Source organism: Diceros bicornis, chromosome X (assembly GCF_020826845.1).
Source record: "Diceros bicornis minor isolate mBicDic1 chromosome X, mDicBic1.mat.cur, whole genome shotgun sequence".
Taxonomy (NCBI): domain Eukaryota; kingdom Metazoa; phylum Chordata; class Mammalia; order Perissodactyla; family Rhinocerotidae; genus Diceros; species Diceros bicornis.
The window spans coordinates 134,495,580-134,639,758 of NC_080781.1; the positions used below are offsets into that span (position 1 = coordinate 134,495,580).

Below are 144,179 nucleotides of genomic sequence, written 5' to 3' on the forward strand. Positions count from 1 at the left end.
ACCTAGGGCACCTAGCCTAGTACCTTTCAGGGGATTCCTTCCCCAAACAGAACAGATCCGCACTTCTCACCAGGGCCTGCCAGGCCCCGCGTGATCTGCCACCCCATGCCCAGCTGTCTGTTCTCCTCTCCCCTTTACTCCCCACCCTGCAGCCACGAAGGCTGTCCTTCCATCCCTGGAAAATGCCAAGTTCCTTCCTACCACAGGGCCTCTGTAGGTTGCTATCGGTTGCATTGTGTCCCCCCCCGATTTCATGTGTTGAAGTCTCAGTCCCCAGTACCTCAGAATGTGACCTTATTTGGAGAAAAGGTCTTCACAGAGGTAATCAAGTTAAAATGAGCTCATTAGAGTGGACCCTCATCCAATATGACTGGTGTACTTATAAAAAGGTGAAATTTAAAGAGATATGCACGCAGAAGAACACCATGTGAAGCTGAAGGCAGAAGGAGGGATGCCAAAGATTGCCAGCAAACCACCAGAAGTCAGAGACAAGGACGGAACAGATTCTCTCTTACACTCCTCAGAAGAGGCAGACCTGGCCAACACCTTGATTTTGGACTTCTGGCCTCCAGAACTGTCAGACGATAAATTTCTGTTGTTTAAGCCACCCGGTCTGTGATACTTTGATGCGACTACCCTGGCAAACTAATACAGAGGTGTACGCTCTTTCCTGGACATCTCCACAGGGTGGAGAAAGATTTCTCCATTAACGGCAGATCAGCCACATCCTTTCATGTCTGCACATCTTCATCTATCCTATTTGTCACTGCCTGTATGGGATCCCACTGTTGGCTGCCCCGCAATTTACTGACTCTTCTCCTACTGATGGCGAGTCACAGACCGCTTTGCACTTTCTGCCACTGTAAAGGACATTACCACAAACACTAGCTGACTGAATACATATTTAGGAGGAGGCCTGGGTCACGCAGCACACACATCGGAGATGCTGACACGCACCAGCAAGAGGCCTTCCACGGAGGCTCACCCGGGCACGCTCCACCAACCGCAGGCAAGGGTGCCATTTCTTCACACACTTGTCGGCCCTGACCATCACTTTTCTGCTTAACCTTTGCCAACCTGATGGGTGACAAAGGGTCACCCTATTCATTGGGTTTGGATTATTTACGAGGGAAGCTGGCTGTCCCCCTGTGGCCTAGCCATTTCTATTTCTTCTCCTGGGGTCGATGACTGGACTGCAGGTTTGCCTAGTTTCTGCCACTTGGTGTCTTGGCCCTTTTCTCAGCAGCACGACAAAATCACAACAAGGAGACCTGAACTGCGTGGGTTGAATCCCTAGAGAACTGAGGTAACTGTAAAAACACGAAGGGGGCTGAGTGCCCTCCTGCTTCATGAAGCAGAGAGTACCTGCTTGGTGGTGTGAGGAAGAAAGCCTGTTCCTCGTCTCAGTTTCTTCACCTGCACAAGGACAAGAAGGATAATGAGACAAGGTCATCAGGTAGGAGACAGCAACGTAGGCTAACATGGCAGAACGGTCTTCTACTCAGCAGGGACTGGAGGCCAGCGGGACCGAGGAGGGTCCAACAGGAGGGAAACAGCTCACTCTTGGTTTGGTTCTGCTCACCACGGCAGTGGGTCTCTCCTCCCCTGGCTGGGTCCAGGACCACATAATGCCCCAGCGGCAGCACAGAAAACCGCTTCATGGGAGTGGGACATGTTCTGACAGCCCAGCACACCCCGTGGCCTGGGTGAGGTCACAGCCGAAGGGCCAAGCGGGAGGGCAGGCATGAGGGCGGCTAGCGGTGCAGGGGGACCAGCAGACTCGCGTTTCTAGCGCAGATGCACGTCACCGGTCCACACGCACGCACGTAGAGGATGGCGGGCGTGGGAAGGTGGCAGGAGGAAGGGACAGGGAAGTGCGGCCTCGGGTGCCCTGCGCGTGCTCCCAGCCCCACTGCCCAGGAAACGCCAGCCCAGTGGTACCGTCCCGCAGAGGGCTGAGTCCTGGATCCTTTCGGGCGGTGCGGGTCTCGTGGCTCCCGGCCCCACCGGCCAAGCGAGTCTCGGGCGCGCTGGGCCGACCCGGCTGAGGCCACCGGGCAAGACAATCCTCCGCCTCCCCGTGGCGTGACAAGGCCGCCAGCGGTGGGACGACCGCCTCCCACGCCCAGGCGAGGAGACGACGTGCGCCGCGGTCAGAGGACAGAGCGCCCGGGCCGCGTGCTGGCTGCGCTGCTGCCGCTGCCACCGGTGCCGCCCGGGAACTGGAGACCCAGGGCCGCTGACAGGTGACAGGCGCCGCCGCCCTTCTACCGCGCCGCCCTGGCTCAGACGCTGACGCCCCTTTTTTGAGGCGTACACAGGCTCGCAACACGTATGTACGCACGCAGCACGCAGCACGCAGCCAGCTCGTGACGGAGACACGCAATGACGTAGACACGCACAAACGCACGCAGGCCCTGGCCAGTAGGAGACGTTGATGGACTCACCGGGCCCTGAGCCCCGAGGGACGACCGGGCCAAGTCCGGAGCTAGAGACCAGCTGCCCGGAGCAGGTCCGGATGGGGGAAAAGGAACTGGACGGAGAGGGAGGGGCGGGGCACGTCGAGCTTGGGGGCGGGGCTGGGTGGCGCTGAGGGAGCAGTATGGGGGCCAGACCCGTGGGAAAGAGCTGAGGGAGGAGGAGCTATGGGAAGTGAAGGCGGACCTGGGCGAGGAGCTGTGAGAAAAAGCTGGCGGAGGAGCTGGGCGAAAGGTGAGTGAGGAGGAGCTGGGGAAGACCTGTGGGACAGAGCTGGGAGAAAGAGCTGCGGGGGAGGAGCTGGGGGAACGCTGGCGAGGAGGAGGCCGAGGTGTGAGAAAGGGCGGGGGCGGGGGCGGGGCAGGGAGGAGCTGGGCGGGGCTGGCAGGGATGGAGCTTTGGGCCGTGGGCGCCGCGTGGTGGGTGGGCTAGGCTGGCTCGGTGGCGGAGGCCAGGCAGTGCCCTTTTGACTCCTGTGACTTTGGCGCCCGGTGCGCGCTGCACCCGTAGGCAGGAGTCCAAGGTCGACCTAAGCTGACCCTCTGAATGGACCCCGGGAGACGCGGAGGCGAGGAGAGGGCGGGGCCTCTAGGCTGAGTCTTGGGGCCAGAGTGTTAGGGTCTCCTTCCTCCAAGCCACCCTGGGAGTGCCAGTGGGGTCCTGAGGGGCGGACTTGGTATGGCCTTTGCAGGTGAGAAGGAACATCCCCCCTCTTTCCTGCTGCTCCTCAGACCTGACGTGTCCCCCACAAAGCCTGCTTCCCTGTCAGAGCTGTCTTCTATCTTGGACCACTCGGTTAGGGGCTCAGGGGTCTCAGTGGAGGCCTCTGTGCTCCTCGAGATCCCTGCGCCCTCACTCGCCTTTGACTTGATGACCAAGTCCTGGGGCCTTGCATCCCAAACGCCTGATCAGAATAAATGCTCCTCTTCCTGACCCCACTGCTACTTCCTGAGTTCCTGCCTCATAGTCTGGGGCCCCTGCTAGTCCCTGAGCCTCCCCACCGGCCTGGACGCCTGCTGTCTTTCCTCCTCCAGTGGGTGCTCCACAGGCCACCAGTCCCGTTTCTGAAGGGCACATCTGCCCTCATCAACCCCCTCCCGAGGACCCTGCCCAGCCCTCTCCTGTTTAAACCCAAACCCCTCAGGGTCCTGGGAGGGCCTTCTGCTGGCCCCAGCTCTCTCCCCACTTGTCGCCCAACACACTGGGTCGCTGTGCTGGGGAGCCCCTGCACCCTGAGTGCACGCGCTCTTCCAGGACTCCCCGCTTTGGCACGTGCAGTTCCCGCGGGCTGCAATGCCCGCCTCCTCTTGTCCTGGCAGACTCCTGTCCTTCTTCCAGGCACAACTTGAACATCCCCTTCTCCGCCTGACCCCTGGTGGCAGGCACTCTGGTCCCTGAGTTCTGGTAGCACTCTGGACCTCCCTCCCTCCCTCCCTCGGCTCCTGTCTCCCATGGTTGTAACTGCTCTCCAAGAGTCTCTGGCCCCCGCAGGAACGCTGAGTTCCTTGAAGGCAAGGACTGGGTCTTACTGATTTGTGTACGCCGGGTGCCCGGGACACAGTACTTGCTTAATAAATGTGGAATCAACAGAGGACTGCTTTCTCTTTCAGTGAGCTGCACCTCCGCTCTCCTTGTGGAAGCTCCAGGAAACGGGAATGCTGGCCGTGAGGTGAGATGAGGTTAGGAGCAGAGGGTCCCTTCCTGGGATTTAGGCCTCAGGGCTGCAGGGGGTCTGCTTTCTTCCCCAGACCATGATTCCGTCCGCATAACGCACCCTGTCTTCCTTTCAGGAAGTCCTTGCCATGTCTACCACTGCTCTTTGCGGTGACTGTACCCCCAGGACGTCGCCTCCTCTTCGGAGCCCAGAGGACCTGCTCAGAGTTGGCCTCCCTTTCTTGTCCCCCCTGGGCAGCACCCTGCAGAACACCCTGCCCCCGATGGCCTGTCTGAGCACTTGCCTTGGCAGTTTCTTATCCTTCAACCTTCCAGTGACCTCTGTCCATCCAGCCCCCCCAGCTCCAGCTGTGTCCTGGGCACTTGACACCACCGGGCCTCTCAGCGCTCACCACCCTGGTGCTGCACACCCTCTCTGTGGCCCAGATGTTCTCCTGCCCAGCCCATCCTTTCTGCTCAGTGTGATTTCTCCACACCTCTCCCCTCTGAGCCTGTCACCTGTTCTGTTCTCCTCACTTGTCGAGAGGTGCAAACTGCACCACGGAGAATGCTACCTCCCGCACCCCGTGTGCTTCTCTGACTTTGAGGCCCAGAGAACATTCCAGTTTGCTCCTGCTGCATGTTTTGTGGCACCACCGGTCTGGGACCGGCTTGACCCAGACTCCCAGTTTCTCTCATACACTTCTCAGCAGGTCCACTTTGCTCCTCTCTGAAATGCCTTCTGCCCATCTTGCTGTTGATCTGCTGGTCTTTTTGGTTCAGAGTTGTGGGAGCTGATTTTGAAGACTGGATGGTAATCCCCCCTTGGTTGTTTGCGTTTCAGACTCCTCCTCTCTTTGCAGGCCTGCTTTGGACTCAGTATTCACCTAGGCTCTCGAACTGTAAGTGATCCCAGAGGTCAGGGAGTGTCCCACCGCCCCTCCCGCTGGAGGCTGCCATCCACCCCCAGGCCGCCACCTGGGATAAGCGGTCCGAATAGGAGGTGCCCTTGCATCTAGCACTCTGCCCCTGAGAAAGGGCTCCTTCTCATCTCTGTAATTCCATCTGTCACTGCTTGGCTTTAGTTCCGCGCCCTGGAGTTACTGAAGAGAAGCCCTGGGGCAGCCATGCAGCTACAGGAAGACAGCGAGCCTTGTTTCTTCTGCCCCAGTCTCCCATTTTACCTCCCGACCCTCACGTGGCCTGTTTCCAACAGGCACACTCCCCTGACCCCCTTCCTTTCTGTCCCCTGGGCAGCTCCAGCGGGCTGTGTGCCTCTCAACATGGCCCAGATCGCGTGGTTCAACCTGTGAACTGTAGTTATTTCTGCTTTTGTCTTAGTGACACTCCAAGTCCACAGGAAGAAGCTGCACCACAAGGAACCTGCAGACGTGGGCGGGCTACTTTGACGCCACTGGTTAGGTGTGGTGCCTGCACACAGAACGTGGCCCAGCAGAGTTGGAACCTTGGGAGTTTCTGTGGACTTCCGCAAACCCTCCTCACTTGCATTCATATCACAAGCCAATAAAGCACCTTTAACTGGGGGGCGGGGAGACGCTCATTTCCATGTTTCTGTCTCTCCTGAGCTCTTCAGTCTATGTCTTCTTTACTGTCCTCAGTCTCTGAGTAAATAAGCAATGACCCACGCACCAGGCCCTCCACAGCTTGAGGGAGGGCGTCCAAATGTCATGCTGTGGCCGAGCGAGCGTGCGCGGTCCAGCTTATTTGTTTATGAGAGTCAGGTGTGGGGGATCTGGAGCACGTGTTGCCATCCCGTGGCCATGGTGATGGGAGCTTGAATGGGTGGACTAATGTGCTGTGTTGCAGAGACCCACTCAGCCGACTCGTGAGTATCTGCATGCTCAGTGGCGACTTTGGCAAGTACAGAAAGTATCTGAAGAATTAGGACAAAGGGCACTCATGAGGCGCTACACGGAGGCATAAACGCTCACAATTTGGACCTGTTCCCCTGGTTCTTTTCCTGTGTTTTCTCTTTACTCAGTTCAGTTCATGCTGTATGAGCATTCTGTCTTATGTTTTTTCATTTAATGTTAAGTATTATCCCATGTTCTGAGAGGTTCCTCAGAAGACATCTCACTAAGCTCTGTACCTTGTTCTGGAGTGTATTGGGTTCCAGGCTCTCCCCGCTCAAGACCAACTGACAAATCCTCGGGCATGGCCCAGCATACCTTGGACCCAATGACGTCTCTGGTCAGAAACTCCAGCTCAGGGGTTCCCCCTGAAGCGGACGCAGAGACCGCGTTTATGGAGTCTCCAATGTCAATGTCAAGTTGGACGCTGTGTCCAACAGCCTTCAACTGCCTGGTAATCCCGTTTCCCAGCATTCGGTCACCCAGTGCATAGCCAGAGGTCCCTTTGGGAAGGGCTAGGGGGTCATTCCAGTGTCTACTTGCCATGGCGCTGCAGTGTCCTTCCCCTTGCGGTCCTGGCCACCTCCCTAATCCACAGTTCCAGGTCCAAAACCTGGCTCAGGGGCAGAACCTGGGCAAGGGATCATGACTTGTCTGTTGGGGTGGCTGCCCTCAGCTGCCTGCCATCCGTTCTTGCTCTTTCGAGTGTCCATTTTAGGTTGTACCTTGGTCAGTTGCCCATCCGTTGTGCCCCCAGGGAGGCTGTGTTCTGCTGACCACCTCCACCACTTGATGGGTCAGGCCTCCTTGTCAGTGGTGTCCATCATCCTGAGCCCCTGGATTCTGGCCGTTCAGTGCCACTCCAGGTCTTCTACTGCGGTTCCTTGGCCAGGGGGTGGTGTTCATTTCCGTCCATTACGAGGCCTGGCACATTCTGCCTGTGTTGTGTGGTGACCTCACTCTGGTTGGGGGCCTGGCAGGAAGCCTACCACATCTTCCTGGTTTTCGTGGGACTCTCCTGGTTTTAGCACTGCAACCCACAGAAAACTGGGACAGTTGCTCCCCCTACCTCCTGAGATGGCGGGCACCGGTGGGGAAAGGTGTGCAATTTTGTGCTCCCTCGGGGATGGGGTGGATACACTAGCTCTTTATGGGAAGGGGTGGGCCGCTGCCGCAGGCTCGGAAGTTTCAGAGATGTCTGGGGAGTCTAGATCTTCCAGGGCCCTCTCTCAGATGTCCCTGTTCCTTATGTCAGGGATGCAGATTTTCCCATGGGGCTTCTGACGTTGGCCTGACAGGGCTGCCTTGGTTGAATGTTCAACCGTTTTTAAAGTTCAACCATGCCTACCAAATCCTGAGTTTGACCTTCGTCCGCTGCCTGCGACAGGGGCCACTTTGTAAGCTACCGAGGAGACCCTGGGGCTCCCCCTTAGTTTTCAGTCTGTTAATCACCCCGGGCTTCTCTTCCCCTTGCAGGTCATCAAAGCAAAAAGGTCACCCCCATCCATTCCCATTGTCCTTAGAGTTGTCCTTCCCATATGTGCCACACGCCTGGATCTTCTCAACTGCCAGGAAATTCCTCTCTATCTGCTGTCCCAAGGAAGTGTTCTAACAGGAGCGTTCTAGCAGCTGGGCTGTCTGCACACCACCTACGCCTGACGGGGCCCTCATTACCAGTGGGGCGAGTGATGAACAGTCCCGCACCAAGACCCCATCTTACTGCCTGCTTTTTGGACCACGCCAGAACCAACCGTCTCAGGTTGAATCCTTCAGGAAGCTGATCCTGAGAGGGAGTGAGGAGTGCCAAACGCTGCCTGGGGACTGACACCCACGACAGGAGCAGGGCAAATCAGGGTTGGGCAGGGTGTCCCTTCAGCCTGTGATGCCGAGCTGACAGTCCTTCCCAGCCCATCAGGGAGCTGCAGAGCAGGGATCGGCATTAGAGGACCCGCAGTTGGCGGGGTGGTCAGGACCTCACTGTGCCCGAGGCCTTGCAATCTATATTGAAAGAACAGGTGAATCAACACCCAGAATTGGTGCCCCAGGGATGGTGTGTGCTGACTAGCACACATAGGGTGCACGGGCTGCCTATTGCACGGGCAGAACTGCGCTCCACCCTGGCAGGCCTGGTGGGAGGTGCTTTGGTCTCTTGTGCATCAGATGACTGCTGGGTTAGGAAGGGGACGTGCTTCCGGGGCATTTGCTAACTGGGCGTCTGTTAGCATCGCTGCAAGTGCAGCCTGATGGGAGAGGGCAGATCTGGGTACAAAACAGCATAAGGCAAAGCAGATTTGTCAGCAGCCACCCGTCCTGTAAGAGGTTCCTTGACGGTGTAGGTACGCAGGTGCACACTCACCTCTGTGTCACTCAGGGCTGGTAGGGGCGTCTTCCAGGCAGACCTGCAAACCGTGGAGTCTGAATCGAGGCCGAATAGGCTTAGGAAAACGTGAAGAGGAAGGAACCGCTGACTCGGGGCAAGGTGCTGCAGAAGGCTTCAGAGACAAGGGCCCTTTGAGCAGGGTCTTGAGAGTAAAAACGGTCTCCTTAGGTGGGAAATGGGGGAAGGGTCCCCTGAAAGGGCCAGATATGTTCAGGCAACTGAGAGAACGTTCGTGGCTGGAGCAGACATGTTTGTGGAGTGAGGCCATGGGAGATGTGGCTGGGAAACTGCACTGGTCCAACTCATAGAGGCTGCCCTAAGGATTCTGTACTGTGCTCTGGGTGCAACTGGTCAGTGCCCTCACTAACAGTGTTAAAGGCAAACTTACTTCTCTCCCTGAGAAGAATTCATTGATTTTCTCATTTGGTTAGTCAGTCATTTGACAAAACTTTGGGTGCCTCTGATGGGCCTGGCAGCGTCTAGACAAGGACAGACAGGTGAATAAGATACAGCCCTGTGTGGCCCAGGAGCAGCCTTCCACAGACGAGCAGTGATTCCTGCAGTGTGCTCCTGTCTTTGTTGATCTGAACATATGGGTCTTCTCCTTTGGAGGCTGCCTCATTCTCCTGGCTTGTGTTGAGGTTTCCAATTCTTGTTCCTGACTTTAGAAGGAAGTTGGGAGAGATGACATTATGTCTTTAAGTTCTGAGAATTATTGCCGGGGGCGGGGGGCGGAGTGGGGGTGAGGGTGTTGGGGCTAGATCCTCCTGGCCCCCACCAGAAAGTTGATTTGCCCTGTGTGGCACCCTGAGTTGCCCAGACTGTGCGGAGTGGCTGCTGCTGACAACCCAGAGAAAGAAGGCGTGGTGCGGGTTTGCCCAGGTCAGCTTACAGATGGCCTGAGCTCTGACAGCATCCAGGTGTAGGAGGGGTTTGGCAGTGCAGGCCCCTCACTGACTGCCTCTGGACATGCTGTCTTTCAAGGAGGAGGGTGGGTGGCCTTGGCATTTTGTATCACCCAACTAGAGTGTTCCCAAATGATACTTGGAGGAAGCTTTAGGAAAGGGGCCCACTTTGTGTAAGAAATGACACTAGCTAGAGTTTGACAGTAGTAATGTGCCACTTGCTCATTGTGCCATCTGCTGGCTGACTCACCCAACTTCACTTATATTTGAAGGTGGTTGGTGATCAGAGACTTGATCAGTGAGTAGCTTCTGTGGCAGAAAGCCATGCAGTGCTTGGGGGGATGTGAGTGTAGAAATGAAGTATACTAAGAATAACATGTCAATACACTGTAAAGTATTTCTTCCCCTTTCCCTCCTCTGACCATTCCTGCCTTCTTGGTCTTTCTTGACTTTCCCAAGGCATAGAGATGCCAAATATATAACGATGGATATTAAACAGATTCCTAATGCTCATTACCACAAAGATACAGCAATCCAGTTTGCATTTTTCTTCTGAAGGGCCTTTACCGGGAGCCCAGGCGTTTGCATGGGAGCCCATTGTTTGCATTCCAACAGTCCGTGAGGATGAAAGAACTCCGTTTTTTTGAGTGGATGTGTGTCCATGTAGCTCATAGGCTGGGCCAGTGCATAGGGCACACAGAGGGGCTAAAGGATGCGTGGCCAGGAGGTGGTGGAATGACAAGGTCCAGAGGTTGGGCTTTAGGGCCCGGGACCTGGGTTTGGATGTCAGCACTTCTCTTCCTGTGGCCTTGGAACTTACTATCTCTGTGTGTCTCTCCCCTCTCTTATAAACCAGGTGGCACAAATGCCGCTCACCTCTCAGGGCTGTTGCCAGAGCACAGCCTTATATATCATGTCCTCTCCTGTTGGGGCTCAGGTCCTCAGTCTTTGCTTCTACTTTTGCGGGTTGGAGGTTATTCCAGAAGCACTAACTATGAAGATTTTCTTCATTCCCAGGCATTGTAAATTTCAGAGTTTTCTAACAGTGATCAAGGGACTATGATGTGAGCTTGGCAAAAGTCCCCTAGGCTCTTTGGAAGAGCTCAGTTGTGCCATGTAGAAATTGAGATATTTGGTCTAGAATAGTGGTTCTCAAATCTTTGTGGCCATAGAATATCTTGGTCTGGCCAGAGGTTCAACCACCCAAACATATCAGAGGCAGGCTGCTCAGCTGAAGCAAGGCCCAGTCTGCACACCCTTTCTTCTTCCCAGTCTTCTTGTGCCATTCTCCATAGAGACCCATAAAGCACACCACAGAACACAGTTTGAAAACCAGTGTTCTAGATCTGTGGTTCTCAGACTTTAATGTGTATTCAGATCCTTCAGTGATCTTGTCAACTGTAGCTTCTGAATCGGAAGTTCTGGGTGGACCCGAGATTATGCATTTCTAACCAGATCCCAGGTGATACCTAGGTGGCTGGTCCATGCATAGTGCTTTGAAAAGCAAGAGTCTGATCACAGAATGCCTTTTACTTTGCACATCCTTTGATTTTGAGTACTTACTGATACTCTGGTTATATCTTAAACTGAAAATTTGTGTGGAATGAATTTTTCTATTGGGGGCCAAATCCTCAATTATACAGATGTGGAAACTGACCTGTGATATGAAGGAGACAGCAAATATTTGTTTCTCTTCCAACTTGGAATGTATGAAGCATCTGTAAAATATTTTGTAAAGAGCACAATTTGAGTTAAGAAGTTGTTGAATTATCCATACAATTAGGGAGAGTTGCACTTTTTTTGGTTGTAATCTGGCTCCTAAGGAGATCTAATTATGAGAGTTAATGAACACATTTCCAAGGGGCCTGCTGGCAGAAACAAGTGTGACCTGCCTTCAGACTCTGGGTAAGGCCTGTATCCATGCTCTAAATCTAAGTGAAAGTTTAGAATTGTGGACAGATGTCAGTGTGTCTGGCATCAGTGTACTTTCTTGAGGATCTTAATGATGTGGCACTAGAAAGAAGCCTTCATGTAAATCGTCTCTGTCCTTTCTATCCAGTGCTGAGTTGAGTGCCCCAAGTTCAATGTTGGTAGAGTGCTCTGTCTTCTGCATTCTTTGCTGGCGTCCTCCTGTGTGTCCAGAAGACCAGCTGCTGCTTTGACAGATTATAGGGCTTTGCTCCTCAGTCTTTGTTTCAGTTCATTAATGTCATGGCTAAGATGGTAAGCACACTTTAGCAAGGAGACAAAGAACCCAGTTGCTAGAGTGGCTAGTGTGTTTAAATGTCATTTGTCGTATGTGGAATATGGCAGAAGAGCAGAGTGCTCTTTGTGGCTTTGCCCCAACCGTTTGTTAAGAAGCATGAAAGCTTTCCCACGGGGACAGAGGTAGCATGTGTACCATCTGAGAAAGGGAAGGAAGATTGAATGCCAGGTAGGCTGGATCCAAACATAGATGTGTTCCTTTTGTGCTCATTTGGTGAGGAGAATAGTCTAGTGGATGTGTATTCCAAGGGCTTGTCATTGGCTTCCTTTAGTATCAGGCACAGGGGACGTGGAGTGTGCCCACGTCCAGCCAGATTTTCCCTCCTCCAAAAGCTGACAGTCTGGTGACTGGTCCATCAATAGCACCATCAGTGGCCATCGGTGACCCTCATTCCTTTCTTTCTTCTTTGATTCCTTCACTTTCCAGTATGTGAGCACCTCTTTTGTGCTAGGCGTTGGGTCTACAAAGATGGAGAAGAGAGGAACTTGCTCATAGGCCACAGATAGGTAGAAATTTTGAGGAGCTTTAAGAAAGGCACAACTCAAAGGTTCTGGAATCTCCAAGGAGGGAGATGTAACTTCTGGCTGGGAATGGTGGGGCTGGGGCTGTAGAGCCCAGTGTGTGGGGGGGAGGCCTGATACAGAGTGCACTACATTCCTATCACTTCCCCAAAATATTCAGTTCACCACAGGTACATCTGGAGAGACTATGAGTGAGTCTTCCCTGGACACATTTGACAAAGCACAAGAATCCCTTTTCCCAGCTACCCCTCTCCCACTCAGTTTCCCACGCCAACCTCTGGTACAAAATCAGCAGTGAGAACTGGAGGGACCATAGATAGAATCCTTAAGGAAAAGAAGTTTCTGGGAGAATATCCTGTTCAGATGTTTCCAGTGCTCCCTCAAAGCTGGGGCCTTTGCTCATATGACACAAGCAGATTTCTAACCCCTCTCTGGCCCACTGTGATCATGGCCTCCCCTGTAGCATAACCACAATTCCTAAAACACAACTGTGCCCGGAGGTTGTCCTGGCTCCCAATGCTTGGCATTCAAGTGCCTGAACCTCTCTGGCTTCAGTTTGCCCATCTGTCAAATGCGAATAATAAAAACAGTCCTCAACCCATGGGGTTGCTATGAGCACTGAATGGGCCTGGGTTAAGCCTTGACTCTGTAAGCTTCATGAGGCTGTAATCATAACATGAGCTTGCTCAAGGCAGCCCTCTCCTGCCTTCTCGGTCATAGTCACCTCTCCACTCCCACAGACTGGGCTCTTCCCCAATTCGCAGCACATGGTGCCCCTGCCCTCCATACTGCTCTCTCATGGTGAATGCCCTCACTCCTCACTTCCTGTGTCTTCACGAAACCTCAGAGTCTGACTTCAGGGACTGCTCATTCTTCCTGACAAACTTCCAGAACCATGTCTGTGGTTCTCCTTTTGTGCAAGGTTACCTTGGACGGTTTCCATTTTGTGTGCATATGTGTGTGCCCTGTTACCAGAGCTAGACTGGAATCCCTCTGAGGACAAGGACTCTGCCCAGTTCACCTTTGTACTGTCCCCAGAGCCTGCCTCTGCCAGAGGAGACACTCACTAGATGTTGACTGATGATGGTGATAAACTATTCAGTTCAAGTCATCCAACATTCATCGACTCTCTACCATGACAAGCTACTGTACCATACTGGACTTGGCAGATGAGTGAGATAGGCCCTGCCCTGGAGTCAGTGCATGTTAGTTGGGTAGAAAAGGCAACTCTGTAAGTAACTCTTTTGAGGCAGGACCAGATACCGTCCACAGAAAGAACTATCTGTGAAGTGCTACTAGGCCTCAGGAGAGGCCTGGATGTATCTCACTAGGAGATCAGGAAGGCTTCAGAGGGAGGCTGGCTCTGAGCTGTGCACTGAAAAATGGGCAGGGTTTTGATGGTGGTGATACAGGAGTCCCCTCCCGAGAAGTCAGCTTTAGGCTGGGAGAACAGGAGATCAGAGGCCATAAGGAACAATAGCCCAGGCAAGGGAAGTGGGGCAAAGGTGCTTCCCACGTCTTATCTCCTTTGGTCCTTGAATCAACCTGGTGAGATGAGATACTGTTAGATCCACTAGACAGATGAGGAAACTGAGAACACAGAAGCCAAGGGACTTGGCTAAGCTCTCTCAGATGGCCGAGAGGGAGTTGGGATTCAAATTCAGGATCAGCCAACCCAGAGTCTGTGTGGCTGCTAAACAAGTTGGGAACACAGGACATGTACTCTGAGCCTGGTGCCAAGGCTGTCAGCCTTGCTGCCCTGATTTACGCTTCTGAAGTGTGGGACTGGCCCTGGGCCCTGCATGTATTCTTGGCCAACTCCCTTTGCTACACATCTCGATTCCCATCTGCAAAGCAAGGGGCTCAGCCTCAGTGACTGCTTCAGCTCTTTACAGCTCCAGTGCAATATGATTCAGGGACTTGGAATTGTGTTGCTTGTCTGTGAGCTAGTCCACATTTTCCTTCAGGTTGCAGGAGGGACTGTTACACTTGAGTCAAAAGAGTATGCATTTCACAGAATGTACTATCATGGCAACAAAAGAGTCAACTCGGTTTACTCAGCTGTGTCTGGTGTACTCTCAAGCGCAAGGAGATGCTGAATCAGAGGGGAGTTTAATGGCCTGCTGTGCTGTGCAGCTGTCCAAAGGCAACATCCTTAAATTTTCATCCCTAATACTGCAGCTAATAACTTCCAAATCCGGGATATACATTTACCCCCACACTTGAGAGTCCTGCTGATGGATTCTCCAGAATGACCTGGGGTACCAGAGTTCCCATCAAGTCTGTCACTTGTTTCTGGGGATCTGTGTAGTCCAAGGCCGTGTAACTTTAAAAACCGTATACCCGTTTACTTTACTGCTAATCCCTTCCATATATATCTTTCTACTAGGATAGAGTAGGGCTTGGACTGGGGTCAGTGGGGAGATGAGGGAGTACAAGTGTCATCTATAGTCACAGCAAATCTACCCTTGCTTTCCTCCCTCTCTTTCAGATATTTGGTGCTTGTTCATGTCCCCTTCTCCCTCCTTCCTTCTCCGTTCCCAGCAAGACTACTTATTGGAGTACATCCTATTTGTAAAATGACTGTTATTCATATCAAATTAAACCCAAAGTATTACTGTCAATTTCCCCCTAGGATATCAACAAGACCACTGCTTTCAACTGCTTGTACATTAGAAAGAGAGAAGAGTCAGTGAGTTGGCATATTCTGAGCATTGCAACTGTACGCAGAGAGGTAGTTGGGCACAGCTCCTGTGCTGTTGTCTCCACCGTAGTAAAGCAAAACTAACATTCCTACAAGGCTTTTCACTTCCTACAGAACTTTGCAGTTGACAGCATGCTTGCCCATGGTTCCTTGTGTTCTGGTTCAGGAAGAATGCCTCTCCAGGTCCTTTTCCTCATCCTATTATCACATTGCATTCTTCCTGGGCTCCTGGGACTGCATTGTCATTCTCTTCACTTTAGAGCTGAGGCAGCTGAGATTCAGAGAGGGGAAGTGATTTATCTCAGCTTGCACAGTAAGTGACCGAGGCAGGACTCAACAGGTCCTGATTTTGACTATGGTGATCTGCTCCCTGTATCCACAGAGGGTAGAGGGTGGAATATGGTACCTAGAAGGCCTTTTCGAGCTTGGGAAATATTTGATGCTGTGGCTACAGTTTGGGAATTCAGTCTTGACCAATTCAGAATGTTGTCTTTCTTAGCTGTCGTCTTGGTTCCTGGATTGCTCAATTCGATTCTGTGCCTGCCCAGCACAGTTCCTCTCTGCCTGTGGCTCAAGAAGCCCAACTCCTCTGAACTACTTCCTCCTCCTCTCCACTCATGGTCTACCAAACCTCACACTAGATTTCTCACCTCAGCCATGGAAGAAAGACAGCTCTGTAGTTTGGGTCCTTGTGTTGTGTCCTAGCTCAGGCTGTCTTTCCATTCCTGAGTCATATGCTGGTCACTCATTCCAGAGTACTTTTGTACTCTGGTTATCTGGAATTCATCCTGATTTTCTTATCCTTGCTTCTGGTTATGTACTCTCCTCCCTTCTGCCTTATTATCTGAGTCCCAAGCCTTTTCGCAGTGTTTGATTTCCTTTCTGTAACTTTCTGGACCAGACACAGGTGCACAGTGAAGCTAATGAAGTTTGAATTAAGCTTCAGGGTCACTGGCTTGCACAGGCCTGGAAGGAGCCCTAGCATTATGGTTTATGCTAGTTATATGGTTTATAAAATTGAAAAAAGATATTTTAGCCATGGTTGGTTCAGGGTACCTCTCTTTCCATTCTGCTGTCTCCGTCACTCTTGCTCTTGTGTTAGGTGGCAATGCAATGGCCGTGGGCATATTGGGAATCTGGCTAAGGGGAAATTAAATTGAGATACATTTAGTTTTGATTTGGAGAGACATTTAAGGGGCTCACAACCAATTCTGTACATGTTTGAGTTATTGCTAGCTGCTCTGTATTGAAACTGCTTCCAGGAACACTCCTGCTTACTGTGCCAACACACCCAGTGTCAGGACAGGAGGTGTGAGGCTGGAGAATACATTGTGATGTCACTGTTCTTTACAGCACTAGATGCCGGAAGTATGTTGGCAGTGGAGGAGAATCACAATGTATGGAGCCAGAAGCTAGTGTGGAAAAGTCTTCCAGCCATGAATCAGATATGTAAAATCAACAAACACAAGTGCTTTCCTGTCAGGAATATACTCAGTGTGCAGTGTATGCAATTACAAACACAACATGCATTTATATTAACATTTTGATGTGAGTTGTGTCAAAAGGCATTCTTCAGAATTCCTGTGATTGTAGGGCACAGACGTGTAGCAGGAGTACAAATATTGAGTAGTGTGCAGAAAAGAGTTAATGTAACAGGCCTGTGACCACTGTCCTTAGAAAGGCCTGCTTGTGAGGGTGGCCCTCTGCTGGCATCTGGGAACTTGGCTCTCAGAGTGTCCCCAGTTAACAGAAAACTGATGAGAGTGGCTCACTGTGCTTAGACTGTTTATACAAACAGTGTGGTTTATGCTGAACACCTGCTTTCCTTCTGGGAGTCTGGAATTTTGGTGCATGCTAGGCAGAGGGTGCCTAAGTGACCAGCCCCGAATAAAAACCATGGGTGCTGAGTCTGGGTTGCCCTGGGTGGAAACATCACACACATATCTCTGCATTTTTGCTGCTGAGGGAAGATTGTGCTCTGTGTGGCCAGTCATGGGAGAAAGAGAGCATAAGGAAGTCTGCACATGGATTTCTCCTGGCTCTGCCTGTGTCTTTTCCCCTTGTGATCTGCCTGTGTGTCCTCAGTACATTGCTATAATAAATCTTAGCTGTGAGTACTACTGTATACTGACTCCTGTGAGTCTTCAACTATAACACACAAGAAAAGTAGGAATAATATATTACAGCAGTGTATCAGGCAGTTCATTAATAAAAATATGCTTTTATTTATTATGTCATTTTTCCTGAATTTTGAGATGTCTATTTGTCAACTTTTTCAAATGTGTACTTTATTGTATTTCTTTTCTCATTTTAAATATTCACTTTTGTTCATAATTTTGTATTCTTATCATTAAAGAGAGCCCCAAGTGTTATAAGCTTCAGGTCCCACAAAACCTGGATCTGCCTTTGTCATGGATCCAGGACTTGCTACCTCTTGTTGATTTTGTTATTGTTACCCCATATTTCACAGGTGGAGAAATTAAAACTTAAAGTGGAAGTCAAGCTTACTTGGCAAAACTGGGACAGGATCCAGGTCTTCCAACTCCCAATTTAATGCTCTTCCCTCCATTTCATAAAGTGCTTTGATAATTTGTCTGTAAATGATGGTCATGGTGCATTGGATAGAGACTGGATGGCACTTAGGAGACTGAAGTTCTACTCCCTTGTCTTTCAGTAGATGGGTAATCTTGAATGAGTCCTTTCCATTCTGGGACACATGTTCCCCTTTTGTAAAACAAAGGGGCTGGACTAGATGCTCTTTAGAGGACTTTCTCTCTCTGATGTTCCTTGAGTTTATCATTCTAGAAATGCTGAATCACACAATCGTAGTTGAAACCATTCATCTTATTATCCTTGGGTCTTCTCCATCTCTAAGAACAAAAATAAAATACCTACCTCACCTCAGTTGTTGTGAAGCCCCTGGCACCATTCATGATAGAGCAAGTGATCAAAAGTTGCTTCCATCCCTCTTTCCAATCAGGAACAAAGGTTTTCATGTATAACTCTTGCTCCTTCCCTCTGGAATCAGAGAATCTTGATCAGCAAACCTAAATTTTAAAAAGGAAAGAAAATAAAATATACATATTCTGCTTTTAAGACTTTTTAAATGAAGTATAATTTGCACAGAAAAAATGCACAAATATTAAGTGAACAGATTAATAGATATTCACAAAGTTAACAAACCAGTAACCAGAATTTATATTAAAAAATAGAACATTGCTAGAACTCCCTTGTGATCTTCTCCAAGTCACTACTTCTGCCCAAAAGTAACCACTGTTTTGACTTGTAACGTCTTTGATTACTTTAGTAAATGGAATCCTACCTTATGTACTCTTATTATTATCTGGATTCTTATACTTAATATTGTTTGTGAGATTCATCCATGTAGTCATGTGAGCAGTATTTCCTTTATTCTCATTGGCATATGGTATTCTATTTTATGAATATACTATGATTGATTTATCCTTTCTACTGTTTGTAGACATTGGCATGGTTTTCAGGTTTTTGCTATTACAAATAAAGCTGCTGTGGATATACCTGTATTTACTATCTTTGGTAAATATATATTTCTGTTGCATATATGTCTAGCGGTGGAATTGATGATTTATAGGACATGCATATGTTTAATTTTAGCAGAAATTGCAAAATAGCTTTCCATAGTGGAGGTAGCAATTTACACTACCACCAGCACTGTGAGTTCCAGTTACTCTCTATCCTTGATAGCACATGCTGTCACTTAGGTGGGTGTGCAGGGAGGTCTCGTTTTGGTGTATTTATCTACACAGAGCAAACTTCTGCAGTGTATAATTTAATGACTTTGGACTGAAGCACAAAGCCGTGTATCCATCACCACAATCAAGATACAGAAGAGTTCTATCACCCCCTAAATTGCCTGGTATTGCCTCTTTGTATTCCACCCCTCCCCCATTCACAAACCCTGGCAGCCACTGGTCTCATCTCCATCCCTATAGTTTTACCTTTTCCAGGTTGTCAAGTAAATGGAATCATATGGCATGTAGTCTTTGGGGTCTGGCTTCTCTCACTTAGCAAAATGCCTTTGAGATTCATCCATGTGATTGTGTGTATCAGTAGTTCACTCCTTTTTATTGCTGGGTAGTAGTCTATTATATGGATGTACCACATTTTGTTTTTCCATTCACCAGTTGAGGGACATTTGATTTGTTTCCAGTTTTTGTCTATTATGAATAAAGTTGTTATAAATATTTGTATACAGGTTTTTGTGTGAACATAAGTTTTCATTTCTCTTGAGTAAATGTCCAGGAGCAGGATTGCTGGGTTACATGGTAAATGAATGTTTATCTTTATAAGAACCTCCCAAACTTTTGCAGAGTGGTTGTACCATTTTGCATTCCCACCAGCAGTGTATGAGATTTCCAGTTGTTCCATATTCTTATCAGCACTTGGTATTGCTAGTTTTTTTTAGCCATTCCGAGGTGTGCAGTGGTATCTCATTGTGGTTTTACTTTGCTTTTCTCTGATGATTAACAACGTGGAGCATCTTTCCATATGCTTATTTGCCATCCATATCACTTCTTTGGTGAATTTTCTGTTCAAATCTTTTGCCCATTTAAAAAATCAAGGTGCTTATTTTCTTCTTAATTTTCTAAAACTTTATTTTGAAATAATTATAGATTCAGAGGAAGTTGCAAAGAAATCTACAGGGAGGTTCCATGCACCCTTCACTCAACCTCCCCCAGTGTGAACATATTGCATAACTAGAGTACAATGTTAAGACCAGGAACTTGACATTGGTACAATCCACAGAGCTTATTCAGATTTCACCAGTTACACATGCAAGTGTGTGTCTGTGTGTGTGTGTGGTTCTATGCAATTTTATCACATGTGTAACTTTGTGTAACTTCCACTACAATCAAGGTATGGAACTGTACCATCACTGCATTATCATCACACCTCATAGGTACCCTTTATAGCCTCCCCCACTTCCTGCTCCACATCCCTTACCGCTGGAAACCACTTTTTTGTTCTCCATCTCTATAATTTTGTTATTCAAAGAATGTTATACATAGAATCATAATATAGTATGTAACCTTTTAATATTGATTTTTTTTTCACTCAGCATAATTCCTTGGAGGTTCATTCAAGTTGTTGCTTGTATCAATAGTTTGTTTCTTTTTATTGCTGGATAGTATTTCATAGTATGAATGTACCACAATTTAACCATTCATACATTTCTCTAATTTCCAGTTTTGGGCTATGACGAATAAAGCTGCTATGAACATTTGTGTACAGGTTTCTGCACTAACATAACTTTTCATTTCTTTGTGATAAATGCCCAAGAGTGCAATTGCTGGGTCATCTGGTAAGTCCATTTTTAGTTTTTAAAGAAACTGCCAAACTATTTTCCAGAGTGGCTGCACCATTTTATATCCCAGCCATCAGTGTGTTAGTAATCCATTTTCTCAGCATCCTCACAAGCATTTGGTGTTGTCACAATTTTTTATTTTAGCCACTTTGATAGGCTTGTAGTAATATCTCGTCATGGTTTTCATTTGCATTTCCTTGACAGCTAATGACATTGAATACCTTTTCACGTGCCATCTGTATATCCTCTTTGGTTAAATGTCTCTTCATATCTTTTTCCCATGTTCTAATGGGATTGTATTTTTGATGTTGAGTTTTGAGAGTTCTTTATATATTCTAGATACAAGTCTATCATGGAATATATAATTTGCAAAATTTTCAACCAGTCTATAATTTATCTTTTCATTTTTCTACAGAGTCTTTCACAGAGTAAGATTAGATTTGATCAGGTAAAATTTATCAGTTTTTACTTTTATGGGACATGCTTTAAATCAACTGGGCATCTTTGTGTGGATCTATTTCTGTGTTCTCTCTTCTGTTCCATTGATCTGTGTGTCTATACCTCCTCCACGACCATGCTGTCTTGATTACTGTTATTGTTGAATTTGGAGAGTTCTTTATATATTTTGGATGCAAGTACTTCTTCAGATATGTGATTTGCAGAGATTTTTTTTCCCCAGTCTGTGATTAGTCTTTTCACTCTCTTAACACTGTCCCTTACAGATATCTTTCTTTTATTGATTTCCATTACGGTCTGAAAACATACTTTTAATGATCGCTATTCTTTAAAATTCATTGAGATTGTTTTTAATGACCCACAGTATAGTTGATCTTTGTGAATTTTCCATATACAATTAAGGAGAATGTGTTGGGTGGAGTTTGTTTTTTTTTAAATATACGTCAAGTTGGTTGATAATGCTGTTCAAGTAATCTATAACCTCACTAATTTTCTGCCAACATGTTCTATCAATTACTCAGAGAGGAGTGTCAGAGTCTTCAATTGTAATTGTGTATTTGTCTTTTTCTCCTTTTGGTAGTGTCAGTTTTTGTCTAATGTATTTTTTTGTTGTTGTCGTTGAGGAATATTTGCCTTGAGCTAACATCTGCTATCAATCTTCCTCTTTTTTGTATGTGGGATGCCACCACAGCATGGCCACTGACAGACAAGTGATGTAGGTCTGTGCCCGGGAACTGAACCCAGGCCACTGAAGCAGAGCGCACCAAACTTAACCACTAGGCCACTGGGGCTGGCCATTGTATAATGTATTTTTAAGCTCTGTTAAGTGCACACATATTTTTGATTTTTATATCTTATTGGAAAGTTGACCTCTTTATTATATAATCTTCCTCTTTTTTATTTTTATTTTTTTAAATTTTTTGTTTATTGCAGTAACATTGGTTTATAACATTGTAAAAATTTCAGGTGTACATCATTGTACTTCTATTTCTGCATAGATTACATCATGTTCACCACCCATATACTAATTACAACCCATCACCACACACATGTACCAAATTATCCCTTTCACCCTCCTCCCTCCACCCTTCCCCTCTGGTAACCACCAATCCAATCTCTGTCCCTATGTGTTTGTCTATTGTTGTTATTATCTACTACTTAATGAAGGAAATCATATGGTATTTGACCTTCTCCCTCTGACTTATTTCACTTTGCATTATACCCTCAATGTCCATCCATGTTGTCACAAATGGCTGGATTTCATCCTTTCTTATGGCTGAGTAGTATTCCATTGTGTATATATACCACATCTTCTTTATCCATTCGTCCCTTGATGGGCACTTAGGTTGCTTCCAAGTCTTGATATTTTGAATAACGCTGCAATGAACACAGGGGTGCATGTACCTTTACAAATTGGTGTTTTCAAGTTCTTTGGATAAATACCCAACAGTGGAATAGCTGGATCATATGGTAGTTCTATCCTTGATTTTTTGAGGAATCTCCATACTGTTTTCCATAGTGGATGCACCAGTTTGCACTCCCACCAGCAGTGTATGAGAGTTCTCTTCTCTCCACATCCTCTCCAACACATGTTGTTTCCTGTCTTGTTAATTATAGCCATTCTGATGGGCGTGAGGTGATATCTCATTGTAGTTTTGATTTGCATTTCCCTGATAGTTAGTGATTTTGAACATCTTTTCATGTGTCTGTTGGCCATCTGTATATCTTCTTTGGAGAAATGTCTGTTCAGGTCTTTTGCCCATTTTTTAATTGGGTTGGTAGTTTTTTTGTTGGTGAGATGCATGAGTTCTTTATATATTTTGGAGATTAAGCCCTTATCAGAAGTATGGTTTGCAAGTATCTTCTCCCAATTGTTAGGTTGTCTTTTCGTTTTGTTGATGGTTTCCTTTGCTGTGCAGAAGCTTTTTAGTTTGATGTAGTCCCATTTGTTTATTTTTTCTATTGTTTCTCTTGCCCGGTCAGACGTGGTGTTTGAAAAGATGTTGCTAAGACCAATGTCGAAGAGCGTACTGCCTATGTTTTCTTCTAGAAGTTTCACAGTTTCAGGTCTTACATTCAAGTCTTTAATCCATGTGGAGTTAATTTTTGTGTATGGTGTAAGGTAAATGTCTACTTTCATTTTTTTGCATATGGCTATCCAGTTTTCCCAACACCATTTGTTGAAGAGACTTTCTTTTCTCCATTGTATGTTCTTGGCTCCTTTGTCAAAGATTAGCTGTCCATAGATGTGTGGGTTTATTTCTGGGCTTTCGATTCTATTCCATTGATCTGTGTGTCTGTTTTTGTGCCAGTACCATGCTGTTTTGGTTACTACAGCTTTGTAGTATATTTTGAAATCAGGGAGTGTGATACCTCCAGCTTTGTTCTTTTTTCTCAGGATTCCTTTAGCTATTCGGGGTCTTTTGTTGTTCCATATAAATTTTAGGATTCTTTGTTGTATTTCTGTGAAAAATGTTGTTGGAACTTTGATAGGGATTGCATTGAATCTATAGATGGCTTTAGGAAGTATGGACATCTTAACTATGTTAATTCTTCCAATCCAAGAGCATGGAATATCTTTCCATTTCTTTGTGTCTTCTTCAATTTCTTTCAGAAATGTTTTATAGTTTTCGGTGTACAGATCTTTCACCTCTTTGGTTAAGTTTATTCCTAGGTATTTTATTCTTTTTGTTGCAGTTGTAAATGGAAAGGTATTCTTAATTTCTCTTTCTGCTACTTCGTTGTTAGTGTACAGAAATGCAACTGATTTTTGTATGTTGATTTTGTATCCTGCAACTTTACCATATTCGTTTATTACTTCTAAAAGTTTTCTGGTGGATTCTTTGGGGTTTTCTATATATAAAATCATGTCATCTGCAAATAGTGACAGTTTCACTTCTTCCTTTCCAATTTGGATCCCTTTTATTTCTTTCTCTTGCCTGATTGCTCTGGCTAGGACTTCCAGTACTATGTTAAATAGGAGTGGTGACAGTGGGCATCCTTGTCTGGTTCCTGTTCTTAGAGGGAGAGCTTTCAGTTTTTCACCATTGAGGATGATATTAGCTGTGGGTTTCTCATATATGGTCTTTATTATGTTGAGGTACTTTCCTTCTATACCCATTTTATTCAGAGTTTTTATCATAAATGGATGATGCATCTTGTCAAATGCTTTCTCTGCATCTATTGAGATGATCATGTGATTTTTATTCTTCATTTTATTAATGTGGTGTATCACGTTGGTTGATTTGCGAATGTTAAACCATCCCTGCATCCCTGGAATAAATCCCACTTGATCATGGTGTATAATCTTTTTAACGTATTGTTGGATGCGATTTGCTAGTATTTTGTTGAGGATTTTTGCATCGATGTTCATCAGTGATATTGGCCTGTAATTTTCTTTTTTTGTGTTGTCCTTGTCTGGTTTTGGTATCAGGATAATGTCAGCTTCGTAGAATGAGTTAGGGAGCTTCCCCCCTCCTCAATTTTTTGGAAGAGTTTGAGAAAGATAGATATTAGGTCTTCTTTGAATGTTTGGTAGAATTCACCAGGGAAGCCGTCTGGTCCTGGACATTTATTTTTGGGGAGGTTTGTGATTACTGTTTCGATCTCCTTACTGGTGATTGGTCTATTCAAATTCTCTACTTCTTCTTGATCCAGTTTTGGAAGGTTGTATGATTCTAAGAATTTATCCATTTCTTCCAGATTGTCGAATTGGTTGGCATATAGCTTTTCATAGTATTCTCTTGTAATCTTTTGTATTTCTGAGGTGTCTGTTGTAACCTCTTCTCTTTCATTTCTGATTTTACTTATTTGAGCCTTCTCTCTTTTTTTTCTTGGTGGGTCTAGCTAAAGGTTTGTCAATTTTGTTGATCTTTTCAAAGAACCAGCTCTTGGTTTTATTAATTTTTTCTATTGTTTTTTTGGTCTCTATTTCATTTATTTCTGCTCTGATTTTTATTATTTCCCTTCTTCTACTGATTTTGGGCTTTGTTTGTTCTTCTTTTTCCAGTTCCTTTAGGTGCATTGTTAGATTGTTTATTTGAGATTTTTCTTGTTTGTTGCGATACGCCTATATTGCTATAAACTTCCCTCTTAGAACTGCTTTTGCTGTATCCCATAAATTCTGGCATATCGTATTTTCATTTTCATTTGTCTCCAGGTATTTTTTGATTTCTTCTTTGATTTCTTCGTTAACCCAGTCGTTGTTCAGTAGCATTTTGTTTAATCTCCACGTATTTGTGGCTTTTCTGATTTTCTTCCTATAGTTGATTTCTAGTTTCATACCGTTGTGGTCAGAAAAGATGCTTGGTATTATTTCAATCTTCTTAAATTTATGGAGACTTGTTTTGTGGCCTAATATGTGATCAATCCTGGAGAATGTTCCATGTGCATTTGAAAAGAACGTGTATTCTTCGGTTTTTGGATGGAATGCTCTGTATATATCTACTAGGTCCATCTGTTCTAGTGTGTCGTTTAAGGCCAATGTTTCCTTATTGATCTTCTGTTTGGATGATCTATCCGTTGGTGTAAGTGGAGTGTTAAAGTCCCCTACTATTATTGTGTTACTGTCTATTTCTGTTTTTATGTCTGTTAATAATTGCTTTATATATTTAGGTGCACCTACATTGGATGCGTAGATATTTACAAGTGTTATATCCTCTTGTTGGATTGTTCCCTTGATCATTATGTAATGCCCTTCTTTGTCTCTTTTTACAGTTTTTGTTTTAAAGTCTATTTTGTCTGATATGAGTACTGCTACCCCAGCTTTCTTTTCATTGCCATTTGCATTGAGTATCTTTTTCCATCCCTTCACTTTCAGTTTGTGAGTGTCTTTAGGTCTGAAGTGTGTCTCTTGTATGCAGCATATATATGGGTCTTGTTTTTTTATCCAGTCAGCCACCCTATGCCTTTTAATTGGAGCATTTAGTCCATTGACGTTTAAAGTAGCTATTGATAAGTATGTACTTACTGCGATTTTTTAACTTTTTTTTTCTCAGTGTTTTAGTAGTCCTTCTCTGTTCCTTTCTTCTTCTATACAGAATTGATGGTCACTTTAGTTTGACCTCTGTCTGAAAGCTGTACTCTTTAACTCCCCTCCTCCCTCCTTTTATGTTTTTGATATCATATCTAACCTCTTTTTTGTGCATTTGTATTCATTACGTTTTAATCATGGAAATAGATAATTTTTCCTATTTGTGGTCTTCTCTTTTCCCCTTAAATCAGTCCCTTTAACATTTCTTGTAGCACTGGTTTCTTGGTGACAAACTCCTTTAATTTTTGCTTATCTGGGAAAATTTTGATCTCTCCTTCCATTTTGAATGATAACCTTGATGGGTAGAGTATTCTTGGCTGTAAGTTTTTTCCCTTTAGCACTTTAAATATATCGTGCCATTCTCTTCTAGCCTGTAAGGTTTCTGCTGAGAAGTCAGCTGATAGCCTTATGGGGTTTCCTTTGTACGTAACTTGACATTCTCTTGTGGCTTTCAGGATTCTCTCTTTATCTTTAATTCTGGACATTTTGATTATGATGTGTCTTGGTGTGGGTCTCTTTGGGTTTATCTTGTTTGGGGCTCTCTGTGCTTCCTGTACCTGAATGTCTGTTTCCTTCCTTAGGTTAGGGAAGTTTTCATCTATCATTTCTTGAAATAGATTCTCTGCCCCCTTGTCTCGTTCTTCTCCTTCCAGGACACCTATAACATGGATGTTAGTGTGCTTGATGTTGTCCCAGAGGTCCCTTAGACTGTCCTCACTCTTTTTAATTCTTTTCTCTTTTACCTGTTCACCTTGGGTAATTTCTTCTAGTCTTTCGTCCAGCTCACAGATCCATTCTTCTGTATCCTCTACTCTGCTTTTGAGTCCCTCTAATGAATTTTTCATTTCCAGTATTGTATTCTTCATTTCTGATTGGTTCTTTTTTATATCTTCCATTTCTTTGTTGACATTCTCACTGAGTTCATCTATTCTTCTCCCCAGATCAGTGAGCATCCTTAACACTCTTAGTTTGAACTCTCTGTCAGGTAGGTTGCTCATTTCTGTTTCACTTAGTTCCTTTTCTGGGGTTTTGTCCTGTTCCCTTACTTGGAACATATTCTTTTGCCTCCTCATTTTGCCTCTTTCCCTGTGCTTGTGTCTACGTATTAGGTAGGTCAGCTACGTCTCCTGCTCTTGGATAGGTGACCTTATGTAAGTGATGCCTTAGGAGGCTTCCAGTGTGCTTCCCTCAGTTCTCAATGTTCCAGGGGTGACCCCTATGTGGGCTACGTGTCCTTCTGTTGTGGCCTGTTTGCTCTCTCTGTAGGCGCCCAGGGAGGATGAGTTGTGCTCCTGGCCAGCTGTTGTAATGCTCAGCTGCTTGTAGTTGTTGTGGGCCCTTCAGTCTCTGTATCAGGTGTGGGGAGCCCCAGCACAGTTGACTGCAAGTTCTAATACCACATTTCTGTTGCAGTATTTCTTTTAAGTGAGTAGGCCCCCAGCGTGCCAGGTTGCTAGGCTCAGGGCCTTACAATTGCTCTAAGCGTCTAGCCTATTAGGTCTCTTGTCAGCTCTCTGAGGATTGCAGCTGGGTGGGGCTGGCCTCAGGCACAGGAGCACCCAATAGTTTCAGGCTTTGGAAGGTGGGGCAAACCCCCTATGTGGGTCTTTGAGAAGCACAAGTCTTCTGCAGCTGACAAGCCCTGCCACCCACAGGTCCACACACACAATCAACACAGTCCTGCCCCGTGTGAGCGCCCCGACCTCCCCAAGTGGACCCAGTCTCTCCACGGCAGGAGCCCCACACACTCCGCCACCGCCCCACACTCTCCACCCACTCCTTGTGCACACCCTGCCCCGCTCAAGTCGGCTCAGTTGCCAGGCTGCAGAGAATCCAGTCACCAATCTATGCAGGCCCACAAGTTGCCTGAGGGCTTGTTGTTGGGTGGGGCCAGTCTCTAGGGTGGGCTGCCTGCCCTGGCTGAGCTGGATTAAGTCAGTGCTCTAGCGGGTGGGGCAGACCCTGGGCTAGCAGGCCTCAGGGAGAACTGCAATGGCGTCTGTGTCAGCACGCCCACACCAGGCCACAACAATGGCTGCCACCAATGTTCCAGTCCCTGGAGAGGTCTCACCCCTCACCGAGATGCACTCAGGGCCTATTAGGTGAGTCTCTTGTCACCAAAGCACTGTGCACCTTTCTTTCTTGTGATTTTAGGATGCTTTCTGAAATGGGTGAATTTGTGTGTGGGCCCTTTAAGAGCCAGTTTTAGTTTCTTTGTGAACCGGGTTTTCTGGGGGTACTCCCCAATGTTTTAGTAGCAGGCAAAGTCAGATATTATGCCGCTGGTCTCGATTGTGCTGGGTCCACAAAATGCCCACAGTGGGGGCGCTCCCCGGCTCAGGACCCCCGCTCCTCCAGGGAGGGCTGCGTACTTGTGGGCTGCTCCCGGAGGCCGTGACGCTGGAGGCTTGTGAAGGTGGCGTTTCTCCTCTCCAGAAGGGAGTCTCTGCCTCTTCCACCTCAGTTAGGATTGTCCGTTGTTGCAGGAGTTCCTCTCATCCAGTTTTCACTTCTGTCTCAGGGGTAATTTTTCCACGAGTAGTTGTAAATTGGCTGTGTCCACGGGAGGAGGTGAGTTCCGAGTCTGCTTACGCCGCCATCTTGTCTCCGCCTCTATAATCTTCCTCTTTATTTCTGATAACATTGTTTGTTCTGAAGTTTTTGTCTGATATTACTATGCCTACTCTGGCACGATATTTTGCTACTATTTTTGGTTTAGATAGTTATCTTTTAGATCAATTAAATATAAGATAAATCAATGTATTTTACCTTCACTTATTTCTTTTTGCTATTCTTTGTTTGTGAAGATCCATGTTTCAGCTAATATATTTCTTCAGCTTGAAGAATTTCTTTAAGATTTCTTGTAGAGTAGGACTACTGGCTATGATTTCCATAATTGTTTTTGTTTTTCTGAGAAAGTCTTTATTTTCCTTCATTTTAGAAGTTATCCTTATGGAGATATAATTTATATACTGTAAAATTTACCTTTTTAAGTGTACACTTCAATGATTTTTAGTGAGTTTAAAGAGTTGTGCAACCACTACCAAAATCCACTTTTGGAATGTTGCCATCACCCCCAAAGATCTCGCATACTATAAGTCAATCACTTTTCCATTCCCTATCCCAGAAACCACTAATCTGCTTTCTATGCCTCCAGATTTGCCTTCTTTGAAATTTCATATAAGTTGAATCATACAACATCGAGTCTTTTGCATCTGGCTTCTTTCACTTAGCATAATGTTTCTGAGGTTCATCCATGTTGTAGCATGTATCAGTATTTTGTTCCTTTGTATTGCTGAATAGTATTCCATTGTATGGATGTACCATATTTAGTTCTTCTGTTTACTAGTTGATGAACATTTGAATTGTTTTCACTTTTTGGCTGTTGTGAATAATGCTTTTATGAACATTTGCTTACAAGTCTTTGTATGGACGTATATTTTCATGTTAATTCTTACCTAGGAGTGAAATTGATGGTTCACATGGTAAATTTACATTAAATATTTAATTATTTTTTCTTTCAGTAAATTAAACTATTTTTAGACGAAGTTGAATAAACTATTTAAGATACAATATTTATATAATACTATTCATTCTCTATATTGTTCGAGGTGATTTCTTTTTAATGTGAAGCTACTCCTGTGTCATTCATAATTATACTTTTTACATCACAACTAAAGTGCACTGTGTTTTACATTTTAAGGAACTAACTGCAAAGTGTTTTCCAGAGTGGCTGTACCAGTTTACATTGGCATCAGCAATGGCACCTTAAATTTTCTTAAAGATTTTTTTTGTGGAGGTATAGAATTCTGACTTGCATGGTTTCTGATGAGAAATCTGATGTAATTCCTATCTTTTTTCTATCTAAAAATTCTTTTTTCTCTGGCCACTTGCAAGATTTCCTTTTATCTTTTGTTTTCAGTAGTTTGAATATGATATGCTGAGGGGTGGTTTATTGGGGGCTCTGAACTTCTTGTATTTGTGGTTTGGTGTCTGTCATTTAATTTTGGGGAATTCTCATCCATTTTGTTTTCTTAAATTAAAAAAAATAAAGTAATCTCCCATCCCTCTGTCTTTTTCTGGGATTCCAATTACACTCATATTAAACTGTTTTATATTATCTTGGATATTCTTTTCTGTTTCTTATTTCTAATTTTTCTCTTTGTGTTTCAATTTGGGTAACTTCTGTTGCCTGATCTTCAAGTTCACTGATTCTTTCTTTGGCTGTATTGACATTACTGGTGAGCCCATTGAAGGTATTATTTATCTGTGCTACTGTGTTTTTCATTTCTACCATTTCTATTTAGATCTTTCTTAGAGTTTGCATTTTTCTACTGCAATTACCTGCTGATCTTGCATGATGTCCACCTTTTCCATTTGAGCCTTTAACATGTTAATCATAATTATTTAGAATTCCTTGTCTGATAGCTCCAATGTCTGTGTCATATCAGATTCTGGTTCTGATACTTGTTTTGTTTCTTGGGAGTGTGATTTTTCTTGCATTTTTTTGTGTCTTTTTATGAAGCTAAACATCTTGTGTAGGACAGTAGAGACTGAGGTAAATAGTTTTTATGCCTGGAAATGGGCACACATGAGAGTTGGTATACCAGAGCTATGTCTTTACAACACTGAGTTTTAGGTCTTCCCTTTACACCATGTCTCAGATAGTCTCTTTGCATGCTGTTCTTCCTCTTCTGTCCCTTTCCCAGTAGTATTCTGCTATTACTAGTTACTTGAATTTGTTTGCTTAGTGATGTGGGTAATTGGGAGAGGGGAGTTTTCTGTTGTTATGCATAAGCCCCAGTCTTAGGTACTATGTCCCTTGGTCTCAGCAGTATGGCTTTCTCAAGTCTTTCACCTCTCCCTTTGTGTAGTTCTGGGCCCAGAGCATATTTCTGCCCTTCCCCCAGGAGTAGTTTTTTTCCTGTTTAATTCTCCAAACTGCAATGAGTTTCCACAAGTGCTCTGGAAGTTACAGAGTTTTTAGTCCTTTCCTTGCCAGAGACAGGCACTTTTTTCCCTAGAGGAGATAGGGGAAACGCATTGGGTAGAGATTCTTATCCCTCCTGCATGGCTAATGTTCCACTCTCCAAGGTCTATATCTCAATGGTCCATTCTTAGGACTCTTTCTGATCTTTTCTATAAGCAACCAGTAGGGTTCATGGAGAAACAGCCTATAAGAGTGCAGAATCCCCCAGTTTCTGAGGCCCTCAGAGGCTTCACACTGTCCTTCCAGTCCACATTCTGCCTTCACCAATTCATCAATATTTCTAGCTGAACTCTTATTGGTTTTTGAAAAGCTTACCCCAGATAAGTGAGTGCTCACAATCTCCTCTCCTCCTGCAGGGACTGTATCTCCTCAGATTTTGAGCAAGTTTGCTGCTCTGCCACCTCAGCTCTCCAATGCATTAGGAAAAAAATCCATGAAAATTTGAAGTTAGTCTGGGGATTTTTTTTGGTCTAAACTAGAGGAATTACGTTTCTTCTAGCTTATTGTATCCCAGAGTGGAAGCTATCTCCTGGCTGATGAATTTTTAGATTTCCTTGAACCCAGACTGCTCAGCCCCTCAGACCTCTTGTAGTTCCTCATACATTGGAGTGTGCAAAACTCTTCTTTCTTGTGACTGTTGTTCTCAAAATGTTCTGCTGTGTTTTGCAGTAAGTACATGTTGGCTATTTGGGGGTACTCCTATTTTCAGGTATTTCAGATGTCCCTATTTATTTCTTCTGCTGCTTCTCAGTGGTTTCTGATACTATACTGTCTTGTAGCTATTAGTGGATTATCTCCACCTGGTCATATTTTGAGTTTCATTGGGTTCTCTTTTCACCTAGTTTTGTTGTAGATATTGTTTATGGGTCTTTGTTTTACTATTCTAGCACTCTGTCTGTTTTAAGTGGGTGATTTAGGGAGATCCAAAAACTATGATGCCACTGCTGCCATTTTCTTCCTAAAATCATGCCTTCCTTTTTTGAAAGATATTTTTGCTAGGCATAACGTTCTAGTTTGACAGTCATTTTCTTTGTTTTTTCGTTAATGCAGTTTCAGATTTCAATAAATATCTTGAGGTGAAAACTGGCAGAATATTGGGCTGTTTCCAGCCCTTCTTCTCACCAGAATCCTGGCTGTTCATGCCTCTAATATTTTTCTCTCCATCTCCAAGAGACTATGCATAGCTCTCCTGGTTTCTCTGCTCTTAGTAGAGGCCCTCACTCATATCCCCACTCATTTGTTTCACGCCCAGAATCAGCAAATGTTCTGAGGAAAAAAATGGCTGCAGAGTGTCATCGCCTCTCTTTATCAAAGTACTGGCTGCCTTATCATTGTCCTAATGCCTTCAAATGAATGTTTTAAAATTTTATCTGGCTTTCCTAGTTATTCTCAGTGGGAGTATTAGTCTGCTACAAGCTACTTCGTTACATTCATAATCAGAAGTCCACCTACACACTAAGTATTTGCAAACTAAATCTCTTCTTCATGAACTGCAGAAATTGGTGGAGAGACATTTTAAGAGATTCCTTTTCAGATAGATTCATCACTGCTCTTCAAGAAGACTCTCAAAGTTGAACAAATATTGCCAAGACTGAGGGAGACTGTTACATTATTTCATCATTTCCCTAACCTCTGTTTTAGTGTGGAAAAGGTAAGGAATTATTTAAGTTAGTACTAGATTAATTAGGTTAGAAACTAGTTTTTCATAGACACTGCAAAGATAGGTATCAGTCATAACTTCTGCACTTTTAGGATCTGAATGAATTAGATGCTGCTAACTTTTGGTCATTATGAAGCTCACAGTAGTCCTGCTACTCAAAATCATTTCCTCTTGGTATGTTAATTGTTCTAGTAAAACACAATCCTCTGTTTACTTCTCAAGGACTTAGACATAGGCACTCACAATAAATCACAGGAGCAGTGTCCCTCTTTGGAGACAGCAAGCTCCATTATGAGGAATCTACCAGGGAAGAGAAATTCCCTTGACAGAATTTACTCTGCGAATTATCATGCTTTCTGCCACAGTGCCACAGATACCTTTGACTGTATATTCCACAGCTGTGCAGAAAGTTTCAAGAGAAGATTTGATTGTATCTTCTGCAAGGTCTTCATTCTGGCTCTCTGGAAAGGGTGATGATGCCACAGAAAAATACAAAACTGTCTTCTGTTCGTGGGCCCTGTATTGCCATGAAAGGAGTATTTGGATCTTAGCTGTACTATTCACCAGCTGCGTGATCCTGGGCCACTGACTTACCTGTGCGTAAATTTTCTCATTTCTAAAATCATCCTAACAATATTGGCTTCATAAGACTGTTGTGAATATTAACTGTAGTAATGGGGGAGAAAGTCATTTGTAAACTTCAAACTACAGCATTCCAATCAGGATTGGTGTGATCGCTGTTGTTTCATCCCCTTTTAGAGTTTCTGGAGTCCCAGAGCTGGAAGAGGTCTCATCCCACATTTCAACAAATGCAGTAATCTTATCAGGGTCCCAGACAGATGGCCTTTAGCTTCTGCATGCAGAGCTCTTTCAGAGATGGGCTAGGTTTTCGTTATGCTTGTTGGCCAGCCCATATGCCAAGTCCTGGGACATCTGGAACTTCTGATCTCCTATGGCTGAGGAGGGAAGAGCAATGAAGACTTCAGAAGCCCAGAGCTATGCTGTGTATTTAGTTTTGCGTAGCTTCTGATCTGGGAAACTTACAGCCTCCTGTTGGGATGTCTAATCAGCTCTAAAAATGGGTTTGCTTTAATATAGACCCCTTTCTCTAAACATGTGGAAATTCTTAACAGAAACCAAGTGCTAGTCCATCCCTCCAGGGTTTCTTTGGGTCTTTGGGATGGTTCTTCCTCTGAAAGGTCAAAATCACCTGTGATTCTGGTAAGAGCTGGAGGCACCTAGTGACCTAAGCAGTTACTCAACAGGATAGGGAAGAAGAAATACTTAAGAACCTGGAGGGACTGTTTAGCACTTTCAGATTAGCTAACTGGCGAATTTATGCTGACCTTTTTTTATATGCAAAAAATAATCATAGAATCTTAAAAAGTTAAGGGCCGGCCCCAGGGCTTAGCGGTTAAGTGCGCGTGCTCCGCTGCTGGCAGCCTGGGTTTGGATCCCGGGTGTGCACCGACGCACCGCTTCTCCGGCCATGCAGAGGCCGCGTCCCACATACAGCAACTAGAAGGATGTGCAGCTATGACATACAACTATCTACTGGGGCTTTAAGGGGAAAAAAATAAATAAATAAAATCTTAAAAGAATCGTAAAAAGTTATTTAATCTTATTATATGAGGTTGTACACGAGTATTGTTTAGTTTACATTACTTGTTTTCCTCTGAGATTATCAAGTGATATCTTCTTAACATTAGGCCTACATAAAATTAGCATAAGCCTTTGTTCTCTGCAAAAGGGCTACAGCAAATGATCTCAAGAGGTCTTCTCTGGCTCTAAGATAGGTCTACAATTCTTAGATTCCTTCCTGTAATCCTTAGAATGACTTGGACTCCTTTCCAGTCTATTTGGGATGGGCTTCTCCTACAGCCTGGAGGCAGAGCAGTAGTCTGCATAGTCTGTCCCCTTCTCTTTCGTCTGAGACTCTCTGACGACTGGTAGAACTCTTGTTTATAGTTGCAGTTATAGTCTAATATTGGAATTCTCCACAGACTGCTGCTTGGAGAAGTTCAACCTCTTAGAGACAGTTGCAATAAAGGAATTCTATCAAAAAGAATTTGCTGAATTGTGATTGCAAACAAAATAGCTTTGTGGGGACAGAATGTACTCCTGACAACGGAGCCTTATGTTTGTTTTCCAGTCTCTCCTCCCAGTGCTTCACTTCTAATCTCTCTGCAGAAAGAAACATTTCAACAGAGAACCAAGTCAAAATTAAGACAAGTTATCTTCTCAAAGTCCTGAACTCCCATCCCTATCTCAGAAGGAACTTCTCTGTTCACAGAAGCTAAAGCCAGTCCGAATTCCAATTCCTTTCCAAGAGTAATACTGTTTGGATGTTGGATGCACACCTTTCCAAGCGTTGTGGTCTCCAAATGTAAGTTCAGTAACATAAACGTCTTTCTGCAGCCTGAAAGAACTTTATATCTTTGTGTTATCAAATAATGTGATAACATCTCATATTTTGTTGGTAATATATAGAATGTTAACCATCATAAGGGGATTTTGGAATTATGGTTAAATTGTTTTATCTGGGATATATATGACTCCTTCATTCTGGGGAAAACAAAGTTCTTTGTATACAGCATGTGTTCTCATATAATATTCAGGGTGAGATACTTGGGAGAGAGTAGGAGCATCATTAGTTCTCATTCTGTAGGTGGAAACAATAAAGCATGGTGAGGCAAATATATTTGCCAAGGCATTGATTTTCAACTCCATTTTGGGGGACATTCCAGGGTGTCTCATAAGACCTCGAAATGCCTCACAAAATTTCTCTAAAATTCTCAAAGCCAAATTCATCTTAATTGACTTTATTTTTTTTTTCAAGTTACAGCATTTTGAGGTAGAGTCAGCGAGTTTTACAAAAATAATACAAAAAATATATAAACAAGTAGAACCAATGAAATGTCAAAACTCCAAAAACCTCTGGGAAGCAGTGGACTAGTCAGTACCAGAACAAGCAATAAAATTATCCAGGTCATGTGCTGAGTGGTATAAACTATTGACTCATCCTCCATGGATCTGTATTTCCAAAGGCAATGTTTTGTGTGATGGCACATCTGAAGATACTTCTCTTCTGAGCAGGCTTTTTACAGCACTTGGAAATGGTCCTAATGGCCTTTGGGGGTGCGCTGATTTTTTTCACTGCTCGAGAGGTAAGAAAATATATATTGATGCACTTGAACAGTGAGAAACTTAGTTTGGCTGGCGCACAGGCTCATAATGGAAGAATTATGTCAAATATGTTTAGAAAGTTAGGCTGCGACCACATCTTTGAGGACCTTGAGTACTATACTGAGGGGTTTCAAACTTTTTTGATAGGCAGTTTGGAGGCATTGAAGGTTTTTGAACAGGTTTTGGAGGAGAAATATGAAATAGCCAGAGTTAGACTCTAAGAATATTAATATGGCTAGAATGTGTAGCTTTGGCCAAACTGGGACAATTGACGACAGAGAGATCAGTCAGAAACTTGCAGCAGTCTAAATGAAAGGTGTAATGGAAGTTGTCCAACTTTATTGTGAGCTCTGTTATTGTGCTGGTATAAAAGCAGGTGAGGTGTTACCTCCTGAATTCCACAGACTTTCTAGTTGTGCTGGCTGGGATTTCTCCTGGCTCAACTTAAAAAAAAAAGATCATTTGCCTTGCCTTTTATAAAAGGAATTTGTTTAGAATGGGCTTCTCAAGCTGTGTATAATACTCTTGGCATCATGAAGTCTGTGTGGTTCCATGAAGCTCCAAGTCCAGTTTGATTATCTCCAGTTTATTGCACTGAAAGAGAGGACATCACCTCACACAGACCAAGTCTGAGGTATTTAACCCACATGTGCTTTCAGACTTGTTATGCGTGAGCCTGAGCAATGGGGCCTCATTTCATTCTGATGTTATAGGAAATGGAGGAATTTCCCTGTGCTCAGTTTGACAACCACTATTTGGCTTATATGTGAAGGGGAAAATATAAGCACTGTGCGATTTTGACCTGAGTTTTTCTGTCCCTAAAAGCTTTTTTTTCCAAGGACACTGGTTAGTGGCTTGGGACACCCAGCAAATACTTAAAGGATTAATTTGTTTTAATGAAAAAAGTTATTTTTCCATACCTTTCATTATATGAACTTTTAGCAACGGAGATTTCTTCCTTTACCTACTTCTTATGATAGACAAATTCCATCATCTCCCTACTAAGTAAAAGAAATAATGCTGAAAAATGGTAGAATAGTTTTAAAGTTATGGGAGTACCATAGCATCCACAGGAACCTTGAGTAAATACCATAAACCTTGTCCCTTTTGGTTAATTTGTAAGCCCTTGGGAGTGAGATGGGGTGTATTCCTTCACTGTGAAACAAAGGAAGCCTATTGCATCACAGGTAAGTTTGAATATTGATGCCATATTGTCTTCGTTGCTGCCATGTCCTTACACAGATAGTTCATCTGGTCCCCACTGTTCCACTTATTGTGTGGATTTGTATATTTTTACTTCAAAGAATACCTGTTTGAACCATTTAATTTCTATTTTGACCTGCTTTCATCACTGCCTATGACTACCCAATCCACTAGATGGCATTCTTACCCATGAGACTACCACAGCTGTGTACACTACAAGTGGCCAAGCAGTGGGCTGGGTTGTGCTTTCCTGTGAGGATGAAATGCTTCTGGGTTGCTGGTATCCTTGTCCCTCTACTCCTAAGTCAGGCACAAAGATGCTGTTTCACACCTGCCTGCCTTTCAAAGTCTCATAAATAATAATTGGCGCTATGGTAGGCACAGAGGCAAGATTTGAGCTAAACCACAGCTCCAGCCCTATAGGAGATCACAGTCTAGTGGCAGGAGGCATATGGCATAAGAGCTAGAGTAGAGGGCCATAGCAGGGGAGAGAATGCTTCTGACTGGAGGTTCTGAAGGCCCAGAGGTCCATGACCCTGATTTGTGGGGCTGTTAGCATAGGTTGAGGGGTTTCCTGGCATGCAGTGGAATGGAGAGACTAGCATCATTGCATAATTTCACTGGTAGCGCCCCCAAGTTCAGCCCCAGAGGCCAGGGGAGGAAAACAGTAGTCATGAATGCTTCCTCCTATCCCAGAACTGACTGGGCTCTCCCACAGTCTCAGAGACAAAAGATCAAATGTATCCCCACTGTTCCAGAACCAGTGAATGGAAATATATATAGCTCTCTCATTTGGTTTTATTTATCTTTTTTTGTTTTTGCTGGGTAAGATTTGCTCTGAGGAAACATCTGTTGCCAATCTTCCTTTTTTTTCCCCCTCCCCAAAACCCTAGTACATAGTTGTATATTCTAGTTGTAAGTCCTTCTAGCTCTTCTATGTGAGCCATTGCCACAGCATGGCTGCTGACAGAGAAGTGGTGTGGTTCTGCGACTAGGAACCGAACCTGGGCCGCCAAAGCAGTGAGAGCGCCAAACTTGAACCACTAGGCCATCAGGGCTGGCTCTATCTTTTTTTTAATGGGAAATCACATCCACAAAAATAACCATCACCCATGTCCCTACCAACAAGAATTAATCATTCTTAGTATCTTGATATATTAGTTTCCAAAGTTTTCTATGTTTATACTTTTTAAAAATTGCACAGACAGCCTAGTAATATATTGCCCCTTTTCTCATTTGTTTTAATCTGTGTTCTTCCTATTCATACAGGACCAATTTTTTGATTCAGTTATGGGATGCCAACATGCTCAGACATAAATGCCTCACAGCATAACGGCAGCAGAGAGAATTGTTATGTTGTTCTACCTTTTCTCTCCCCTTGCTTCTAAAGTGAAAACTTACATTTTTTTTGGAGTTTAAAATTACATTGTAGAAAAAGTGTAAAATGCAGAAAGATGAAAATAAATAAATCATTTGTGGCCCTACCACTTGGAGAGAACCATAGTTGATGTTCATTTTGGTGTATTTGTTTCAGTCTTTTTTCTACATAGTTTTTTTTTTAAATTAGCTTTGTGTTGTATTTAATATTTTATCATCTGCCTTTTCACTGAATTTTTTATGTACTTAAATATTCTTCTACCTCATGGTTTTTAGTAGTTTCCCAGTATTCCATCATATAGCTATAGCTATATCATACTTGATAATTACTATTGCTATACATTTAGTTGGTCTCCTTTTTTTGCTATTATACTAATGTATGTTCTTGTACATAAATCTTTACGTGAATGCGTGATTATCAGAATAAATTTCTAAAAGTGGAAATTTTGAGTTAAAGAGTATGAACATTAAAAGGCACTCTTTTATTGGATTTTTCTTTAGCAAAGTAGTGCATGTTTATTACAGATCATGTAGAAAACACAAGTATACAAAATGGAGAATGTAAAAGGACGTAAAAGTCACCCATATTCTTACCACTCAGAGGTAATCACTATTAACACTTTATTATAACCATTCTGTCTTCTTTTCTCTATATTCTTCATACTCTTTCATAAGCTTTTTACTTAATATATTCTGAACATTCTTTTAAGTTCATTATTCTTCTACACCTTCAGTGGTTACATAGCATTTCATTGTATGAAAGTACCACAAATTACTTGACCAACTTGCTACTGTTGGACAATTAGGTTATTTCTGTTTTTCCCTGTGTAAACAATGTAGAGATGAGTATTTTGTGGCTAAGTCTTTGCAAAAACCCTTGATTGCTTCCTTTGAATAAATTCCTAGATGTGCAGTTGTCGGTTCCACAAATATGCACATTTTAAGGCTTTTGATGGGTATTGCTAAATTGCCCTATAATAATTCTCATGTTAGAGGCAGAGTAATGGGCATGCCCTTTTTTCCTGAGTTCTTGATATCACTGAGGTGTTTTTTTGCTAATTTGACTGTAAAGAATTAGTATCTTATTTTAAAATTTACATTTATTTGATTACTAGTGAAGCTGAACTTTTTTTCCTTTTCTTTACTCTTTTGCCCAATTTTCTGTTCTGGTATAGATATTTTTCTTATTTTTAAGAGATTTTTAAAATATTATTTGTCATTCATGCAGGTTTTCTCCTTTAGCTAATGGTTGTGATGAACTATATGTCTAGATTTCCTAATATTAAATTTCACTCCTGGAATAATCCCTCTTTGCTTGTGGTTTAATATTCTTTTTGTCTTACTGGGTTTTATTTGCTGGTATTTCATTTAGGATTTTTGCATCTATATTTGTAACTGACATTAGTCTTCAGTTTTCTTTCTCTGAGTGTTTGTGTGTGTATTCATCAGGTTTTGGGGACAGGATAACTTTAGTTTTGTAAAGTGAATGGGGCTTATTTCCTTCTTTTCCTTTATGCTGAGAACTACTTTTAGAGCATGGAAATTTTCTGTCCCTTGTAAATTAGAAAGAACTTGCTCATAAAACTACCCAGGCACTATAATAGTCATTGGAGGAAATGTTTTTTAACAGCGTGGTTTTTTCCCATGTTTTTTACTTTTGTGATTCCAGTTTTCTAAGTTTCCTAGAAAATCATCCATTTTATTGGGATTTTCAAATTCATTAGCATTTTTCAAGCTTTATTGAAATATAATACACATACTATACAATTCATCCATTTAAAGTGGTTTCTAGTATATTCACAGAGCTGTACAACCATCACCACAATCACAGCAATAAATTTTAGAACATTTTCAAAACCCCCAAAGAAACCCCAATAGGCATTAGCAGTCACTCGCCATTTCCCCTTAATTTCCCCCAGCCCTAGACAACCACTAATATACTTTGTCTTCGTAAATTTCCCTACTCTGGACCTTTCATATAAATGGAATCATACAACATGTAGTCTTTTATGTCTAGCTTCTCTCACTTAGCATAATGTTTCCAAGGTTCATCCATGTTGTAATATGTACTAGTACTTCATTCTCTCTTTAATTTTTTTAATTAATAGCCTTTTTATTTTTTAGAGCAGTTTTAGATTTACAAAAAATTCAGCAGATGGTACAGAGTTCTCATATACTCCCCTTTCCCCAGTCACCATAGTTTTTCCCACTAACATCTGGCATTGGTGTGGTACATTTGTTACAATTGATGAACCAATATTGATACATTATTATTAACTAAAGTTCATAGTTTACATTAGAGTTCACTCTTTGTGTTGTCCAGCTCTATGGATTTTGACAAAAGCGTAATGTCATGTACTCACCATTACAGCATCATATAGAATAGTTTTGATGAATAGTTGGAGCACAGGGGAATATTAGTGCAGTCCTTCCCTCTTCCTTGAGAACCTCTAGCAACCACTGATGTTCTTATTATTTCCTTGGTTTTAACTTTTCTAGAATGTCATGTAGTTGGAATCATACAGTATGTAGCCTTTTCAGATTGGCTTCTTTTACTTATTGATAGGCATTTAAGGTTCCTTTGTGTCTTCATGGTTTGATAGCTCATTTTTTTTAATTTAATTAATTAATTTTTTTATTGTGGTAACATTGGTTTATAACATTGTATAAATTTCTGGCATACATCATTATACTTCTATTTCTGCATTGATTACATCATGTTCACCACCCAAATACTGATTACAATCCATCACCACACACATGTGCCTAATCATTCCTTTCGCCCCACCCCCCACCCCGGTAACCATCAATCCAGTCTCTGTCTCTGTGTGTTTGTTGTTGTTTTTATCTTCTACATATGAGTGAGATCATATGGTATTTGATCTTCTCCCTCTGACTTATTTCACTTAGCATAATACCCTCAATGTCCATCCATGTTGTCACAAATGGCTGGATTTCATCATTTCCTATGGCTGAGTACTATGCCATAGTGTATATATACCACATCTTCTTCATCCATTCGTCCCTTTATGGACACTTAGGTTGCTTCCAAGTCTTGGCTATTGTGAATAATGCTGCAATGAACACAGGAGTGCATGTATCTTTACGCATTGGTGTTTTCATGTTCTTTGGATAAATACACAGCAGTGGAATAGCTGGATCGTGTGGTAGTTCTATCTTTAATTTTTTGAGGACTCTGCATACTGTTTTCCATAGTGGCTTCACCAGTTTGCACTCCCAACAGCAGTGTATGAGAGTTCCCTTCTCTCCACATCCTCTCCGACACTTGTTGTTTCCTGTCTTGTTAATTATAGCCATTCTGACAGGAGTGAGATGATATCTCATTGTAGTTTTGATTTGCATTTCCCTGATAGTTAATGATGTTGAACAGCTTTTCATGTGCCTGTTGGCCATCTGTATATCTTCTTTGGAGAAATGTCTGTTCAGGTCTTTTGCCCATTTTTTAATTGGGTTGTTAGTTTTTTTGTTGTTGAGATGTATGACTTCTTTATATATTTTGGAGATTAACCCTTTATCAGATATATGGTTTGCAAATATCTTCTCCCAATTGTTAGGTTGTCTTTTCGTTTTGTTGATGGTATCCTTCGCTGTGCAGAAGCTTTTCAGTTTGATGTAGTCCCCTTTGTTCACTTTTTCTATTGTTTCTCTTGCCCGGTCAGACATGGTGCTTGAAAATATGTTGCTGACACCGATGTTGAAGAGCGTAAGTTTTCTTCTAGAACTTTCATAGTTTCAGGTCTTACATTTAAGTATTTAATCCATTTTGAGTTAGTTTTTGTGTATGGTGTAAGATAATAATCTACTTTCATTTTTTGGCATGTGGCTGCCCAGTTTTCCCAACACCATTTGTTGAAGAGACTTTCCTTTCTCCATTGTATGTTCTTGGATCATTTGTCGAAAATTAGCTGTCCATAAGTGTGTGGGTTTATTTCTGGGCTCTCGATTCTGTTCTATTGATCCGTGTGTCTGTTTTTGTGCCAGTACCGTGCTGTTTTGGTTACTATAGCCTTTGTAGTATATTTTGGAATCAGGGAGTGTGATACCTGCAGCTTTGTTCTTTTTTCTCAGGATTCCTTTAGCTATTCGGGGTCTTTTGTTGTTCCGTATAAATTTTAGGATTCTTTGTTCTATTTCTGTGAAAAATGTAGCTGGAACTTTGATAGGGATTGCGTTGAATCTATAGATGGCTTTAGGAAGTATGGACATCTTAACTATGTTAATTCTTCTAATCTGAGAGCATGGAATATCTTTCCATTTCTTTGTGTCTTCTTCAATTTCTATCAGCAATGTTTTATAGTTTTCAGTGTACAGATCTTTCACCTCTTTGATTAAATTTATTCCTAGGTATTTTATTCTTTTTGTTGCAATTGTAAATGGGATTGTATTCTTAATTTCTCTTTCTGCTGCCTCGTTGTTAGTGTATAGAAATGCAACTGATTTTTGTATGTTGATTTTGTATCCTACAACTTTACCGTATTCATTTATTAATTCTAACAGTTTTCTGGTGGATTCCTTAGGGTTTTCTATACATAAAATCATGTCATTTGCAAATAGTGACAGTTTCACTTCTTCCTTTCCAATTTGGATCCCTTTTATTTCTTTTACTTTCCTGATTGCTCTGGCTAGGACTTTCAATACTATGTTAAACAGGAGTGATGAGAGTGGACATCCTTGTCTGATTCCTGTTCTTAGAGGGAGAGCTTTCAGTTTTTCACCATTGAGGATGATATTAGCTATGGGTTTGTCATATATGGCCTTTATTATGTTGAGGTACTTTCCTTCTATACCCATTTTATTCAGAGTTTTTATCATAAATGGATGCTGTATCTTGTCAAATGCTTTCTCTGCATCTATTGAGATGATCATGTGATTTTTATTCTTCATTTTTATTAATGTGGTGTATCACATTGATTGATTTGTGGATGTTGAACCATCCCTGCATCCCTGGAATAAATCCCACCTGATCATGGTGTATAATCTTTTTAATGTATTGTTGTATGTGATTTGCTAGTATTTGTTGAGGATCTTTGCATTGATGTTCATCGGTGATATTGGCCTGTAATTTTCTTTTTTGTGTGTTGCCCTTGTCTGGTTTTGGTATCAGGGTAATGTCAGCTTCATAGAATAAGTTAGGGAGCTTCCCCTCCTCTTGAATTTTTTGGAAGAGTTTGAAAAGGATAGGTATTAGTCTTCTTTGAATGTTTGGTAGAATTCACCAAGGAATCTGTCTGGTCCTGGACTTTTATTTTGGGGGAGGTTTTTCATTACTGTTTTGATCTCGTTACTGGTGATTGGTCTATTCAAATTCTCTATGTCTTCTTGATTCAGTTTCAAAAGGTTGTATGATTCTGAGAATTTGTCCATTTCTTCTAGATTATGCAATTTGTTGGCATATAGCTTTTTATATTATTCTCTTATAATCTTTTGTATTTCTGAGTTGTCAGTTGTAATTTCTCCTCTTTCATTTCTGATTTTACTTATTTGAGCCTTCTCTCTTTTTTTTCTTGGTGAGTGTAGCTAAAGGTTTGTCAATTTTGTTTTTCTTTTCAAAGAACCAGCTCTTGGTTTTATTAATTTTTCTTTTTCTTTTTTTTTTTTTGGTCTCTATTTCATTTATTTCTGCTCTGATTATTATTATTTCCCTTCTTCTACTGATTTTGGGCTTTATTTGTTCTTCTTTTTCCAGTTCCTTTAGGTGTGCTGTTAGATTGTTTATTTGATATTTTTCTTGTTTGTTGAGATAGGCCTGCATTGCTATAAACTTCCTTCTTAGAACCACTTTTGCTGTATCCCATAAATTCTGGCATGTCATATTCTCATTTTCATTTGTCTCCAGGTAGTTTTTGATTTCTCCTTTGATTTCTTCATTGACCCAATCGTTGTTCAGTAGTATTTTGTTTTATATCCACATATTTGTGGCTTTTCTGTTTTTCTTCCTACAGTTGATTTCTAATTTCATACCATTGTGGTCAGAAAAGATGCCTGGTATTATTTCAATCTTCTTAAATTTATGGAGACTTGTTTTGTGGCCTAATATGTGATGAATCCTGGAGAATGTTCCATGTGCATTTGAAAAGAATGTGCATTCTTCGGTTTTTGAATGGAAAGTTCTGTATATATCTACTAAGTCCATCTGTTCTAGGGTGTCATTTAAGGTCAATGTTTCCTTATTGATCTTCTGTTTGGATGATCTATTCAGTGGTGTAAGTGGAGTGTTAAAGTCCCCTACTATTATTGTGTTACTGTCTATTTCTCGTTTTATGTCTGTTAATAATTGCTTTAATTATTTAGGTGCTCCTATGTTGGGTGCATAGATATTTACAAGTGTTATAGCCTCTTGTTGGATTTTTCCCTTGAACAATCCCTTGTAGTGCTCTTCTTTGTCTCTTGTTACAGTTTTTGTTTTCAAGTCTATTTTGTCTGATATGAATATTGCTACCCCAGCTTTCTTTTCATTGCCATTTGCATGGAGTATCTTTTTCCATGCCTTCACTTTCAGTTTGTGAGTGTCTTTAGGTCTGAAGTGTGTCTCTTGTATGCAGCATATATATGGGTATTTTTTTTATCCAATCAGCCACCCTATGCCTTTTAATGGGAGAATTTAGTCCATTGACGTTTAAAGTAGCTATTTATAAGTATGTACTTAGTGCCAATTTTTAACTTTTTTTTTTCTCAGTGTTTTAGTAGTTCTTCTCTGTTCCTTTCTTCTTCGCTTGCACTCTTCCCTTGTGGTTTGATGGCTTTCTTTAGTATTATGTTTGGGTTCCTTTCTCTTGGTTTTTTGTGTATTTATTATAGGTTTCTGGTTTGTGATTACCATGGGGTTCATATACAGTAACCTACGTATATAGCAATCTATATTAAGTTGATGGTCTCTTTAGTTTGACCTCTATCTGAAAACTCTAATTTTTAACTCCTCTTCCCCACATTTTATGTTTTGGATATCATATCTAACCTCTTTTAGTGTGTTTGTGTCTGTTACCCTCTTATCATGGAAATAGATAATTTTTCCTATTTGTGGTCTTCTTATTCCCCCTTAGATAAGTCCCTTTAGCATTTCTTGTAGAACTGGTTTCTTGGTGAAAAACTCCTTCAATTTTTGCTTGTCTGAGAAATTTTTTGTCTCTCCTTCCATTTTGAATGATAACCTTGCCGAGTAGAGTATTCTTGGCTGTAGGTTTTTTCCTTTTAGCACTTTAAATATATCATGCCACTCTCTTCTAGAATGTAAGGTTTCTGCTGAGAAGTCAGCTGATAGCCTTATGGCATTTCCTTTATATGTAACTTGTTGTCTTTCTCTTGCACCTTTCACGATTCTCTCTTTGTCTTTAATTCTGGACATTTTGATTATGATGTGTTTGGGGTGGGCCTCTTTGGGTTTATCTTGTTTGGGGCTCTCTGTGCTTCCTGTACCTAGATGTCTGTTTCCTTCCTTAGGTTAGGGAAGTTTTCAGCTATTATTTCATCAAATAGATTCTCTGCTCCTTTGTCTCGCTCTTCTCCTTCTGGGACACCTATAACACGGATGTTAGTGCACTTGATGTTGTCCCAGAGATCCCTTAGATTGTCCTCACTCTTTTTAATTCTTTTTTCTTTTACCTGTTCAGCTTGGGTGATTTCTTCTAGTCTTTCATCTAGCTCACTGATCCATTCTTCGGTATCCTCTACTCTGCGTTTGAGTCCCACTAGTTAACTTTTCATTTCCAGTATTGTTTTCTTCATTTCTGATTGGTTCTTTTTTATATCTTCCATTTCTTTGTTGATGTTCTCACTGAGTTCATCCATTCTTCTCCCAAGATCAGTGAGCATCCTTAACACTCTTTGTTTGAACTCTCTGTTGGGTAGGTTGCTCATTTCTGTTTCATTTAGTTCCTTTTCTGAGATTTTGTCCTGTTCCGTTACTTGGAACATATTCTTTTGCCTCCACATTTTGCCTCTTTCCCTGTGCTTGTGTCTAAGTAGTAGGAAGGTCAGCTACGTCTCCTGCTCTTGGAGAGGTGACCTTATATAAGTGATGCCTTATGAGGCCCAGCAGTGTGCTTTCCTCTTGTCACCAGTTCCAAATGTTCCAGGATTGACCCCTGGGCGGGCTACATGTGTCCTTCTATTGTGGCGAGATTGCTTTTCCCGTTGGTGCCCAGGGAGGCTGTGCTGTCCCCCATCCAGCTGGTTGTAATGCTCAGCTGTGTGTAGTTGTTGTGGGTCCTTCAGTCTCTTAATTGGGTGTGGGGAGCCCCAGCACAGTTGGCTGCAAGGTCTAATAGTCCATTCCTGTTGCAGTTTTTCTGTTAAGTGAGTAGGCCCCCAGTGTGGCTGGTTGTTAGGCTCAGGGGATTACAGTTGCCAGAAGCCTCCGGCCTATAAGGCTCTTGTCAGCTCTCTGAGGATTGCAGCTGGGTGGGGCTGGCCTCAGGCACCGTAGCACCCAATTGTTGCAGGCTTTGGAAGGTAGGGCCAATCCCCTATGTGGATCTTTGAGAAGCACAATTCTTCTGCATCTGACAAGCCCTGCCGCCCACATGTCCACACACACAGTCAACACAGTCCTGCCCCACATGCATGCCCTGACCCCCTGAAGTGGACCCAGTCTCTCCAAGGCAGGAGCCCCACACACTCCACCAACACCCCACAGTCTCCACCCACTCCTTGTGCACGCCCTGCCCCTCAGAGGTGGAGCTACATGCCAGGCTGCAGAGCATCCAGTCACCAATCAATGCAGGCCCACCAGTTGCCTGAGGGCTTTCTGTTGGGTGAGGCCAGTCCCTGGCTGAGCTGGATTAAATTGGTGCTCTAGTGGGTGGAGCAGACCCTGGGCTAGCAGGCCCCAGGGAGAACTCCAATGACGTCTGCCAGCATCTGTGTCAGCACGCCCACACCAGGCCACAACAATGGCTGCCACCAATGTTCCAGTCCCTGGAGAGGTGCCACCTCTCACCGAGATGCACCCAGAGCCTATCGGGTGGGTCTCTTTTCACCAAAGGACTGTGCACCTTTCTTTCTGGTGATTTTAGGTTGCTTTCTGAGATGGGTGAGTTTGTGCAAGGGCCCTTTAAGAGCCAGCTTTAATTTCTTTGTGAACCAGCTTTTCTGTGGGTATTCCCCAATGTTGCTAGTAGGAAGCAAAGTCAGATATTATGCCACTCGGCTGGGTTGTGCTGGGTCCAAAAAAATGCCTATAGTGGGACAACTCCCCGGCTCAGGTCCCCCACTCCTCCAGGGAAGGCTCCATACCTTTGGGTTTCTCCTGGGCAGCTGTGAAGTGTTGCAGCTTGTGAAGGTGGCATTTTTTCTCTCCAGAAGTGAATTTCTGCCTCTTCCACCTCAATTAGGATTGTCGTTTGTTGCAGGGGTTCCTCTTATCCAGTTTTCAGTTCTCTCAGGGGTAATTTTTCCAAGAGTAGTTGTAAATTGGCTGTGTCCATGGGAGGAGGTGAGATCAGAGTCCGCCTACACCACCATCTTGACTTCTCCCCTGCTCATTTCTTTTTAGTGCTGAATAATATTCCTTTGTATGGATGTACCACAGTTTATTTATCCTGAGATTGTCTTAGATTCCCATCTGTTTACTAGAGATTAATGTCCTGATTGCATTTCAGAATTAGTATATCCCAACAGAAACTCATCAACTTTCCTCCAAAGCTATTTATTCTTCCTGTGTTTCTAATTCTGTTAATTGTACCATTATTCTTCTAATCACCCAAACTTAAAATTTGGCATCATATCTGGATATAAGAGAAATGAGATAGGGAAGAGTCAATTCATTGCCAAGTTCTATGTTACTTTCATAATATTTTGCAACTGTTTTCTCTTTATTCTCTCCTTGATCTCTGTCCTCTTTTGACTTTCTCAATCTCTTACTCTCCTGGTTCTCTTATCTCTGAACATTTTATCTCAGGTTATTTTTACCTGCCCCTTAAATGACCTGCCCCTTTCTTGACCATCTTCTGTGATCAATGTATAACTTCTGCCTTGGTTATTTTTATGTAATCCCAAGATGTAAACTATCATTTATACACTTATAACTTTCAAAGGTATATTTCTAGTCTTGAAATATCTTGAGAACTTGAGACACATCTATCCAACTATGTGCAGAACATCTCTATTTCACAGACTTCTCAGACTCAGTATGTCTGAAATAAACCATTCCCATCTCAGCTGTTTCCAAACTTGCTCCACCTCTCATATTTCCAATCAATGGCAACACCATCCAACTGGGGTTCTTAGGACAGAAATCTGGCCATCATTCCTCCTCTCTCTCTTTCCCTCCAAGCCGAATATTCACCAGGTCTATTCTATCCTAAAATTCTCTTGGACCTGCTGTTTTTATCCACATGCTACTTCTTTGTTCATGCTTTCATCATCTCTCATGTAGACTATTTCAGTTATCTTCAGTCTTGCCTTCCTGTCTATGGTCTCTCACTATGCCCCCATGACCGCTTCCACGCAGTCCACCAATACAAAGTGATTTTCCACACTAACAACTTACTCATGCCATTTCACCACAAAGAACAAACAAAAACAAGAACAACAACAAAATAAAAACAGGGAAATATTTAGAGTCTCCCTGGTGGCTCCTCACTTTCCTAAAGCACGTAGGTCAAGCTCCTTAGCCTGGCATACTGATGTCCTTCCTACCTACTTCTTTAGCCTCATTTCTCATTACTCTCCACCCCCATCTTGTCTCAGACTCCAGCAATATTCTTCTGGGATGTTTAACGTGTTCCCTCTGGTCAGACTCTTTTTCCTGCCTTGTCTGCCTTCATCCTTCAAAACCCTGTCTGGGTGTTGACTTCTCTGGAAAGCCTTTTCTGAAACTTCCAGCACAATGAACTACATCCAGCTCTTGGATTCTTCTGTAGTTCTTACAAGATCATATTGCAACTCTTTTTTTTAATTTTTTTTTATGTGTGTGTGAGGAAGATCAGCCCTGAGCTAACATCCATGCTAATCCTCCTCTTTTTGCTGAGGAAGAGTGGCCCTGGGCTAACATCTGTGCCTATCTTCCTCCACTTTATATGAGATGCCGCCACAGCATGGCATGAGAAGCAGTGCATCGGTACACACCCGGGATCCGAACCCGGGCCACCAGCAGTGGAGCACGCGCACTTAACATCTATGCCATGGGGCCGGCCCCTGCAACTCTTTTGTTTATATGTCTCTCTTCCCTACCAGGCTGTGAGCTCCCCAAAGACAGATTTTGGCTGATTTTCCAACTATATAGTAGGTGCTCAGTAAATATTTATCGAATGAATGATTAAGATGTTCCATGGGCTGAATTGTGATCCCTGAAGTCTAACTCTATGTGGCATTGAGTGTGCAATAACATGATAACACAGATTTCATCTCTTTTATTTTCTCTCTTAATCAAAAAGCTCAAACCTTGCAATTTCTTGAAGGTAGGCGTGATCACCTGGCTGGTGTCCAGAGGGAATGCTTGATAAGAACCTGCTTCAGTAAACTTGGACTTATATTTTCTGGGGGCTCTGTACATACAGAAAATGTTTCCATTTCCTCTTTGCCTGGCTCTTGGCATAACTTCTGATAGCTCCCCCACTCTAGGAGTTACTTCTGGACCAGTGAGAGAACGGATTCCTTTAGGGGGATGGGCATTATGTCACATGGTATCATTGTTAGATGCCTGCAGAGTTTGGGGTTCTAAGAAGCAATCTGTAGACTGGAGCTTCCCCCTAGAGGATGAACAACTCTATAGGAGAGAATGAGAGCTTAGAACGGGCCCAAGAACCTCTAGTACAAGGACTTTGGGGAGTTCATGGTTCCCTTTGGGCCTGCAGGATATAAGCCCTCAAGGACAGCAGTGTAGTTTGATAGAGAATAGTCCAGAGCTGCTCTAGGCCCAAATTCCTCAGGGCCATCAAATCAATTTGGTTTCCCTGGGCTCTGTGAGACCGAACTTTAAGACTGCTGCCTCTGCAAGTGACATCCCCATGAAAATCTCACGGGACCCAGTACTTACCTGAGCAGACAGCCTTTAGGAAGACCTGAATGAGCCTCAGGAAGTCAGATTGTTGAACCCAGTCTAAACTGCTGCATCAGGCTCCATACTCTTTACCATGAAAACCTGAGCACAGGTTAGGCAGAAGTCAGTGGGGAGAAGGATTGGAGTTCAGTGACCTTTCCTCACTGGTGCTCAGCTGTGAAGCCTGTGTCCTTGGGAAATTAGCACTGCCCCTGTCAGAGTGGGTTCCCAGTATGTTATGCTTCCCCAGAGTGCACCTACAGTCCAAGCTAGGCCAGTGCACTTCCCTCTGGGCTAAGTAACTTTACCCTGATACCTTGGTGAGCCTAATGGAGACTAAGGCTTAGTAGACTTTAGTTTTATGAAACAAAATTATTATTTCTGGTTCAGAGAGACTAAGAAAAAGCTAAAATTGCAGAAATATATTTGTAATACTGTGTAACAGTTTAAAAAAAACCTCACATATGTTAATTGATTGGTTCAATCGTCACACAGCCCAGTGCCTTGTACTTAGTAGACATTCACATGTTTGGCATATGAATGAACATGGGGATTTATTATCTTATTTTACAGATATGGGGACTGAGGCCCAAGCTGGTGACCTGAGTTTCCTAAAATCCAGATCTACAGTTAGTCAGTGTAGAGCCTCGACTTGAAATCAGGCTCAATTCAGGTCAACAATTACTGAGCACCTATCATGTCACAGGCAGTTGCCAGTGATGAATAAATGTGTTTCTTTGTTTCGAGGAGCTTAGAGGCTTGTCAGGGAGTCAGACACTTAAGGACATAATTTCAACATAATGTGCTAAGTGCTATGATAGACAACTCTGTGCAATGCTGTGGGGTCACAGAGGAGGGGCACCTAATCCAGTCTGATGAGGTCACAAAAGATTTCTTGAAGAACTGACACCTCAGTTAAGTTTTGAAGGTTCAGCAGAGGTTGGCCAAGGGTATAAACAACATTCTAGGCTGAGAAATAATCCTCAGTGGGGGTACAGAGGTGTGAGCCAGCATGGCATGTTTCTGGGATTGCTGAAGTGTTCGTTTCCAAGAGCGAAGTGGCAGAAATGATGACTAGAGAGGTAGGCAGGAATCAGATCATTGAGGGTGGAAACTTTGCCTTGTACACCACTAGTTCCCAAACACCGCTGACTCATTCAGATCACCTGGGGAACTTAAAAAATATAAAGATGTCCCACCCACATGCCCAGTGATTTTCTTGACCAGCTGAGTTTGACAGTCACTTCTAGAGGCAACAAGAAGCCAGTAGAAGGTTGGTAGCAGGGGAGGGACGTAGATTGTCGTGTTGGATAACTCTAGTGGCAATCTACATGGAGGCAGGTAGATTTCAGAGGGATGCTACTGGAGGCACAGAGACCATTTAGGAGACTGTTGAATTTGTTTAAGTGAGATTTCATAATGGATAGAATAAGGCAATAGCAGTGGGGATGGAGAGGAAGAGGCATGTGAAAAGAGATTTCAAAGTGGTGGAATCCTTATGATGCTGTGGGGAGTAGGAGTGAGGGAGAGAAAAGTGTCTAGGATAATTCTCCAGGTTTCTGGCATGGCTGCCTGGGAAAAGCATGGTATTTCTGACCAAGATCAGGAATGGAAGGTGGAAAGAGAATGGGGAATAATTGATAAATTCAGTTTGGATCCCACTGAATTTGAAGTACTATTGGACATCCAGATGTAAGTGTGGCTATTTTGTTCTGAAACTCAGGATAAGTGCCTGGGCTGCAAATATAGATATGGGCTCTTCCGTATGGGGGATTTAAAGTCATATGAGTAGCAGAGATCTCTCAGGAAGAGTATGTACCGAGTGTACTTTCAATTATTCTACCCCTTTCCGCCTTCAAGGGTTGTTCTCTTGGGGAAGCAGAAGCTGATTTTAATGTTTCAGCAAGGCAAGGTGGGGCAGTGAAAATGGCATACGTAAAAGGTGAAATTAGGGAACCTGAGTTGAAGCCCTGCCTCTGCCGCTTCACCACTCTGCAACCCTGAGCAGTGACTGAGCCTCCCTCAGCCTCCAGGTCTTCATCTATAGAACAAGGGTAGTAGGAATATCTGCCACACAGGGCTATTGAGAAGGTCCAGTGAGAACATATATGTGAAAAATGCCATGTAAAGAACCATAAAAACATTAGTTTTTTTTTTTTTTCCCTAGGAAACTTGGACCAATATGTAGAAATTACAGGGAGGCAGATTTTGACCCAATGTAAGGAAAGACTGTCTAATGCCTTGAGCTTTTGGATGATGGGAAAAGCTTGGAAGATAGGAAGCTCTGAGGCTCTGGAGGGTTTTAAGCAGAAGCTGGGTTTCTGGGCTTCTGCTACGAGTTTTATTGCGAGGAGTGGGTTCACCCTGGATGACCTCTGAGCTCCCTTTCATGGCTCAGAGTGTTTGAGTTGCTAGGACACTATTCATTTTCTGAAAATTTTTACCATAAGTAGATTTTTTTCTTTAGTTGTAAAAGCAATATAAGTGCATGGTTGTTTCTTTTCTTTTAAAATCTCTTAAAGCCCTGGGCGTTTTGGTTCCTAAGTGGAGTCTTGATTTATATACCCCTAATAACCAGGCAAACTGCTTCAGATCTTACTGCATGAGGCACGTATAGACATTTTTATTCTAAATGCTCGTTAATGAGGATTTGGTGGATGCTAAAATATGTCTGTGTAGTGCAGTTAAGACTCTCTAACACAGACCGGGGAGAGGGAGAGAGGGATGGGCATTCTGATGTAGTGACAATTCCAAATTATAGGTTACTTTAAAATAATTAATTTTTATTATTTGCAAGCAGAAGTGATATTATAAACAGCTAACAAAATATTGCAAAGTAGAGGTCTTGATGGAGTATGCTCCAATGAGTAGGTAAAGATAATTTGAAATCAGCACACTAATTATTTATATGCAAATGAATGTTGTCATCGAGCTTGGAAACAGGTTGTTCTCTGAACTGGGTTAAACATCCCCTAAGAGCTTGTGTTTATACCCTTAATTTACTCAGAAACCTGTTGTTGCTGTTTTTTTAATAGATAGAGGATAGGTAAAATATGCCAGCCCATGATTGAATTATCACAAATTTAGCAATAGTTTGAACTGAATCGTGTTTTTATGTATTTATTTTATTGCCAATCACTAGTGTAACACACATTTGCTAAACAAGGCCTAATTTTCTTGCTAACTTTCTCTACATAGAGATTATTTCTCTAAGTGAAAGATCTCCACCCTTGCTGTTTGATGAGGAATTACCTTTAAGATAGTTTAGGTGACTTCCTGGCTCTTTTAAAACATCACCAAAACAATTGTCCCAAATAATAGTAATTTCATACTTAGCAAACAGTCTAGCTAGGAAAAAGTTACTATAAACCATATAGAGATGAACCATTTTAGAAAGCCAAGAATATAATAAAATACAGTCAGTCCTAATTGTGGGTGGAATCTAATTTCGTCTTTTCACTCAGCAGGACCTTTGTGATCTTTACAAGGCCCTGGGTCAGCTTTTGATTATCCTTTTTCATTGTACTATAGCTAGGTCAAGGGCTGGTTGAGAGAAGATTCTAGTTGATATTTTGAAAGAAAGTGTGTTTAAATACTCTTACCTCCCCCCACCTCACTCCCTACCCCTAGTCCTCATCCACAGGAACTGGTGGACTAAGAGGGAGTACTCTGCCTGTGGTAGCCTGGACTTAATATCCATAGATGATAGGGCTGGGTGGGGCAGCAGTAGGGGTGGAAGATTCAAGTCCAGGGAATATGGTGGGATGGAAGTGGGGAGGCAGGGAGAAAGAGTGAGAATTTATGAATGAGCCAAAGTGTGGAGCCAAGGAGTATTAGGTCATGGGCCAAACCACAGGAAGATGGGTCAGAGTTAGGGGTAACAGATAGAAGGAACGATGGGACATAGTTCAAGTCTAAGCCAGTCAAACCTTCCTTGGACCATGGTGTACCAGCAAATTGTTAAGCTTTGGTCTGACCACAGAGGGAGGCTGAGCAACTCAATAACCAGGCCATTCTGTAAGAATCTTGGAGTTTACATTCACTTACAACCTCATAGATAGCTCTTTATACCAGTAAATTACTCCATATGACTCACTGCTTGGACATTTTCTAGCAGGCCGACTTTAGGGGGTGATGTAGTGGCCATGAAACCTTAGGCAAGTCATCTAATTTTTCAGAGCCTCAGTTTCTCTATATACATAAAATGAGGATCAGGGAGGTAAAGATGTATATTTTATCCACCTGTTGTGAGTTCTAAAGCATAAAAAAAGAATTCTGTGGCCTTTGGCATTTGGCTTGTTTGACTTGAGGAAAAGAAATACACCATCAGCACTATATTTGAGCTGAACCTATGGAAACCCCGAAAGTCAAAATCAAACTATAAATAGTCAAATCCTTTCCTCAGCTTGTTTGCCAGAGCCAGAGGTGTTGAAGACGGTCTGTGTTCTGTTGGGCTATTTAGCATTTGTGGAAGTGACACAAAGCAAACTGAATAGGGTTGAACAGTTGTGCTCCTCGGCCTCTGCAGATGCAATAGCTTACACACCACTGTTAAACCAGAGGTCCTCTGTGTTCCAGGGACTCTGATGGGACTGATAGCCCCCTAGTGACATACACACCACTGGCAAGTGGGAGACCTTTAGTCCTTTGCCAAAATCACACACGGCTCATTTGCTGAGACCTGCAGTAGGATTGAGTGCCTTTTCTGAATGGCCCACTCTGTAGGTCCTGCCCACATGAGACAAAAAACATAAGGGCTACCAGTGGCCTTTAAAATGTTAATTTAAAAAGTAGCCCTTAATTATAAAAAATAGCCTTAATTATAGCTTACCACAGGGAGGCCACACATTTCTGAATAGTTTTACAAACGAGGGAATGAGTGAATAGTTGATAAGTGCTGGTGAGTTCTTCATTTGCATGCTGTCCCATACCCAAATTGAAATACTGCAGTACCACAATTTTCAGCAAAATTACAAGCACAACAAATTAACACAATTTATTAATTTCCTTTTTTTTTGTGAGGAAGATCAGTCCTGAGCTAACATCCATGCTAATCCTCCTTTTTTTTTTTTTTTTTTGCTGAGGAAGACCAGCTCTGAGCTAACATCTATTGCCAATCCTCCTTTTTTTTTTTCCCCAAAGCCCCAGTAGATAGTTGTATGTTATAGTTGCACATCCTTCTAGTTGCTGTATGTGGGACGCCACCTCAGCGTGGCCAGACAAGCAGTGCCTCGGTGCGCGCCCGGGATCCGAACCCGGGCCGCCAGTAGCGGAGCGCGTGCACTTAACCGCTAAGCCACGGGGCCGGCCCCTATTAATTTGCTTTTAAATTGCACTACGAAGAGGAGTATTTCTGTCTTTTGCCCTTTTTGACATAGAGGCTTCATCTTAAAAGCAGAAAGAGTTTAATGTAGCTAAATCTATGTCTATAACAAATAAAGCTTGTTTTCATTTTCCTTACGCAGCTGGCTAAGATTTATACATTAATTATTCAACTGATGCTTCTTAAACTGATTAGTTAAAATACATACTGCAAGCCAGGAATTGCTCAACCTCCAGCACACTTTTGTTTGGCTGCAAGGAATAAATACTTAGAACTGTAAATGGGTAAACTCAGTCTTTCCATGTGGCGAGGTCAACAGAACTCATGGTGAGCATACAAAGGATAGAGAACTAATTATTTTTGAGATTCAGGTAAGTGACTTCTTAGGCATTTTAACTGTCATGCTGTGGAATAATTGTAAACCCACCAGGAAGGAATTGCAAAACACAACCTACTTATCCTTTCCCCAATGGCTACACTGAATTTTATTTTTCTGTTCTGAAGTTTGTGCCAACCCTCTGCTTAATCATTAAAAAGAATATTATTTTAAGTATTGATTCCTCAATAACAGTGTTTGACTGAAATCCTACAGAATGGCGACTTTGCCCAAAGTGCGACAACAATATGCTGATGGGATTTGAGGGAATCAGAGCTATTAGTAATGGAATGCAGAGCTCTATAGCAATTTTATTTAAAGTTTTGTTTAAGTTAGTATTACATCTGGCTAATGTAACCATCTCTATCCAGTCCCATCAGTAACAACATAAAATTGTTAAACACCATTACATAGGCATCAAGTACTTTGCCTTTGGAATAATTTTATGATCATGCCTTATTGTACTACTTCATTACTATCATTTAAATACCAGTAACAGCAGCAGCAAATATTCTAGGCTTACCACAGAATATCCCAGCTTTGTGAGTAAATTCTTCCTGCTTCTAGGTCTTTGCATATTCTGTTCCCTTGTCCAGGAATGCCTTCAAGTCTTGGGTTAAAGGCCTTTTCAAGAGGTCCCCCTTTCTCCCTCTGGTATTCTTGATCACTGTACCCATTTGTTTCCTTCATAATATTTATCACAATTTAAAATGATACCTGTATCTTTTTCTTGTTAATTGTTTCACCTGCTAGACTATTAGCTATACAAGGGCAGAGACTATGTCTATTTTTATTCACCCATGTATCCCCTTGCCTAGCAAAGTAAGTAGGGACTCTGCATATTTGGGGGGAGAATCTAAATATTTTAATGAATAAATGAGGCAATGTGGTGAAATTACAAGGAGGCAGGGGCCCTATATGCTGAGGACTTCCAAATTAATCTCTGGGTTGCATTTGATGCTGCCTAGACCTGTAGGACTTTACACCGGTATACACACGTGCTTGCTAGACATTTCCACTTGATGATCCACAACATAACACAGTCAACATTTCAACCTTTAATTCATCATCTTGCCTCTCAAACCCCTTTTTCCTTCTCAGAGTGCTGAGGTAATGGATAATGGTGCTGTCATGCATGTCACCACCCAAGTAAGATGCTTGGCATTCATTTGTCCCTTCTCTCCTCAATTCCAGCACCCAGTCCTATCAGTGTGTCCTCCTGAAAGCCGCTTGGATCTATCCTCTCCTTTCCACCTCCCATTGAAAAGACTTTGGTTCAAGTCTTTATCATCTCTTATTTAGACTACTGGAAATTCTTCCTGGTGGTCTCCCTGCCTCTCTGGTCTTATACCCTAAAGACTACCTCCCTCCCCCCAAAATGTCACTATTCTCTATCCCTCTATCCAGAAGTCAGTAAGGACTGGTAGTGTGCGGAAATAGCTGGAATCTTACTGAGTAAGAGATATTCAAAGATTGCAGGCATATGATTTCTTCAAGATTAATTTCCTTTTTGTTTTTCTGCTATGGATCCAATGGAATAAGCTATTAAAATGCTTTGAGCTTCTGAACGAAAGCACAGAACTATGCCAGCAGAACAACATAAAGCTTTCCTTTCTTTATTTTTCTCTAGCATCTCTCTGTGATGGATGATATGACCATGAATCTTCACTTAAATATGAAATCCTGATATATAAAATCCCAGAGCGTCAGAGCTGGACAAAGGCTGTCTGGATCCTATATCTGAGGCTCAGAAAGAAAGGGCCTTATTTAAGGTTACAAAGTGAGTTAGCTACAGAATTAGGACTCAGACCCAGTTCTCTATTTCTCAAGTGATCATGAAGCTTCATTTGGATGTATTATTAAAACACTTGGCAGGTCTATGACCCACTCCTTAGACCACTGTGGCGTGACTTCCTTCATCTGACCTTTTTTTTTTTTTTTTTTTTTTTTTTGCTTCTTATGTGCCTGAGTGCTAATCAGTAAGATTAGGAGGAAAATATGACCTTAATAAAGTGACATATGCTTCAGTGGTGATTTCCAAAGGGGGCACTTTCGAGCACACGGGATTTCTTGGAGCTGCCTCGGGGGTCTCTGTGTGTATCAATCAATGAGGTCCCAAGAAAACAGGGCTCTGGGCTGCCAACCTCCATTTCATACTCCATACGAGGTTTTGTTTTCATTTGTTTTATATGGGCTCACACTACCTTTGGATTTAAGTGATTTCATGTTGAAAAATTTTGAAAACTGTATGTCAGGAATGCATTTGGTGGTTTGATTCCCCAGTTGAATATTCCAATTAAACAATATTTCTATGGTTTTGTGTTTATTTTTATTTTTAACCTTTTGTTTACAATGATGAAAGACAGAAAAAACTCCAGGCTTGCTCATGTGGGTGTGGTAATTTGAATATAGATTGTCTGTAACTAGTTAGTGGACCAGTGCCTGAGGCCTGGGTTTTATGGCTTCTCTACTATGTGTTAGTATGAATGGGTCAGTTCTACCTGAAGGGTCCTACCCTCCCTCACAGGCCAGGGAGTCCATGGGATTGCTTGGTTGAGGTGTGTTGTCATTAAGAATCTGATATCTCTTCTCCAGCTTACTTGAATTCCATATCTTCAGTGTTTGATGCTGATCAGTGGTGAGCAAGGTGGAATGTATGATTTCTGAGAGCCAGACATTGTGACAGAGTAGTAAAACATTGCAAGAATATCCATGGAAGGGGGCAGTTGATATTAATAATTGATGACATGTGTCACTATGAAGGATCCCAGGGGGTAGTCTTCCAGTTTCTGACATGGGAAGTGATGGTGAGAAGGATATAGGGGCTTTGAGGGAGAGAGAAATGGTATCTCACTCTTGAATATTTTTCTTTGGTGCCCAGAGATGGTTGACATACTCTTGATACTTCTTGATATGCTGAAAGGCAAGGCCATACCTAACTTCGGTGGGCCTGGGGCAAGGGTGTGAAATGCAGGCTCACTGCCAACTCCCTCTTCTCTCCAACCTCTTAGCTCTGTCCCTTACACTTAGGGGCCTTCCACATGTGTCTGTAGACACCAGCCTTGCTCCTCAAAGTGTGGACTCCACTCCAGAGCATCAGCATTACCTGAGAGCTTGTTAGAACTGCAGACTCTCAGGTCCCACTCTAGGCCTACTTTACCAGTATCTTGATTTTAATAAGATCCCAGGTGATTCACAAGCACATTCAAGTTTGAGAAGTACTGTTGTAGTCCACATGTTGAAGCTCCATCATTACTGGGTGAAAGGGAAACAGCTGCCCTGTGGCCACCCTCGTTCACCCCTCAGGCCTAGGGTTGTGCCCACTGGTGGTTTGGTCCACTCTTAGGAAGGCAGAACTAGGGAAGAAAGTTGCATAGGCCATGAACAGAGGCTTGGGGCACATGGGCATGGACTTGCAAGGTCTTGGGTGTTCTGAGAGTGGCCTAGAAGAGGGAAGCATAGACTTTGGGTGGGGAAGTCCCCTTGGCCCCATAGACTCCTTGCTCTATGGGGAGTGGGTGTGGCTGGAGCACGGCAAGAGCAAGGCACTGTAAAGTGTGGGGCCTTGGGCAGGGACCTGGTTGGCCCGGTCCAAGAGTGATACTGTTGAACGGTGTCCTAAATGTCCATGTGAGTAGGGGTTGGAAGGATGGTTCATGGCTCCTTGAGGTACTAGGCGTCTGCCAGTGCCTTGATGGCTCTTTGGGGTGTGGGGAAGTAGTAGTGGTGGGACTATTAAGAGGGAATCAAAGTGAACTCTTCTAAGCAAACTCTTCAGTAGCTAGGGAGCCACATTTGTTGACTTATCTATAGAAAGTATACAGTGAAGGTGCCTTCTTTAGTGCCTAATGACAATTCAGTTAGACCAACTGTTGGCCTCTGGCAGGAGAAAGTTGAATGTGGGTGTGAAGGACTTAGAATAGCTGCCTCCAAAACTAGGATACCGACAGTTTTCCTCAATGAATTAAGAGCAGTGGCTGGTGTGGTTGGGGTGAGGGGTCCGGTGGAGGGGTGATGTATGCCATTTTGTGTCCACCGCCACCTGGATGATGCCATGGTTGTGGGACAGAAGCAGATCTGAAGTGAAGTTTATTAGATTGCTGTTCCAGCAATCACCTCAGCTTCTTCATCTGTAAAATGGATCTAACACCTTGCCCTGCCTACCTTGCAGAGATGTTGGATGACTCTAGTGAGATAATTAATACGAAAGTGCTTTGTAATCTGTCAAGTGGGGCACACGTGAAGAAATGATCATCCTACCATTTGCTGTCTTTCCTTTATGAGCGTGCCTTTAGCTGCACATGAGTTTTAGATTTAGGTTGTCCTCCACTTGGTAATGCACAAAGCTCCATACAAAGCCATCTCTGCCTCTCTGCCCAACGCCTTCCAACCACTTCCATGCAGATACACTGCTGTGATTCTTGTTTTTTGAGTTCCATGGTAGGGGAGGGGGATTTTATATTGGCAAACAATCCTGAAGAGACAAATAATTATCTGTGGAAAGAAAATTCTTTTCCAAAAATTCATATTTGCTGGTTTAAATTGATGTGACTTTATTTTTTGGCTAGTGTTCTGCAGTATTCCAATGAGCACTAATTATTCCTTTGGTGTTACAGGAGTTTGCTGAGAAAAGGGAACTAAATCTAAAAGAGTGAATTCATCTGGTACATATGTTGAAGCTCTCTCTGAGGCCACTGACACTGAAATGTTAATGCTAGATCTTATCTACTGGTATCATTTAGTTATTGATGTAATGTGAGTTAATGCCCTGGGTCACTGAATCAAAGGTTGAATTCCATTCCCTTACATGGCACTGGATACCCTGCACAGTGGTTTGATGACCTTCTTGGCAGAGCACAATGGTAAGATAGACCCTGCATTCCAGTCCTGCCACCTGATTGTCAGACTCTGGTTGCCCCAGCCCTAATCAAGGGTAGGTACTACAGGTCAGCAGCCAGAAGACTCAGTGACTTCCAGTACCTGAAGCTTGGCAGGATAGTAGAAGTCCCCCCCACAGACACCAGTAGATGACATTTGGAATTAGTCTGATATCTCAAGTATTAAGTGCCCCTGGGAAGAGCCCCTGAGTCCCAGGGGGGCTCATTAATCTGCAGCCTTCCTTTTTACATTATGGTGTGGGTGAGTCTGGGATGTGCTCCAGGAACCCACTGAAGGCTATCCTGCTTGGTTGAGGCTCTGATATTCAGTCTAGGTTTTTCTAGGTCTTTCCTGTAGTGCTGGGATCTATCTCTCTGCCTGGATGACAGCTAGGGTCCAATCCAAATAAAACTTTGTGGAAACATGGTGCTGCCACCGGCTTGATGATTGGTATTGCCACTGTTGCCGGGTCTTTTGTAACCAGATTGCCGTCTGAGATAGCCAGCTTGCATTTGTCATGGTTTTTTGGTCTTTGCAACTTGAAGGGCCAGTCAGTCTCCTTGGGGACAACTCTGTGGCCCTCCGAGTTCTGACTCTGCTTGATTTGTGCTCATTCTCCTTTTCCTGCTCTCCTGGTGTTGAAATCTTTGGAGTCCTCACTATCGCTATAAAAGTATTGGTGCAAAATATGGCAGATACTCTACTTTATCCCATAACTCAGTTACACATTCATGGGAAGCTGTAGGCATTTCACAGTTCACTCGGGGTTGAACCTCCTCACACTTCCTGCCTCTTCTCTCTAGGAAGCATTAACCGAAGAAGCCACAAGGGGATTTGCCAGCCTCCTATGAAATAAAATGCTATGTGGTACCAAACATCTAGCTGTCCAGATTTATTAGCAAAATCTGGCTGCTCTATCTTTTTGACAGTTTCCTCTTTCCTCTGTAGTCCAGCGTGAAATGGACTCTCCAGTGTGAATTGTCATTGGGAGGAATTTGGAGCAGCCATATGTCATCGGTACATGCCTGAGAAGAAGCCAACAAAAAGATTACCACCATTTTCCCCAAAAGCTGTTAAGGAAAGTTATCGATTATTTTCCAAATGCCTTCCACCTTCATCACAGGATATTGTGATCATTAAAGAGGCACTGCCATGTATCTTTTTAAAAATAGCTTTCTCCTTTTTGTTTTCTTGATAGACACTGTGCCCAGTTCCCTCTTTAGAGACCAAAGGTGATGTTTCTTTCTTTACCCATAGAATTTGTCCTTCGTCCTTCTGGCAAACAGACTTGACTTGCTACTGCTTCTGTCAGCTGATGGCTGGGTTTACTTCAAGGTCTTTGGGAGGGCCAAACAAGTGCAATTACACAAATCATTGTTGACTGCTGTCAACCTACTGTCCCTCTCTCCCACACTTCTTTTTCTACCCCTACCTCCCACCACTTTCCATATTGGGTTGGAAGTGTCATTTTTCTTTCAGAACTCCAGACTTTCGGGTAAAAATTATGTCTAAATGTATGCATCAACAGACTTTTTGATGACATCTAAAGTACAGTGGCATTTGACCTATACAGTAACCAGCTCATCATATGTAGATTATCCACAGCATATCTAATTTAAAAGTTCTTGATGGCATCTGTTGTGCTGAAACCCTCAGGCCAATTAATGGGGGGATGGGGGAGCTATTGTAGCATTTCTGCCCTGTGAGTGTAGTAAATGTTAGCATTTGGTCTTTTAGTTGACTCCTGGACCATCCTTCAGAGTTCTTGTGGACCACCTGGATCTGGGCTACCCTTTTGTGTTGAGAGGGGAGGGTATGTTTTGTTTCCTCTTATTCTGCATTTGTTTCAACACAATGAGTATCACAGATCCACTAGTTAAGAACTATGGCTGTGTTCTCCTGCCACATTTCTCATTTCTCAATGCCTAGGTGAGAAACAGAATCCTATCTAGAGTAGAGCCATTTGCTCCAGGCTCAGAACACATGGAGGGCCCAGAAACATACATTGCATTTTTGTTTTCAAGTTGGAAGACTTCTGTGAGGTCCTCATGCTTTCTGGCCACACTGAAGTAGTATTTTGAGAAATGAGGTTTTCCTTTTTTTTTTTTTTTATTTTAAGATGGGATCTGAGATCATCTCAGTTTAGTTGTTTATTTTTTTAGGCTTTTTAGCTCATCTATGGGGTATATAAACCTTGATATTGGCCATTTTGAAGCATCATGTGGAGTAGTATGCTTCAATTAGTACATTTGTTACCTTAAGAAATCAGCAAATGGTTTGTGGTGTCTTTTAAGATTAATTTAACACACATTTATTGAGTACCTCTCATGGGCTAGGTGCTGTGCTGGGAATGCACCAATGAGAAAGGTATAGACCCTGCTCTCAGATTGTCTCACAGTCTAGTGGGAGAGAGAGACACAACAACAAAAAACTGTAACACTCCAAGAAGTGGGTAGAAAATTTCAGGTAAGTGCAGTGGCATGAGCAGAGGTTGAAAGCAGGGAAATACATGGTTTGCTCGGGGAATCACAAGTAATGTAATATAGTGGAGCATAGTGTGGATGTTGGCAGGAAGCTACTGGAGAAAAGATTGGAAGGTAGATTTGTGTCAGCTTTTGAAGAGTTGATGTTTTTAGCTTTCAAAATATGATATTTATATCCCTTGAACTCATGATGTTGGATACAATGTAACAATTGTGTTGACAATCTTAGAATGTTTTAGTTTAGCAGGAGGTAGAAAAGAAAGGTATTAATGCTGAAGCAGTGATCCTCAGCCCTAGGGACTATGTGAATCAGAGATTAGAGCATCCAATATGGCTTGTAGCTAGAGCTCTGATGTCAATCTAGTGTGTATGTGATGTATCTTTACTTTAGGGAAGGGAGAGAAGATTTGGTTTTGGAGGAAGGGTTGGGAAGGAAGGATAGCAAAGCTGGATAGTTTTGCACCTACTCCCCAGTCAGAAATTTTTGTTTGATTTCATTATTGTCTTGAAATCTTGTCATGTCCCAGAACATACAGAGGTCCATATTTAAAAGTAAGTGTGAACACCTCACATCCAATTCAGATATAAAGGAAGGACCAATATTGTTCATTTATGTGAGTCCACTTCTCAAAGCAGCCACGATCAAATGACTAGGCTTGCAAGAGCAGCCAAAGATCAAGCCATTTAGGAGTGCACTGGGCACGACAATCAGGAGCCGTTGTTCACAGTACACTCTGATTCAGACATGTGTAGCATTACCCTCTGGTCCACAGCCACAAGCACTATCCTTATTCCCAACACACCATCTTCCAAATGGATGCCATGTTATAACAGGGAGCATGGTTGGATTGATGTGGCAGCTTTCATTAGGGGTTCTCTCCTGATGTTTTGGTAGTGCTCTTGTGGTTGATGAAATGGGCTTCACCATGAGCTGTTATGCATGTTGCTTCATCTCTATGTATGGGCCCTTCCTAGGCTGTTCATTATTGGGGTGTAGGAGGTATTGCTCCTTTCAAGAAGCACAGCACAAATTCCTTCAAACGTGAGCAGAGAAACTCTCTAAGGAAGAAAAATCTCTAGGAGGAGTCAAGGTCTATTCTGGGAGGTGTCGTATTGTGATAGAGATGCTCCTGAGGAGCCCTTTTCTGCTCAGCCCTTGGAGAAACACGCACTTTCTTGAATTTAGCGTGATGATTTTATAATACAATCTCCAAGTCCTCCTAGCAGCCTAGTTCTAAGTATTCCTGATTACTTAGTATAAAAACTCTTCGGGGCTGGCCTGGTGGCTCAGCAGTTAAGTGTGCGTGCTCCGCTTCAGCGGCCCGGGGTTCGCAGGTTTGGATCCCTGGGGCGCACTGACGCACCGCTTGTCAGGCCATGCTGTGGTGGTATCCCATACAAAGCAGAGGAAGATGGGCATGGATGTTAGCTCAGGGCTGATCTTCCTCACACACACACACACACAAAAAAACCCTCTCTTCATTCAACCATTTCTACTGTTTTTATCATTGCTGCTTTTGGAATTATTATCCTGGAGGTAAAAGTCCTAGAAAATATCTAGAGTTAGTGTTTAATCTGGAAGAACCTGTCTTAAGGGTCAGGTGGTAATTGAGTTTCTCTATTAAAAACAATGTAGGCTGAGCTCTCTTTTCTTCATTAGGAATCCTGAGCACTGGAGAGGAAATTCATACTACAACCCTGCTGCTACCAGTATCTTGTTCCTTATACTGGATCCTCAATAGAATATGCATATATAGAATGGTTTAAAATTATTTTTATCAATGTAGTAGTACAAATAATTTTTAAAAATCAGGCTGATAACAACAAAAACCATCAGACTAGCACTGCTCCCTCTCAAGCCTGCTCCTCTAGAGCAACCACTTTTTAACTGTTTTAGCTATTGCTTTTGGTATTTACCTTCATGTTTTATATAATCTGTTTTTACTGCTATTACTTGATTCATTATTTTAGATGTTGTTTTTTGACTTCCTGTGATGGTAGATGAGAATCTAGCTGTCTCATAGCCTATTATCAGTCAAGCTTTGCTAGTTTATGCTGCAAACAAATAACTCCTAATTACCAGTGGCTTTACACACAAAAAAAGTTTATTTCTTGCTCATGCTACATGTTCCACCTAGGTGGACAGGGAGCCTCTGGCTCATGTTGGTCCTCCAGGCTGATGGAAGCTCCATTGTACCACTTGATTCCGTGATCTCTGCAATAAGGGCAAAATGATAGGGTGATTGTACACTGGCTCTCAAAGCCTTTGCGCAGTTATGATACAAGTCAGTTTCATTCATGTTTTATTGATCAAAGAAAATCATTTGTCCACACTTAATCTGAAGGGAGGCCAGGGAGTGCAATCGTACCAAGTGCCTGGAAGGAGATGCCCTGAAATATTTGTGAACAGCCCTAATGACTGCCACATAGCCCCCTCCATTTTCCCCCTCCTATTGCTCTAAGTAAATCACACATATTTTTTCAAAATCAATATTTAATGTTTATATTATTATAGCTTTGTAAATATTGTCCACTGCCAAGCCAATGCATTATGCTTACATGTCCTTTTTAAAATAATATTTTATTTTTCCCAGGGTGAATAATTGCCTAATTTTTTATTTGTCTGGTTTTCTTTGTATTTATTCCTTATTTTTGCCACAACATCTATCAGATTTGTCAAATAGTTCTCAGTGTTATTTTCTAAATACTAAAACCTATCAGATAATCTATCAACTTCATTATTTCCTGGAGTCTTCCAGCTTCCTGCTTCAGTCTGGGCTAGTTGTTCTCTAGGCTTGCTGCACAGGTATCATCATGGGACTTCCTATTGCCAGTTTCCTGTGTTTGAGTTCTAGTTTTCTGGGTCCCACGTCTCCCTCTTTTTTGGTTTACTCACTTGTTTTGTTGGAGCACATGCTGTAATAGATTCATAAGTAAAGGTGTATGGGAAATGTATTAGCTTTTTAGTAGATTATGGTGTGGTTGTAAATGATTCTAAATGTGTCGCTTACACAAGTTTTCTTTCTTATTCATGTCCTATGTCCTTAATTGGTCACTTGCAGCTCTATCTAGGTCTTTTTCATTCTGAGGCCCAGTCTGAGGAAGAAACCTCTTTCTGGGAAAAGCAATTATCATGGCAGAGAAAAAAGAGCACTGACAGAACCAGTGATGACTCTCAAATCTTCTGCTCAGAAGTGACACGTGTCACTTCTGTTCACATTTCACTGGCCAAAACAAATCTATGGCCAAGCCTTATGTCAGTGTGCAGGGAAGTATAATCTTCCTACAGGCAAAATTATATAATTCACCACAGGAATTAGATAGTTTGGCTGCATATAAAATTATAGGTGGGTTATTTTCCCAGAATTTTGAAGGCATTCCTCCGTTGTCTCCTAGTTTTCAGTGTTGTTATTTCTGATGCCGATCTGACTCCTATTCGTCTGTATAAGATTTTTTTCCCTTTGTTCTGTAAGCTTTTAGAATTTTCTTTTAACCCCTTCTGTTAAGAAATTTTATGATGATGTGAGTTGGTGTAGATCTTTATGCATTTATTTTGCTGGTCTTTCCTTGGGCCCTTTTAATGTGGAAATTCATGTCCTTAGTTTCTGAGAAATTTTCTTATATTACTACTTTAATAATTTTCTCCCCTGTGTTTTTTCTTTCTGAAATTTCAATTATTTGGATGTTAGACTTCCTTGATTGTCCCTCTACTTTTCTCATCTTTTCCTTTCTTGGTCTTTATGTTCTACTTTGGGGATATTTCCCTATTTTAATCTTCCTACTCCCCTTTTTTGCATTTTGATTATCATATTTTCAGTGTCCATCAATTTCCTTGTTTTCTGTCTCCTTTTTCATAGTGTCCTGTTCATGCTTACGGATAGAATTTTTTCTCTTATCTCTCTGAAGAAATATACACACACACACACACACACACACACACATACACACACACATATATATATATATATAAATAATATATAACAATATGTATATATATGTAAAGTTTTTTGCTATTTTTGTATCATCTCTGTTTTCTCTGGGATCCCTTTTCCGGTTTGTTTGCTTTGGCCTCTCTCATGTTAGAGGCTTTCCTCAAAAGTCTTGTGATCCTTGGCTTTCTATTCATATTTAAGAGTGGAGCCCTCAAAAGCTGATTGGAAGTGTTGGATGGAAAGGCAGAGTTTGTCAACTAGTGGGCTTCACTGTAGAGTGATTGGGCAGCAACTGACTTTTTGTTGGAGGACATCCAAATGCTAGTATATAGAGGAATTTTCTCTAGTGACCTTAACTTATTCAAGGATAGAATGCTTTAGTCTGCCTATAGGTATTTTGGGATTGGGAGTAGGCTGGCTGGATTCCTGTCATTCCATATATAGACTTTCACTTAATCCCTCCATTTTCTGTCATGTGCCTCACCCCACCCTCTACTATACCTGATGTTCCTAGTGCCGTGACTGTGTCTGATCCAGTGTCTTCAGAGAATACATCTCTTGTTTTCTGGGAGCAAAAAGGGCGAATGGAACAGTTACCTGGCTAGCTGCATGGGTTGAAGGAAACGTGGGAGGCTGCTCCTCCACGTACAGACTTTCAATTCCTGTTTTCCTGTATCTTACCCTTAACTTCTATGGTACCTCGTATTTCTAAGTCCTGAGCCTTCCCAGGATTCTTTGGAGGCTAATTGGCTCACTTTTTGTTGGCATCTCCTTCTATAAGCACATATGTTATAGCTTCCTCCACTCTTCTAAATTGATATACGTTCCTCCACTCACTTCCCATCTTCAAAAAATTTGTTGACAGTTCTCATCCACTAAGGTCTCCTTTCCTATTCTCTTAGTCTATGTTAACTTATACCTCTCTGTCCTCTCTCTTCTCTCTTTTGTTGTTTTTATTTGTTTAACTGTTTTACTGGGGCTTCAGGAGAGAGAGAAATAATCACGTGTTGTCAATCTGGCATGTTTCACCAGAAGTCAAGCTGTGGAAGAATTTTCAAAATGTGGTTTTCTTTACCTCATGCTGAACTAAACATGGCCTTAAAATATACCGTTGATCTTCTAAATAAAAATAGCATTATACTGGGATAGGTGACATGATTTTATTACCAAATTTTAAAGACAAAACTTGAATGTTGATGGAAAATAAAATATTTTTAGCACTTTCTGACACTGAGCATGGTAAATGTATAAATGAATGAATCAATGGAAAAAAAGGAAAGATGCTATATCAGTTTACCACCTCAGATCCCCTCTTTATCTTTCTCTCTACCCTACTCTGGGCCCCTGGAGACCAACTTCTATGGACTGCATCACCCAGCCTCCCTTGTCCTCTGGCTTCCAGTGGATTTGGTCAATGGGAGGTATCAGTAAGGGATAGAGGAGGATCAGAGAGTTGGGAGGAAAGAGAGGCCTGGGTATTTATTTCTTCAGCTCCCTCTCTGCTTAGTTGCATTTGGCACTGATTGTGTTCCTCTACCTTGTGCCACACCTTGTATTGGGTTGTCCCCTTCTAATAGCCTCAACTTTTACCAGGTTCTGCTCTCCTTCCTACTTCAGGCCTAAGGATGGTAACAGCTTCTCCCTGCTGCTGGTCTGGGCCTGCTGCACAATCCCTGTTAGTTCCCTTCACCCCACCCACAACTTCAGTTACACCTTTTGAATATGCTCTCTGTTTCCTGCCAGGACCCTAGCTGATACAAATGCTATAGTAGAACTGTCTCATCATTATCCAGGTACTTTTGGAGAAAGCGCTTCACTTGATGGGCCACAATTTCTGTATCTGAAATGTCCTGAGGTGGCGGAAGGGTGATCTGGTCTCTTGTTTGAGAGCCCCTTCCAGTTCTGACATCTGCACTTCCATATGATGCAACAGTGGTCAATAGCTAGCTCTAGCTCCAGTTCTCTCCTTCTGACTCTGTGGACCACTGTGGATAATCCTGAGTGCCTGATGATCACAAAACAATTCTTTTTCTTTCTTTGGGAGACTATTTGCTGGAGTGAAAAGAGTACAGACTTTAGAGTCAGACCAGGGTTTAAATTCAGGCTCTGTCACTTTCTTACTGAGTGATCTTGAGTACGTTACTAAACCTCTCTAAGTCTTAAGTTCTTCATCTTAAGATGAGGGTATATGATGGACATTGTTAGTTAGCTGTTGAGTAGCCATTTCCTTCTTCTTTGTTAAGGGAATGCTTATTTCCATTAGGTATGGAGCTGAACTTTTGGTTGAGTGTTTTGATACTTGCAACTTGTGGGAGACATTACTAGTGTTTACTAACATCTGCTTGTCTCCTTCTGGAAACGTGAAAGACTAACTTCCAAGCCCTCTTGTAGTTAGGTGGGGCCATGTGATTAAGTCTGGCCAATGAGCTGTGAGGGAAAATGACCTGTGTCACTTCTGGGCTTAAGCAGAGAAGAGCAAGTATGCAGTCTCCATGTGCTCTCTTCTCCCTGCCATGGCAACTAGCAACAATCCTTATGGTGGAACCTCCATCAGTCAGGGTCCCTAAGTGACTATGCAGAGCATAGACCCTCATCGACTTGCAATGAACATGTAGCATGAGTGAGAAGTAACCTATTGTAGTATTAAGCCAATGGAATTTTGAGGTTAATTTTTCAGTTAATCCACAGCTGAAAGCATCCCTATAGGCATAAGACATTATCCTCCTTGAAGGGTTGTATGGATCAGACTTTCTGAATTTGATTCCTAGCTATGTTAATTATTAATTTGTATGACCTTGGTTGAGTTACTTAACCTTCCTGTGCCTTGGTTTCCTCATCTGTAGCACAAGGTTAATAATACCTCCTCCCTTGTGGAGTCGGTGTGAGTACTGAAAAAATTAGTACACATGAAGCACTTAGAACAGGGCCTGGCAGGTGGTAAGTGCTATGTGCAGTGTTTGCTCTCAGAGAACGTGTATTTCAGGGTGTCCAGCACAGTGTGTGGCTCTTATCAACAGCTGTTGCTGGTATCTTTATTTCTGTTGTAAGGATTAGTATGATCCATGTAAAGTCTTGGCGCATAGTGAGCATTTAATACAAGGTCCCTATTATTTAGTGGTTGTGCTTTTGTGCTTACATCTGGATATATGCCCCCTCATCTGTTAGATCTCTTAGAATGACATAAGCATTGCTCTCTAAGACTTCCTTTACAACACAGGAGGTAGTTAAGTGTGTGGATTTCAAAGGACATTTCTGAATACAAAGTAAAGAAACACTGAAATGGCAGCAAAGCCTTAATTAAGCAGGGAAGGTACTACTCAGAAATGCTGCAATCTGTAAGTTTGAAGGCAAAGCGACCCACAGAGAAGCTACACTCATGAGAATCTGCTCTTGGATAATGAATATTTGACTGCAGTTGTCATATAGAGTCCTTAAACACTGTCTGTCCATGGTTTTCATTTTGCAGATGAGAGAACTTAAGCCCAGAGAGGGGAAGGGACTGGTGGGATAACACAGTCAGTCAATAGCATAGACAGGACTAGAGCCCAAGTTTCTTGCTCCAAGTTCACTGCTAGGTAGAAAAAGCCTGATTTAGTCTTTTAACATTTGTGCTATTTGGCAACTAACACTGAGCAACTGAAACTCTGGACTTGATGAGAAAATGAAAGTAAATCTTTCTACTCTGCCCTTTGCACAGCTCATCATCTATTTTGTTGGTGCTGGTTAGCTCATGCCTTTGAATACACCAGGAGTGGCTTGATTTTCTCTCTCCTTTGCTGACTATTCATTGGCTGCAAGAGTGTCCTGTCCATTCTGGCTTTTGGATTGGCTGCCCAGAATCACCGTGGACTTTGCTTCTTCGCCAACTAGAGGAAGGCAGAAATGAAAGAGCCCGCCAGTGTGTTTCCTTTGTGTGCGTTTCCTTGGACACAAACACAGGAGAGAAGTTTCTATGGGGCAGCTAGTCTCCCCCCCATTTTGGATTTTGCTGAGGCAGGTAGTTGAACTCTTTGAGGAAGTCTGGGTTTTCTCTGTCTCGGGAAATTACTGATAACATCAGAGCCAGAAGGAGGTGGGTAAAATGGAAAAGAAAATTCATAGGAGTCACGCCAAGATTCAGATTTCTAACTCCACCCAATTCTCCCCCAGCTCTCCTTTCAGCTGTGACTTACTTCCCAGGAAGCAGAAAACAATAGCCTACTGATTGAGTTTAGGTCTAAACTTCAGGCAATTAAAGGTAAGGGAAGTTAAACCTAGTTACATTTAGAATCAAAGTCCATGTGTATCTCCATTGGGAGGCATAGTCTGTGTGTATACTTTGCAAAGTGGCTGTGGTTCTGAAGCCAGACTTGGAAGTGCATTTGTTTTGGTAATTATTCTCTTGCTCAAAGTTTCTAGCTGGTCTTTTTGGAGTTAATCACTTCCAGGAAAATGCAAAGGTCTTACAGTGAAGAGAAGGAAAAGCGCATTAACTGTAAGTGGACTGGGTCCATATCATGAGAGCTGGAAAAACCTGAGCTCTTAGGATAAAGAGAAAAACCATTGGACAGCTGGACTTTATGGTAGGGAACATGGGGTAAAGACTCAGTTGTTCCTTTCTGATCCCTGCCTCCCAGGAGAATTTAAGCGTCTACTCTGCTCAGCTTTCCAGAGTAGGTACCATATTATTTAGAAAAGTATACTCATTTATCTGAAGTTCTCTCAACATATAACAACCGCCACTTGTAAGTCATCTTCATCTTTCTCTGCTAGCCCTCTCTCCTATGCTTTTCTCTAACACTCATTCCTTTGGTCAATGAATATGTTCTAGAGGTCGATTATGTGCCAGACACAGTGCTAGCACCGTGGGTATGATGATGACTAAGAGAGTCTTCCTCTTATGTTGCTGTGCAGTAAACCACTCTCAAAACTTAGTGGCTCAATGCAACAACCATTTTATAATATTCTGTAATTCAGGAATTCAGGCAGGGCTCAGCTGGGTGATTCTTGTCATCAACAGAGATCACTCAGCTGTATTTAGCTGGAGGATGGGCTGGTCTGGTGAGCCCATCACAGCTTTACTCACATATCTGGTGCCTTGGCAGGGATGGCTTGAAGGCTAGGCTCAGCTGGCCCTGTCAAACAGAGCATGTATACATGGCCTTACCAACATGGTGGTCTCAGTGTGATTGGAGTTTTTATGTGGCAACTCAGGGCTCCAAGAGCCAGTGTTCTAGTGACTCAAGTGGAAGATGGATGGCCTTTTATGGCTTAGGGTCTGGTGTCCCAGAATGTTGCTTCCACTGCATTCTCTCAGTCAAGCAAGACACTAAGGGCCAACCCAGATTCAAAGAGAAGGTGATTAAATTCCACCTCTCAATGAAAGAAGTAGCAACGACTTGGCAGACATTTTTAACATCACAGACAGAGCTGCTCTCCTTGAGGAGATTATATGCTATTGTAATAGAAGCAAACTGGTCAACAAATAATCTAGGGGCCCAGGCCACCTTGAAGAAATGACCAGAAAGCCTATTGAGTTGTATAGTGAATACCTTTTCATGACTAAGCAACAGAGGGTCTGAGGTGTTCCCTTGTGTTCTCCTGGAGGGTTCCTAAGACACCCCCCCCACCTCTTGCTCAGCATTCCATATCACACCAGAAAACAACCAACTCTGCTGGCTAACACACACTCACAGGGCACAGTGCACAGCGTTGCATCCACACACAGCTGCCTCTATCATTCTGATTAGTTAAAAACTAATTGACTGAACTGAGGGTTTGCTAATTGACCACTAATTATTTAGGCTTGTTCAGTCAGAGTATTGTCATTGCTGTTCCATCTACCGGAACAGTTCCCCCTCTTCTTTATTTTGCTAACTTCACCTTATTCTTTAGAATTCAGTGTGAGGAGCTCCTTCTTCCTGGAAAACTTTTCTTGACCACTCTCAACCCAGTTGGATTTAGATGCCTTCCTCTGGACTCCCTTAGCCACTCCCACCCCCGATTTATCTCCCTCATTACTACAATTATCATATTTTATTGAAATCCTTGACTTACTTGACCTCTCCCCCAGAGATGTGTTGTTAATGCAGCAGAGATGTCTAGAATGGGAATGTCAGCTATATACCAGGTCCTATCTGAGGGAGCTACGGATGCTGGGGTGATTCAGACTGGTATAGTGACTCCCTACACACATGGATCTCCCAGTGAAGGCAGATATTGAAAGAATCATTACAAATGCATTGAGTGTTCCAAAAAATGCCCAACTCTGAGTCACACAGGTAGTGATAGGAACTATGCCATTGTTCTTGTTGTTGCCATGGTGCCTGGCATATAATACCACCTCAATAAATGTTTATTAAGTACATAAGTGAATGTTGGCCGTACATTAGTTAAACATGTGGATAAAGTTATGTCAGCAGAATGTCATTTCTATTATTGTTAGAGCCTTCCTAAGATTTACCAGGCTGGGCCATGATCCTTTTCTTTAAGGAACAATGGGGACATAGCCAGCATCTGGGCCCAGTCCAACCCCTTTTCTGCCAGTCAGATGATGCATGCCTCTGCTCATCCCTAAGTCAGTCTGATGTCTCGGCTGCAAGGTGGTACCTCTCACATCAAGGTTTGGTCTTCTCTCCTATTAACCTTTGACTTCAGCTACCATGATCCTGTTGATGGATGAACCTTAGTTTCCTGCTGTCCATGTCCTATCCTTTGGAATAATTTGTGGCAGCCCTTGACTGGGGACCATGTGACCTAGACCTGTCCCAGGCAGACACATCTTGCCTTCTACCACCTTCTGATGGACCTAGCAGACAGCTATATTGATCCTCTCTGGTAGGCTCTCTTCCCAGTATTGGCTTTCCCTGCACAGAATGTGATTTCTAGACCCCAGTTTCTTCAAACAAAATAGGCATAGTCTTTGGAATCAGACATAATTGGCTTTGAAGGGACTCTTCTACTTGCCAGTTTTATCCCTCTGAGCCTAATTTTCTCATCTGTAAAAATGAGGATAATAATCATGACCTGGTAGAATTTTTTTTTTTCCTGAGGAAGATTGGCCCTGAGCTAACATCTGCCAATGTTCCTCTTTTTGCTGAGGAAGACTGGCCCTGGGCTAACATCCATGCCTGTATTCCTCCACTTAATATGGGACGCCGCCACAGCATGGCCTGCCAAGCAGTGCGTCGGTGTGCGCCCGGGATCCGAACCGGTGAACCCCGGGCCGCCACAGTGGAGCGCGCGCACCCAACTGCTTGCGCCACTGGGCCGGCCCCCTGGTAAAATTGTTTTAAGTGTAGTGCCCACCATGTAGTTGCTGAGAAAAATGGTAGTTCCCTTCCATGTTCCATCATGATGTATTGACTTTTGTATTCAAAGCAGACATTATTGATGCCTTTCCCTTCAGTAAGTCATTTACTTTAGGGTGTTTTCCTAGATGGCAGTGGAGATTTGCTTCTAGGGTTGGCCTTAACCACACCATTACCAGAGTTTCTGGACTTTGGTCACATGGCATATATTGTATCTGTCACTAAGATGGGATTGAGTCATCATATAGGGCTTAAATGGCCATCGCCATTTAAATGCCCATTGTTGTAATAGACTTTTAGAAAGTTTTATGAGCTCTTTTGCAAGAAGATATGTTTAATGCACAGTAAGAAACCCAATTATCAAAGCAGTCTGTGTTAGTCAGGGTCTTCCAGAGAAATTGAACCAATAGGAGAAGCTCCACGATTTGCCATCTGCAAGCTGGAGACACGGTAAAGTCGGTGGTGTAGTTTGAAGGCCTAAGAACCAGAAAGCCAGTGGTGTAGATTCCAGTCTGAGTCTTAAGGCCTGAGAACGTGAAGTGCCAAAGGCAGAAGAAGAATGACGTCCCAGCTTAATCAGTCATGCAGAGATCAAATTCCACCTTCCTCTGCCTTTTTGTTCTATTCAGACCTTCAGGGGATTGGATGATTCCCACCCACACTGGAGAGGGCCATCTGCTTTACTTAGTCTACCAATTTAAATGCTAATCTCTTCCAGAAACACCCTCACAGACACACTCAGAAATAATGTTTAATCAGATATCTGGTCATCCGATGGCCCAGTCAATTTGACACATAAAATTAACCATCACACTGCCAGAAAACCCTGTTTGCTCCCTACATCACCTTCTGCCCAGCCAGGTATTTTTAGTTACACCTGTAGGTGTCCAGATCAATCTCGCTCATAATTAATTTGCAGCGATGTAGGAAGGGAATAAATACAGGAACCTGCAATTTGGGCAGCACTGCTCTCAGGGTCAGGGTCCATGGCAGGGGCCTTGCCTTGTTCTCTGGCCTGCCTTGTTTGTTTAGGTCTGGACAGTGTTGTTGGTTTTCTGGCCCTTGAGTATCTTGTGATGTTCCTACAACATTTTCACTATTCACGGTTACTGACTTGTCTCCTTTTTATATGCTTTTTTTTTTGTAAAAGAAGACACACATGATAAACATGCAAATAAAACAAGTGTATTCAGTGAAATGTGAGCCCCCCTCTCCTAGATGATCCTATGTCCCCTAGTTCCCTTGTCCAGAGGCAATTGCTACAACCACCTTCTTGTGGTTCCCTCCAGTCAGTCTGTACACACATAAGCATAAATGTAGATATTTGAATGGTCTTGGAGCTTCCCATCTGGCTCTGCCCACCAGTCTGTGTCCCCTTTTGCTTTCTGTTCATTTCTCTGGAACCAGCCCTCTCTGCTACCCTCTTTTGGCTTCATCATTGTCTACTTCTCACCTTCTCTCAGCCTGCTGCCATGACCTGGTAAGACCCTAATCTGGAACAGGAAGAAGTAGAATCCATCACTCAAAAAGACCAAAGCATTTCTAGTTTCTATTTCCATTCTATATTGTCTAACCCTGCAAAATTAAATTACGCCTGTTCGTCCACTACTGACTCACTGTATTCCATGAGCAAGCCATTTGCATTTTTCTTCACAACATCTTTCTCCTCAGGATGCTGTGGCAACTAATGTTTAAAAATTCTCAGAAAAAGTCATAATAATTAAACCTTTCCATTCGAAGCATCTAAAAATTGAATTGAGCCCAAAGTACAAAGAAGTATCATTAAAGAAGTTAAATAGTTTACAAACTCTGCAATGCCACATTGAACATTAAATCCAGTAGATTGGGAATTCATTTAGGGCACATTTGCATTCTGTGTTTCCAGATGTGGCGACATACACAGCTCACCAAATGCATCACCGCAGAATAAGATGTGTTGAGGTATTTAGAAAATGGTAGCATCACACAGAAAAAGGAGCAACTAATTCTGTCTGGGGAGGTGATAAAAACCTACAGAACACTGGGCTACACTTTGAAGGCTGGATGGGAGTTTTTCAGGTGGACAAGATGGGGAAGGGCATTCTAAGCAGAGGAAAAAATATGAAAAGAATGACAATGGTGGGCACTCCATTTTGACTAAGGCATGGAGTGTGTGGTTGGAAAGATAGGCGAAAGACAGGCTTTGAAAGACTTTCATTCCATGCTAAGAAATTTGGATTTTTTTTCCTATGAAATAATCGGAAGGCCCTGGCGAGTTTTAAGTATGGAAGTGATTGTACCATTTTTTTATTTCAGATTATCCTGGCAGCAATGTGGAAACTGGATGGAGGGAGAGAGACTGAAAGCTGGGATATCAGTTACCAGCTGTTTCGTTAGTTCCAAGTGAGAAAGGTTTGGGGCTTGAACTAGGGCAAGGACAGTGGGGATAGAGAGGAGGGGTACATTTAGATGACCTATCTGACTGATGAGAACGGTGGGTGGGGAGGACAAGTGGAGGAAATGAGAGGATGGAGGAGGGAGAGTGAGGGTGGAAATGAGCCTATAGAATTTCAGAGTTGGAAGGGTGCTCAAAGATCAGCTAGCCTAGGCTAAGTATCTTTGGTTGCATTCCTACAAGTGGTAATCTAGCCTCCTCTTTGTCACCTCCAGTGACAAAGTGCTCATTATATCTCAAGGCAGCTTACTTCATCTTTAGATTGTTCTATTAGAAAGTTCTTTAGGCTGCACCAAAATCAATCAACTAGTATCTTCTACTACTTGGTCCTAGATTAAACTCTTTTGGGCCACGCAGGCCAAGGCAAATCCTTTGCCAATGTGAAAGCTCTTCACATACCTAGAAGCAGCTTTCATATACTTCTGTCTTCTCTTGTCTAGAGTAAACATTTAAAGTTCCTTCAGCTGGTCATAAAGTGACATTGTTTCCCATTCATCTATCATCTATGAGGGCACAAAAGGCTTCCTATTGAATAAAATATGTCAGTTTCTTCTCTTGTGACTTTTTATTGGTCTAGATGCCTCATTGGTCAATGATGTACATGAAAGGAACCTCAAATTAAAAGCAACTTGGAAAGGAATCATATGGAAGTATTTGAGAATGAGGTAATAAAGGCTGGTCTGATAACAATTCAGAAGCTTAAGCTTTGAATCAGTTAGGGCTGGTAGTGATACCATTAGCAGGGATATCAGAAAACTGGAGATGACTCTCACCAAGATTTTCAGAATGAAAATGTTAGGAAACCCCAGACTCTGGGGTAGGAAGGCCTTTAGAGATCAGCTGGTCAAAGTCCATCATTTTACAGACGGGAAGATTGAGATTCAAAGAGGCAAGTGGCATGCCCAATGTCCCACAGCTAGTAAATGGCAGAGCAAAGACTAACCTAGGTCTTCTGATTCCCAATTCAGTGCTTGTCTCCTACACTACGTGTTTCCTTAACTTAGGACACAAGCAAGAGCCAGCTAATAAAGAATACCCTTGTACCACCTTCTCTCTAATCATTGTCAACAAATTATATTTCACTCTGAAATATGTTTCAAATGGTATGGAATTATATGAGAAAGTTTTTAATATTTATGAATTGCTCTCTAAATCACCCCTACCACGTTCACCCCCAAAGACTTCACAGTTCATGTCATTTTGAGTTTTGAATCGATGTGCACGTCAGTGAGGATAAGTCCCTGTTATTGCAAAGAATTTGTACACTGAATGTTTTAATAACATGGGACTATTAATAAGACATTTGGAAATAAGAATGGAAATATTGGCCAATAATGCGTATTATTGTGTGATGAAACACTGATGCCATGTAATCATGTTATTGCATCAGTATAAAGAGAAATTCAGAATGGCAGAATTCCTCCTGACCTGTGAGCAGTGTTCATGAGTTTTCAAGTGTTGGAAATGGGGAGCTATTGCTAACATTCTGGGCATTGAAGACATGGAACACACTCTGAAGGCAATCCATAGATATTTTTTATTTGAAAAAAGAAATAGAGTGCCAATGTCCAGATTTAATATTTATGTAGTTTCCCTAAAGGTCACGGTAGTGGACCTCCCAGGAATCTAGGTCCCTCTCAAGCTGAGGGCTTCCAGGTGGGAACCACAGTAACTGAGATGAGCCACTGGCCTTGTGTAAAGATGACCCAAGCAGCCTTCTGTCTCTGTGAAGGACTTTCAGAGCCATGTGAGGACTTGGCAGGGTAACCAGATGAAAGTCTTCAAGCTTAAAGGCAGAGTCACTTATCATAGTTGTGTCTACCAGCCCAGACTAAATGAATGTAGCACAGTGCCTAAGCTCTGCAGTCATTTTACCAGAAACCAGTGCATGTTGGCCAACCAGGGTGCACCACACTCCAAAATGGTCAGAGAAAGGTGGGACCATTTTGAGAACATGCTTCAGTCAGGGATGTACTATAGTCTGTTATCAGAACTTCTTTACATGGAAGTGTTCATTACCAGTTTGTTTAGACATCAATGAAACTATCCCAGTAGGTGAGTATGAATGATTTTTTGAAAAGTCCGTTTAAACTCAGATATAGATCATATTTTCCAGAAAATGTATACGCATAAAACATACCAAATTTGAAGAGAAAATTAACATTTAAGAGACAGGATTATAGAAAACTTGCTTAATGCGCTTTAAAAAAATGGACTTAGCTCTACATTCCAATCCTATAAGATAGTCTGCCATTATAAATCCATGCCATAATTTATACAATATTGATTTTATTGTTACAACTTTGGAAATACTCTGTCATGTATATTTATGATGGCCCATAAATGTTCAAAATAACATTTGGAGATCAAGTCACTCTTCAGAGTCATGGAAATAGAGGGCTGTGTAGAGAGGTGAGAGCCCATTAATGGGCCCAATATGGAGACCTAAGAAACCTGTCTAAGATAATTTCTCTTGAAAAGCAAGTAAAAGAAGCCCTCAAATAATAGGGGTTCAAAATGAAAATTCAAAAATGGGAAGCTGTGACAGCATAGGGAATATAGTCAATAATATTGCAATAACTTTTTATGGTGACACATGGTTACTAGATTTATCATGGTGATCATTTCGTAATGTATATAAATGTCAAATCACTATGTTGTACACCTGAAGCTAATATAATATTGTATGTCAACTATACTTCAGTAAAAAAAAAAAAAAAATGGAAAGCTGTGTAGCCAAAGTGATGACTCTATTTGAAAGCCCTCATTTTGTCCTCTCCAGGAATCTTCAAATGGTATGTTTGTAAAAGAAATTGACACTCAAGCATCCAGCTATTCTAGGCATCAAAATTCTCTGGTTGAACAAATTACAGATTTGGCATACTAGCACATCCTGAATGCATAACTCCCAGTGATAGACCTGGAGCTGCTTGTATCATCAAGTCAGTACCTTGGGACTCACTGCTCCAGTTGTATTGGTGCTAGTTGGGGAGTTAATATGTTGTCTAACCCAGACTATCTAAGGGGCTTTGCTCCTGGGAGGGGTTGGGAGAGAAAGTAATTGTTTTGCTCCCATTTTCATCGTCCTGCATTAGAAACAAAACACAAAGTTGGCTGGGATCAGTGTTAGCATTGCCCACAGCTTCTGAACTCTGATTTAACCAGATGCCATAACTATAGCAACGGGGAAATACTGGAATTTTGAGATTAACATGCTACTGAAATTTACTAAATATAGCACACTTTGTGGTGGGGTGCATATTGTAGGTATTTCCTTTATTTTTCAAATGACAAAATAAGTCAGGCTTTGGAAGGAAAGTTAATTTATTATATATGACGGCTGCTGAAGTCCCCCTACCCCCTAGATCTACATCTATAAATGTGTGTTTTGAAACCAAATGAGATAAATCAGCTTGATTGTCCAAGGCACAGATGGAAATTGGGCTATTATAAAGCTATCTTCAGATTTGCGTGGGTGTTGGAATATTCATCTTTGGGGTTTAGTGGAAAGAACCTCAGGCTGAAAGTCAGGAAACCTAAGTCTCAGCCTCTTTTATTAAATCATTATGGAATCTTGGGCAGGTCTCTAAAGTGACTCTGGGTCTTAGGTTCTCAATTTTTTTAGTGCTGGGGGCTGAACTCTTTCAGCTCTTCCATTCTAGGATTCTGGAATATTTAGGGTTATGTTTCTCCCTGCTTTGGCTCTGGGGGGTACTTACTGACACCGTATGGAATGAGAAAGAAAGATCCACATCCCAGGATCCCTGGATCAGAGGGGTGGTGACATGTACAGCTGGGATTTCCTTACAGATTTTCCTCTGCTTAGGGAAGTATTCTCTTCACTCCACAAGCCCTATAAGGGGATTTATTACTGGATTCACACTCCCTCAGTACTCCTTTACCTACAGCTGGGCCTATGTGACCTGCAGATGTAGGCCATCACCTCAACTCCACCCCACCCCCTCAGCAAGGCTCTGAGCCCCTTCCTGTCTGTAGTCAAGGGAGATTTAAAGGGGCCAGGGTCAGTGAGGCAGTGTAGCTATAAGTTCTTCTCAGACTTGGTGCCTCAGTCCTAATAAATAGATTCTTGATGACTTCCTGTGACAAACCTCTTGCCTTCTCCTCCACATACAGGAGATCATTCCTTGTCTGTTATCCACTCTCTTTTACCTGAGAGCCTGGGTCCCTGCTTTAGCTTTATACTTTGTGTCCTTGTCCTTTGAAGACAAGAATTATGTTTCTCTTTTCAATCTTCTTTAGGTCTGAGCTTGGCCACTGACAGAACTCTCTGGATTTGCCCACCAGCCTGTCTTCAGAGATCTCTGTCTATGGCTTGTATTCAAGACTCCACGATTCCTCATAGCCCACTGTCCAGCACAGCCCCTTGTTGCTTACTGCTGGCCCTCACTGAAGCTGCTGCCTGCCTTGCCTGGACCTCTGTCTACTGCTTGTTACCAGGCCCTCTTAAGGTGTGCTCTATCTGCTTTGTAGGGACATTGTCCTGTTACTCACTTCTGGGCCTTCCTGACACTGACTATTAGCTTCTACTTCTCATATCTCATTGGAGACCCTACTTTCAAAACCCTCTTAGGCCTTCCTGGTCTCTGTGTTCTGGATAACCCCAGGCTGGTCTATCCTAAACCCAGTAAGTTTCCAGTTATAGCCTACAAAGTCTGTATGGGCATTCCTTGGGCCAGGTTGCCCTACCAAGGCCCATCCCTCAGGATGGAAGCAACTATGTCCAGACTCACTACATGCTGGTTAACAAACAGCCTTGCAAAACTTTTCAGTCAATAATTTTGTAGGCTAAATTCAAGTTAAAATTCTAAGATGGACAATGAGGGAGAATTTCTGTATCTCTATAGCCTAAGATAGGGAGAAGGGATGCTGTTGGGAATTTTTGAGCCAGCAAGAGATAATTAGGTGAAAGGTAAAAAATGCCTTTGTGATCTTTTTGGAAGCAAACTTGCATGTGAATCTAAGGTGACATTGTTATTGTTAATAGTCAGCCTAGTACTACTCAACTCTTTGCAGAGGTGCTTCCGGCTTGATGAAATAACCCAGAGTCTCGGCACACATAGCAGGGGCATGTGTGCAGGCTAGCTACCTGCCCTTTTGCTGAGGACTCACTCTTCCTGAACCTCAATTTCCTCATCTGCCAAATGAGGCTTTGTGGAGATAATATCTTTTCTCATTTATAAGCTCTCAGGATGGTGTCAAGAATACCAGTTAGTGGATAGTGGATGTGAAAGTGTTTTAAGAACTGTAATGCATCATGCAGATTATCCCACCTTCCTTCCCAGATGGGTGGGGGCCATAGATATGGAACCTCTTGCCCAGTGTTGGTAGATAACAAAGATTGGGATCAGTGTCCTGAGGGAATAACAGGTCAGAAATAAGGCAAATGGCCTTACATGGAGCCAGATGAGACTAGAGAGACAGTACACAAAGCCAAGTGCTTTGGGGAGCCAGCAGAGCCAATGCATGGGGAAGTTTGAAGGAGAGGAATTTCCTAAGTGGAGAGGAATTTCCTGAGCTAGAGCACAGGGGCTACTGACTTCTTTTTATTTGGTGCCTGCTGTTGCTGGTCTTGCAGCTTAGACTGAAGTTATTTTGGAAGCAGTTAATAATAGGGTAGGAGAAGAGTAGACCAAATGTGAAGGACTATTCTTATAAGATCTGGCAGGATTTAGGGACCAGGAAAAGGGTACAAGGCCAGTATCAGCTAGCCCAAGGTAAACCCAGTTCAAAGGAGAATAGTAAGTGGCCTAGGTGAGCAGCAAAGGCAGGCTGTATTTGGACACTTTGATGATTAATTTCATGTGTCAACTTGGCTAGGCTATGGTGCCCAGTTGTTTGGCCAAATACTAGTCTAGATGTTGCTGTGAAGGTATTTTTTTAGATGTGATTAACATTTAAATCAGTTGATTTTGAGTAAAGTAAATTTCCCACTGTAATGTGGGTGGGCTTCATTCAATCAGTTGAAGGTCTTAATATCAAAGAGTGAGGTTTCCCAAAGAAGAAGGAATTCAGCCTCAAGACTGTAACATAGAAACCCTTCCTGAATTTCCAGTCTGCCTGGCTAGCCCTGCATATTTTGGACTCAAGACTGCAACATCAATTCTTACCTAAATTTCTAGCCTGTTGGCCTACGCTACCAATTTCAGACTTGTCAGCCCCTACAATTACATGAGCCAATTCCTTAAAGTAAATCTCTCTCTCTCCCTGTCTCTCTCTCTCTCTCTCTACATATATATATATATACACACACACACACACATACATAAATGATATGTATATATGTATTTTTATATACATGTATATGTGTATATATATGTGTTTATATGTGTGTTTATATGCATATTTATATATTATAGGTATGTGCATATACACATCAATATCTATATCTATATATGTATCTATATCTATATCTATATCTATATCTATATCTATATCTATATCTATAATCTATCCTATTTGTTCTGTGTCTCTGGAGAACTCTGACTGAAACAGATACCATGAAGATGGCAGTGTAGCTTAGAGCAGGGACAACTGCAGGATCATGGAGAGCCTTGAGTGAGTTGTAGTTAGGAGTTCTTTTATCGAAGTTGTCAGTCAATCACAAAGAATTAATTGAGTGTCCACTAAGTCTACTAAGTGAGTTATCTATTGCACCATAGAGGTTGGTTGGCAAAACCTCTGTCGACTCAGATCCTGGAGAGGTCAACGCAGAGCCTAAGTGGAAGGCCCTCACCTTTATGTCAGAGAAGCTTTACTCCAATGAGAGGAGTACTGAAGGCTGAGCATCCTCCACCAGGGGGTGAGGATCTGACTAGAGAGGGCCTCTAGCTCTGTCAGGTTGATAATGGGGTCATAAAGGACTTCTGAGGGTCTTCTCACTCAGGCGTAATAGACTCAATGCCATTGAAAGTTAGTGCTCATTTGGTCTAGCTTCCCATTGTACAGATGAGGAGAATGAGCCTGAGAGAAGAGGAACCACTTCCCCAGGCCACATAGCAAGTTGGTGGCACAGACAGGCCTAGCATTCAGATCTCCAGGCAATAAATAAGGAAGAAAAAAAAAGGAGAAGGAAAGAGAAAGGTTGTTTGATAAAGAGAAATCTGTATTCCCGTTGTGCTTTTTCTGTCGGCCATTTGGTGAGTAATTGTCCTCAAGTTAGGAAGAGTCCTATTTTTCACAGCTGGATAGTAAAGGAAGGAAAATAGAAGAGTCTGAAAAGTATAGTGAAATAAAATAGAAAACATATTTATAAGGGCCCTCATTGCTAAATCACAAAATTGAAGATGATCAGTGAAATGGGTTTTTTTGAAGAGCAAATTTGCTTTCCTATGGACTTGTTTAATAGCAAGAAAGCTGCTGCACTCAGTCCAATCACCTTACCACCTTGGCCAAAGAGTGTTTGCCCTTGTCAAAATAAAGGCACACTGATTGCTGCAGGACCAGATCTCCCTATTTCTCCCCATGTTTGCTCAGGAATTTGCTTATCCCCCATGAGTGTACTAAATTGAATTGATTAATGAAAACGGCATATGTGTTCATTTGTTTTAACTTGATTCTGATAGGTTCATCAATTAAACTTTCAGTGAAGTTGTAATTATTTTTTTTCTTTTTTTTATTGAGGTCACATTGGTTTATAACATTACGTAAATTTCAGGTGTGCATCATTACATTTTGATTTCTGTGTAGACTACATCGTGTTCACCACCCAAAGTCTAGTTGCCATCCGTCACCATACGCATGTGCCCTTTTACCACCTTTGCCCTCCTCCCTCCCCCCTTCCTCTCTGGTAACCACCTATCTATTCTCCGTGTCTATGTGTTCGTTGTTGTTGTTTTTATCTTCCACATATGAGTGAGATCATACATGATTTGGCTTTTCCTGTCTGACTTATTTCACTTAGCATTGTGCCCTCAAGGTTCATCCATGTTGTTGCAAATGGCAAAATTTCGTCTTTTTTATGGCTGAGTAGTATTCCATTGTATATATATACCACTTTGAGGTTGTAATTCTTTTTAAAAATATAAATTAAAAAACATGCTAGCAATTCATAACCACTTTGGAATAATGCATCAAGAGAAATCAGTAAAGGGGCCTCTCTTTCTGTTGCATTCGGTATCACTGCTTTGTGCCTGTGCTTTCCATGTAGGATTTATTAGTATAAATCCCCCTTATACATCATTGAAAGCATTAGGATTTATGTGGTGGAATAAAGTCTGCATTAGGCCTTCTAGGAGAGAGTGGATAACCTGGTAGGATTTTCTACCATTAATTTCTCCTCTTCTTTGTGGAAAGGCATTTAATAATAAACTATCATATTTGGGAAAGCAGTGTTCTGAAAATGGCACATATTATTAGCAATATGGGATGTTTTACTGTACTTTCATGGAGTCCCTGGGCTCCTCACTGCGATGCATCATAGCAAAGCATCTTTCATGGCCACGTGGAGGACGTTAACCTCTGCTCTGCACCTTCCCTATTTGGAGCACAGCACAGCTTTGATCAGCTCCTTAAAGAGCCTTCTGTTTACACCCTCTCACAGATCTGCAGACAGTATTTGCAAAGCCAATAGGCATCACTGGAGAGGGGAAGGTACTTATCAGCTCTTTCCTTTGGTGGCTTTCCTTCTACTTTTTTCGTCTTTTGAGGTAGTGAAAACTGTTCCAGGTTGCTTCTGTGATCTCTCTATTCTCCCCTCTTGTTTCTTTTCTCTTCTTTTTATATCATTTTCTCCCTTCTCATATACCAACTGATGAGGTGATTGAGTGACTTTCATCCACTCATTCAAGCATTTACTGAGTTCTACTTTGTGCACAGTACTGTACAATATTCTGAGTTTTTAGAGTTATTCTTTTCTAGTCTTGTTCCTTTTTAAATTATAAAGGTAATACATATTCATGGTAAAAATACAAGCAGTACAAAGGGATATAAAATGAAAAGAAGAGCTCCTTCAAGCCCCTAGTCTCACTCCTTAGGCATACTCATCAGTAACAATTTCTTGTGTATCCTTCCAGAACTTTTCTATGCACATAAATGTGTGTATGTATGTATACATTCATGCATATATATGCACATAGGTACATATATACACATACATATATGCTTTTTCAGGAAACATTGATTGGAGCATGCTGAAAATAGTTTTGTAAATCGACTTCCATGTATATCTTAGTATACTTTCCATGTTAGCACATGCAGTCCTGCTGATTCCCTTTAAGGCTGCATGGTTGAAACATAACTTTAGGAAAGCTCTGAGGTTTTGATGAGTTTTCTATAAAGGGCACTAAAGATGGCCAATTTCGAATGTATGAACTCAGTTTTCATTCACTGTCCTCAGGTTTCCTTTACTTTTCTCTATATTGGGGGTATTACCCAGTTATGCATTCTGACACTTGAAGGATTCCAATGACCTGACAATGCTTCAGAGAAATAAAAATTAGCTTGATCAGTTTCTATCCCTGCACCCATGTATCTACTCTGGCCTTAGACTACTCTCAAGGTAGCTCCCAAACCAGTCTCCAGAGCTTGTCCCAACACTTGATGACAGTTGCTTTTCTCCTTTTCATAAGAGTTTTCTCCTTCAGCTTCAGCCTATATTTTTTGGTCTGGCCTCATTAACTATAAAGTTCTTGCTTATTTGGACATGTTCTATCCTCGCTAGTTTTCATTTGCCCATGTGCAATGTGACTTCTCCCACAAAGAACTGCTAATTCTAGCTCACCCTTATTTGAGCATTTATTGTACATCAGACTTGTGTGCCTCGTTTCCTCTAATCCTCACAACAAACTCACAAGGGCTGTGTCATAATTATCCCCAAATGACAGAGGAGGAACAGAAATGTTAAGGACATTGTCCAAGGTCACACAGCTAGTAGTTAGAAGAGCTGGAATTTGAACCCAGGTTCATCTGACCCAGAAGCTGTGCTTTTAACCAGCACATGCACTGCCTCCCTTAAGTCACCAAGTGTGTCTTGGCTAGCCAATTACACAGAACAGCCCTAGCCTTTCTGATTCTCTAAGGGCAAGCCACAACAGCCACTCCCTGAGTATGTGCTGCAGGCCAGGCTCCGTGCAAGAGGGTGGCGTTGAGTTCTCATGCTGGAATAGCATTTTCTTACAAGCTAAACCATGGGAGGGATCTTGGGTGGAAAGAAGCACTTCCTGCTTATAATTCAAGCTGAAAAGAGATTCCCACATTATGAAGCTCCACAGTCCCTCCTGTGTAATACTGTTATAAGACCTTAGGCAGAATCAGTAGCTATTGGGTATTTTTTTGTTTAATCTCTTCATGCTCCACTTCAGTTAGAGATACAGGCTAGCAACCCTTACTTTGACCCAAAACACCAATATACAAGAGGGAAACGGTCTTTTATTTTATTTTTCCAGATCAGAGTTTTCCGTTTTCCCTATCAATACTGCCCGCCCTGGGTGTTACCTCTTTGAATTCAGATTTATCTGAATGAGGCGTCTAAGGGAAGGTACATGGTAACTAGGAGATGATTTCTATCCCGGTCTCCTATTTTTGATGGTCTCCAGTCCTGATTCTCCAACTACCTTGCCTTCACGCTTTGTGGATTCAGAATCTGGATGTGGTCGTGGCCCAGTCACTGAATTGGGAATTTCTAAGTGCCTCGGAATTTAACAGAAATGTCATCCCAGATGTCAGGTAAATACCTTTTATTTCTTCAGAAATTGAATGGTTGGAAGAGTATTCATTTATTTACTTATTTTCAGGTTTTTAGTTATTCTGTTTTATTTTATTCCAAGCACTGGAAAATAAACCTGCAAATCTGGAAAGAGAAACGCCAAACCACTAGCAATTGCCCAGGAATTGTGGGATTTTCTCAATAATAAATGTCTAGATGATGTGTTTATTTCAGTTCCAATCCAATTCAATTCAACAAATATTTGTTGAATGCCTGCTATGAAAAAGATAAAGAATGAATAAGACATGACTCTCACATGTATAGGAGTTCACAGTCTAACAGGGAAATCAACATGTACACTGTTAATTCTCATACAGGGAAGACGATAATAAAGGTATATACAAAAGTTTAAACAAGGTGCTATGGGAGTATTGGAGGAGTGAAAAATTAAATTTAGTTAGGGAATCTGGAAAGATTATGTTTGAAAGAGGCTTTTGAGCTTGGTTTTAAAGAATTGATAAGACTATTACAAGAAGACATTGAGGTAAAAGACAGTTTAGGCTGAGGAATCACATACCCTACAGGTGTGAAAGCCCAGGGAATGGTGATTGGTCTGGTAAGGTGGAGAGCAGTACAGAATACAGCTAGAGAGGTGAGTCTGACCCAGTTTATGAAGAGCCTTGATACTAGGCAAAGGGTTTGGACTTGCTTTGTAGACTAAAGAAGTCTTGGATTATCCCACCACCCCCAATCATAGAGGAATCTCTTCCCTATCATCACAGCCTCTGGGTCTTTCTCAGTGGTCTTTTTGTACAGACAGATACCTTCCAGTTACATTCGTATTCATTTGATGAAGATTCTCTATATGAGAAATATTGGACTTTAAAAAACACACCACATGGGATTGATTTAAATAGCTTCAATATATCAATAATGCATTTAATTTATTTCTCTCCCCAATAGTATATGTAACTACATGTACTTTGATTATACTGACTAAGATTACAATCCATGTTGATATAACCCAAGAGTGGTTATTCATGATCTGAGTGGTATTGCATTTGAAATTTATCCTGCTCTGTCATCGGTTCCACTCACTTTGAACTTATACCAAACCGGTTCTAGCTGTTCCATCAAGTTTCTCTTTTACTAGCTCTATTTATTGTCTTTCTCTGGTATTCCTATAAGAATGTCAGATTAAATTATATCAGATGCTTCTCTCTCTAAGATATGTTAACTTTTCTCCATCCTCTTTCACCGTTCAGCTTGTCATCCTATCGTGAACAGGAATTAGCTTCGTTTGGCATGATTTGTGTTTGAAGAATCCATATTGACTACTGTTTATCACTCGGATTTCCCCTAGGTACTCATAAATGACTGCCTTAATAATTGTCCTCATGGCTTACCAGATATTGAAATTAAATTTATGAGTTTAATTCCCTGAGTTCCCTGGGGATTATTTTTTAAAGAAAAATGGAACAAGCCAGTTTCATAACTCACAGCAACTCTTCCATAATAAACCAGTGTGATAAAGAAAAACATTTTGCAGGGAAACAAATTTCAATTTTAGCCTTCCAAATGATTATTATAAAAATTAACAAATAATAAGATTTTTAAAAATACTAAAAGACATCCTGTGTCCTTTAAAACTATTTATTTATTGCACTCACACATATTTTTAAGGGCTATAACAGATGCCTAGAAAATGTTAATCCACTAGTTTATAGTCCTTACTTTGTGCTGGCAACTGGAAATTTGGTCTTTTTACATTCAAATTGTTGCACACTTGAAAAATAGCCCAATAATGGCACTTTTTAAAAGGTTATTTTGTAAGTACTGTCGGTCGGACATATGCTCAAGTGCTGTTTTAGGTTGCTGAGGCAACCTGCCTGCCACAATTGTGATTAACTCTTTACAACTTAACGATAATGCAATGACCTGAGCCCTGAGTCTTACCTTAACTGGATGTGGTGCCGGTGCACTGTAGGTGGAATAGCTACCTCTAAATCTTTGTGCATGACTGGCAAGGGATTGATGCACATTAAATAGCAAACAGTAGGATTCCTTGAAAGGGATGGATGCATAGAACATTGAACAACACCAGGAACTTTGGTGGAGTTTAGATTTCTGTATTTGCCCAGCAAAAACTCTGCCTGATACTGAAGCTAGGAATGTGTGGAATGACTAGTTTACATCAGTCATGGTAGAGAAGTAATTTATTTTCTCTGACTGAAGTGAATGGACAACATGCTGATGCTACAGTCCCTTTTCTTTTTCTTTTTATTAATTATTTTATTGAGGTCACATTGGTTTATAACATTATGCAAAAGTCAGGTGTACATTATTATATTTCAGCTTCTGTATTGTGCTCACCACCAATAGTCTAGTTTTTATCCATCACCATACATATGTGCCCCTTTATCCCTTTCACCCTCCTCCCTCTCCCCTTCGCCTCAGTAACCACCAATCTATTCTCTGTGTCTACGTGTTTGCTTGTGGTGGTGGTGGTTGTTTTAATCTTCCATATATGAGTGAAATAATATGGTATTTGTCTTTCTCTGTCTGACTTTTTTCACTTAGCTTAATACCCTCAAGGTCCAGCCATGTTGTCACAAATAGCATGATTTTGTCTTTTTTATGGCTGAATACTATTCCATTGTGTGTGTGTGTGTGTGTGTGTGTGTGTGTGTGTGTATACCACATCTTCTTTATCCATTCTTCCAGTGATGGGCACTTGTGTTGCTTTCAAGTCTTGGCTATTGTGAATAATGATGTGATGAACATAGGAGTGCATATATCTTTTTGAATTAGTGTGTTCATCTTCTTTGGATAAATACCCAGAAGTGGAATAGCTGGATCATATGGTATTTCTATTTTTAATTTTTTGAGGAATCTCCATACTGTTTTCCATAGTGGCTGCACCAGTCTGCACTCCCACCAGCAGTGTATGAGGGTTCCCTTCTCTCCACATCCTCTCCAACACTTGTTATTTCTTATCTTGCTAATAATAGCCATTTTGACAGGTATGAGGTGATATATCATTGTAGTATGGATTTGCATTTCCCTAATAATTAGTGATGTTGAACATCTTTTCATGTGCCTGTTGGCCATCTGTATATCTTCTTTGGAAAAATGTCTGTTCATATCCTCTGCCCATTTTTTGATCAGGTTGTATGTTTTTTTTGTTGTTGAGTTGTATGAATTCTTTATATATTTTGGATATTAACTCCTTGTTGGATATATGAGTTACAAATACTTTCTCCCAGTTGGTGGGTTGTCTTTTCATTTTGTTTATGGTTTCCTCTGCCATGTAGAAGCTTTTTAGCCTGACGTAGTCCCATTTGTTTATTTTTTCTTAATGTTCTATTGTACGATGGTAAGACGTTACTTTCTGAGCTGGTACCAGCCCCTTTCCAACTGCTTGGTCTAGAGGCAAATAATATTTAATTTTATTTATTTATTTATTTTATTCCCCCAAAGCCCCAGTAGATAGTTGTATGTCATAGCTGCACATCCTTCTAGTTGCTGTATGTGGGACGCGGCCTCAGCATGACTGGAGAAGCAGTGCGTCGGTGCGCGCCCGGGATCCGAACCCAGGCCGCCAGCAGCAGAGTGCGCGCACTTAACCTCTAAGCCACAGGGCCGGCCCTAGAGGCAAATAATATTTAAGAGCACTTTTGCTGTGTAATCTCTTTCAATAGGTATGACAGGTATTCTGGAAGCTGTATCATGGTGCTTTTTGCTTTGATCCTGTCATGAATATAATGCATAGGTTTTTGACTTATTTATGTGAATTTTTTTATTTCAAAGACTGCCATCCAGGGCCATGCAGCAACTGAGCAATGAGAAAATACGCCACTAGGCAATCCTCATCTGGGATAATATTTAGGATGAGAGAACATGCATTGTCACCTACCTACTTGACAAGAGTGGATTCCAAATCTGGCACACCATGGCCTAATTCCTCACCAGTATGTTCCAGGAAGGGCAAGCCCAAGGTGAGCTCCATAGTGTTTGTTAGTGGGAGGAAAGCCTTAGGTTTCAGGAGAACATATTTGGATGGCATTTTAAGAAGCCATTTCATTTTTGATAGAGTAGAAATGTCTGTCTCTGAGTCTGTGGTATGGTCTTTTCTCTAGATGAACACAATAACTGTCTCTCTCACATTTTTTCTGATATTTATTCTGAAAATCAGCTGCATGAATCCCTGCCACTCTACTGAATAAGCTTCCAAGCATTACCTGCATGCTGTGTTTCTGTGGAGGGATGGCAGTAATCTCTGCTAAGATAAACCGGAGCTTCTGTGGATAAAGCATAAACTCAGTGAAGTGTGTATCTGTAAGATTTAATGCCTCTACAGGTAATTTTTTTGGAGGGGAGATCTGGCATTTAATCAAATCCAGAGTCATTATGTAAATTTAATCACCTTGCAACACACTAGTAATTTTATTATCTCCTTTTCATTTGATAGTGCTTAGATACAAGTTGAGCTTGGGATTCCAGAGGTAGAGTACTGCTGATTGGAGGCATATTCAGGAAAATGTCCTGTGGAAATGAGATAAAACCTTTATTCTTGCTATTGGTTGTCATTTTTGTATGTATACAGGTGTCCAACAAAGGGTTTTTAGAATAAAGTGTGCCTTTTTAAAGTTTTCCACCTTTCTTAAAGCCCCAAATGAATTGCAAAGAGCCTGTTTTAAATCTGCTTCTGTCAAATGGAAAACCTTTACAATGAAGGATATGTAGTTCAAACTCTCCCTAACACGGGGGCCTTCTTTACACTTGTGTAGCCCCTTTTGGTTTGGCCTTTGGTTACTAGAATGATGTCTGATGTTGGATTGTTTATGCCATAATATCTATTTAAAATTGAAAACAGTATTTCCATTCATCAACACCAGTTTTGATAGGTGTTTAAAAGGTTCAGTGGGGTTGATGATCCTGGATAGACAAATTATCCATCACCACATCACTGTTCATATTATGAGGCTGAGGAAGAAAAAACCTGGTCAAGTTGGATTTCCCAAAAGGCACTTGGGCTTTTTGACCCTGTGATTCACACTAATGATCATGTCTTAATGATAGTAATGAAGCTAAATACTTTTTCTGTGATCTAAAGAGTGAAATTAGAAAGGAGGCAAGAGGGAAGACATGATAATGTATTGAACTGACATTGCTAAAGCAGAAGAAATGGCATTTTGGATATCTTTCCTTCACTTCTCTGTTTTACTTTCCCCATTTTCTCTTCTCTCTTAATCTGAAAGAAACTTTTGAGAATATCCCTTCTCCTTCAGGGGAAGACTCCATGAACTCCCTCATCAATATGTTGAAAAATGGAGGCCCCTGGTCAGCTAGAAAGTCTTTCCTTTAATCACCTGATGTCTCTCCTGCTGTATCTTTCAGGCATGGAAGCCAACAACTTGGGCAAATACCCTTAATTTGGGCTCAATTCAGATGGCCAAGTTTCCCCTATGTAGAGTACCACTTATTCCAGTGAAAACTTTTCTTCTTTCTAAAAATCCTTACTAACTCCATGAACCGTAACATGGCCTCATAATGAGAAATCACAATGGTGTAATCTAGGATTAAGATTGAAATGCCTTATTATCCAATTTCCCATCAAGCTTCTTATTTGTTCCCTGTTTACCACTGATGCCTCAGTTTTCTCATCCTAAAATGGAGATAATAATCACTACCTACCTCTAAGGGTTGGTATAAGGACTCAGTGAGACATTGGGTGTGAAAGTATTCAGCACTAGGTCTGGCCCAGAGCACATGCTCAACGGGTACAGGTTGAATCAGAACAATCTTGTGGTTAGGAGGATAAAGGCTTGACTTCTGAGAGTTCTTTATATATTAGATTCAAGTACTGTATCAGATATATGGTTTCAAAATATTTTCTCCCAGTCTGTACTTGTCTTTTCGTTCTCTTAACAGTGTCTTTTGCAGAGAAAAACTTGTAAATTTTGATGAAGTCCAATTTGTCAACTTCTTTTTTATAGATCATGCTTTTGATGTCATATCTAAGAACTCTTTACCTAACCCAAGGTTATGAACATTTTCTTGAATGATTTTTTCCTAAAAGTTTTATAGTTTTATGTTTTAAGTTTGGATCAACTATCTACCTTGAGTTAATTTTTGTATAAGGTGTGAGGTTTAGGTCAAGGTTATATTTTTTGTGTATGGATATAAAATTATTTCAGCTCCATTTGTTGAAAATACTATCTTTTCTCGATTGAATTTCCTTTGCAATTGTCATAAATCAATTGGCCATATTTATGTGAGTCTGTTTCTGGACTCTGTTCTATTTCATTGATCTATGGCTCCTTCCCTTTGCCAATACCACATTGTCTTGATTAGTGTAGATTTATAGTAAGTCTTAAAATTGGATAGTGTTATTCCTTCAACTTTATTCTTCTTTTTCAAAATGATTTTAGCTCTTTTAGTTCCTTTGCTTTTAAAATAAATTTTACAACCCACTTGTCTGAAAATACAAAAAAAGTTCTCTTAGGATATTGATTGGAATTGCATTAAATCTGTAGATGAGTTTGGGAAGAATTGACATTTTTACTATGTTGTTTTTTTCAATCCATGAACACAGTATATCTCTCTGTATATTTAGATATTTTTTTATTTCTCTCATCAGTGTTTTACGGTTTTCAGCATACCGAGTCTGTACAAATTTTACTATATTTACACCTAAGTATTTCATTTTGTTTGAGTTACTGTAAATGGTATATATATTTTTTGAATTTTAGTTTTCAGTGGTACATTGGGAGTATGTAGAAATATGATTGATTTTTGTATGTTGACCTTGTATCTTACCACCTTAGTAAACTCACTTATTATTTCTAGGAATTTTTTTTGGTAGATTCCCTGTGATTTTTCTGTGTAGACAGTTATGTTGCCTGCAAATGGAATTTTATTTATTCCTTTCCAATATTTATGCCTTTTTAAAATTTTTCCTTCCTTATTGCGTTGACTAAGACTTTCAGTACGATGTTGAATTGGTGATGAGAAAGGATGTTTTGCATTGTTCCTGGCCTTAGGGGGAAAGCATTTAGTCTTTTGCCATTAAGTATGATGTTATCTGTAGGTTTTTTGGAGACATCTGTATCAAGTTGAGGAAGTTTCCTTCTATTCCTATTTGCTGAGAATTTTTATGACTAATTTATGTTGACTTTTCTCAAATGCTTTTTCTGCATCAATTGATATAATCATGTAGTTATTCTTCTTTAGGCTGTTAATACGACAGATTACATTGATTGATTTTTCTATTATTGAACCAATATTGTAATTCCATAATAAACCCTGCTTGATTGTGGTGTATTATTTCTTTGTCTGTTGCTGTATTTGATTGATAATATTTGTTGAGGGTTTCTATGTCTATATTCATGAGGGATATTTGTCTGTAGTTTGCTTTTTTGAAACTGTATTTGTCTGATTTTGGTAATAGTATTTTGTTTGCCTCATTAAATAAGTTGGGAAACATTTTCTCCTTTTCTATTTTTTAGAAGATATTGTGTAGAACTGGTATTATTTCTCCTTTAAATGTTGTATAGAATTTGCTAGTGAAATCATCTGGGCCTGAGACTTCTTTTTCAGAAGGTTTCAACTACAAATTCAGTTTCTTTAATAATTATGGGATTGTTCAGTTTATCTATTTCATCTTGGGTGAGTTTTGGTAGTTTGTGATATTTAAGGACTCATTGCCTTTTTGATCTTTACAATAAGTCTGTGAAGTAGGCAAGACAGGTAGTCTTAACTCACTATTCAGAACAGTCCTTAGAACATAGTAGAAGCTGAGTTAATATTTGTAGGATTAATTTGTTAAATGAACTCCATTTCACAAACGTGGAAACTAATGTTCTGAGTGGTGAAACAACTTGTTGAAAATTATTTAGCTCATAAGTGGCAATGCCAGGACTCAAACCCCACAACAAAAATAGATTTTGAAGAAGAGAATGTGAGAAGAGAGTTAATCAGCATCTATTTTGTGCCTGATACTGCTGGATGTTTTCATATAATTTGTCTCATTTAAATTCTGACAACAATTCTGTGATATAGGTACCACTATCTCCATTTTAAAGTCAAGGGAAGTGAGTATTACTCAGGATCTTAACAGGAATCATGGCACACTCAAATTAGGATAGTTTGAGGAGGGTTTAGTAAAGGGACTATTTAAAAGGTGGAGACAGAGTAGAGGAAAGCCACAAAGGCTAGTGAAATGCCCAGGGGCTAGTATAGTGGAGCTGTTATCCCACCACTGCCACTCAGGCCCAAAGGGATGAAGGAAAGGAGAGTTTAGAAAGAGAGCATCTAGAGGGAGAGACCTCTAAAGCAGGTAGCCTTGAGATGAGCAATGGTGTTTGGTCAAGGGACGTAGCTAACTCTCCACGGGGTGACTCCACAGGGAAGAAGCTAGGAGGAAACTACACTCTTCTCCTAATATTTAATCACTAGCCAGATTCCTTTCTGGCCAAACCCAACTATAAGCCAGAGGCCAGTGAAGCCTCTTGATACAATCTATATCAGTCAGTTTCCTAGGAAGGGAAGCAGGATAGAGAACAAATCTTGATAACAAAGATGTTAAGTAACTTGTCAAAGGTCCCATGAAAACCTGGTAAGAGGCAGATTTAGGATTCAAATTCCAGAGCTCCAGTTCTTGACACTGCACTTGTCCATCTTCCACAGGGTACTGACTTTCAGGGCCAAAATGTCAGAAAGGGCCTGTGATAAATCCCCCAATATGTATAAGTTCTCATTTTATTTATCTTTGCCCTGCAATGTGGGTATAGTTACTTTGGTATCATAAAGGCGGCATTAGGATACTGGAGAAAGGTTATAAAGAGAATTCTAGGAGGTGGAAGGAATTCCACCTGAGTAAGGAGCCAAGGAAGGTGATGGAAGTTAAGGGAGAGAATGTAAGAACTGAACCATGAACAGGCAAAAGGCAAGCAAATTAGTCAGGCTACAGATATTGAGTGAGTGCTTGTTATGTGCCAAGTACAGAAGTTGACAGAGGCTAAAGGTTCTAAAAAAAATCAAGGTTGAATAAAAAGGAAAGAAGCCCCTTGAGGAGCTTGTGTCATGCTGGGGGGCTAGAGGTGAGAGGATTTGTGCATTCTGACTCTGGAATTCAGCTGATAAGCACTAGACCCAGGCCCAGATGGCTGCCTGAAGCAGCCTCAGAGGTCCTTGCTAAGAGCCTGGCCTGCTGGTGAGCAAAATAGGTGAAAGTAGAAGGAGCTGAGAGAGGTGGCCTCCATGATTTAGCTGGCACCCACAATTTGCTTAGATGTGTATGACCTGTATCTTAAAACCCCTCACATTGGGCAGGGCAGGCCAACTTGCAACCAGCAGGCACGGAGGTAGGGCTGTGGGCTCCGATAGAGAGAAGAATGAGAGACTCTCTTTAAAACTGAGGCTTTGACAAGTGATCTCCCTAAGACTGGAATGTCAGTTGGAAAAGAAAAGAAGAGAATGACTGAAAATTTGTAAATCTGGAACCTTGACCTGTGAATGTCATGGGGCTAGAGCAAACACATGCCACACCAAGGATCAACAAAGCTGCAGAGCAGTAGCTGAGAGTGGTGCTAATGCCTTAAATTTTGATCACATCTCTTAGTTAGGCTGAGAATCTGATCAAAAGGGGGAACTGTTAAAAAGAAAACCACTGGCCAAAAATGGCGTCACTTTTGCTAAAGCCCATGATTCCAAACCTAAACTTAATACCTTATCTAATTGCAGTTTCAATCTATCCCAGAAATGTAATCTTAATCAATCAGTCTGGAATTTTCTGGTCAAGCACCAGTAAGGTAATCTGTCATGTAGGCCCTTTTCATCCCCTAGAGGAAGAAGAGGCAATCTGCATGCTAAACCCTTGCTGGCCCCTACCCCCAAGAAAGATGTCCTGGCCCAAAAATAATCCTTTCTTTTCTTTTGCTAATAGCTTCCTTGCCCCACCCTTCTTCCTGTAAAAACCTTCCATTTTGCACAACCCTTTGGAGCACCTTCTAGTTGCTAGATGGAATACTTCTCAATTCATGTATCACCTAATGTTACCCAACCCGGTTCATTTTCGCCCGTCATCCAGAAAACCTATCACTGAGACGAGGAGATTGCAGCAGACAGAGGGTTTTAATCACAAGGCAGCCAAGTAAGGAAGCAGGAGAATGAGTCTCAAATCTGCCTCCTCGAAAATGAGGACTCGGATATTTATGGGGTAGGGGTCAAGGTGATCTGAAGTGTGGAGATAGATTATTGGAGGTGAGGACAGGTGAGGTAATTGATGATCTGCTCAAGTGTAGTCAAACTTCATGCCTCTTCATAGGATGCATGTTCACAAAATGGGGGCATTAGCATGATCTGAGGGTGGAGTTTTTAGCCTCTTGACATCAAAAGGTCACTTATCAATCATTTGCACAGGCCCACTTGATGGGTTGGTGGTCTCAACTGGCCTGAACTGGACAAGGGGTCCTAATTCCTGAAAAACAGCTCAAACATCCATTACCATGGTGATCCAGGTGCCAGGGAGATGTTATCTATAGGAACCTACTGGGAGTCAGATAACATATTGCCTAAGCAGCACACTTAACAATGCATGGGTGAACAACTAAAAGCTGTAATCAGTAATTGCAAAAAAGAAAAAAAACTAATCATCACTGGCTAACTCTTTACTCTTTTCACTAATAAAGCCAATTAGATCTTTAAAAAATAAAATAAAATAGGAGCTGGCCCCATAGTGTAGTGGTTAAGTTCGGCATGCTCTGCTTCGGTGGCCTGGGTTTGCAGGTTCAGATCCTAGGCACAGACCTATACCACTCCTCAGCCATACTGAGGCAGCAACCCACATATAAAGTGGAGGAAGATTGGCACAGATGTTACCTCAGGACTAATCTTCCTCAGCTAAAAAGAGGAAGATTGGCAACAAGTGTTAGTTCATGGCTAATCTTCCCCAGTAAAAACAAATAAAAATAAAAAACAAAAATAAATAAATAAAATAAAGCTGAGGGCTTGACCTCCCTGCTTCCTTGCTGTGATCTCTACAATGACAGTTTCAGGCAGTGATACCCAGTCTGGTCTCCTCTCAGCTACTGTTGGGTCGGTATCTCCATCCATGGTTTTTGGTGGGGGCTCTGGTAGCCTAGGAGCTGGTCTGAGCAAGACCATCTTGACCACCAACTCTTACAGTATCTAGCTCAGTAGTTCTCAATTCTGGCTGAACATTAGGATCATCAGGAGGCAGAGACGTCTTAGGCGTGTGACCAGTGCAATTACACAGAGTCTCATGCTCAGGAAGGGGGCCTCATGCTGGGGGTTTAGTGCTCTGTGGTTGCCATTTGAAATTCTTTATAATTTTATCTTTGAACCTGTGTTTTCTAAGTGAAGTCCAATGGGACAGTGGAGCATGCACGGGTGGCTTGGAACCTCAATTTACATATGGTTCCATCTCCTACTAGCTTCTTGTATCTTCAAGATGGGTTCTTTTTTTTTTTTGTGAAGAAGATCAGCCCTGAGCTAACATCCATGCTAATCCTCCTCTTTTTGCTGAGGAAGACCGGCTCTGAGCTAACATCTATTGCCAATCCTCCTCCTTTTATTTTCCCCAAAGCCCCAGTAGATAGTTGTATGTCAAAGTTGCACATCCTTCCAGTTGTTGTATGTGGGACGCGGCCTCAGCATGGCCGGAGAAGCGGTGCATTGGTGCGCGCCCAGGATCCAAACCCGGGCCGCCAGTAGAGGAGCGCACGCACTTAACCGCTAAGCCACGGGGCCAGCCCCAAGATGGGTTCTTGACTGCTACTCCCTTGATTCCTGGTACCCTGGACCCCCCCTTACACTCCCCCCTCGTCCATGTCCATCCGTCCCCAGCAGGAGCCTGGATGTAGGGAGGGTCAAGGTCAGGTGCATGCACCCTGCAGCCTCTAAGGATGGGGCATGGCAGTGACCATCCTTGCACCGGGCTTACAGCACCAGGCACGTTCAGTGGATAACTCAATGGGGGCGAGCCTCTTGCCTATCCCTGATCCAGGTACCTAGTGCATCCTTGTGGAGAGGTTGTAATACCCTTGGGAGGTACCTATATGCTGTCAGTTGGGGTGGCTGGCTCATGGGAAGAGAGATTCCTGGCTCAATTTCCCTGCCTTCTGACAAGGCATCGTATGTCAGTGCAACAGCTGGTGGAAGGGGGGACCCAACAGTTGTCAGGCCCAAGTACATACACGACACAAGTCATGAGGAGGGGTTCCCAGGTGCCTGTAAGAGTCTACATTTGCCCCATGAGTATCCCTGTGCCCTAGAGAGTGTCCTTTGGGCCTATTCCATATCTGGATGACCCTCTCTTCCTCCTGCCAACTTTCCTGAGTCTGACTTGTGTTTATCTCTTCTGGATAGGTCAAGGTACCTTCCAGGGATGAGGCATGAAATAAAAATTCTGTAATTTTGGTGATTCTTCATATGAGTTAAATGCTCTGATATTTTTATTTATATATTTATTTATTGTGAGGAAAATCAGCCCTGAGCTAACATCCATGCTAATCCTCCTCTTTTTGCTGAGGAAGAGAGGCTCTGAGCCAACATCTATTGCCAAGCCTCCTCCTTTTTTTTTCCCCAAAGCCCCAGTAGATAGTTGTATGTCATAGTTGCACACCCTTCTAGTTGCTTCATGTGGGACGCGGCCTCAGAATGGCTGGAGAAGAAGTGCTTCGGTGTGCGCTCGGGATCTGAACGTGGGCCATGAGGGGAGCGCGCGCACTTAACCGCTAAGCCACGGGGCCGGCCCATATTTTTATTTAAAACTTTAACTAAGTTTTATTGCACAATATTGCACAATATAAAGATGAACAGCAAAATGCCTGTTAATAATTTAAAGTTTTACTTTTTCTTGACTTAGAATGACATTGAATAGCAAATAGAAAACACCATGACAAGTTGAATGAGAGACTGCAGAAGAAAAGAAAAATATATTTTAGAATCTTTAATGACATTTTCCCCTGCTTCTTGAACAAGAGGCCCAACATTTTCATCTTGCACTGGGCCCCCACAAATTATGTATCCAGTCTCGCCTGCATGTATATTTAAAACATATGGATGCATCCAGCTTAATTGGTATTAGATAGGGCTCTAGGCATCTATATTTTTAAAGGCACTTTAGAGAGTCTGTCACAGAAAGAAATTACAAATAAGCAAGGAGGGAAAGCTAGTATAAACCCTGCGGTACTAGATTAGAGTCAGAGATATCCATATGAAAAAATATTATATATATAAACATATCTATATCTGTATACCTATATAAATATATATACATATAAATAGATACGTAAATAAATATTGATATGTATGTATATACAGATTGTATTACATTCATGTATTTCCTAGTTCTGTCCACTGACAGGGCCTAGAAGCAGCAATATTCAAGTAGAATTGAGCTCATCTAGAACCACATCTGTTTTATAAACACCATTCTCAAATAAAAAGAACTAGGCCTAGTAATAATTTTGGAGGGCAAGATATTTGCATAGTTTCAAAGTATTACCCCCCAAATATTTATTAATTCCTATGGTGATTTTAACATGTGTCCACAAATTCTTTGATACTCCTCCCTCTAGCAGGTGGAGATTAATTCCCCTCCATTGAGTGTGGGCTGGACTTAGTAATTTAGTTCTAACAAAGTATGGAAAGGGAAATATAGTAATTTTACCATTTACTATTTATATTTTCTAGTTAAAATATAAGTAAGTTGAAAATAAAAGTAGGAAAAAATATACCATGCAAATATTATTCAAAAAGAAAGTGCGAGTGGCTATATTAATATCAGATAAAGTAGACTTTAGAACAAAGAAAATTACTCCTCCACTTTTTCTTGCCTTCTCTGGTTTTAACTGAGATTTTATGTGATTCCATTTTATCTCCTCTCTTAGAATATAAATTATACTTATTTTAAAATTTTTAGCGGTTGCCTTAGAGTTTGCAATAAACATTTTTAACTAAGAGTCCATCTTCAAATAACATTATACCACTTTACGTGTAGTGCAGGTACCTTATAACAGAGTATTATTGAATCTTCCTTCCCATCCCTTGTGATGCTGTAATTTTTTTCACTTATCTATATGCTATAATCGACCAATATATTGTTCCTATTATTACTTTAAACAGTTATCTTTTAAATCCATTAAGAATTAGAAAAGTAAAAGATTTTAATTTACCTTCATTTATCCCTTCTCTGACTTCTTTCTCTGTGTAGATCCAAGTTTCTGACCTTTATCATTTTCCTTCCTAGGGAAAACTTCTTTTAACATTTTGTGCAGGGCAACTCCATTTTCATTTCCCTCGGTTTTTTGTGAGAAAGACTGTTTCTCTTTCACTTCTGAAAGATAATTTTGCTGGATATAGAATCTAGGTTGGTGTTTTTTTTAGTATCAACACTTAAAATATTTCACTCCACTCTCTTCATGTTTGCATTGTTTCTGGCAAGAAGTCTGACATAATTCTTATGTCTGTTTCTTTACAAGGTGTTCACCCCAGCCACTCTGTATTCTTTAAGGATATTTTCTTTGTCTTTGGTTTTTGGCAGTTGGCTAGAGGGGGCTAGAGTGGGATGAATGCCCTTCCCCAGTTGGGATAAGGTTCTGGCATTCTTTTCCCCTGTAGAGTTATGGAGAAGGCTTTAGGAATATTTCACAATAATTCCTCTTCCCCTCCCCCTGCCAGATCCATAAGAGGATCTTATTCAGATCTTTACTGTGAGAACTTGGTGGATTGCCTGAAATTTTGGGGGTGCTCCTGTGTCTGCATTCCTCAGAAGTTTCTCACTGTGACAGTAGTCTACACTCAGCCTCCAGCAATTTGTCAAAATTACAATTTTTGGTGTTCCTAACAGTTTATGATTCCAGAGGCTTCTTCTCCAGGTGAGTAAATTGCAGCTGTATCTCTCTGGATGTTCTCGACTCTCCAGATTTTTGGGTGGTTGTTTGCCCTGCAACCTCACTTCTCTGATGGGTCCAAGAGAAGTCATTGATTTTTCAGTTTGTTCATTTTTGCTTCTAAGGATGGGAGTGATGACTTCCAAGCTCTTATCAGAACTGAAATCAGAAGACTATTTCAAAATTTATATGAAAAGCTGCAAGTCCTGGAATTGCTAAACGATTTTGAAAAAGAAGAATCAAGTGAAAGGAATCAGTCTACCTGGTTTCAAGACTTATTACATGACTATATTAATCAAGACAGTGTGGTTTGGCAGAGGGGTAGACACACAGATCAATGGAACAGAATAAAGAACTCAGAAATAGACCCACACAAATATGTCTAACTGATTTTTGACAAAGTTGCAAAAACAATTCAATGAAGGAAGGATAGCCTTTTCAACAAATGCTGTGGGAGCAATTGAACATCCATAGGCAAAAAAAAAATAATGCAGACATTATCCCAAAATGGATCATGTAAGTTTACAAAATATAAAACTATAAATCTTTCAAAAAAAAAACATAGGAGAAAATCTTTTAGATCTAGGTCTAGGCAAAGATTTCTTAGACTTGATACCAAAAGCATGATCCATTAAAGGAAAAAAAATGATAAATTGGAACTCATCAAAGTTAAAAACTTTTGCTCTGTGAAAGACTCTGTTAAACAGGATAAAAATACAAGCTTTAGACTGGGAGAAAACATTTGCAAATCACGTATATGACAAAGAATAAAGAACTCTCAAAACTCAACAGAACAACAAAAAAATCCAATTAGAAAATAAGCAAAAACCAGCAACAGACATTTCACTGAAGAGGATATGTAGATGCCAGATAGGTACATGAAAAGATGTTCAACATCACTAGCCATTATAGAAATACAAATTAATACCATGATGTGATATCAGTATACATCTATTTAAGCAGCTAAATAAGAATAGTGATAACAACAAATGCTGACAAGGATGTAGATAAACTGGATAACTCATGCATTGCTGCTGGAAAAGTAAAATGGTACAGCTACCCTGGAAAACGGTTTAGTGGTTTCTTACAAAACTAAGCATAAACTTAGCATACAACACAGCAATCGCACTCCTGGGCATGTATCCCAGAGAAATGAAAACTTCCATCCATAAAAAAACCTGTACATGGGGGCTAGCCCAGTGGCGTAGTGGTTAAGTTCACATGCTCCACTTCGGCGGCCTGGGGCTCACAGGTTCAGATCCTGGGCGCGGACCTACACACCGCTTTATCAAGCCATGCTGTGGCAGGCATCCCACATATAAAGTAGAGGAAGATGGGCATGGATGTTAGCCCAGGGCCAATCTTCCTCAGCAAAAAGAGGAAGATTGGCAACAACAGATGTTAGCTCAGGGCTAGTCTTCCTAACCAAAAAAAAAAACCTGTACATGAAGGTTCATAGAAGAGCACTCTGCAATAACCAAAAACTGGAAAAAACCCAAATATCTCTCAAGAGGTGAGCAATTAGAGAGACCACATCTATGGTACATCCATACCATAGAATACTACTCATCAATAAAAAGAATGAACTATGGATACATACAACTTGGATGGATATCATGGGCATTATGTTGAGTGAAAAAAGCCAATCTCAAAAGGTCACATAGTAATTGATTCCATTTGTATAATATTCTCAAAAATGATAAAATTAAAGAGTTGGAGAACAGATTGGTGGTGTCCAGGGGTGAGGGATGTTGGGAGGCAGTTCGTAACGATAAAGAGGGTAGCATGAGGAAGATCTTTGTGGTGATGGAATTGTTCTGTTTCTGGTTTGCAGCCGTGGTTACAAGAATATACACATGTACCATTGGGGGAAACTGGGTGAAGGACATACAAGACCTCTCTGTATCACATTTAAAACTTCGTGTGAATCTACAATTATATCAACATAACAGTTTTAAAAAATAGTAGCTTTACAGTGGAGAAACCTGGAAGAAATCTCCTTAACCAAGTGATCAAGGCTGACATCAGCAGTATGTCATTTTGATATCACGTACCTCCTGAAACTACATGTTAAGAAAGGCACTTCACCTCTGTGCTATCCTTCCCCAAAATACATAATCCCAATTTGATCGTGAGAAAACATCAGACAAACCCAAATTGGGGGACATTCTACAAAGTACCTGACAAATAATCTTTAAAATTATCAAGGTCATGATAAACCAAGGAAACATTGAGAAATTGCCATAGATTGGAGGCAACTAGGAAGATATGATGACTAAATGCAACATAGTATTCTGGATTCAATCCTGGAACTGAAAAAGGACATCAGTAGAAAAACTTATGGGCACATTATCCAAAATAACTGATCAGTGCTCTTCAAAGTATCACGATCATGCAAGACATGGAAGAACTGATGAACTGTCTTAGATTAGAGGAGACTAAAGCCATGTGACGACTAAATGTAACATGGTATCCTGAATTTGATCCTGGTACAGAAAATGGACACTAGTAGAAAAACTGATGAAATCCAAATAAAATCTACAGTTTAGTTGAGTATTGTGCCAAGGTTAATTTCTTAGTTTTGATAACTGTACCATGGTTATGTAAGATTTTGACATGGAGAATGTTCGATAAAGTGTATGCGCAGCTGTCTGTGCTGTTTTTTCAACTTTTCTGTAATTTAAAAATTATTTCAGGGGGGCCAGCCCCATGGCTTGGCAGTTAGGTGCTCACGCTGCGCTACTGGCAGCCCGGGTTTGGATCCTGGGCACACACCAACCCACAGCTTCTCTGGCCATGCTGAGGCTGTGTCCCACATACAGCAACTAGAAAGATGTGCAACTATTACATACAACTATCTACTGGGGCTTTTACGGAGAAAAAGGGGGAAAAAAAAGGAGGAGGATTGGCAATAGATGTTAGCTTAGGGCCGGTCTTCCTCAGCAAAAAGAGGGCTCAGGGCTGATGTTCCTCACAAAAAAAATAAAAAATAAATAAATAAATAAATATTATTTCAAAATAAACTTAAAAAATAGCATCCCCCCCAGGAGATTCTAACATGTAGCCAGGGCTGAGAAACACTGTGCTAGCTCATCCATTAGGTCCTGCCTCATGGGTTTGCACTGTAATCTCCTACTCTATAGCCTACCCTTCCTTTGTCAAAATTGTCTGCTCTGGAGGGATTTGTTCTCAACTGGCTGCTGGCCTAAATAGGATGAGGTAAAAAATTGTTTTTACCACTATCCCAGTGGGAAACTCATTCCAAAGTTACTAGCATGGGCACTATCCTATCTGCTCTAGCCAGGTGCCATTATATAGTAAGAATTTCCACCTCAGAGAGTCATTCCTTTGCTTAAAGCATCATTACATTCTCATTTTTCAAGCAGCACTTATGGATGTTGGAACGTGAATTCAATAAGAATTATGACTCATGTGGATTGGTGTATCAGAGATTTTTCTGCAACACCACTAGACACTGGGCATCTGTGGAGGAGAGAGCTAAATTTGTCTAGAGCCCCCCACCATCCACTTTAACTCTCTCTCTAAACAGAGAAGGCTAGCCCTTGGTTGGAGCAAGAGGCTGGCTTTGTGGGTGGTTAGAGCCAGGTGCTTCAAGACAGTGAGTAGCAAGGATGACCTCAGAGGGTGATGCTCGGGTTTTAGAGAACTGCCTTAGGTAAAGATAGTGGACATCCTGGATAGCAAACTCCTGTTGCTTTGACAGCTTCCAAGAGCACACTTGTCTCATCAGAGCCTGGGGCTTATTCAGGTGGCTCCACTCTCTTCCTGGAGTGCTCTGTTTATTAAAAGGGCCCTGCCCATTATTTTGCTAGGATTAGTCATTATGGGTTGGTGAACTGCCCTTTTTCCCCCTCCACCCCAGCTTTTCATCTGCACCCTAGAAGGGAGGGCTGTGTCTTTGGGCCTGCTGAGAGTCCTTCAAGAGAGCTGATCTGAAAGAAAATTAAGAACAGCTGGGGGTAGACACAATGATATCATATGCCTCTAGCATAAAAGGTAGGTCAAAAACTCCGATTCAAGGAGAGAAAAATAATGGGAATTGGAGAAAGATGCTGAGACTTGGGAACTACGCAAAGGCTGATTACTGAGGAAGACAAGAGAAAAGATTAAGCTGGGAGCACAAGAGCTAGCTGAGATATTGGAACCCTTAGTAAGGCCTTATTAATCTAGTATTTAGCACTTTGAATCTATAGACTTAACAGCTAAAACTAAATGGGAACAGATTGGTGAAAGCTGTGAAAATGCCCTGAGGCAGCCTATAGTTAGGAGTAAGATTAACAAAGGAAATAGTTAGAAACTGAGCTTTATTGCACAGTAAGTTACAAATTGGACCGTTTGCATATAGATTTTCTTCTTTTCTCGATTGTTCTGTATGAGATTGCATGGTTTACACATAAAAGTAAATTTATTTACCTTTTTGTTTGTTCTAAAACAATAGATTCCTCTACATGAAATACTGATGTTTGTTTGGAGTGGTATATCTTTATGAAACTGAATGATAAACTTGTATAGCTTGAAGGGACGTTAGGGATGATGTAGTTCTACTCTAATTTTACAAATGAGGAAACTGAAGCCTAGAGAGTTAGGTGATATGTCCAAGATCACACAGCTGTCATGTAACAGAGCTGTGGTTGGAGCTTAGTTCTACCAGTTTCCAGGCAAGTACTGTTTTCATCACACACCTGTTTTTCTTGGTTTAGCCATGTCCAAAGGGAGTCCAAACTTCTATCCCTACATTACCAATAGTGACTGTCAGCAGCTATCACACGTAAAAAGCAGACCACCTGGGATGAATCAAACTGCCTCTACAGAATTTTCTCAGAATCCTTAACATATTAAGCATAATGTGGAAAAGTCACAATGAAAAATTTCTAAGATGTACTTTGTTTGGCATTTATTTTATTACATCTTTTTCTGTATGTGTGATCCTTAAATATGATGATGTTCCTCTGTTTAGCAGTTTTTAAAACATTATATTATCAAGTTTAAACAGGAATATCTGGCAATCCATCATTCTGTTGTCTGTTTCAAGCAACCACACACAGAACTGATACTTACACTTCAAGCTGTGCAAGCATAGCAGTCACTACCACCTGGTGATACCATAGTTGCAAGTTTGTCTCTTTGATGGGTGAATAAACCTCTGGAAGGGTGACTGTACAACCTAAAACTAATAGAATGAGAGTAGAGTCATTAACATTAATCTGAGAAATCTTATTGAAAGTTCTAACCAAGGAGGTCTGCTCAATCAAAAAACTGCTGTGGTAACCTTAGAAGTTACTGAACATTGGTCCTCTTAAATAACATGTCTTATGAGGAGTGCAACTATTCCAAAAGAAAAACAACAAACTTAGACCTTACCAGGCAGAGTAAAATTAATGAACTAGTCAAAACAATAATTGAAAACAAACTAGGATATCATTGAAGAGCTAAGGTAGAATATTGGTAACATGAAGCAGGAATAAATAGTTGCTAAAAAGAATCATTCAGAAGTATCAGCTATGAAAAATATGAGTTGAAATAAAGAACTTGATGAGGGGGAGGGTAATAACAAGATGGATACAGATGAAGAATGAATTAATGAGCTGAAATACCAGGTTGAATAACTTTCCTAGAAGGCATCAGAAAGGGATAAATAGTAGGAAAATATGGAGGAAACAAAAACCTTTAGAGACATAGAAGATGGAAGGAGAAGTGTCAAATCAGTATAATAAGAGCCCAAGAAGGGAAGAAAAAATGGAAGTGAAGGGAAGGTAAGTATTTAAAGAAATAAAGACCAAGAATTCCCCAGTCTTAGTAGAATATGAATGACCTCAGTTTAAAAGGATTGAGTTTGCCAAACAGGCTATGTAAGATAAAACCTATATTTAGACACATAGTAGTAAAATTTAAAAATATCAAAGACAAAGAGAAGACTTCCCAGCAAGAAAAAACAGATCACCCACAAAGGAACAAAATCATATTGACATCACAGTACTCAAATTACAAGACAGAGGAGTGCTAATTTTCGAAGTATTGAGGGGAAAAAACTTAGAACTTAGAATTTTATACCCAGCTAAATATCATTTAAATGTAAGAATGAAATATTCTCAGGCATTCAAGCCCTCAGAAAGTTTACCACACAAAGACTCCTTTTGAAATAAGTCCAATAAAGCAATACTTACAATAAATGTAAATGGGTGGACTTCCCCAGAAGCCTCTCATAAATGTTCCTTTAATTTCTCAGATCCATCAACCTTTGTCTTATTTTGGTAGCATCTCCAGGATTGAGTTCTTTGGAGTGAGCCTGTGTCTGCAGTCTGTATGCTATTTTGTAGGAACCCCAAGTGGCTCATTTCTGCTTTTTTACAGTCTTATCTTTCCTGTTAAGCTTACAAACTACCTGAGGACACAATATTATTCATTTCTGTATTCCCAGTAGTACTTGTCACAGGGCTTGGTACATGTCACAGTACATGGTAGGTATTCACTAAATGTCTGTGCCAGGAAGGAAGGGAAAAAGAGAGGGAGGGAGGGAATTTTGAGGCTGGAACATGAGACTACGATTGCTTCCATTCAAGAGAATAGCTGTTCTCTCCCATTTTTGTGACAACCTAATGTGTGTCGATATATTGCACTGCAGCGAACCACATTTCCTGTGTTAAGTTTAACTATGAGTGACTTTTAGATAATTGAGCCTTATTCATTTCACTACCAAAATATTAAAGGCAACCTGCTTATTTTGACTCCACTTGAGTTGATCATTTACTTGTTTTTCCATGACCCTCAAAATCCCTGAGTCATTAATGATGGAAAGTGATATACTCACATGCCAGCAGACATTCCCAAGTCAGAAATAAGAAGAGAAAGTTATCCACAAGGGTTTTGTTTTGTCTTGAATTTGTCAATGCATCTCCACAGAGCTGGTGAAAATCTCTCTTCTTCTCTCTTCAGCAAGGCAGTTCTTTTTACTCTTCTGTGACATGTAATGAGAGCCCACTGAGACAGTATGGGTAATGCACACCTGTCAGCATCCAAACCCTAAGAACTCAGCCTTGAATCAGACACCTTTGTCTTTCAGGGAAGAGTTGGATGACTGGGTAGTGTTTCACACTTTTCTTTCCCTAGGCGTTATTTGTTGGTGTTTGGAGGCAGACGGAGCAAGAGACGCCAGGGCTAAGAGGGGCATCAGAGTTATTCCTTTATACCCTTCCAATAGGCAAATGTCATCTTTTCCACCCATATAAAAAGCATTTGTATTATGTTTAAGATGTTTGTTTGTGAACTATTTTTCAAACCTTCCATTGTTACCGTTTTGTTGCAAATCCCAAAGAATAGGAGCTGGACATACAGAAAATGACAGTAGCAGACCCCCAAAACACATATATGACACATGCACATCTCAGAAGCCAACATTATCACATTATCATTGGCAGTAAATGTCAGCTGAGTTCCTCCCCACCATCCTCTGCTCTATGCTTTCTCATCCTCTAATTCAGTTCTTGGTCATGTGTTGTTAACATTGAGTCGAGGTTGTTAGCAGAAACTTAGGCATCTGGAATTAATTGAGTTATTGCTCAGGTACTTGGAATTCTTACTACACATGGATTTAATTCAGTAAATAGTCATGGAGCACCTGCCCAGTGCAGGTTCAGCCCTGGGCAGTGCCCAGGTACACTAATGGGTGCAAAGGAGGGACCAGGGGAGGAGTACATATAAACTGGAAGCAGGGACAGAATATCTCCTGGTGGAACAAAAGGAACGACTTCTTGAGAAGGTCGCCTTGGAGACTGACTTTAAATGATGGATAGAATTTCTACAGGCAGAGGCATTCTGGGAGGCAAGAACACCTTGAGTTAATGTAACAAGGTGAGAAATCATAGGATCCATTTAGGGCTAGTAATAGGCCCCATGTGTTCAGTCATTACTTTGTGCTACTCATGGTGTTAAGTGCTTTGCTTGCATTCTATTGTGTAATTGCCACCCACAACAATTACATTAGTTATAGCCAGTATGGTCCCTACTGTACAAATCAGGAGACTTAGGCTCACAGCAATTAAGTAACTTGGTCACCTGCTAAGAGATGGCAGAACAGGAATTCAAACCAGGTCTGTTGGGCTCCAAAGCCTATGTTTTTTTTTTTTTCCTTCTTCCTTCCTTCCTTCCTTCCTTCCTTCCTTCCTTCCTTCCTTCCTCCCTTCCTTCTTTCTCTCTTCCTTTTTTCCAGTTTTATTGAGATAAAATTGACATATAACATTGTATTAGTTTAAGGTGCACAACTAATACATATATTGATTTGATATATGTATATATTGTGAAATGATTACCACAATCAGTTTAGTTAACATCCATTACTTCACCACTAAGATCTATGCCTCAGAAATAAAACACTTTACTGGAAAGAAAGATTAGGACCATGCTATGGAGAGCTTTAGATGTTAAATGAAAGATCCTCAACTTAAGATGGCAGATTGTAAAGTTAAAGGGAAAGGGATTTTCCTGTAAGAAGAAATGAAAGGTCAGTAAGGGATCAGCAGATTAGATATCAATGAACAACTCCAAAACTTCCCTTCTTTCCTCATTTGTTCTGTCCCTTCATGGGAGGAGAATGGGCTGAGTAGGAAAGAATATTCTCTGTTCCTCTTAGGGCTCCTCTGTAGAATTTCCACTTTTTTTCGGTCCTTTTGGTTCTGCCCAGTTTCTTGCCACTGCACATGATCTTACCTCTGGGAAGGGAATGTCCAAATCTGAACTTCTTTGTCTAACTGGAAAATTGGATTGCTTGAATTTCAGTTTCTGTTGTGTTATCTTGGATAACTGAAGCCTATATTATCTTTTTTGGTTAATTCCTAAGGTTAGTTTGGGTATTTTATGTAGCTTATCCTCTGTAATAAAAAGAGGATTCGTTAATATCCTATGGATATACTCTTCCTTTTCAATCTCATCCAGAAACTGGAAGGCCTTCTTGCCCTCACTTGGTAGTTAGCTACCTCTTTTACCAACCTTGGTTTGAGATCCTGAAGGAGCAAGATCTTGGGGTCTTTAGACCCTCCAAGCTGCAATCCAGTTTTTGACCTTCCACATGAAAGATAACCTGAGCAGCCCTTAATGAATTTAGTGTTAGTTCAGGCAGAAACTTTAAAAAATATTTTATTTTGAAATAATTTTAGACTTGCAAAAACCTTGCAAAAATAGTACATAGAGTTCACTTCGTCCAGCTTCACCAAATGTTAACACCTTACATAATTGTAGTAAAACTTCATACCAGGAAATTAACATTGATAGAATATTATTAACTAATTTATAGATGTTATTCAAATTTCACCAGTTGTCCTACTAATGTCCTTTTTCTGTTTGGGGATCTAATCCACGATACCACTCTAACCTGAGACGGTTCCTCAGTCTTCCTCAGTCTGTCTTTGTTTTTCATGCCCTTGATACTTTTGAAAAGTATTCATCAGTTATTTTGTAGATTGTCCTTCAATTTGGGTTTCTCTGATGTTTTTCATATGATTATACTGAGTTTATGCTTTTCTGGCAAGAAGACCACAGAAGTATGTGTGCCCTTCTCAGTGCATCATATTTTGGGGTTCATGATATCTATGGGTCTCATTATTGGTGATATTAACTTTGATCATTTGGTTAAGGTGGTGTCTGCCAGGTTTCTACACCCTAAAGTTACTATTTTTCCATTTGTAATTAATAAGAGTCTTGTGGAGAGATACTTTGAGACTATGCACATATCCTATTTATTACTATACTTTTGCCCACTAATTTTTGCATCTCTCTGTCTATCTTAAACACTATGAATTCATACTGATGCTTCTAATTCCAATCTTACAGCACAGGGATCATTCTAACCTTCCTCCGTTCCTTATTTTTAACTCATCTCTCCAACAGTGAGAAAGCTGACACTCATTATCTAAAATATAGTCACATGTGTGGTCAACCCTACTATACAGTGTTCTCACCTCCCTTCTTTTCACCCTGTTCCTGCCCACCCCCTGTAGGTAAGCAAGCTCATTCATTTCTGGTTTATCATTTCTGTATTTCTTTTTGCACAAATGAGCAGATGCATGTAAATTTTCTTATATCCCATTCTTTCCCACATGAAGGATAACATGCTATAGAAACTCTTTTGCATTTTGCTTTTTCTCACTTAACAGTATATCCTGGAAATCACTCCATGTCAATTCATAGAGAGCTTTCTTATTCTTTTATTACAGTTGCATTAGAACTCCATTGTGTGGATCTATCCCTGCTTACTCAAACATTCTCCTATGTATGGGCATTAGGAGTTTTTCAATATTTTGAAATAACAATGCTGCGATAAAAAACCTGGCACATGGACAGAGAGAACAGTTTGGTGGTTACTAAGGGGAAGGGAGTTGGGGGGTTGGCACAAGTGGTGAAGGGGCACATTTATATAGTGACTGACAAATAATAATGTACAACTGGAATCTCACAATGTTATAAACTATTATGACATCAATAAAAAAAAAAACCTGGCACTTATGTATATTGTTGCAGGTGTATCTTTATGGTTAATTCTTAGAAGTAGGATTGCTAGGTCAAAAGGTAAGTGCAAGTTAGTTTTGTTAGCTATTGGCAAATTCTCCTCCATGAGAATTGTGCCAATGTGCCTTCCCACCAGTAATGTTTGAGAGTGCTTGTTTCTCTGTAGTCTCACAAATAAAATGTGTTCTTATATTTCTAAATTTTCATCAATCTGATAGGTGAGAAATAGTACCTTGGTGTTGTTTTAATTTGTATTTCTCTAATTTTGAGTGAGTTGGAACATCTTTTCATATGTTAGAGGATATATATATATATATAAAGTTATCTGTTCATGCCGCTCCCCCCTTTTTCTACCAGGTTTTTGGTCCTTTGTCTCTCAATTATTCAGCGTTCTTCATATTTTAGGAAACTAGCCTTTTGTGATATATGCTACAAATATTTTCTTGCAGTTTATCAATTGTCCTTTTACTTTATTTTTAGTTTTTTTTTTTTGTTGTGCAAAGATTATTTGCTTTTATGTAGTCCAATTTGTCAATCTTTTGTTTTCACTGGATTTTGAGTCATAGTTATAAAGCCTTTCCCTGCTCCATGGATAAAGAGGAATTCATACATGTTTTCTTCTAGTACTTATACAGATTCATTTTTTACATTTAGATCCCCTCCCCATTTTTTTGGTTTATTCTCATGTATAGTGTGAGGTATGGATCTTATTTTATAGTTTTCCAATTGTCACTGCACCATTTATTTAAAAGTGACTTGAAATGCCCTCTTTTTCACTGAGATCGATGATTTGAGATGCCACTTTTATACTAAATTTCCATATATGCTTGAGTCTGTTTCCTAATATCTCTTAGATAAGGTGATGTTTATACCCAGATTTTCTCATTGCCTGCAAAGTAGCAAGTTTTCTGCAATGAGGAATTTCCACAAGAGGCAGAATGTACAAGAACTAGAAAGCCAGAATATAGAGAAGGAACAGTCATTGCTAAATCTGATAGCCTGATGGTGGGAGCTTCAGTCCCATGCACTTCAGGGTTTAATACAGAATCACCCCAGTCTGGAGACTGGGCTATGCATGGCAGGCCAGAAACACCTGGTACCTTGGAGACTTCTGGAAGATTGAGGAGAGCTCACTTTTAGTATGCTTGGCCTTGCGTTCCTGTAGTTTGCCCAACTACTATTGTTGGTTGCCTATCTTTTCCTTTAAAACCACTGTCTTTTGGTACATGGGGACCAGCAGATCCTACAAATGGTCTGCCTGGAAGGGAAATATTCCACCATTATAGGAGAATATTCAGTTCTGTATTTATTGCCTTTGGGAAAACTCGTGATGTAGTAACTGCAATGATATATACTAATCCCTCCAGTACCAAAACTCCCACCCCCACAACACCATGTGTATTAATTATGTTTTTAATTTTCTGTATTTATGATGCTTTGACATTTTGGGCCCTTGTAGACCCCGGGGAAGGACTGGCCCTCTCAGAATTGGCTAATCCTAGAGCTAAACAATTTGCCTGCAGCATATCTTTGATATGCAAACCAACTAATCCTGAGTCCATACGGCACCCTCCTCCTTTTCTCAGGCTTCTACAGTCCAGGACACTATCTTTATGCCCTAAATCACCCCAGGGCCAAGTACTAGACAACTAGGCACCACCCCTATAGCCCAGAGCCTGCCAAAATTACTCAAACTATCCAATCCTAAACGTGTTCTGGTTGTCTCTTCTTTCTCTTGGAAAACCACAATAAAGGCTTTTGCCCATGCATGCTTTTCCCTCACTCCTTTTGCCTCCCAACTGACCTTGGTGCTTCCTGGTATGGCCCTGAGTGGTGTGGCATGTCACCTTCTTGGGAACTGTGATTAACAAATTATCTTTTCAATGGCAGTTGTCTCCTGATCTGTTGGCCTCACTATACCTGAATAATAATAAAACCTACATTTTAAGAACACCATAATAATGCAATCAACCAAACCCAGAGTGTGGGGAATTCTGCAGGACAAGTTGCTTGAATTTTTACTAATTTAATTGGTTAAAAATATCACTTTCATTATTGTTGCAATTTTGCATTCTTTGATTACTAGTGAGACTGAATTTTCCATACTTGTTCAGTAGTTCTGTTTCTTCCTGTGAAGAAGTGAATTGTGAATTCTTGTCCTTTGACCATTTTATTCAGAATGTGTTTTAAGGCAAACTGGATTAAGATGGTTCACAGATTTAAATGTAAAGTATAAAATATAAAACTTTTAGAGGAAAATATAGGAAAAAATGTTCACATCTGGGGCTTGGTGAGAAATTCTTAGACTTGATACCAAAAGCGTGATCTATGAAAGAAAATATTTATAAATTGTAACTCTTTGAAATTAAACTGTTAAAAAAAATTAAATTAAAAATATTCAAAACTTTTGCTCTGTGAAAGACCATGCTAAGAGATTAAAAGACAAGCTACAGACTGGGAGAAAATATTTGCAAAACTACATATCCAAGAAAGGACTAGCATCTAGGATATATAAAGAATGCTCAAAATTCAACAGGAAAAAAAAAACAATTCAATTTGAAAATAAGCAAAATATGTGAAGAGACATTTCACTGAAGAGGACCCACAGATGGCACATAGGCACATGAAAATACTTTCAACATCATTAGATATCAGGGAATGCAAATTAAAACCATAATATGATATCACTACATACACATTAGAATGGCTAAAATAAAAAATAGTGATAACACCAAATGGTGGTGAGGGTATAGAAACTAGAACTGTCATACATTACTCATGGGAATGTGAAATGGTACAGTCACTCTTGAAAAAGGTATGACAATTTCTTATAAAACTAAACATGCAATTACTATATAACCTAGCAATTGTACTCTTTGGCATTTATCCCAGATAAATGAAAACCCATGCTCAAGTAAAGATGTGTACAAAAATGTTCATAGTAGCTTTATTCACAATAATCCCAAACTGGAAACAACCCAAATATCCTTTAATGGGTTATAGATAAACAAACTCTGGTACATCCATACCATGGAATACTACTCAGCAATAAAAATAATGAATTACTGATATACACAAAATCCTGAATAGATACTAAGGACTTGATGCTATCAACAAAAAGCCTATCTCAAAAGTTAATACTATATGATTCCAATTATGTAACCTTCCTGAAATGACAAAATATACAGATGGAAGACAGATTAGTGGTTGCCAGGGGACAGAGACAGGAGTGAGAGGTAGATGAGACTATAAAGAAGTAGCATTAGAGAGTGCCATTGTGGTGATGCAGTTGTCTTTTATTTTGATTGTGATTATGATTGCATGAATCTACATGTGAAAAATTGCAGAGAACTGTACCCCTCTCACACACATGTCAGTATATATAAAAACTGGTAACAAATGAATAAGCTATGTAGTCTGGTTAACTGTATTCTACTACAATAATATAAGATGTCACTACTGGGAAAAGCTGGGGGAAGCAGTCAATGGACTCTATAAACTATTTTGCAAGCTCTTGTAATCTGTAATTATTTCAAAAGAAAAAAAATTTAAAAAGCAATGTTAAAGTTTTAATTGGAATAGCATTGAATTACACATTAATGTGGGGGTCATCGACACCTTTACAATGTTAAGTCTTCCCATGTTCATTCATTTATTGCCTTTAAAAAATGTTTAAGTCATTTATCACTTTTATCAACCAAGATAGGGCAAGAGAGTTTAATGTTAGCCTATTTCAAGTTTAGGGCAAACGAACTGTATTTTTAAGCATTTTACTCCAAATTCTCTGCATGACATAAGAATTGCTAGCTTCTTAGATATTCCTCTTTATAGTAATTTTTAGTGTGTGCTCTCCAGATTGCTACATATATCTCTGGCTTTTCACAGTCTAATTAAAGATAGTATTATAACACTTTATATAAAATGTAGAAACCTTGCAACATTAGAGGTCAATTTAAGCCCTCTCTGTCCTTTTTTCTGTAGTTGTCATATGTATTACATCTACATGTAAAGCCTACAAGACAATGTCATCATTTTTGCTTTCAACAGTCCTCTGTATTTTAAGAAATTAAGGGAAAAAAATTAGCTTTTTATGTTTACCAAGATATTTATCACTTCTGCTTCTATTTTTTAAATGAGTATCTGATTTCCACCTGGTTCATCTCTCTTCAGCCTGATGAAGACCTTCCTTTTGTCAAAAGGTCAAGTAGTATCTAGGCAGCAGTGCTGTGGCTAGGGAAGCCCATAAGATCACTACTGCAGCTGCTAGGTCAGCTTGTCACACTCACGTAGATTCAACTGGTAAGGAGACAACAAGCCCAAATGGATTTGGTTTATTACTTAGAGAGTAACAGCAAGATCAGCATGGCATTAACATCCCATATCTCTAGTCCCAGAGGGTCACACCAAACCAGAGGCACCAGATACAGGTGGCACAGACAATGAGTTTCTCTGCCATTGAGGTGTCAACTCTAAACTACATCAGGCATTTATGTAACATGCAGCTCTACCCTAAGGGGGGACAAGGTGGAAAATCCTGTGATCAACTGACATTAGGGAGATGGATGAGAACGGCCTCGTGATAGTTCCTCACCAGGCTGCTTGTTTCCTTTGCTCCAAGAGGAATTGCAGGGTGTTCTCCCAAGACCCAGGCCACATTGTGGTCAAACCTTAACGAAGTGGCCCATATGGAGACAAAAATGGTCATAGGGGCAATGTGTGGTGCAGTTGTTCTACACCTTCAGTATTTCTTATAATTCATATCTGCTGGCAATTTTTTTTTTACTTTTATTTTATCTGAAAATGTCTTTGTTTTGCTTTCATTCTTGAAAAATATGTTTGCTGAGTATAGAATTCTGGGTTGGAATTTTTTTCATCACTTTAAAGATGTTGGTCTTTTCTCTTCTGGCCTCCATATTTTCTGATGTCAGCCATATATGAAACTTTTTTCCCCATCTGTATATAGAGTGTTGTTTTTCTCTGATTTTTATGATTTTCTAATTATGTTTGGTTTTCAGCAGTTTGTGATACTCCCAGAATTTTGTTTTCTGTCCTCTTGGGGTTTGCTGAGCTTCTTGAATCTTTAAATTTATGTCTTTCTCTAAATTTGGGGAAATTTAAGCCATTGCACATTCAATATTTTTTTCTATCCCATTCTCTCCCACCTTTTCCTCTAGAACTCTAATTTCATGTATTTTATACCTTTGGATATTGTCCCATATGTTTCTGAGGCTCTGTTCATGTTTTTGTTTCCTAATATATTTTTCTCTCTGCTCTTCACATTGGATAATTCTATGGTTCTATCTTAAGTTTACTGAAACTTTTCCTCTTTCATTTCCTTTCTGCTGTTGAGCCTATCTGGTGATTTTTTTTTTAATTTCAGATATTATATTTTCTAATTTTGGAATTTTTATTTGGTTCTTTTTTTTAATGGGTTCCTATTTCTCTGCTGCAATTTTATATATTTTCATTCATTGCGAGCATATTTTCTTTTACTCCCTTGAGCATAGTTATAATAATTGCTTTAAAAGTATTGTCTGCTGAATCCAGCATCTGGATCATCTCAGGTTGGTTCTCTGTTGATTGTTTTAGCTCTTGTGAATGGATCACAATTTCCTGGTTCTTCATAAGTTGAATAACTTTGGATTTTATTCTGGATATCTTGAATGTTATGGATACTCTGGATTCTGATTTATTTATTCCTCTGAAAAATACTTATTTTATTGTTTTGGTGGATAGTTAATGTAGTTAGATTCAAACTCTAAACTCTGCCTCTTGGGTAGTAGTTGAAATCTTAGTTCAGGGCTTTGATGTTTAGCTGAAGTCTGTCCCATGTATGTGTTGTTCAGGAGGCAGCTGAGATTGGGATAGAGTCTATAGACAGAAATTGGGGATCCCTCTATCTGGCTCTCTCCTTTCCAGGGTTTTCCCCTTACTTTCCAATGATTGTTATTGTCCTGATCTCTGTCCTATTGTTCTTCATACGGGAAAGAGTGTGGGTTTACTATTGGTGTCTTGCTCTTTGTGTCATATCCACTTGGCAGTTTTAGTTTGCTCTCAATCTGAAAGCTGTAAAAATGGGTAACTCTCCTTGTGCCAACTCCTCTTCCGAGTATGCCTGCTTCTGTTTACTCTCTAGTCTCTTCATATTGTTGTTTCTTATATGTTTATTTATATGTTTTCCAGAATTTATAGTTGCTGTCTACAGGATGATCAGGATCACTAGGAGTTTACTCAGGCATATCAGAAGCAGAAGAAACTATTCTGCTCAATTTTGATTTCACTCTCACCAATTTGTCCTTAATGTGGAATTCTGTCCCAGAAGGGAGCCTTGGCATGTCAGCTTTGAGAGTTCATAGCGGATAAATTCCTCCAGCCCCTTCAGTCCTTTTTGTCACAGGCCCCTTGCACTCATTTGGTATTGGAGAGTGTACAACCCCTTCAAGCTTCAGCTGCTATTATCAATTGTCCCACCATGCTTCCCAGTGAATACCCATTGGCTGTTTTTCCTATTCCACTAGAGTTATTGGCTACCTTGGGTTGTAATGTGTAACTATGGGGAGAAACTAAACCTTAAGCCTTGGCCATTGCCCCCCAGTGAGTTTTCTGGGAAGATGTGCCTCCAGGAAGAAAACCTCTAGTGTTACAAATGGTAACTTAGCCTTGGCATTGCTTTCTTTAAGCAGAAGCCTCTCCCAGTTGTAGTCCTCCAGCTGTCAGAGTACTGGTGTGTGGATGCAGGTAGGGAAAACTTTTAAGGGCCAGCCAATCTACGTGCACCTGTTACCTAGCACTCATCATCCCAGGTAGCCCTGAGTTCCACCTCAAAGTTGCCCTGCCACCCCTGGTGGGCACTGGTCTACCACTTATATGCATCCCAGTGGCAAAGTGGCAGACAATGGTCTTCTCAGGGCAATGATAAGAAGAGAAAAAGGAGCACATTTTTAAAAATTTCCTACCTTAAAACTTGTTCATTGTTCTTGTCCTTTTTGGGGCTGTCTTTCCCCTCAGTCCTACCTTACTCAGCTCCCTTACCCATCCACTTTTTGTTTTCCTAGAGGTTTCCTCACTGTTTTTATGCTATTTTAATAGAACCATTCATCTCTGTGACATGTCTAGGGTTGGGTTCTGGAGAGAAGACCAGTTTGTAATTTTGCTATTTTAATAAGAACTGGGATAACTACTTCTTTTCATTAAAAAAGGAAAATACCTGAAATTCTTTAGGTATATATTTCATGACATTGGAACTGAACATTGATAGATTTCTTCTGAACCCTAGAAGAACTTCAAGAATTTCAAACAGTGAAGAATAATTGATCATCAGCTTTAGATGCTTCCCCAGTTAATGACATAGATGTGATATCACCGTCTGGCGTTTAGAAGTAAAATGCACCTTTATAGACATATGTTATAACAGTACAGGAGATAATTTTTATTTTCATTAAATGTCTCATCAATAGACTGGAAAGTAATGGATGAGTTTTCCTGTGGCATTATTGACCAGACATAGGGCCGTGGTTGCAATATTTATCTAATACAACTAACAATATATAATCAATTATTTTTTCCTTTGCTTATGGGCTTTACTTATAGTCTTATGAGGATAAGTTATACTTTATAGTTTCTAAAGAGATTAGCATGATAGAAAGTTTGAATGAAGAACAAAGCCATGTCAGATTCCTCTAGTTCTTAATTTTGTCTGAGCTATTAAAACCCAATTAGACACAGACCTTGTTTATTAGAAGCTTCGGAAGTCTTATAAATGAGTGCTAACATAGTTATGGGAGCCCATTGCTTTCTACTCCATGCAGTCTTTTGCAAAAAGACATTGCATCATTTTAATAACAAGTGTGGGTTCCATGAATATACTCATTCACATTGAGAAAACAGCCCCAACCATTTACAATCCAGTGTTACAACTGTTTAAGCAAATGAGTGCATGAGCCATTAGCCAGCTTCTTTCCTTCTTACATCTCCTCTCTCATTAGTACTCCATCCCTACCTCCATGCCTGTTGAAGCACTATTCATGTCCTCCAGGACCAGCTCAAATAGTATCAAGCCCATTCCCTCCTCCACAAAACAGAATTGGTTGCTTCTTCCTTTATTCTTCTCTCTGTCCCTAACAACTAGCCCAGAACCTGGCCTATAGTAAATGTTAGGTGAATGTCGTAAGAGTAAAACCAACTGTGAAATGTTATCATTTCTGGAGATTTGCCACAAAGATGGTGCTTTCAAAAAGACCTTTCTCCTTTACTGCCAATACCAAAGCAAGCATGCTGAGCAAGACCAGCTTGTGTAAGACTTGTTGCAGCTATTTATATCAGGAGCAGGGGGAACCAAGAAGCCTGTGGGTGCTGGCATTAGCTTGCTTGTGCTTGGGGATGTAGGGCAAGGTACTCCTGATTTGTGTGCTTGGCGAGGGCATGCTGTGGGCATGGATACAGGCCTCTTCCATCAATCACACACTTCTGCAGCCACCATTGTCCAACAGCACAGGAGTGGATAACAAATGTGTTTTGGTGATATTTTCAAGGGGAAAAAAAAGAGTGCTATTAGAATCCAAGATGTTGATTTTCTTCTATAGAAAACATGCCTTCCTGTTTCATCAGAAACCCTTCAAATTTTGAAATCTTTTAAGTAAGTATCAGAGATCCCTTTTGAGTTACATTGACAAATGAGTTATTTACCTCTGCCACCTCCCCATTATGTTCTTCATTTGAGGCAAACATGATGCTCATTTAACTTTTTCATCCTCAGATTTAATTACAAGTGGAACAACCTAATACATCTCCCCAGTGTTGGAGCTTAAGTTCTGAGGACATCATTTTTCATTTTCAAATGAAGTTGGCTTCAAGAAAGAACAGCAGGGGCCAGCCCAGTGGTGTAGTGGTTAAGTTTGCATGCTCCATGGCAGCCTGGAGTCCGTGGGTTTGGATCCCGGGCATGGACCTATGCAACACTCATCAAGCCAGCTGTGGCAGCAACCCACATACAAAATAGAGGAATATTGGCACATATGTTAGCTCAAGGACAATCTTCCTCAAGCAAAAAGAGGAAGATTGACAACAGATGTTAGCTCAGGGCCAATCTTCCTCGCCAAAAAAAAAAAAAGAAAGAAAGAAAAGAAAGAACAGCAGACCAAGCAGCAATGCTGGCCTTTTCTGTTTTGCAAAGCATCTCTTGCAAGAAAAGAGCTTGTAGAATTTGGCTCCATTTCCCACAGCCGTGGGATAAGGGTTGCATGTAAACAATAATATCCTGCGCTACTTAGGCCTCATTTAACTTTGTTGCTTTAGAAGGAACTGCCAAGTGGGATGTTTCTCAGAGTTCATGCTTGACATTCCAGAAATACTATCGGGTCTACTTCAAAGATGGTACTCTACACCACCAAGCTGTGACTGTTGGCACAGTCTTGATTATCACTAGGTTTCACGTTGACACATTCTTTCAAATCACATGGGAAGTGCACCCCCCGTGAAGAATGAATCTGCTACTCTGAGGACGGGCCTGTCATTTCGGGCGGGCTTTGCACTTACCACTTGGGTGTTTTCCTAGAAAGCTGTGGTAGCTTTAAGCCTAGGGTGACTATGTTTGCTGAACTAGGAACAGTGAGGCAGTTTTTGCAATGTAAGCTGTTGTGTTGTTGATAGAGCACTAAACTGAATCAGAAGACCTTGGCTCTACCCTCTAGCTCACTAGCTCTTTGGCCTTGTGAAACATCTGTCCTTAGTCTCTCTGGCCTCAGTTTTCAAATTTTGAAACAATGGGATTATACTAGATAATCTCTAGTCTTTTTTCTGGCACTAAATTTGATCAGATTACATAAAACAGTAAACAACAAACAGGGAATCAGAAAACAGAAGTTTCCAGTCCGTGCCCTGCTGCTCACTAACTATGACTTAGGACAAGCCACTTAGCCACACAGCGTCAGGTCTCCATCTCTGGGGAGAATAGTACCTTCTCTACTTGCCTTACCTGATGGTTATGCCCATCAGGTGAGGAAACATCTTTTTCACTCAGCACTTACTGAGCAACTGCTCTGGGGCACCAGCTTGATAGATGGTGAAGATGTAAATGTTATTAGATTATCTGTTACTACTACCACTATTAGCCACAATTTAGTGAGCTCTTCCTGTCACTAGTCACTTAGGTGCAATATTCCATTTAGTCTCCATTTTATGGATGAGGAAACTGAAGTTCAAGGAGGTTGAATAACTTGCTTAGGATCACGTAGCTAGGTAGAGCTGAAGCTGAGATTTGTACCAGAGTTCTGTTCTTTATTTTAAAAATTAAAAACATCTCACCTTCTGCCAAGGAGCTTGTGTTACCATTACTATTATTTTTCCTTTTCTGGGCCATAGTGCCTGAATCCCATGACCTGGAAGCTGTGTCCATGTTGGGGAGGCAGGGGAGGGGACTGGCCTGGCCGGGGCTGAAGAAGAGGTTCTCTTTGCAGACACTGCCTGAGGCAGCACAGTCAGTGAAAACACCTGAGGGGCAGCCCAAGTCCACAAGTGAAAAGTCCAAGTGCGTTGCCCAGACCGAGGGAACAAATGTAGCAGGCATTAAGGTAGTAGATTGGGGGGGGGGGATGTGGAACAGTGCAGCATAGATGAGAGCAATCTCTGTGGGTCACAGGCCAGGAGGGAGTGCTTTGGGCCAGTTGCTGAGACTGGGTATATTTTGAGGCTAGTTTTGAAGTGCTGCTTATGGCCTGGCATGTGAATAGGCCAGCTCCATCCAAAGAGCCAGCCAGAGGGCAAAACAAGCCCTCAGTGTCCTTACCTGTGGACCCTGGGCTAAATGAGGTCTGAGGGCACCCCCGTGTCAGACATTCCCCAAGTCAGCAGGTCTGCAGAGCTGGGCTCCTCCGGGGCTCTGCGCAGCAAGCAATTGTTCTTGCTAGGCCATTGTTCTCTCTTAGAATGTGACCCTCGGTCTCGGAGATGCTAGGATTCTGTTTTGATTATGTCAGGAGCTGCATTGGCAGCACCCCTGCCCCCATGAAGCAAACAGCCCAGCTGCCTTCCTGCTCTCCTTGCAAACTCGTCCCAGGGTGGTTCTACCATCAGGGGAAGTGGTCTTTCTGGCCTTTGGAAGGTTGTCCAACCACACCTATTTCCCAGGGACATGGCCCAGTTTTTTGTGCCTCAGCTTTACTGCTCCAAGACTGCTGCTGCTCCAAACCATACTGGTGCTTTCTCCCACCTCCACTCACTCTAGGGACTGCCTGGCTCAAAAGAGAACAGTCTGCTTACTCAAACTTTGGTTGTTAGAAGTGGGTATTTGTCCTAACATCGGACTTGTGTACCTGCAGTGATGGTCTCAATGGCAAAAGCAGGCCAGGCAGAGGGGAGAGGGCCCTGAGCCCTAGTACTGGATATGGCCACTGGGCTAGGACACATGCTTGGGGAAGTGGCCTTTTTATAGGCAGAGGCAGGCAAATGGGTGAGGAGAATAGTCTCTAAGCAGGCCCATGTGCCGCAATGACATTCTGGGAAATGGTCAACACTAAGGAGTCCAGGGTAACTAAGTCAATAATAATAACAATGGTAAGGGCAGTCACTTATATGGGCACTGTGCTAAGCACTTAACATAGATTCACTCGTTGGATCTTCACAGCAATCCTGTGAGGTAACAATGCTATTTCCTAATTTTTCATATGAGGAAACCAAGACACAGAGAGGTTAAGTAACCTCCTCAAGATCACACAACTGAACGGTGTGTATGTGAGTACTGCTTGGATCTTTAGCCAGTTAGGCAATCATCATCTAGAAGACCTCTCCTTAGTGACCAAACCCATCACTGGACCAAGATGCCAGTTCCAGAGAGAAGGGTGGGCAAGAACAAGGCAAGGCGGAGGGCCTGATCCACCCAGTAGGCATGCATTGAGGACCGTCCTCTGTGCCAGGTGTTGGAGGAAGAGACAAGTAAGATACTGTCTCAGCAGGCCGGGGCTCTAGTTCTAAAGGGGGCTGAGATAGTAGGCAGGACAACACGTAGGATTTAGGGACCGGAATCAAGGCAGAAGGCCAGCTATGAGGACTAGGCCAGTGTAAGAGGTGGGCTTGTGAAGAATTCTGGTCTGGGAGCATGACAGCCTCTCAGATGGCCATCCTGGGGGTGCCAGAGCAGGGAAAGCAATCTATTCTTAATCCCCCAAGCCCAGGGCTGAGGCCAGGCATTGACCCCGTGCCTATGGATGGGTTGGTCTGGGAAATGGATTGAGCCTCTAGGTGGAAGGATCAGTGGGTCTAGCTGTGGGGATCTGAGTAGGATGGGAGACTTGAATTGGGAGCTAATGGAACCAAACCCAGGAATGACACCCTAGCTCCCATGGAGCCTGTTTTCCTTCTATGATTCCTTTGGAAGCATTATCCCCAGCTGTGGTAGGAAGGGAAATGAATTTGGAGCCAGGAGATGTGGGCTCCATATGTTAGTAGAAACTGATATCTGTACATTCTTATTGGGATAGCTGAAATTCTTAGTAGAAATTCCAGGAAGACCAGAGGACATCTGGGAAATATATGTGGATTGAAGTGGAGAGAAATAATCTTCTGGGGAAAATCTCCAGGATCAAGAACCAGCTTGTTTTTTGTTAATTGTTTTCTTCAAAATGACATGTTAATCAAGTAATGTATGTGAAAGACTTTGTAAATCATAGGGCAGGACCCCCCCCTCCCCCCCCCCCACACACAAAGCTTCATTAACATCTGCATTGTTATAGATCAGGAGATTGGCAACCTCAGCAGTTCACAGGAGACTGAAACACTGCCTCTCCCCACTCCAGCACCTTCTCTCTGCAATGGAAAAGAAATATTTGGAGCAGATTCATAGTTCTCTGCTGTGCTTAACAGTCTACTGTACAGCTGTCAGCCAAGACCACTGCTACCTGCTGGCAGGGCTCTCATAGGTGTGGGAAGAGGAGGCAGAGCCCCTGGCCCCAAGCCAGCTTAGTTCATCTCAGTAAGACCCTGAGACCCAGTAAAGTATAGTGGATTAGAGCCCTGCCTGGGGGGATCAGGCTGCCTGAATTCAAATCCTGGCTCTGTGACCTCAAGTAAGTTACTTAACATCTCTGGGGAACATCCATACAGTAAAACGGGGAAGCCAGTATTAGTATCTTCCTCATAGGATGGTTGTGAGGGTTACCTGACTGCCTGTATAGCACTCAGCCCAGCACCTGGCCCATAATCAGCATTTGGTAACTGTTAACTGCCACCATTCTCCTTTCCCCCTCCCTCCTCTGTCCCTCCTCTCTGTCACCCTTCACCTCATTCCTCCTCCCCCTTCTTTCTTCCCCTCTTTTTCCTCCCCTCCATCTTCAGAGGGCTTTCTGGAGCCTCAGGCTAGTGACTTGGAAGACGCAGGACCAGGTCGGCCTGGCTGGCTGTGCTCTGAGCTGGTGGCCCAGTTTGGGTAACTAGATATGGGTCCCTGAGCCCCTGCATTCAAAGTATGAGCCCTCAAGGGTTGAGACATTACTTGGCCCTTGCCACTTCCCCTTCCAGTCCCTGTGACTGAGGCCCTGCCCCCTGCTCTCCGAGCTCCCTGATGCCCATCACTAGCTATCCCAACACACTTGTTGGATATACTTTTCCTTTTTGGTAATCGTGGCCCACACAGCAGAGATCCTCATCTGGGTGTGAGGTCTCTATGTCCTTACCTGCCACCCTACACAATGCTTCTGCACAGTGACCCCTAGTGAGCCTAGTACTTATCTCAAGTGAATCTTTCCAATAACCCTTTGAGGTTGCATAGTTGATTTATTCATTTAGCAAATACTCATTGAGCGCCTGCTCTGTGCCCCTGGAGGTGCAACCAGGATGGCGCAGTGGAAAGAGAATGGGAAGTCTTAGAAGAGGCCTTCAGGCTATATGACACAGTGGGTAAAACACAAGACCCACAATTGAACTCTGGCTCTCCCACTCACAGCTGTATGGGCTTGGGCAAGTCACCTTACCTCCCTGTGCCTCAATTTCTTTTTATGTAAAATGGACATATGAATAGCCCCTATCTCACAGGACTTCCTTATAAGCCTCACTTCCTGCTCTGCACGCTTGTATAATTTGTACATTCCTTTTGTTTCTAGTTCATATCACAGCGTATTGTAAATCCGTCTGTCTTCCAAGCTGTATTCTGAGCTCTGGTGGGAAGGAACCACTTTTTTGTGTTTGTCTCTCTAGTGCCTGGCCCAGAATACACATTCAATAAGTCCTTGCTGAAATGCTAATGCTATGTTGTAATTTTTCTAGGTCTGTCTTCCTCATTAAGTTGTGAGCTTCTGGAGGGCATATATTTTGTCTCAGTATCTGTAGAACACAGCAGGGTTTTGGCTTAGAGCAGGGACTCAGTGATTGCTGGTTAAATGAGTAGCTGGACGAGTGGGTGAGTAAGGGAAGGAATGATGGAACAGATGGAGGCTGATTAGTAAGACATTTTCTTACAGGCTCACTGTTGTTAGTGAGGTCATTGTCAGCTTGAAATTAGTTTGGATATAGAGTAGGAATGTAGGGTAAGGAATAGTTCTGTTTTCTGAGGCATGATCCTCCTCAATCTTGTTCTAGGATTTAACACTGTTGACCACTCTTTCCTTGAAATTCTTTCCTTCTTTAGCTTCTGTGAGACAAAACTATTTTGGGTTTCCTCATGCTTTTCTGACTCCTTCCTTGTTCCTTGTTTTGTTGTTGTTAAGTCTTCTTTTCCCTCTTGCTTCCTCACCACCACCTCTCACCTCCACTACCAACACCCCACTGTGATGTAAATATTCTTTAAGATTTGGACCTGGCCCTGTCCTCTCCTTTCCCAGTGAAAACTAATCTAATTCCACAGCTTTTCTCTTTAGAGGCATCTATATGAGTGGCTCCCAAATCTCTCTACAGCTCTGACATTTCTTCGGAGCTTCAAGTCTGAATCTTCAGGTTCCTGTGACACATCTATACCTGGTTCCTTGGCTGTCTTCTCAAATTTCATGTTTAAAAATTCTCATCCTTTTTTCCCCAAACTAACCTCTTTCCCTCATCTTCTCTTTTCTCATTAGCAGTAGTGCCTTTCAATTTTTTTTTTTTTGGCTCATAAGGAATATATATTGTGAGGGAAGAGGGAGAACCCCCCCCTGCCCTTTCCCTTAAGGTTCTTATGGCTGGCCAAATAATTAACAAGACAGGTTAGCAGGAGAAAATAATACCAAGTTTAATAACATATATACATGGGAGAAACCAGGGACACTGAGTTTCTCAACACAATCCAGAGATTCTTCTCTTAAATACCGTGTTGAGCTAAAGACAAAGGAGGATGTTGGAAGTGGGGGGATTCAGTGATAGGAAATTACCACTAAAGCACAGTAAACAAGAGTAAGGTTATTATGCAGATTTAAGGCTTCACCTTCCACATTGATAAGTTTCTATAAGTGAGATCATCCCCCCTCTTCCAAATACAGAGAGGGAGATACCTTTACAAATGGAGATTTCCCTTATAAATGTAAATGTTTGTCTGGCAGTTCCTTGCAGGGCCATCTAGGGAATGTGACCAGAGAAACAGAATTTTTGATAAGATGGGCTTGTTGGTGCCTTTCCTATTGTAACATCTATTTTCCATTATATTACAGCCATCAGATAGTAACTCCTTCCTGGAACAGATCTTCTATGTCAAATTCTTTAGGCAGTTAGTGGGGGAGGTCAAATGTCCGTCAGAGAAAACAATCAAGGTAAAGAGATATATTTCAGGGTGGCCAAATCTTGATCTCCCACAATATGAACATATATATATATATATATATATATATATATATATATATATATATATATATATATATAACTACCATACCATTATCACACCTAACAAAAGTAAAATTAACAATAATTCATTAATATTATTTAATACACAATCCATATTCAAATTTCCCTGATTTTCTCAAAGATATCATTTTATAGTTGATTTGTTTGAATTAGAACCCAAACAAGGCCCACACATTGCATTTAGTTATGTCTCATAGGTCCTTTATTGCTTTTGAGTTGTTGGAGAAACCAGGTCATTTTCCCTGAAGAATGTCTCACGTCCTCAATTTATATGATTGTTTTCTCATGTTGTTATTGAACCTGTTTCTCTATCCCCTATATTTCCTATAAACTGGTAGTTATGTCTAGAGGCTTTGATTAGATTCAGGTTGAAATTTTTGGGTGAGAATACTTCACAGCCAGTGCTATGTACTTTCTATTACATCACCTCATGAGGCAAATAATGTCTGGTTACCCCACTTTTAGTGATACTAAGATTGATCAGTGGGTTCAGATGGTATCACCTGTAACCCTCCATTATCAAAGTCCTCCTCAACCCTTCACATAATGTTTTTAACAACCATTGATGATTACTGCTTAGGTCCATTATTTCATTAAGAGTTGCAAAATGGCATTTTTCTAACTCTGTTATTCCTTCTACATTCATTAGTTGGGATTTGTATATAAAGAATAATTTTATTCATTGACTGTTTAGTTACCTTGAATTATAAAGTATATACCAAAAAAAGGCAGGATAAATCTTTGATACCTTCCTTTAAAGATGTCAATTTCCAGAAGAAGTTGGTATCCTAGCAACTTCCAATGGTGACCAATCAAGTCTCAAATATTGTTATGAACTCATGGATTTTTATATATTTAATGTGTTTTGATCCATTGTAGTCATTATTCACTTTGTTGCTAAAATTGTCTTATATTAGGCCAGTAGGGGTCCTTTCAACTTGGCTTCTGTTTCCTTTTGTCATGACAGATTTCTTGATTTTTGGTTTGATGAGACATTTCATGCTCATCTTGTTTAATTCTGAACCCAGACCTGGAGTCAACCATTTCTCCAAGGAGCTCTAGTTCTTCTAGATGGGAAATAGTGTTAGGAGAGCACAGTCTGAGGGTTGGGTTTCCTCACTGCTACTAGGTTGTCAGGCCTTTTTTTTAGTGAAAGAGCTAGAAAATGCGTATTTTTAACAACAGGAAAAATGATGTGTTCTAACTGATATTTCAAGGTTGAATTTGCATAAAGGGCTTTTACTTAACATTTTTGATTTTGTAACTCTCTCTCTTTTCTCTCACTCCAAACATCATGGTTCCTAATGATATTAACATAATTACCTGCATTACCCTATATTATATCTGTTACAATTTTAAAGGAATAATTCCAATGTTACTACTAAAACTACTGAATACAGTTTAAGATTTCTTTGCTCTTCCTTTTGCCTTTAGAATAAGTCCTACTAAGGAGGTAGTCAAAGTATTGTGTTTTAAATTCACTTAAAGTAATTTCTTTCTCTGAGTGGTTATGTTACCAACTTGATACACAGTTTGATTCATTTGCTTCATTTTTTCCTCAGTTTTAGGGATTTTCTTTCCTCTTTTAAATTTAATTTTACATTTAATTTGTGTAAAACATTTACATTGTTCCAAAGTCAAAACAATACAATAGGAGATATTCTAAAAGTCTTGCTTCCCTCCTGCCCACATTTTTTGTCCTTCCTCCCTCTATAGTAATCATGTTTATTAGATTTTGCTTTATCTGTCCATTGTGTATTTGAATATTAAACAAATGAGAATAAGTAATTGTATTCTACTCTTTCTTACACAAATGTAGCATGTACTATCAACACTGCCCTGCTCTCCTTTTTTCACTTTAACAACATGCCCTGGAGATCAACCCATGTCAATATATGGAGATCTTCCTTGCTCCTTTTATATAACTGTATAGTATGCCATCCTGAAGAGGAACCATAGTTTGTTCAACCAGTTGGTCCCTGTTGACAGATATTTGGGTTGGTTCTAGTCTTTTGCTGTTACAAAGAATGCTACCATAAGTAGTGGAGGTGTCTGTCTCATGATTCTCCTGGCTCCAAGCCTTAGTGGCATTCTCACCTCTCCATTTTGCCTCCTTTTGTACACCTAATCACTTCTGAACCCTGATAATTCTTCCTTTGTACTCTTCTCTGTTTCTGCCTTTCTATCCCTGCTGCTTTCGCCCAGTTTCAGAAACTAATTGTCTTTGCCTGAAATATAGCAATAGCAATGGAATCCATACTTGTTTTTCTCCCCAGTGCAGTCTGTGCTGCACACCACAGCCAGATTCATCTCGTAAAATATTGCTTTCATCATTATCTCTTCTCACCCTACTCAAAAATCTTTAATAATAGCATAAAATCCAAATTTCCCAGTTTGGCATTCAAGAGCCTCCATGAACTGACTCAAATCTCCTTTCCCAATATTCATTCCCTCTGCTTTGGTCTATAGATAGATTGCTCTGCATATGTGATTTCCAAAACATCAAGTTAATTATTGTCTTTGTACTTTATCTCTTCTTCAAAGCTCCACTCAAATTCCATATCTTTGAAAACCTCAGCCCAGGCTCTCTCTCTCCCTTGAGCTCTTTGTGATATCCATTTGAAATTGGGCAGACTTAGCCCCTAGCCAAATGGAAAGATCTTATTGAGTCCATCCGGTCCCTACTGTGAGATCTAAGAATTTCATTGATACATTCATCAAGCATTAACTGAACATCAGAACAGCATCCAAAGATAAGGGAAGTGGACCTTTGAATTGGTTAGGGTTCTTTCTGACAATGACGAAGAAGGATGGTGGGATTCTAGCTGCCTGGAGGAACAGCTAGGAAGATGTTCCAGGGTGGCAATACTTGACTGAAAGATATAGTAGTAGACTGTTTGTCCCTTCAAAATGTGGATTTTATTCCAGTTCAAGGGGAAGAAATTGGACTTTTGTCTCAGGGAAGGGACTTATCCAATGGGTATTGAGTCAAAAGGTCCCAAATCCTGGGAAAGCACTGCTTTTTCCACCTTTCCCCATCAGGATAAAACATAGCATTTTGTTTGGTGATGAACTAGGACTCATACAAGCCTGACACTATCTTGGCCACCAGCCATGTGACAGGGTGGTTAGCCAATCGCGCATTACCAAACACTGCATTTTATACTGCTTTCTTTCTGTACTTTTGTTGTTAGGGTTGCATTAACCTTAGTTTCTTAAAGTTCCTTTTAAAACTGCGCTATCTGGGGATAGAAATATTTTTGGTTTATTTATTTACAATTTATCCTCTCCCCTTTATTACCAAAAGGATTTGCAGAAGCTTATAAATTTAAACATAATGCAAAGTAAGACATAGAACAGAATTGTCTATGTCAAGAAGAAGGAGTATATATTACCAGATACCTCAGATGAGTGGAATGCTATGCTTGTTGAGCACTGACTTTGACTCTGATTTTTTTGGCAGGCAAGAGTAAGGGTAATAGTGGTTTATATTATCTGAGAACCAGAAAGCAGATATATTCCTCTTTAAAGATCAGCTTCCCTCTGACATGAAACTCAACTAGCGATTTGTCATAGGAACCTTGTCTAAGCACGCTAGGTAACATAGTAACTGATGTCTTTAATTTTTTACAACTTAAACACATAATATATAATACAGAAATACCAATCAAATCAACATTGTCTATATGAATTGAGTTAGATTTTTGTTTTTGTTATTGTTGTTGTTAGTTTGAGAAACTAATTCAACTTGCATGCACTGCTAGCTGAGGGGTAAACTGATACAAGCACTTTAGGAAGCATTTTGGCAGTATCTACTAAAGCTAAGCAAATGCTGACCCTGTGATCCAGCAATTCCACAGCATGTGTTCACCAAAAGACATCTCCAATAACGTCCATTAGAGCATTACTTAGTACCAGTCAAGTAATGGAAATGACCCGAATGTCCATCAACAGTGAATATATAAATAAAAATTGTGGTATGTTTATACAATGGAATATTCTACAGTAATGAAAATGAACAAATTAGAGCTACACACAAGAACATGGAAGACTCTTACAAACATCGTATTGATCAAAGTAAGTCAGACCCTAAAGAATACATTCTATCTAATTCAATTTCTATAAAGTTCAAAAAGAAACAAAATTAGACTGTAGTATTAGAAATCAGGATAGTCACTAACTTTCAGGAGGAAGGAGAGGAAAATTATGGGGGCATATGGGGGCTTCTGGAGACTGGTGATGTTCTATTTGGGAACCTGGGTGGTGGTTACTTGGGTATGTTCACTCTATGCTAATTCACTGAGCTGTACAGGTATGAACTATGTACTTTTCTATATGTGTGTTATACTTCAGCAAAAGTTTAAATATTAATACAGGTACATGATAAGATTTCAAACCATATAGAAGAGTGTACAATGAAAAGGAAGTCACCCTCCCACTCTAAACTCCCAACCCCTCTCATCAGAGTCTATCACTATCACCAGTTTCTTGTGTATTCTTCTAGAAATGTCCTGTAATAAAAGAACAGTGGTGTGTATATATCTATAGATATATCTCTATTCCTTTTGTTATTTATAAAAATGGAATCACACTATATACATTGTTCTGCCACATGCTTTTTTTTCGTGTAACACAGTCTTGGACTTGTTTTCCTATCAGTACATGGAAAATATCTACCTTCTTCTTTGTAATGGCTCCATTAAGTAGTCCATAGTGGGGATGCTCCATGTTTAACCAATGCTCTATTAGTGAACATTTAGGATTTTTCCAGTTTTTAGAATGTTGCAGTGATACATTAAGTATCTTTTTACACATATCCTTGTATACAAGTATGGGGTACAATGGACTTTTGCAGCTTTTTGTTAGATTATTTAACTAGTACATACAGTGAAAATTCCAGAGTCAAAATCACCCTTAAAATTCCCTTAGGAAGGCTGACATAGCATATCTTCATCATTCCAGAGAGCCTGTTTGCCTATTTGTCCTCCAGTATTGAAGTAGATCCCTGAGTCTTTGGCTCAACACCTGATGAAGAGATGAGCTTGTAGTTATGAGCCATGTTGAATGACATATATGCATCTTTAAACACAAGAATCACAGTGAGATGCTTACTCTGTGAGAGGCACATGGGAATTGAGACTTACTGAGGGATTGAGAGAACCATAGCTTCCACCTTATGTTCTCTCTAGAGCACAGCACAGTCATTGAGCAGAATGGTAGGCACAACCTGCTACACCATTTCAATTGTCGTCTTTCATCTCTCTCAACTCTCTCTTTCCTCTTTCTATTTCTGTCTCTGTCTCTGTTTCTTTCTTTGTCTCTCTGTCTCTCCCTTTTCTCTCCTCTCCCTCTTCTCTCTCTCTGTATGCTGAGTGCCTGTGTTTGAGTTTGTATAACTCACATATGCATATGGTGTTATTCCACTGTATATTCAAAGGATAAATTCCAGGAAGTGGGATTCTGGCACATATATATGTATGCATATGTCTTCAAATCATATATTTGTGTATGTGTTTTATATAGATATATCTTTTTATTTTGAAAAATTTCAAACGTATACAGAAGCAGGTAGAATTATATATTGAGACCCCTATACCCATCACCAAGCATCAACAATGATCAACCCATGGCCACTCTTCTTTTATCTATACCACATCCACTTTCCCTCTTTCTCTAATATCTTGAAGCAAATCCAGACATCATAACTTTTCATCTCTAAATAGTTCAGTATATATGTCTAAAGGATTAGGACTCTTTTAAAAAATACATCCACAATGCAATTATCACATCTCAAAATGAACAAAACTTCTAAATTCAACAAATATCCAGTCAGTGTTCCAGTTTCCAATTATCGTACAATTGGGATAAATGGATTCTTGTTTGTTTGAATAAAGCTCTAAATAAGGGCTAGATACTGTAATTGATTGACATAGGTTTTTAGTGTCTTTTAATCTACAGGTTCCCTCTTGATCTTTTTTTCTTCTTGAAATTTATTTTTTAAAGAAAATGGATTGTTGTCCCTGTAGAATTTCCCACACTCTGGATTTTGCTGATTGCATTCCCATTGTTAAGTTTAATTCTTAGATACTATAAGTATCCTCAGACTTTCATGTTTTCTCTAAATTAGTAGTTGATTTTAGAGGCTTAATCAGATTCAGGTTTAACTTTTTTTTGTTTTTTGTCTCTTATTTGGTGAGACTACTTCATACACATTTTTGTGCTCTCCATTAAGAGACATGTACAGTCTGGTTGTCTCTGTTTTTATGGTGGCAGCCACTGTCTAGATTCATTCAAAGCTAGATTCATTCATTCATTAAGGGTTGCAAAATGGTGATAATCTTTTTCTATTCCTTCTTTATTTGTTAGCTGGAATATGTCTGTACATCTACTACTTGGTTATCTGAGGGCACAGTTTGTATAATATAAAGGCAAGATAAATGCCTAATTCAAAATAAGGAGCTAGTTACTAGCATGTGCTAATAAAGTCAATGAGTGATTATTTTTGAAAGTATAATGATGAATTCATGTATTTAAACATATCTGATGTGTTTTAATCCATTGTTCTTATTCATACTGAGGCTTAAATTGGCCATTTGGGAGCCTCTTTAAGTTGGCTCCTTGAGTCCTTTTACATGATTCTAGCAGTCTTTGAAAACTTCCTTGATAGGTGTGATAACACAGTCTAGGATCATCACGTACATTTCCTGCCCCAGATCTGAAGAACCATATTTTTAGATATCAACATAATATAGTTGTTCTCCAAAAGAACACAGTCTGATTGAATCCTGGCCCTACCTCATACTGCCTGTATGGCCATGGATAACCTACTTAATATCTACCCACTTCAAGTTTCCTCATTTTTAAAAGGAGCTAATAACACCTATCTTACATGGTTCTTAAGAGAATTAAAGTTTTATATCTATCTATCTATCTATATATATATATATATATAGAGAGAGAGAGAGAGAGAGAGAGAGAGAGAGATAACCTAGCATAGAGCTTGGCACATAGTAGGGACTCAGAAATTCAAGTTCCTCTCCATTTCCTATTCTCCTCTTACCCAAATGACAATATCACATCTCTTTGATTACTTAGGCTTCTGTGTTTACAGAGTGGAGTGTTCTCTTTCACATATGGTAGATACTCAATACATACTTACAAACCGACTGAGGATAGATACCATCAAATAGATGATGCCAACACATGTTAAGCTCTGTCAAAGTAGGCATTGTCTCAATGCAGTTGTTTTTAAAAAGCATTTTCTTTTATTTTTCAGAGTACTCATTCACAAAATATTACTAAATAGATCCCTTCTCACCATCTCTGCACCATTCCCCAGAATTGAGGTGAGATGATGGTGCTAGCTTTCAGTTGTGTTATAGAAAGAAGCATGTGGGGCTGGCCCAGTGGCATAGTGGTTAAGTTTGCATGCTCCGCTTTGGCGGCCCAGGGTTCACAGGTCCAGATCCCGGACGCGGATCTATGTGCCATTTATCAAGCCATGCTGTGGCAGGCATCCCACATATAAAGTGGAGGAAGATGGGCACGGATGTTAGCTGAGGGCCAATCTTCCACAGCAAAAAGAGAAGGATTTGCAACAGATGTTAGCTCAGGGCTAATCTTCTTCACCAAAAAAAAAAAAGAAAGAAGCATGAATAATTCAAAAGGGTAATCCAAGGTAGTGAGTCACTCCGAAGTCACTCATTTCAGTTTGAAAGACATAATTTGATATATGTGTAGCAGATTTCCTTTCTTAAATTAGCTTTACTTACACTGTTAAAATGGTTTTTCATTCCTTGAGGTCATAGCAGCTAGAGAGGGCAATAAATCCAAAATGTACTGAACAGGCCACAGAAGCCAACTTGGGATGAGGCATTTACCCTAGATATTCTGCCCTGATACTCATGTGTTGCTGTGGCACTGTCCTCAATTTAGGATCAGAATTAGGAAAGTGTCAGGCAGCCTCAACGTTCCAGCCGTGGCAGCCAGGGGCTCATCAGCTGCTGCAAAGAGCACAATCTTTTGACAATTAACTAAAAGATGCTGAATGAAGGTGGAAAGAGTGGTGAGGAAAAGAGTCACCTCAATTAATGTATCCTGCAATGGCCTTCAGCTTTGCATCTATTCTAGGGTGAATTGGGATTTTGAGAGAGCTCGCTGGAGAATTCTTTTGCCTGGAGACTGCTTCCCCCAAAGTACCCAGTCAACAGATTGTCACATGGCACTATTCACTCAGAAGATGCTGACTGTCAACTAGGGAAAACTGTTTAACCACCCACCAATAGGGCCCATTCTCCGAGCTCTTTGCCCTGTGATGGGGTGGAGACATCTGGCTGAGGTGGCTGGAAAGCCCAGTTGTGTTTCCTGAGAACTAAGCTCTGGGGCTATGTCCTGTCTTGGGCTGGCTACCCAGGATCCCTTTTCCCATAAGCCCCAGGTGTAGACTCCTAATGAACATAAGGGCTTACTCTGTGCCAGAGCTTTTGGGGGTTCTTTCCATGCATTCTGACATTGAATCCTCATGTGCAGTGTGACAGGGTGGGTATTAGATACACATTTGATAGACGAGGAATTGAGGGTTCAGAGAGACTCAAAGACATGTCACAGGTGCTTGTCTTCCCCTGCTTTGCCCTGGCTATTCTTATCCCAGGTTCTACTTCATGACTGACATTTCTTCCACTTTAGGGACTTCACTGCCAATCAGCGCCTAATGGGAAGTAAGCAGGGGAGAGTAAATATACCAAATAGGAGGAGGTGACCAAGGTTCTGGAAGCTTCACACAGATTTTTACCCTGTCCCATCTCTTCTGGCTGGATCCGAAGTCTCCTAGCTCTGAAGTTAGAATTATAGACTCATAATTTGATAAGGACAAATGTATTTAGGGCCTGGTCAATGAAGCCAACTATTGGAAATGGACCTGTCCCAGGAAATCTGGTAATTTTGGTTAACATAGCTTTGAGTCCTCCCTGACTCTTTTCCTACCCTCTTGTCATTTACTCCAGTGACCTCCCAGGAACAATGAGGTGACCCCTGGGACTCATGGGTACAGTATGGTTGGGCTGCTAGGTGAACCCTGGACAGACTGCACCTGCAGTCCACATTGATCTAACCAACTGAGCCACAGTATTTCAGGATTGATAATGAAACAAACAGATGTGTCTCCATGTAAGGTTGTCGTCAAATAGAGAAGGAAACACAATTTGGGTATGAAATATTTAACCTGAGAAGCAACAAGCTAATCAGACCCATGGAAGCATTATGTCAATGCTAAGTAACTGTCAGGAGTAGAAATTATTTAAACACGTGCTCGGTATATTTAGTATTTTTCTTGTTTGTTTTACTTTGTGGTTAAGCACTGCAGATAAATGAGAAAAAAAATGAGAAGGAAAGATACTGCTGAGGTTATACTTCATCTCAAAATATTATTTTCACCATAGGGCATCTTTAAAATAGGTAATAATAACCATTATTAAATAGAAAAAAATTTTTGAGAGAAGAGTCCAGTTAGGAAACATTTTCTTTGGAAATAACATTAAATATTGTATTTAAGAAATACTCTTTCTCCTGCTTTCAGGCTACTCACTCATGCCTGCTTTCTGTCGATACATGAGTTATAATAAATCATTCTCTCTTAACAGAATTCTTCTTTTTATTGTGTCATTTTTTCTAACCACTTTAGATGACAATACTTTGCTCCTTCCGTGTGTGTGTGTGTGTTAACATAAAGACCAACTATTTTGAAATTAGATTTAATTCATTGTCTTTGAAACCTGAAAGTTCCACAGCTCTGGGTGTTTCTATAGAAAGCCACCCCACCCCCACCTTTCCAGAAGCGCATAATAAAATGTCAGAGAGATGGCTGTTCATCTTTCCATTTATGGGCTTATTGTCTTTGACATTCTTTACACTACTTGATCATCCTCTGCTTGCGCTGACCTAATACAAAGAGACAAAGAGACTTATCACTATTGCTATTCATTCTTCATTTTAGAAGATCTCACCATCGCGACCTCCTCTCCAGTACTGTTGCCCAGCTGGGGATATGCACATATCCTACTGATTGTACTACATGAGATACACCTTATGTGCATGTCCCTGTGCCAGCAAAGATCATCTCTTTTGGCAAAGATCTAGAGCAGGGGTTGGCAAACTGGCCCACAGGTCAAATCTGGTCCACCGCCTGATTTTGTAAAGTTTTATTGGCACATAGACACACTCACTTGTTTCCATATTGTCTATGACTGCTTTTGTGCTATAACAGCAGAGTTGAGTGGTTGCCACAGAGACCAAATATCTCGCAAAAACTAAAATATTTACTATGTGACGCTTTTACAGAAAATGTTTACTGATCCCTGCTCTAGAGAACAGATGTTCTGCACAACATGCATCCAAAACAACTCAGGGTGTGTTTGCAGATGTTTTAGAGGTGGGAGCAAAAGACTATGAGGAAGATATAGCAAGAGCTCTCAACTGGGAGCAGGAAAAGAGGTTCCAGTCCCTGCTCTGCCACTATTTGCATCAACTTGGTCAAATCCTATGCCTTCCCTGGCCCATGTTTGCCAAAAATGTAAAATGGAAGAATTGAGGTAGATGATCCACAGGGGCCCTTCCAAATCTGGGATTCTGCGCTTCCAATGTCTAGTCTAATAAGATTTATTTACAATACACAGATGTATACCTATAGGATGCTCCAATTTTTAAAACCTTTTTATTTTGAGATAATTTTAGATTTACAGAAAAGTTGCAAAAATGCCACAGAGAACTGCATCACACCCTTCAGCCAGCTTCCCCCGTGTTAACACATTACATAACCATTGTATAGTCCTCAAAACTAAAAAATTAAACTTGATATAATACTAAGAATTAACTATAGACTTTATTTGGATTTTACCAGTTTTTCTCGCTAATTGATTTTTTTCAGTTCCAGGATCCAATCTTGGATCCAATGTTTCATTTAATCATCATATCTCCTTAGTATCCTCCAGTCTATGTCAGTTCATCAGTCTTTTCTTGTCTTTTATGACCTTGACACTTTGAAGAGCACCAATCAGTTATTTTGTAGAATGCCACACAATTTAGCTTTATCTGATTTTTATCATGATTAGATTGAGATTGTGCATTTTTGGGAAGGCTACCACAGAGATGATGTGCCCTTATAAGTCCATAATATCAGGGGATACATGGTATTAATATGTATTATTGGGAATGCTTATCTTATAACCCAGTTAAAGTGGTTTCTGCCAGCATTCTCCACCATAAAGTTATAATTTCCTTCCCCCACCCCTATATTACTAAATATTCCGGGAGAAATAACTTTGAGATTATGCAGATATACTGTTTCTGCTTAAACTTTTGCCCACTCATTACAACATCCATTGGTGGATCCTGCCTGCAGCATTTATCACTGTGATGCTCTAATGGTGATTTTCTATTTCCCTCATTCCTTCTACAGCTATTAATTGGAATTTTTCTATTAGGAAGCATGTACCTTCTCCCACATTTATTTCTTTATATCAGTATGAATTCATGGATTTTATTTTATGTTTTGGGTATTTTTTGCTCATTGCTCAAGTTTCTTCAACTTTGCCCATTGGGAACTCTTTCAGGTTGGCTTCTGTGCCCTTCAATATGCCTCTGTTATTTTTTTTTTAGGTTTGCCAACTTTTATGTAAAAGAGAATAGTCTCTGGGTTGCTATAATATTGAAAGTTTGGTTCTCAACGAAGGGGAATTTTGCTCCCCCCACCCCGGTGACATTAGACAATGACTGGAGATATTTTTGGTTGTCACAACTGCCAAACGTCCTATAGTGCATGGTGTAGCTCCCAACATCCAAGAATTTTCCAGTCCAAAATGTCAATAGTTATGAGGTTTAGAAACTGGTCTAGATCATTCTTTTCTTGATGGCCAGATGTATGGCACCAAAAATAAATACTGTCAGGGATAAAAGAATGGTTTTCTTAAAATATATTTTTAAAATTATTAACTATTTTCACTTGTAAAAATATAAAAATTAATATAATGTGAGAATTCCTCTTCTAGCCTTGATGGAAAAACAGGGACTGATTACTTTCCATCTTAACTAGGAATCCAGATAGAATATATGAAATAATAGCTTTCAGACATTGGACAACAGGCAGTACAAAAGTGCAAAATGGTGATTCCCAACAGAGGGAAAACAAGTAAGGTGAGCCCTATGATTGTCATAGCTTTTTGCCTGGGGTCCTTATTTGGGCTTCAGCAGAGGAAGAGGGAACCCAAAACAATCCTAGAAATCTTGCTCAATAGGAGAGACAAACATAAGAGTTCATGGAAGCCAAGAAGGCTGGAAATTGCAAGGAACAATACTAGAGAACCAGGATCTGTATACAGAGAGTTTCAGTGATATGCAGAAAATCCCCCTGAGTCTTTGACTGAATTCTGATCTGCACATGCATGAGAAAAAAACTACCTTTGGTCAGTGAAAGGACCACCAGAAAGCAGTAGACTGAACAATTATCAGAACTGACACAGAGTTGGGAATATTTCATGTTCTCACCAACCAGTGTGGAAAACCTTGTAATATCTAGGATATCAGGTATAATCCTCAGATATTGTCTTAGTAGTAGGCCTAAATTATCCCTAGACCAAAGGCTGCTGTAGACTGGCCTTAACAAAACTTAAAAGCAAGGCTTTAAAGAATCAAACTTATTCCAAGTAACTTGACTGCATTCCACAACAAAATCCAACAATATTTAAAGGAATAGAACAAAATCCAGCACCCAACAATGTAAAATACACAATGTTCAATATCCAATGAAATCATATTGACCATACAAAGAAGCAGGAAAATATGATTCATAACCAGGAGAAATACCAATCAAAAGAAATAGACTTTTAGAAATGACAGAGATGATGGAATTAGCAGATAAGAATGTTAAAATAACTATTATAAATAATACTCTATATGATTATGAAGGTGGAGAAAAACATGGACATGATGAAGAGAGAAGTGGGAGATATAAAAAAGGCTCATATCAAACTGGTAGAGATGAAGAATATATGAAATGAAAAATGTACTGGATGGTGTTAAAAGAATAGAAACTGCAGTAGATTAGATAACTTGAAGTCGTAGCAATAGAAACTTCATAATGAAGTACAGAGAGAAAAGACTAGGGGAAAAAAGGAACATAGCATCAGTGACCTGTGGATAATGTAAAGTGATCAAATACATGCACAACTGGCATGTCAAGAGGGAGGGCAGAAAAATATTTGAAAAAAGAAGGATGGAAAATTTTTAAACTTTATGAATACTATGTATCCATTGATCCAGGGATCTCAACAAAATAAATGCAAAGAAAACTACATCATGACACATCAGGGTCAAATTGTTGAAAAACGTTAAAAAAGAGAAATATTAAAAGCAACCAGAAGAAAAGAGACATATTACATGAGGAACAAAGATAAGAATTACATCATACCTCTTGTCAGAAACCGTGAAAACTAGAAGACGGTGGAGTGACATCTTAAATGTACTGAAGGAAACAAATTGTCATCCTAGTAATCTAAATTCAGTGGAAATATCTTACAAAAATGAAGACGATTTTTGCTAGTCCTTTTTCTAGTCTTTTTTTTTCATTTATTTCTTCTCTAATCTTTATTATTTCCTTCCTTCTGATAACTTTGAGCTTAGTTTTTTCTTCTTTTTCTAGTTCCTTGAGGTGTAAAGTTAGGGTGTTTATTTGAAATCTTTCCTTTTTCTTAATGTAGGCATTTATTGCTATGAACTTCCCTCTTAGAACTGCCTTTGCTGCATCCCATAAGTTTTGGTATGTTGTGTTCCCATTTTTATTGGTCTCAAAATATTTTTTTATTTCCCTTTTGATTTATTCTTTGACCTATTGGCTGTTCAGGAGTGTGTTGTTTAATTTCCACATATTTGTGAATTTTCCAATTTTCCTCTTGTTATCAATTTCTAGTTTCATACCATTGTGGTCAGAAAAGATACTTGATTTGATTTCAGTCTTCTTAAGTTTGTTAAGCTTGTTTTGTGCCCTAACATCTGATCTATCTTGGAGAGTTTTCTGTGTGTGCTTGAGAAGAATGTATATTCTGCTGCTGTTGGACAGAATGTTCTATATGTCTGTTAAGTCCATTTGGTCTACAGTGTTAACAAATCCACTGTTTCCCTATTGATTTTCTGTCGGGATGATCTATCCATTGTTGAAAGTGAGATACTGAAGTCCCCTACTATTATTGTGTTGCTGTCCATTTCTCCCTTGAGTTCTGTTAATATTTGCTTTATATAATTAGGTGCTCCAATGTTTGGTGCATATATATTTACAATTGTTATATCCTTTTGCTAATTTGACCCCTTTATCATTATATGATGACCGTCTTTGTCTCTTGTGAAAATTTTTGACTTAAAGCCTATTTTGTCTGATATAAGTGTAGCCACTTCTGCTCTCTTTTGGTAACCATTTGCATGGAATATCTTTCCATCTCTTCACTTTCAGCCTTTTTGTGTCCTTAAAGGTAAAGTGAGTCTCTTGGAGGCAGCATATAGTTTTATCTTGTTTTTTAATCCATTCAGCTACTCTATGTTTTTTGATTGAAGAATATGATCTATTTACATTTAAAGTAATTATTGATAGGTTAGGACTTAATGATGGCATTTGCTAATTTTTTATGACAGTTTTGTAGTTCCTTTGTTCCTTTATTCTGCTCTTGTTGTCTTCTTTTGTGATTTTATGATAAAGACTTTTAAGACAAAAGCTGAAAGAATTCACAGGCAACAAACATGCACATGAGAAATGTTAAAGGAAGTTCTTCAGAAAAAAGAAAATGATACCAAATGAAAATTTGGATCAAACAAAAGTGTGAAGGACACTGGAACTAGTAAACATGTGAGTATATATAAAAGACATTTTTTTATCATTTTTATTTCCTCCTTAAATGAAAATAAATGTTTAATTGAAAAATAATAACAGATTATTGTGGTAATATGTAGAACTAAAATGTATGACAACAATAGCACAAAGAAGAAGGGGAAAAGGGACGTATACTGTTTTAAGTTCTTAGAGTATATGTGAAGTGGTATAATATTGCTGGAAGGTAGATTTTGCTAAGTTAAAGATTTTATTGTAAACCCTAGTATAACCAATAAAAAATGAAACAAATAGAATTAGTATGAAGCCAATACTGGAGATAAAAAGGAATCATAAAAATACTTAATTAATCAAAAAGAAGGCTGGAAAAAAGAAAACCAAGAACAAGACCAAATGGGACAAATAAAAATCAGAGAGCCAAGAACATACAATGGAGAAATGAAAGTCTCTTCAATAAATGGTGCTGGGAAAACTGGACAGCCACATGCAAAAGAATAAAAGTAGACCATTATCTTACACCATACACAAAAATTAACTAAGTGGATTAAAGACTTGAATGTAAGATCTGAAACAATAAAACTCCTAGAAGAAAACACAGGCAGTACGCTCTTCAACATTGGTCTTAGTGGTATCTTTTTGAATACTGTGTCTACTCAGGCAAGGGAAACAAAAGGAAA

At 41.0% G+C, this 144,179-nt stretch overlaps 2 long non-coding RNA genes across 4 annotated transcripts; both read left to right on the forward strand.

Annotated features, from left to right (window-relative positions):
* The first annotated feature begins 2,351 nt into the window (after positions 1-2,351).
* On the forward strand, positions 2,352-7,560 carry LOC131400158 (uncharacterized). 3 transcript variants are annotated; one of them, XR_009217351.1, is made up of 5 exons: positions 2,380-2,512; positions 4,089-4,147; positions 4,269-5,033; positions 5,473-5,548; positions 5,959-7,560. It is a non-coding gene; the product is annotated as an uncharacterized LOC131400158 (long non-coding RNA). The 3 variants fall into 3 exon arrangements; XR_009217349.1 differs by lacking the exon at positions 5,959-7,560 and having other exon boundaries at positions 2,383-2,512; positions 5,473-5,729; XR_009217350.1 differs by lacking the exons at positions 5,473-5,548; positions 5,959-7,560 and having other exon boundaries at positions 2,352-2,512; positions 4,089-4,157; positions 4,269-5,397.
* Positions 7,561-34,249: 26,689 nt separating this feature from the next.
* LOC131400159 (uncharacterized) lies at positions 34,250-93,544 on the forward strand. Its single transcript, XR_009217352.1, has 4 exons — positions 34,250-34,646; positions 87,143-87,422; positions 91,213-91,400; positions 91,598-93,544. It is a non-coding gene; the product is annotated as an uncharacterized LOC131400159 (long non-coding RNA).
* The last annotated feature ends 50,635 nt before the right edge of the window (positions 93,545-144,179 follow it).